General features: G+C 39.8%; 1 protein-coding gene across 4 annotated transcripts; it reads left to right on the top strand.

Annotated features, from left to right (window-relative positions):
• Positions 1-25,755: 25,755 nt before the first annotated feature.
• On the top strand, positions 25,756-130,469 carry LOC126100455 (guided entry of tail-anchored proteins factor 1-like). 4 transcript variants are annotated; one of them, XM_049911063.1, is made up of 4 exons: positions 25,756-25,888; positions 97,038-97,203; positions 126,129-126,196; positions 130,221-130,469. In XM_049911063.1, exons 1-4 carry the CDS (start codon positions 25,790-25,792, stop codon positions 130,224-130,226), a joined length of 339 nt encoding a protein of 112 aa, XP_049767020.1. In that variant the 5' UTR covers positions 25,756-25,789; the 3' UTR covers positions 130,227-130,469. The 4 variants fall into 4 exon arrangements, with proteins under 4 accessions (XP_049767020.1, XP_049767017.1, XP_049767018.1 ...); XM_049911060.1 differs by lacking the exon at positions 130,221-130,469 and adding an exon at positions 127,116-127,408; XM_049911061.1 differs by lacking the exons at positions 25,756-25,888; positions 130,221-130,469 and adding exons at positions 27,909-28,092; positions 127,116-127,408.
• Positions 130,470-131,193: the final 724 nt, after the last annotated feature.

The raw sequence follows: 131,193 nt of genomic DNA, 5'->3' as shown, positions 1-131,193 counted from the left end.
AAGCCTTTCTTGTGCAAGTGCTCAGGAAAATTGTTGGCTTGGGTGATCATGTGTGTTACCTGCTATTTATGCCTGGTCTTCTAGATGCAATTTTACTTTCTGAAAACTGAAAGTAAAGAAGAGGAGTCTGTCAGCAAAGTTTTATTGTTGGAGAATGAATGTCTTGACAGTTAACTGATATTCCAAAATCAGTTTCTGAGATTTCAAAGTTTGTATTTAATATAGCATAATAAGACTTCACATTGTTTTTGAGGACCACTGCTCTGTGATGGAAAGGAGCGTTTCCAGGATGTGGTAAATACAAGGTTTTCCTATGTTCGTTTGCATTTTGTTAGAATTCTACTGGAGAGACAGTTCTCACAATCTTAAGTTGTTATTTTTAAGATCCATATTTATGTCCTGCTACTGGGCCAGTCCTGTTAGACAAAAGCGTAGTCTGACTAGTCATTCATAATTAAAATTCTGTTTTAAGATCCCATGAAGAACATTATAGATGACTCCATTGCACTTCTTCTTAGCCCTTTGATCTAATTCCAGCATTCAAATGATTTGGATTTATAGAAAAGGAGAGTATGAAATCAATCAGCACATGGGTTCAGATTACAGTGAAACTGACGTGCATCACATATAATAATTGTTATTGATAGGTGCTATTTTTTTAATCCAGAGTGATGGATTGCATCATCATGATTTGCACTATATTAGTGTGAAAGGTTTTTACAAGTTGTCTATGTTTGTAGACTGCTTATCAGATAAAACAGTTTGTTCCTTTTCTGTTGGAGTGCTACATATATTATTTTCTTGGACACTGGATTTAGGTCCTGTGTGTAACTCACCCCCCTCCCTTCTTTGCTGTCAATAGTATTACACATCAAGCAGTCCATGAGTTATAACAAGCGTTATAAAGTGTCATTACTGCAACAATAGAAATTCTCCAATGGAATGTAAATAATAAATGAGAACTCAGGCAATATCTCATCTTTAACAAAAAAATATTGTTTGTTGTACAGGTACACAAAAAGTAATGAGTACTGGTAGTTTTCAAACCACTGTTATTGGTTGGAGCAAGAAGATAATATGACGATTTACACACACTTTTTGTGCAGCACTTCTTTGCCAGACATCCTGCTCACTTTTCAAATGATATGTAGTGTAATGTCATTAATATTACAGCAAGGAAATACTGATATAGAAAGAATGCTAACCTTTTTACTGGATAAAGCATACCTTTTTTGTAAAGTACATGTGTTTTAATTTGAAACAGGGGATTGAATATTCGACATATTCATCAAAATTTGTAAATCATGCAGATATACCAGTGTATACTAAATGTATTTTCAGATGATAATAATAATAATTATTATTATTATTCAGTGCAGAGCAGTGGGTAGAAACAGTTCAGTGACCACATAAGTGGCTGTGGAATCAAAACTAGGCTATTAATGCAATTATAGTAGCAGCAGAAAGCAAACAATGGAAAATCCAGGATGGAATGTAACGGTATAATGAAAAGGATAGTTGCTACTCACCATGTAGCGGAGATGCCGAGTCGCAGATCGGCACACAAAAAGACTGTCACAAAATAAGCTTTCGGCCAACAAGGCCTTTGTCAAAAATAGACGACAGACACAAACTCATGCAAATACAACTCATACACGACTTGTGTCATGTAATGTCTTGTATGAGAGTTTTGTTTGCACGAGTGTGTGTGTCTTGTAATCTGTTTTTGACAAAGGTGTTATTGGCCGAAAGCTGATTTTGTGACAGTCTTTTTCTTGTGCCTATCTGCGACTCAGCATCTCTGCTATTATGGTGAGCAGCAACTACCCTTTTTCATAATACAGTAGCAGCACATGAGACTTCAGGGCAATTGTGAGGTGTTACCTTTTTTTATATTTTTGATGGAAGGAAATTTAGTATTTTCTTTCTGTGTGAGTCAGTAGATGTAATCCTATCCTTGATAAGCTGGTGCCATTCAAATTGCCTAGTCGGTAGGATTTCGTGCACATGTAACATTTAACACAAAAATTTGTGTTTCCATGAATAGTCCTGTTATGTCCATGGACGTTTCCAGAATTTTGACTTCAATGAGAGCCATTCATTTTTACGCTGATTTTTCTCACAAAAAATATTTTCAAGTTATGGAAATGTGATCATTCAATGTACCACCATGAGCAGGATAGCACTTTTAATTGCTACTACTTTCCATTGCATATGATGAATCTTCATTCCTCTATGGTGCTGTTTGATTGTGAGCAATTCATCTACTTACTACTTCCGTTACTTCAGTACAACACCACTATTTTTGCTGCAACTGATTAATGGTGTGCAAGAGTGAACAAGACTGTCAAATTTAAAAGTATGAAAAATTATTTCATTCAATAGTAACACTATATCTCTTTTCTTTACTGGGACTGAAATGTGTATTAAAGACAGCGTACTTGATTAAAAAATTGTAAATATCTCAGCCACTCGTTTGATAGAAGGACAATTGTGTATTACATTTTAGGCATCTGATGCGAAATGCTTAAGATAATGTGACATCCTGAAGTAGCTGTAGCATATGGTGAACAAAGGGGATTGGTCTTTCGCAGCTCTGCAGATTTATTGTATCTTACTTTGTATCCATTTTTTTGAGACTGCTGGTTTTTGCTGTTTTGCAAATCAAAATGTATGACATGTTTCTTAGGACCCCTGAAAGTCCATTTATCACATGACTACTCACATGCAAGACTTCCACAGATTCTGGGAGATACACAAAATACATTTAAAAAAAGGAATAATGCAAATTTCTCCAAATGTGGAAAAACTAACAATTAATATTTCCATCCTTTGCTGGGTCTGACAATTACCTTTCCTCCAGCATCCTCAAGTTTATTATAAAATGCTAAAGTCAGAAATGAAGTTTTTCCGGAATACATATTTCTTTCCGTATTTTTTGAAGTATGAGATAAGTGACAAAAATGAACAGTAATGGGTAACAATCTATGACAGTCCTGTGTCAAAGGTGGGGGTGGGGGGCATGGATGGTACAGCAACATTGTGTGAATTTCAGACTTTTCGTTTGGACAAGAGGCATGACTAGGATAGTTTATGATAAGGCGACTACTTGTGCAAAGCAGGAAATTCAGGTTTGTCTCTTAAGATGGAGGAGAATCGTTCTTCTTAGTAAGGAGAGGCGGGGGCAGCACAATATTTTAGGTGTCATGAAGAGTAGATGTTTTTTGTGGTAACCAGCTTATCTAATAAATATTGGGGTAAGGACAGGAGATATTTTATTATTTTTAAAATTATTTAGTAATTTAAAATTTTAAAGGCTGATTAGTATATTAGTATTTTTTCTTTGTCCCTGACATTTTTGCGTGCTGTGTCTCACATTTATTATTAGTGACATGAATGATTATCTCTTATGGCTTCCCATAATCACCAACAAAATTAGGTCCCCAGCAAAGGGATTGACTTTCTGAAACCATCTATATGGTGAAGTAGGTTAAGAATTCGGGTATCACACCCCACAGCTATTCACCCTGGTGGACTTACATTTGCGCATAATTGACGACAAAAATTTGGAATTTTACACGATGCTCAGTAGTATTAAAACAGAAGAATTATGTACACTGGTTGTGTGGTGTGATGGCTAGGATAAGGCCTATACATACTGAAGGGCATGGGTTTGAATCTCGTCAGGTGCTAAAATTTTTTTATTTTAAAATTATTTAGAAATGCCTATGACCTTTATTTTTATTCAAATAATTGGTTTAAATATAATCTTGTATTTCTATTGCTTTTAACAGCATTTTAATCATCATGTGAATTTTTTTCATTTTTTCTTTTTATCATTCTTTTTTCGATCAGAATTTCTGTGAATGTGAATTTAATTATAATATTTAAATATTTGAAAATGCTACTCTATTGGTCTAATAACAAGAGACAAAATCTATTTATATTGACTGTGCAGTGGTGCCAAAAATGTATTTTTCATTACAATCTATGCATTTAGTTTTTTGTTTTGTAATCATCATACTAACATTTAAAACATAGCCTAAATTACTATTACACTATGGACAAAATAATGCAGATGAAGGGTTTTTTTTTTCTTAAAAGGGATTATAAGTAAAACAAAGTTCCAGCAAAATGAGGAGTAGAAATAATGAATGTAATAACATGGGGCAAAAAAAAAAGGTGATAAAACACAAGAAATAAAACCAAAATTAACTAAAATCACGCAATCAGAAATTCCATGCAGAAAAAGAGTGATGGGAAGAACAATGAGAGCAAATGAAGAGCTGATATGACGATTAAAATGTGATGAAGGAATAGAAATAAAAAAATCAATTTAAACCAATTAATTGAATAAAATAATGATCAAGATAATTTCGATTAAAATTTATAAATAAAAGAAAATTAAAATACTTGGCGAGATAAGAATCCACAACCTACTGCAAGTCAAGGCCTTACCTTGTCCATTCCATTACACCATGCAACCAGTAAATATGATAATACTTATTTTATGGTACTGATTGTCATGCAAAGGGCCTACTGGATGAATGGCTACAGAATGTGATAGCTGGGATCTTAACCTATATCACTGTATGTTTAAGAAGCTGATCCACCACTCCTTGTAAGTAAAAATTGAAAACACTTTCAGCAGTAAGATAGCATTCTTCATGTACTGTAAATGTAAAATTGCAGATGTTGGAGGAAACAAATTGGATAGAGCTTATGAACTGCACTCCTTATCTAAACTAAAACTGATTTACGGAGAGGAATGAAAAGGGTGGGTCTAGGCCTGGGAGGGGAGGAGGGGCGACTGTGGAGGATAGGTCAAGGTCAGCTAAGTTTATGCCATGATAGAGCAAGAAACAGATCAACACAAATTATAACATTAGCCATAAGCTGAAAACATTTTATTTTGTCATCTGGCACAGACTGCTCATCCATTTGTACTTTGTTGCTTGGACATCATAATTGTATAATATGCCGAAAACTTGTCACCAGTGGTGCTGAATGTGTTCGTTGCAGTTAGTGCCTGAATTCGTGGGTAGCTGTCTTGCAGTTTATGAAGTATTAATATTAGTATACAAGTGATTAGGCAAAATATCCATAGAATGTTAAAGAAATCGATTGCGTTAAATTAAGTGCCATTTGAGAGGGGGGATCTAATTGCTTAACATTGGAAGAAGTAGCAAACTATGAAGTGAGCTTCTCTCATGTTATTTGAATTAAGAGCTTAATATCAAGTGTCATCATAAATGCCTTCTTTCTGGATTGCTTGGACATGGTAAACTTGAAATGTTGGTGAGCCAGTGGCCATTTGGTTATGAAGAATGTGGCTTATTTTGAGGCAGTCTTGAAAACTGAGATATGAGATGGAGTATTGGAAATGAAAACAGTTGTTAGCTTCAGTTTGTCTCGCACATGTATGTGATTTAAATGGAGCTGCTTCTGACTTTGAACGTTGTTTTTGTTGTCATATCTCATTTTGGTAGTGTTGTGCTGTTGTAGGCGAAACTACACGAGAATAGTTATGTAACGTTGCTTAAAAACCCACATCCAAGATCAAGAAGTTTCACTTTCGAATGTGGTACAAAAAGTTAATGACTGCCTTGTGCCAAGATCATTAAAGAAAAAAAGTAATGATTTTACTGGACTGGTGAAGTACACACAGTAGATTTCAATAACATGGGCCTCTTACGCCCATATATAGTTCCCATTGCTTCAACAAAATGTAATTTTGAATTGTGTTGGACCTTTGTGAAAAACAATTCCCATTATGAAGAGATTAACTGTAAGGGGGGAGGGGGGGGGGGTGCTATTGGCCATGTCATTGAACAAGAAAGTCCCCTTAGATTAAAAGTCTCTTGATTTCCTATTTTCTTTTATGATTATAATGAGCCAGACTAAATAGACTCAAGTTTTGCACAGAACAGGAGTATTGAGGAACAATATTGCCAGTATGCACTTTTATATCATATTGGTTTCTCTGTTAATATGATTGCAATATGTGTTGCACTAAGCAATAACTAATTCTGTGTAAATGCTATCTGGGGCATACAAGACAGTATATAATATTTATCTGTTTGACAGTGCACATGAAATTGCTACCTCCGGTTCTTAAGTTTCAGAAATTAATCATCAGTAGTGAGAAAGATATATTCATCCTTTTTGCTCGTTTGATAGGTTTTCTGATTCCAATCTTGACGCACTCTATGAAGGTTATTCATGACACAGGTATTTAAACTGCAGACTGTACATGTCTGTCTTTTCAAAATGTCACTAATTTTACTATATGGTTTGTGTTGTGGCGCTTTTGACTTCAGTTTGCCAAGTTCACCTTCATGTGTGGTTTATAATAACAACATACTAAACTTATCTCACACATTGCTCTTTTCAATAACATGGGCCTCTTACACCCATATATAGTTCCCATTTTTAAATTTTGCCGTAAATAGGAATAGAGCTGTAGTTTACTCTCACTTGCTGACTATGTATTTTTCTTCTGGATGCTTTACTTCATGAGAGCCCTAACCTTTAATATTTGATTTGGTTGGCGAATTTCAAATGTAAAAATATGTTGTTTTAGTATATTTTTCTTTCACTCTTTCAAATGTTGGAAAGGTTGTAATTTGTAGTGTGTTAAGTATTTCAATGATAGCCCTTGGGAGTCCTTGCAAATAAAGCACTTCACAAATAGTCCTGTAATCTAAGTTCACCATTTTCCTGTGTGCATCTTCCACCTGTATGGATCACCTCACCTGGAGATAACTAACACACATTTAGGTTACAGATAATGAAAAACAAACAAGTCTTGTCATAAAAGGACCACGTACAGTACATTAAAATAAAATTATCTTTGGTTTATGAGGTAAATGGAGAAGTGTTTCGACTTTCAGCTGTAACAAAACAAAACAAAAAGTATGTGGACATTTGCAAAAAAAGGTTCTTAGAAACTGTGTAAGGCTAGTTAAGTACAAATTACTGAACTAAAGAGAGGAAGAATAGTGTGTACACACTATACCATTGCACCTCACTGCTAGTGTTGGCAACAAAATAACGTAAATTTGGACCTGTGTGTCCATTAATATCATCACATTACATCTCTCCTTTCATACTGCCGCACTACACCCTTTCTGGGATGTATGATTTTTACTTTTTGTGCACACTGCTCTTGTAGCAGATTCTAGTTGTTACTCGGTAAGAAACATCAGTTGTTTGATGCATACAGAATATAAATACTGTATGAAAACAAACTGCTTTTTTCCTGCATGAGATTATAATGCATTTAACTGAAACATAATCTATTTGGTGATACTTCAGACTACCACCTGGTACTGTAATGGGTGCAGAAATATGTTAGTTTCTTTCAGACTTTTTGTTTAAGGTCTTTGAAGAGACCAACAACATAATAAAAATTCAGTGGCCTGTAATGTTCTGCGGTTCTTTCATGTGATATCAAGTCCAGTCACCTGCTACGCTTTTCTTTGCAGTTATTTATCTCATCTTTATTGGTAGATATTCTTTGAGAAGTCCCTGACACTGATTGAGGGCAATTGGAACTTGTTCAAGATGGAAGTGCATTACCATTGTGTTCACTGATGTCCAGTTCATGTAACTGTAAAAATCTGTGCATCAGGGTGTCTTCCATAGACATTACCTCTTTACAAGGTGATAATATTGTGAATTCCACAGTCTATTGCAAGTAAAGCTATCATCAACCTGAATGTTTGCTTGAACATCACTGTGCTTTATGAGGCATGGTCTTATTGTAGGTGGTACGCCTTTGATGCCTCTGATCTCGAAATGTGCTACCAGCCATTCATGGAGGGGCCTACAATTTAAGGTGGATTCCGAACAATGGTGCAATATGCCATTTGTGAAATTAATATGTAATTACCAGATGTTAGAATAGTTTTAATTGAGAGAAAAAATCCTAGAACCAACTGAGGACTGGACCTGGGCCTCTGGATTTTGTAACCCTAGACATACCTACTGAGCCATATGATGATGTCAGTGATATAAATTGGTTGTACTTTTGTAGGTCTTGTGTGTTGGTGTTCTTTTAGACAGGTGAGAGATAGGGAGAAGTAGTGTGTGTGTGTGTGTGTGTGGCGGGGGGGAATTTGTGGTGAAAGGGAAGATATAATTATTGGAGATTGTGTTATGACTTCAATAATCATATTCCATATCATAACAGTGTGTGGTGGTGCAGTGCACTGGACTCTCATTAGAGATGAGTAGAGTTCAAATCCATGAATTGCCACTCAGGTTTAGGTTTTTCCTTGATTTTCTTAGATAACTTCAGGTAAATGCCAAACAGGCTCCCTTGAAAAGGCGACAACCAACATCCTTTCCAAATCCCAGGAATCGCCCTGTCATCAACACCATCTTCAAAATGTAATCTTCTTCCTGTCGAGAGATATGGATGGAAATTTGAATGCAGCTGCTTTTACCACTGTGCTCTACTGGACTTGATGCTAGGCATGAGAGGCTATTACATTTCAAAATTAGCATTCAACCATGAAAGATTTCATTTAAGCAATCACACTACAGTGATGGAAATGTGGCTCTCAGGTGACACACTAAGTAGACTGCAATACATACTTATTCTTGAAGCACTCTTTGCAGACAGTTCATCAGTTATTGAGACTACCTACACAGGACCCGACTCCTTTTCACTGGTTTTGCAGTGATTGTCAGACTACTTTAAGCCTTTACTGTTTGTGTTAATTTTGTTCAAGAGTTTGCACATTTGCAGAACCAGTTTCTCTCTTACGTATGCTATGCCAGCAGATACATGTCTTTGCTGCCTATACAGAAAGAAATAAAGTTTTATTTGTTTGATGACACATCATTGCCAAAACTTAATGGTGGTGATTTATTTTGTGCCTTTGTTCTGCATCAGCATAGGTCAACAGGGTTATTAACAGGTTCACCAATGCTTATGTCACAGCCATATGGCCTTCCTGCTGCCACCCCATTACCTCCCCAGGACGGAATATGTGTATCCAAATTTGTCTACATACTGTGTTATTCATGTGAAAGTGAGCAAACATTTTCAAAATGTTTGTGAGTCATTTGGGTACCAGACTAGTATTCATCTAATGGGATGTGGACACTGCCTAAAATCCCCATCTAGGCTGGCTTGCACGTAGAACCTGGGTATATTCAATCCACAGCCACTTACCTCCCCGTCCCGGAAACAATGCTTTAACATGCGTGACTATCTGGGTCAGTCAAAATTCGGTGTTGATACATGCTTATACAATTGGGAGAGCAAAGAAGAAAGGTGTGATTTGTCTTTGCACAAATAAAAAAAAATCAGAGTCTACAACTTGTGCTTTCGAAGGGGCAAAAGTCCTATGCATCAACAGTGGTGTGCAGTCTTACATAGCATGTGTAGACACATCGGTTGCTTCACAATAAATAATCGTTTGACAGGTATGTTGATCTTTGGAGTTTGTTCTAGAAGTAATGACTTCTTTATAAGGTGTATATATATGTATTTGTGGTCCTTTAATAGTTGTGCAATTGTCAATTTGTATTTTCTTGACCTTGTACGTGTATATGGTAGCCAAAGTTGTTAACACCATCCTCTTACTAAACAAAATGTTTGTAGTTAGTGATTGAAGACATGCATACAGCAGGTTCCTCGTTTACAACAAAACAAATCTTTTCATTCTTCATATTGTTGTTGTTGTTATGGTCTTCAGTCCAGAGACTGGTTTGATGCAGCATCCTTCATCATCTCCCAGTACCTACTGCAACCTACATCCTTCTGAATCTGCTTAGTGTATTCATCTCTTGGTCTCCCTCTACAATTTTTACCCTCCACGCTGCCCTCCAATATTAAATTGGTGATCCCTTGATGCCTCAGAACATGTCCTGCCAACTGATCCCTTCTTCTAGTCAAGTTGTGCCTCAAACTCCTCCCCAATTCTATTCAATACCTCCTCATTAATTATGTGATCTACCCATCTAATCTTCAGCATTCTTCTCATTTTTCATACTGTGCACATTTTATTGTTGCCACTGCTCCCTGAAAAAGTAGCTTTTAATCTTGACTTTGTTATCTCAATGCAGCTTTTTTTTTTTTTTTTTTTTTTTTTGGTTATGAAAATTCTACAGAATCCAGAGTCTCTAAGTACTTTGAAATCTCATCTTTTGAAAGTAGAATTATTGTTTTGAGAGTTTAACTCTCTTGTAAAAGGTCTTTTACAGTTGTGAAATGAGGGATACTTAAAATTCCAGGAAATGATAATGTAAAGGGTCATTATTTAAAATTTATTACCACAGGCACCGAAGAGAGAATGACATTAAAGGTATATGTGGGGAGAGGGGTAGTTAAGGAAAGATAGTAGGAAATGTTTGAACTTGGACTACAAGACATTGATTAGACCCAAATGTTCTTCATTTCAGTCCATTCATTCTTTTGTTTGCTACATCACCGGAATATTGGTATATTCTCATACGATTATTTTTATTGCAATAAAAAATAATATCCAATAATTGCTACACGCATTGGAAGATGAAAATGTGTCATAACTGGTACAAAAAAAATTAATATTAAAACTTCACTTTCATGTTCATTTACAAATTTTTCTGTGTGCTGCAGTATAATTTGTTTCTCTACTCACTACTAACTGCTCTACCTTCATGGATCTTAGGCATAGTGATGTTTCATTTAATAAATCTAAGCAGTGATTGAGGAATGCAAATGTAATATGTTATTACTAGGAATTGGAATAAATTGTAGCAGTCACTTTATATTCTTAACTATATCAACTGCATACCCATTCAGTACATTTACAATGGGAAAGGTCTATGTTATTGCTACTTTGTTGAAAACTGACATATTGAGACTGTGGCTGTATAAAAAATACAGGTCGATTCTTGCAAAGAAGAAAACGGCAACCAGCCATTTTTTTATAATGCTATTCACTTATATAAACAGTGCCTTATTTCTACACAGTGGGTTTGTGTGTTTCCAGATGTTTCTGGCTTCACTAAATAATCTTTGGCCAATTTAGACAGTATCATCCACATTGTTTTATTAACTTTGTGGATTTTAAATGGAACAATTATACTCACATGAAAAAAAAAATGTACTTTTAGTTATGTAAAATGAAACAGTGGTAGCTTGTAGTGGCAGTGACTGTGTGTTTATAAAGGCCTAGGCTTTTCCCCATGAAGACTCAACAAGACTTGTGTTATTGATTTATCACAAAAAATAAAAAAAAATCCCTCCTCTTAAACTTAATCATACCTCACAGCACTACTAATTTATCACCAAAAATATGCCTCCTCCTAAACTTTACCATATCCAATGGTAAGATGTAGAAGAGGAGTAAATTGAGTACCTGACATGTATTCACAGTTGTGAATATGGGTAACCATCAGGTGTATAATGGAGTGACAATGAAAATTTGTGTCAGACTAGGTCTTGAACCCATTATTTCCTGCATATCACGAGCAGTTGCCTTATCATTAGGCTATCTGAGCACACTTCCTGTCTAAAACCTGCACTTTTACATCCATTATGTGTACTCCTGTACAGGGGAGACATTATAATTGGAAGTCGCTTGTCCAGTATCGGCAGCTAAATACAATTTTGCCTTGCCTTTGCCGTTGATGCCTGTCCAAAGGAACATTGCATCGTACTTCTGAACAACACAGGCACTGCAAAATCATAGTAAACTGAATGGTGAACTGATACAATGCTGAGACCACTACAGGATAAAGTCATCTGATTCTACATATTGTGAATTTCCTCCATAATCCCCCTCAGATATATCATATGTATGCTACCTGATTATGTAACTCATTTTCTTGGCCATCTTCAGGATATAACAAGTGAGAGTGACTGTGTAATATGAGGTCTATTTATGATTTTTTTCAGTAGTAAAAATATTTCAAACTGAAATCCATGTAAACTCCAAACATAAGACAAAAGGCTTTTAAGCATGATACAAAGGAGTAGGAGAATGTAGTAGCAGAGAGAATATGATCCAGTTCTTTTAATATACTTGTCATCTGAAATGGAAGTAATTGTTCAAAGGACAGGTCACAACAACACTTAAAGACGAAATGCTTAAACAAGGAAAATTAATGATGATCAGGTCGTTCAAATTTCCACATCACTGACATTCGTACTTTGTATTTCAAGGGACATCCTTGAACCTAAATTTTTTTTCCAGCCTCTCGCTCCCATTCATTTTTTGGGTGTAAGCCTTAAAATTTTCTAAAATTAATTTTTTGTGTATCTTTGTTGATTAAGGTCTTTTAACAGACATTACAGCTTATCTCACCTGACGGTGATAGTCTTTTCCTTCTGTTTCAGTGTAGCATTGACATACTCCTTGGTCTATTTTTGTCTGTAGATAGGGATACATGAATGTTACAAAAATGCTACTTCATTAACTGTGAGGCCAGATTCCAGTAAAGGCAGCATATTTTTACTTACAATTTCGTTAGGTGTGTGTTTCTTTCATTTTGTGATTTCTGTTTAAATAGGGGCAGTAATTTAATGTTTTAGTAGTGCTGCAGTGCGACATCAAGGGAGATATTTATTAATTACCATTACAATTAAGATGACGTTGCATGACACTGTATAATTTTTAAATATAAATACTCAACAAAACTGAGTTATGATCAGAGGGTAAAAATCATGAAAATAATAAGCTACCATACATACAATACCAATGTATTTCTGGGACTGCTAATCCTTAGTGATGTATATTTGGTTAATGTAAAGCAATCCTTGCAGTTTCCATTCAGTTTTGTTAAACACACTTGTATTTGCCTAATAATAATTTTTCAACTGGCTATATGGAGCTATTGTAAATGTTAAAATATATAACAAATTTTGAAATGTTATGGAAAACAGAACTTCCTATGCTAGTCCTGTTCACATACATAATCATGTGAACATTGTGAACTTACATAGAATGCACATGATATTAGAATGTCTAGCTTTTAGACTTTTACTGTAACATTAACAACTTGTGATACTGTCATTTTATGAGTACAACCTGTGTTTTAAATCTGTTCATTAAAACTGCATTTATTTCAGGCTGAAACTATAAAGTTAATTAATATGAACAATTATGTGCATTGTGAAGATTTCAGCAATTCTATTGTTGTTCATAACACTCCAGACAATTTTCTTACTACTTCTTAAAACTTATATATTTTTGCAATTTTTTAAGACTTACAGTTTTGAGAACATACAAAAATAAAAAAGATAATAACATTTCCCACAACTTCCAGGGAAATTTTGAGAAAACAAGTAATAATCACTAATATCAAATGAATGGTGCAACACATTGTACATAAGCTTCATGTAATGTTGTTTGAAATAAGATGCAGTATGGTATTACTGAAGACTGTCAATTATTAGCAAAGCTGATCGTTGGTTTTGTTTATGATAATTATGTTATTTGAAGTTTGTTTAGAGACAATTTCACAAAAAAAACCTGCTGTGATATAAAGGCTGTGATACAGTATAGTCTGTTTAAATTATTTTTTTAATAAAATATAATCAGTTTTGTATTTGTATTGAGTGTTATTCTAATACAAATATTTTTTTCCTTTTTACTTTATATATATATCTATTCAGTCCTACTCCCTGTTCCAATCAAGCACACAGAATTACAATAATGTTCACAAAGAATCGATCAAGGTTTAATAGTGGTAAGTAATACACACGGGAAAATCTAGTCACTTACTGTGCTGACATTTCACTTATCCCACAATTTAATCTGCAGAGAAAGCTGTGTTTGAACAGCTGACATGAGGGGTATCCCAACTTGAACAGCTAAATCCGAATAAAAATGATTTTAAAATATGGATGATGTGTGTGAAACTGTGCACTTGTGTACAATCAATATCAGAAGATTAACAAAGGTATATAATGCAACAGGACAAGTTGCTGAAGAAATGAGACTATGTTATAGGCAGTTAAAATTGGCGGATCTACAAGTAATAAGTGAAGTATTTGGCAAAAAACCTTCACATTTGTATGAAACAATGTTACCATGTGAAGTACTTGCAGTCACACACACAAGTTGCTGTGCTGGCATACAGTCTTCCCTATGAAGTGCAAATGTGGAGTTTTAATGAAGTGATGAAAACGTAGCAGAATAGAACAGTCCACACACTTGCTGAACATTTGAGTTGGTTTATCAATTTTTTTTTTTCAAATAGGTGTACATTTGTGAGTTTTTAATTCCTACCCAGTACCTTTTACACATTACAATAATAGAAATGCTTTTACAGAATAGGAGTTGTTGAGAAGAAACTTTTTCAGTTTGTTCTCAAATTTTACTTTGTTGTCTGTCAGACATTTTATATCACTCGGTAAGTGATCAAAAATTTTAGTTGCAACATTGTGCACCCCTTTTGTGTTAAAGATAGCCTTAATGTGAAGTAATGAATTCATTTTTCCTTCTGGTTTTGCAATTACGTACATCATTGTTCCTTTTGAACAGTAATGAATTATTTACAACAAACTTCATGATGGTATAAATATACTGCGAAGCAGTACTCAGAATACCCAACTCCTTAAACAGATGTCTACAAGATGATCGTCAATGGGCACCACATAATATTCTTACAGCACATTTTACAACACCGATGACTTCCTTTCTTAAAGATGAGTTACCCCAGAACATTATTCCATGTGAAATTATCGAATGCCAGCTTACTGATTTGTCTCTCCCCAAGATTTGCAATGATTCTAAGTGCGAATGTGGCTGAATTAATCTGTTTTAGGAATTCCAAAATGTGCTTTTTCTGATTTAAGTTCTCATCAATATGGACACCTAAGAATTTTACCGTTTCCATCCTATTCATTATTTTCTCACCAATTTGTACCACTAAATGTGCAGAACTGAATGTGTTGTGTCTCGTAGTGGGGTGAAGTAATCATGGCTCTGGTTGATTAGTATGTGTAAATTAACTATCAGAGCCATAAACGTCACTCATCATTTATTCATTTACACAGTGTGTCCCATAAATCTCCTGATACAGGAAAACCTTCAGGGATGTAGAATGAGTCAAGTTATAAGTAGGAGGAGCCACTGTAGGCTACTTTTGTGTGAAATATACCAACAACAAATTATGACTAATGCTAGTCTATTTATAATTGTTGAGTATTACTAATGGTATGTTTTTGGGTCATTGAATTACATGTAGTGAAAAAAAAAAACAGCTGAATACCTGAAAACTCCAATAATCAGTTTCTTATGGGTGACCACCGAAGCTTGATAAATTTAAAGAAATACATCATTCCACCACAGTGTGTTAAGAAATTATTGTACTTTATTAAGCTTAATTAAGTACAATTTTAAAACACAGCATGGCAGAACAAAGTCTTTCTTCATACTCATAGGAATTACTTCTACATTAGACTATTTATGAGTATGTATATTAGAAGAAAAACCAAATAAAAAAATGGAAACCCCAGAATGGAATAATGACAGTAATGTAAGGATACATTGCTACTTACCATATGTTGAGTTGCAGGTGGGCACAACAAAAATACTGCTAAACATATGAGCTTTCAGCCAAAAGGCCTTCTTCTAGCATAGTTGTGCTTGCTTGAATGTATGTGTTTTCTTTGTTAGAAGAAGACCTTTTGGCTGAAAGCTCACATGTTTAGGAGTATTTTTGTTGTGCCCACCTGCAACTCAACATCTCCTGTATATTATGAGTAGCAGTCTATCCTTTTCATAATATTAGGAGAAAAACAGCTACTTCAAAATAAGCATTTGGCACTGCTCCTCCTCTTACACTATTCAGCTATTTTATTTAATACTATAAAACTAAGTATTTATGTAACTATACACGGAATAATATTTTCTATTTATGTATTGGTGATGTCAAAACCTGTTTAATATGAACATTAAAATTAAGCTGAATTTACACTACCGAGTCCAAACATTCTGACGTATTCTAGAAGAAGATGTGACAGAGTACTCATTTACTTTGTTTTTAATATCAGGGGCTTTTCAGTTCTCTGTGTGACATCCACCAGCAACTTCATATGAACTTTTGCACCAGAAAGCAAACCTCCAGTCTGAAACCTAGACTTGAATGTGTGGTCTACATGGACATTATTTTACTTATAGTACTGTGGTTGTGAATTTCAAAGTCCAGCCTGTATTCACTATAATAATAATAATAATAATTATTATTATTATTATTAACAACTGCAAATACCACTAGGGAATTAATGTATTGGTACACAAGTGTAAGAATAAAGTCCCTAAAGATATATCTGCTAGATGTATGATTGTCAACTTTTCACGATATTTTACTGTACACTTAAGTAAAATAAATACTTTTTTGGCCTAAGCCGCATTTCCCCACAGATAAGTACTCAATAAAAGTACACTAGCAGGTCTGCAAAGTGATAGTGCAAATGATGTTGACATCTACCCAAGAAAATAACAATATCCAGATGGATAACAATAATGTAAATTCCTGGATAGGGTAATACATAAAATAAGGGAATACCACTCACCTATAGTGTACTGATGAGTTGAGCACAGAAACATATAACAGAAGACAGCATTCACACTAGCTCTTTTAAACGTAGTACACACACACACACACACACACACACACACAAACTGAAAAATTGTTTAGCAAATGCTACAGGTAAACGTTATGCAATTGTTTGAAAGAGTCAAACCAACATACACTAGGGTAGCTTATCAACTTCAAGTTTATGAAACAATCAGCTATTTTTTATGTCCATCAACAGTGCCTCACATTTTTTATGAAGTCCTTATTTCATGTTGCAACTCTTAACAGAATCTACAGGTGTTGCAGTATCATTACTCGTACTTTAGTACTCTTTGTAGTTAGTGTATCTTCCAGAGCCTTGACCCTCCTTTTCATGATATTGACAGATTTTCACATTGATTTGAGCTGTGTGATTTACTACTTTGTGCCTTCAATAGTTTTATTTTCCTTCAGGCAATGTACTTCTGCTGCCGAATATTCTCTCTATGTTGACAATTCATTCACTGTCTGTAAATTTTTCACTCTTTCCTGAAATTCTCATTTTAAGTAATATACTTACTCTGCAGTCTCTTCTGGAGCTTTAGCAAATTTTGTCATCTCTTGAGAAATTGCTGTTTATATCTGTTGTTTATGCCAGTTTTCCAGTTCCTGATGGATATCCTTCACTTCTTTTTTCCATTTGATATGACTCTTCCCAAAGTATTTTTTGTTTCTTCCATGTCTTATTCTGAAATTCATCAAAGAATGCCATCACAACACCCAATTCATCTGAAAATACCTCTTTTGTGTTTTTAGCAATTTTATTGAGCTCACAGCTGGCCAAGCCACTTCCTTACATCTGATAAACATTTCATACGATTACTGGCTTTTTATTTTTAATCACAGACTATTTCTACCTTTTTTGTAAGCTCAACTGTAACCTTCACTATTAAACTTGCATTCCAACAGTCAACATGTATAGTTCCTTCATGCCACAAAACACAACACTGTCAATGGCTTAAGACTTTGGACACAATGCATTGGAAGTATTGCTGCTATTTACTGTTCCCACTGACTTGACATTCCCCTTAGATGCTGGCCATTTTCACCACTTGTCCTTTGGAGATGACAGCAGCTGCCAGTGTAATTGCCCTCTGTTGTAGTCCTCAAGGTAATTTGGAGACACTAAGGCTGGTTGGAGATAGTAAACCTTAGTTAAACATTTAGATTCAAAATTTCTGTTTATTAATAAAATATGGAGTTGTGAGATACCTAAACTGTACCATCGCTAGATGTATGTACTGTTCATGCTCTAACTGCTTATACTTACATCTATATGAATTTTCGTTGCTTCTAGCATTTTCCAAATGAAGCATGACACAACAGGGTTCTTAATTTGTTGTTGGTGGCTGACCTTTTCAACACTGATTTGTAACTTTTGGTAGTTTCTACACCATTTGTTCATCACCCCCCTGCTGTGTCCTCTCAATATGAAACCTGGCCAAAGATAAATCTTATCACTTATTTCAAAGGTACTTTGCTCATTACAATCTGGTGAATTTCAATAGCTGCTTCCCAACCTATGCTAATATCTAATGTGTTCTTGCCTTAGTAGTTTCTCTCTACTAAGACTGCCTGTTCCAGTCATCCCAGTGTTGAATATGCCAATACCATCACTTAACAGCTCAGACCTACCCCTCAACCTCTATCTATATTCACTTCCCTCACACTGTCAGACTCCTTAACCCTGTCTGACAACTGCAATCAGTGTGTGCCTAATGCCCCGTGTGTGTGTGTGTGTGTGTGTGTGTGTGGCTTTGTATGATTTAACATATACTAGTAACTGAAATTTTGGGGATTCCTGATAGTACTCATGTCGATAACCACACATTTCATTATTTTGAGTCAACTGTCTCTTTTTGCACCATATAGGTATCTTGTCTGAATCATTTTTCAACTCCGTTTGATCATCTGATGACTTTACGAGACAGTAAATAACAGCATCATCTGCAAACAATCTAGATGACTGCATAGATTGTTTATATAGACCAGGAACAGCAGAGTGCCTGTAAGATTTCTGTGGGAAATGTCAGACATCACTTCTATTTTACTCTATGACTTTCCATCAGTTACTACAACCTGTGCCCTTTCTGACAGGAAATCACGAATCCTGTTGTACAATTGAGATGATACTCTGCAGGCACAGAATTAATGAATAAGCTTAATTTGATTAGCAGGTGCTTGTCAGGAATGGTGCCAAAAGCCTTCTGGAAATCTAAAGCTATGGAATCAATCGGAGATCCCCCATTGATAGCACTTGTTAATTCATGTGAATTTGTGTTTGACAAGAATAATATTTTCTGGATATAATTGGCTATTTGTCAATAAATTATCTTTGAGGTAATTTGTAATGTTCAAACACAGTATACGTATGTTTCAAAATCCTACTGCAAATTGACATTAGTGATATGGCTTTGTAATTCAGCAGAATTCGTCTATTTTATTTCTTGACCACTGGTGTGACCTGTGCCACTTTCCATTTGGTTTTTTTACGTCGGATATTTTGTCGAGTGAGCAATTGCATATGACTGCTAAATATGAAGCTATTGTATCAACATACTCTGAAAGGAAACTAACTGATATAATATTTGGACCAGAGGCTTTGCCTTTATTACGTTATTTAAGCTGCTTCACTTCACCGAGGATATCTACTTCTAAGTTACTCATGTTGGCAGTTGTTCTTGATTTGAATTTTAGAATATTTCCTTTGCCTTCTTTGGTGAAGGAATTTTGGAAAACTGAATTTAGTAACTATGCTTTAGTGACACTGTCATCAGTGACGTAACCATTGCTATCACACTGTGAAAGTATAGATTGTGTCTTGCCACTGGCATACTTTACATATGACCAGAACCTATTTGGATTTTATCCAGATTTTGGGACAGAGTTTCCCTGCAGAAGGAGTGGAGACTGTTTCTTAGGAAGGTGTCGGGCTAATTTTTATCTGCTTTTATTTTTGTGGGGTTTCGATCTTACAGTATTCAGTTTTGCTACAACAATGTGGTGGTAACTAATCCTTGTATCTGTCATGATGTTCCCTGTTGGCTCATGGTTATTTGTTGCTAACAGTATGTTTACGCAACCATTTACACATCGAGTGGGTTCCTGAACTAATTGTTCAAAACAATTTTCTGAGTGACAAACTGCCTATTGGCTTCTGTCTCGGGTTCTTCGGCCGACGTTCATTTAATGATTTTTCTGAGTATTCCTGAGTATGCATTCAGTATCATTTCAATGTTTTATGCCTACCACCGATGCTAAACATATGTTTTTGCCAACATATTGAGGGTAACTTGCAGTCACCACCAATTATAACTGGATGAGTGGCGTATCTAGTTCAAATGAGAATCAAGTTTTCTTTGAAGTGTTCAGAAACAGTGTCATCTGAGTGGGGGGTTGGCAAAAACAGCCAGTTAATAATTTATTCTGGTTGTCAGGAATAACTTCTACCTATGCTAACTCACGGGAACTTCTTCAGCAGGAAACACTCCACAGAATGGGGAAACATAATACATGGGGGCCCACAAAAATTGTTTTTGGGTCTGACATTGCTCTTAATGTACATAAATGAGCTTCAAATGACTTTAATGGGTGATTAAAAAACTGTAATGTTTGCTAAGGACACAAGTCACCAGACAAAGATTAAATTATTGCTGAACTGGTCTACAGCTGATTCACAGCAAACAGTTTACGTCTTATTTTGCCAAAAACTCACATTGTAAAACTTCAATCAATCAGCAATGAATTACTAGCAACAGTAGTATTCCTTGGAGTCCAGCTGTATAGGAAGTTAAAATGGGATCAGTACGCACTAAACTCTTGTCTTTTCTTGGCTAATCAGAGCTACAGCTGCATTTATGAAGCTTTATGGAAATTATTCATGAATCCTTTATTTTTTCAGCTCTCTACCTTCATATTTGGTTCAAGCTGTGTCACTAAAACCAAAGTTTAAAAGTCTAAATAAAAGCTACATACAATATCTGAACACAATTGAACTGAATTATTAGATGAACACAAGTAAAATCCCATCTGCATGTTACTGTAATGCAGTTTCCTTATTGAAACATGCCTGTTGTTATTTTTTTTTAAGAACTAGTCCACATTGAAAACAGTTTATTATGCATGAAACTCCTTGTTTACTTTTGTTAATGAATATGCATATAGCTTCATATTAGAGAAAGATTCTTACGAAAGTCTGACATTTGTCTACATAAGACAAAAGTTTAAAAACAACCAATGCAAGGGCAGGATAATCAACCCAGCAAAGTAATATTAATCTCTCAGGTTTTCTTGTTGCAATTGATTCATAGTAAGCTTCTGGATGTTCTGCCCAGCTGTTTCCATTTCATGCACAATATTTCGACAACTGTCCCATTCGTTTTCTACAGCTGCTGCAAGTTTTGCTGTTATATGTACTTGCTGCCTGGACTCCAACCACGCTGTGAAGTATTGTTGGTCTCACACTGCTATTTATAACTGAGTTTGATTTCCAGTGCCCACTATGCCCTTTGATGCTTCTATTGATGAGACTCTCCATCAAAAATAACATGCTACATTCTCCCTACCAGAAACCTTCACTCAAGACAATTTTTTTTATGACAGCTCATATGGCCATAGTTTCTTTAATTTTAAATGTTGGTATAGTACTGAGTCAAATGCTTTTTTTGGAGGTCAAGAATCTACATACCTAACTGCCTTGATCCATAACTTTCAGGATGTCATGTGAGAAAAGTGCTACTTAAGTTTCTGATGACTGTTGTTTTTGGAGTCCACAATGGTTGTACACAGGGGATCATTCCATTCAAGACCCCTCATTACATTTGAGCTCAAAATCTTTTCTAGAATTCTACAACATGTGGATGCCAATTATACTGAATGGACGTTTTAAGGATTTCTCTGTTATTCTTCTTGCAGAAAACCATGACACGTGCTTTCTAACAACCAGTACTGGCATTAATATCAGTATCACTCACACTGCAGTGGGGTGTGAATTAAGCTGGGCTGTACGCCCTTACCATCTTCACAAACAAATATTTGATAATAAAACTAAGATTTTCTGTTTTCACTATGCTACACTTAACTTCCGTTCCTGATATCTATGAGGGTCTGGACAATGTCTTCAACAGTTTTTATACTGATAGCTTATACACATTACCAGAACTGCTTTTAGTTTTGTTGGATATGTTTCGATGAGACACTGGTGTAGTAGTTGAAGGGTTTGTGCATTGCCCTTTTGAAAGCCAAACCAGTTTCATTCATTGTCCTTCTATCTATTAATCCTATGCTTCGTTTTATACCTGTTTTGCCTTCACAGAGACTGTATTCTATAGATGATCTTTCTCAATCATGATCTGTTCTTCTAGATACATATCCAGCTTTTGGTCAACTATTCTAAAATTGAGCCATGGTTCCTCTACATGCTCCTGCACTGGGCTAAATGTTTCAAGTTGCTTCTCAGAATTGACACTACCTCTTCTTTAACTAATTTACTGAACATGTACATATTCCTACATGTTTTACTTGTACTTTGTACTTTTGCCATTAATGTAGCGGTCACTAATATTAGTTTTGATATGGACATGCTCAAAGAGATGATGTCTATTTGTTGCCACTAGATCTACTATATTTCCATCATGAGTGGGCTTCTGAACCATCTGTTCTTAACAGTAATTAGAAAACCGTTTAGTATTGCTTGGCAATGTGTCTTCTCACAACTACCACTTATTAAATTGTAATTACCCAAATTGATTGTTGTAATTGGATAGATAAAAAAATCAACTCACAAAGCAATGGCAGGAGAACACACAAATAAACGTATTTCTGACATGTTCTACATCCTAGGAGTCCTACTCACTACGGATCAATTGGAATGTAAGTAAATCTAATCTTAAAATTTGTGAGCTTTTGGGTCCAGGGGCTGCTTCTCCTGGCTGAAGGGGAAGGAAGAGGAGGGGGAGGTGCAAGAAAAGGACTGGCGAGGTTTAGAAAATGGGGAGAGTTTGGTAAAGTCGCCCAGAATGCTGGGTCAGGGGATATTTAACATCTGATAATCCTCTCATCTGCCAGTTGTAGCAGTATGCAGCTGACTCCTGTGGGACAATATTATGCCTATAGAAATTACTGGATAACTTAGTCTACTTTTAAAAGCTTTCAGTATGTCAAGTCTTGCAGCTCACAAACATCTAAGAAGAGACATTTTTTTTAAATTTCACACCAAAGGTGCTGGCTGATTAGTTTCGGGCTTTGTTCATTTTCGCAAGCCACCTATTATTAACCACATTTGACTCATCCACTCATAACAAATTTTGTGTTGCCCTCACGCGTAAAAATTTATGTGGACTCACACGATGAGCTAATGACTTCACATCATTCACTTACCCGCTACGTTTGGTTGGTTCTGTAATGCTGGGAACTGGGGGGCATCGGTTTTTAAATATTTTGTTATAAGGGGAAATGGGTATTCTTTAAATGTTTTCCTTCCTCTCATCTGTGCTTGTTGTTGTTTAGGTCATATTTTTATTTTGTTACTTCGAAATCCTTAGCAAAAAAATTGTTAGGGTGAAGTGGGGTAAGTGTAACCATGGGGTTAGTGTAACCACGGCTTATGGTGCCTTAAAGAAGCTGTATTTTTACCTCTGACCTATCACACATATTAATTTACTCCTTTCTTTGTTATATTTCATCGTAAGTTGTCAAATCTGACAAATTGGTAATTAATTTTTGGACCTGAATTGATGTCTACATTTTCACTCTGCGAGTGAGTGACATGCTCAGAATTTGGTGGTCTGTCATTTTTGCAGTTTTAAAGATAACTGCACAATTTTTTGGTTACAAACTAACTTTTGCATGACAATTTCAAATATGAGATTCATTTTACTCTACTGATAAAGCTCTTGATATGCCAGGCATGGTTACACTTACCCCAACTTTTTCCCATGTGGGGCAAGTGTAACCAACAGGCTGGGGCAAGTGTAACCAGGGGGGGTTACACTTGCCCCCAAACAAACTTGCCAGACCAGATTTATTTATTTAAGCCGTAACCTTGTTTTTGCTATCACACTAGATCAACTAAAGTGGCCTTCCTGTACATATGGATACCAGAATACCTGATGTGCTGGATTTGTAGGCCTACTGAGTTTGTGAGAGATATATTTTATTTTTTTTATTCAAGTCTACTATATTTTTAAACTACACTTCCTTTTATAAAATATGACACAGTCCGACAGTGTAGTCCCACTGGTAAAACAAAGAAGAAGAGGATTGCACCAGGAGCTGAAGTTATCACTTTTCAAGATGCCATCTATAAAGAAAAAAGATTTTAAAGGAAACAAGAACAATAATGAGAAAGCAAAACGAAAAAGCATTATCGACATAAAAAAGGGCTTGGTAATGAAAAGTAAATCTTCCAAACAAAGTGCTGTTACTTTATTCGAAATGGCATCTGAGAATGTTGTGGAAAAAAATCCCCGATTGCTCATGTGGGTAACAAGAAAAAAAGACGAAGTTGAATCAACAAGTGAAGAAAGTGAAACTGAAGGAGGCCTATCTTTAATAAGTAGTGATGAAGAAAATGGGACCATAACAACACTGGACAATCTCAGGAAAGAAATGATAAACTGCGAAGAAGAAAGAGGCAAACTTTTTTGAAGCCAAAGATAAAATTACAGTTGGAAACTATGTTCTGGTAGCTTTTGCAACAAAATGTAAGAAAGTTCATTTTATTGGCCAAGTTACCAAAATTAGTGATTTAGGAGATCCAGAAGTGATTTTCCTCAGATGCAAAAATAAGACAAAGCATGGTACCACATTCTACTGGCCTGATAGAAGAGATGAGACGGAAGTTCCATCCTCTGATGTCATTTCAGTGCTGCCTGAGCCTACTTTGAGTCGCAGGGGAGACCTGACATTTGGTGTTACATTTGATTCATACAACATTCAGTGACTAAATAATAGTTAAGTTAGGGCCTAAGAGTGAATATAATAAGTTGAATTACGGCAGTTTAGCGTTAAACACAAATTGCCAACAACTTTAGTTCAATTACCATGAAAAATAATAGAAAGTGAACTTATAAAGTGAATTTTTCTTTTCTCTTGATACTAGATATTTTATTATTTTTGTTAAATTGCCTACTAAAGAAAAAATATTACTTTTGTAGAATTTAAACTAATCAATTACTAGCCTAAAACAAAAATAAATCATCTATGAAGCATTCGGTTTCAGTGTTTTATGGTTTAGGCTAACACTTATTTTTTAGTTTAGCTAACATTCTCTGTGTATTTCATACTATACAAAGAGACGTCTGCAAAAAAGTTCATATCTTGAACAAAATTTAAGATATTTTAATAATTTAAAAATCCTCAAATTCAGTAAAAATTGGGTAATCAGGTCACTTACCCCAAGTCTCTTTTACAATGCTCTGTATGGGTACAACAATGCGGGGTTACACTTGCCCCGAACCATGGGGCAAGTGTAACCTCACAACACAAAATTTTGAAAACAATTAATTGACCATATAATTTCTTTTTTCAAAAACAAAATGTAGATTGTTTAAAAGTCAATAAGTCAAACTTTAAGCATGAGAAATTTCAAAATCATATCTTACATAACAAGTTGGCAATTTGGTGTCAAAGTTGAACTATGCCAAAATGTGGTTACACTTACCCCACTTCACCCTAACACAAACGCATGAAAGAAAAATTGAGGATACCCTTTATCATCCATACCAAAAGCTAGAGCTACGTGCTTATAAAGATAATTATGAGAACCACGAAGAAGACATTCCCTGAAGTATACACTGTTTTGGCACACAGTGAAGTAATATTTCGAGTGTTCATAAAAACAGTTGGAGTCATCCTGAATAATTTCGTTTCAAAATTAGATTTTATGATTGTAGGCTAATTCACAAATTCTGGTGAAAATCTGCGGGGCTCATTTTTAAATTATTACGTTATTAAACATAACACAACAACGAAAACCGCAACATTATTAATATACAATGTATTGCATAACCGGGCGCGTGGATCAGAGTAGTCCTAATATGAAATTATGAAGTACTACTGAGAAATTGCCATCCTGTTTCTTTCGACTGTTGTTCTCCACAATACACTGCGTCTTTGGCGTATTAGCACTTTAGCAGTATTTTTTTTATCAGGAGGTTAAAAAGCTATCTACCAAAAACTTAACACTCAGTCCAAATTCAAACCTACATCGTGTTAGTAGCTTATGAAATATTTGATGAAGAATATTCCTTCTATTATTGATGATTTCAAGCGCAATCAGGTGAACTTTTATACATCATCGCAAGCTACAGAAAGGAATTCGGTAAATTCTGCTCTCAATATCACTGTAATTACACATTAATTACGTTGTTTAAAGAAGTATCATCTGTCGTGCCATTTATCACACGGTTAAGACAAGGAAACAAATTGATCTCTAGTATCTACGTAGTATGTGCGATGTACATCGTTGAGCGAACAAAAAAATTTCTCCACAATTTTTTTTTATAACAATGTATGTTCATAACAACTACGGGTTGTATCGGTTTGCTGTAGACGGAAAACGTGTTTCGCGACGTAAATAGGCAGCATTACAACATAACGTAAAATTTTCACAACACCCTATCACCGTATTTTTTTTTCGAAGCATTTATCTATGTTCTGAATACACTATACAGACTTGAAATCTCTGATTCAGTCACTGCTTACTTTGAAAGCGAATAAAAATTACAATCGCACCAAAAAGTATTGGCACACGTGCGTATTTATCGTTGCTGGTTACAAACGCCGTACCTTCCGGTACACAGCATGTGTACGTGCCACCTCACATACTAGACATTACAATTCTGTCCACATTGCCTACCATTAACAAAGAAATGCAGTGTTAAGGGTAAATATGCATCTCTTCTGCACACAAAAAGTATTGGCTCAGAGCGTGGCTTCTCGGTATATTGCTGCGTTTTCAGGTACCGGAACGCCATCTGCTGACGCAATAGACACTGCGTGTTGTTGACGGTCCACTCGCTAGTATGTTGATATACTGTGCGATAGTAGTCAGCATGGAGCAGAAGAAGAAGGAACATTCAGTGGCGTTGCGAGAGAGAGTGGTACTGCTCCATTCACAAGGGAGAAGCTATCGACAAATCGGAGCTGAGGTGTCTGTTAGCTACACCACGGTACGAGCCATCATTCATACAATACAAAGAGACTGGAACAACAGTGAATAAGTGTCGTCCTGGACGTCCAAAAGTGCTTACAACCCGAGAACGTCGCCGTATCATCGCACTTGCTGTAAAGGAACCTGCTACATGTGCAGCAACTATTGCTGAGGTTGTTCAGACAACATACGACAAGAAGGTTAGTGTCCAAACTATACGAAATGTGTTGAATGAGGCTGACATGCATGGACGTTCTCCAAGGAAAAAGCCATACATATCGGAAATTAACCAGCAGAAACGCCTGCAGTTTGCCAAGGACTACATCAGCAAGCCGATGGAGTTTTGGAACACGGTGATATTTAGCGACGAATCGAAGTTCAATGTGTTCGGATTTGATGCAAGAAAGAAAGTTCGGCGCAAGCCGAATACGCACCTCGATATCAGATACATGGATCCCACAGTCAAACACTCTGGGGGCGGTATCATGGTCTGGGGCTGTATGGCGGCGTCCGGCGTTGGAAATCTAGCTGTAATCCACGGTACAATGGATCATATGAGATACACCGACGTGTTGCGAGGTTATTTACACGCTAGTGCACAGACATTGGGCCTTACTGGGGTGTTTCATTTCCAGCAAGACAACGACCCAAAACATACTGCCATGAAAACCCGGGAGCGGTTACTGAACAATGCCCCCAGAAGGGTTCCAACACCACCTCAGAGCCCTGATTTGAACCTCATTGAGAACCTGTGGGCTCTTCTTGACACACAAATAAAAAATCGTCCGTCCGGTAAACACGACTTGGAGAAAGTGCTCCTGAGGAATGGTCGAAAATTACCCCTAATATCACCCGGAATTTAATACAAGGCATTCCTAGGCGTTTACGTGCTGTTATAGATACTTAAGAGATGCACACTAGCTATTAGAAGGTGAACATCAGTGAAGAAAACGAACACACTTTCCGATTCATACGCGTGTGCCAAAACTTTTTTGGATGGAGAAGAGCGATGTTTATTTTCGTAATACTGTATGTTACTTTACGGACAGCTCATTTGGACATAGTTGTAACGTATGTAATATAAGGTGGCACGTGTCTGGGTTCTTTTCTTAAATACATGTTTCGTTTAACCTACAACCACTGAAATGTAACTGTGCCAATACTTTTTGGTGCGATTGTATCTCTTTCTTCAAGCGTGGATATGTTTTCTGCCCCATCTAAGAAATCTCACTCCGTCTTGGTTTCTTATGAAAGATCTTTGGTATTGTTTACATACGTAAAGTAAATAAACTATTGAACCGGCGATGTATATTTTATTGTCAACGACATGCATCTGCTTTATAAACGCCTTTCTTCCAGTTATTGTCAGAAGTGTGAGTACTGTTTTGTCAATTAATGAAGAGAAGCACTAGCCATTCGCATAAATTTCAGCGACGTGACTAAGTACGATGCTTTTATAAAGCATTATTGTTTCGGAAATGTCATTTAGACACCTAGCCGTGCAGATTCCTGATAATTTACTCATGGAGAAATGAGAAAACAAAAATCTGAATTAGAAGGAAGCGATATGTGCAACAAAAGAGTGGTAGTATTGTAAATCTCTGTATTTAATCCTGATTGTGAACCTGGTACTTATCTCTCAAAGTTTCTCCCCGTACTCATGGTTGTTTCTGAAGTACTTCCTCAACAATAATAACCCTTTTTATATCATTTAATACACCACTGAAAATAATAAACCCATTTGCAGGTTGTTTTATGTATAGTACAACTGATCACAACCATCTATGTATTTGACTCGTAGTCTAATCACCTGCAGTGCAACCTACCTCTATATTCTTTAGCATCTCTTTTTCCTCAACTTCGTCCTTCCTATCTGTTTAATGAAATTCCACAGTGCATGACACTGGAATCATAATCTGGAAGAACAAGGATCAAATTCAAATCTGATGATTCACGTTTAGGTTTCAACAGCGAGGCAACAACCAATTCCCTTACCTTTCCATGTCCAACCATACTACTGCTTCATTTCTAGTAATCTTGTTGCTATGGATGTTGAACCCCAATTTTCCTTCTTTCCTATTTCTTCTGCTGTTGAACTATTTTTCATTCACTTTAGTTGGGCTACATACTCGTAGAAGACCTGCATTCCATGTGGTTCCTCTATCAATAATATTTCATTTTTGCGTAATGCCTGTGTTGTCCCTGTCCCTTCAGAACTGTAGTCTTCATTTTGAATGTATTGATTGATTTACTTCCCAGTTAACGTTGTCTTCTTGCTTTGTCGTGTTTTGGCCTAGAGCTAATGGCTGTACAGTGACTGTGAGAGGCAGCACAGTAATGAATACTGGATTTATATTTTTAGGATTGCTCTTTTATAGTCTGTGACTGTGTGGGACGATTGTCATAGATAGAGCAGTGATTAAGGTACTGGTTTTATGCTTGTCTATACTGAATTACCATTTGATTATCCGTTTTTACATTTGCATCTTTACACTTTTGAGTCAGTATAAAGTGAATGGCAGAGGACACTTTTTGTTCTGTGAGACATTTAGTTTTGTTCATATTCTTTTCATGGATGGAATGTTGGAAAAATAATTGCTTGTATGCCATTCTGTGTAATGTTGTTAATCAAATTTTACTGATACTCACCTCAAGGGAGTCATAATTATTTAAGGTAAAGGAACTAAGAATACTTGTAATTTCATTCCTCAAAACCAGGTCAATGAATTTTATATGTTGATTTACGAGAGATGTTTAGCATCTACCATTTGAGGATTTGCCAGCTTATGTTTTTCAACAATTTTATTATACTATCAGCTAGTTAGACAAGCCTGGTGACCATTTGTGATGTCCTGCTTAATACACTGCAGTCCAGTTCACTCATTATTTATTGTTGCAATACTGTATATGGAGTAAATGAAATGATTACATTTACAGATAATAGCACAAGGGATTCTGAGGTACCAGGTATCGATCCATGCTGGAATACCGACATTCATGTGTGATGTAGCCTCCGTAGGTGGCAATGCAAGTGCTGACTCGTGTCATCCAGTCAGTTGTACAGATGGTGAATACCGTCCTGGGATATTTTATGCCAAGCCTGCTCGCCCTGTTCACTTACTTCTCTAAGAGTTGTTGGTTGATGAGTTGCATGAGCCACTTCTTGACCCATGATACCCCACGTGTGCTCAGTTGAACGCGAGTCAGGAGATCATGCTGTCCTCGATGGTGAGTGTTCATCAGAGGTGAGGGTATCATCTGGAGTACCCCAGGGAAGTGTGGTAGGTCCGCTGTTGTTTTCTATCTACATAAATGATCTTTTGGATAGGGTGGATAGCAATGTGCAGCTGTTTGCTGATGATGCTGTGGTGTACGGGAAGGTGTCGTCGTTGAGTGACTGTAGGAGGATACAAGATGACTTGAACAGGATTTGTGATTGGTGTAAAGAATGGCAGCTAACTCTAAATATAGATAAATGTAAATTAATGCAGATGAATAGGAAAAAGAATCCTGTAATGTTTGAATACTCCATTAGTAGTGTAGCGCTTGACACAGTCATGTTGATTAAATATTTGGGCGTAACATTGCAGAGCGATATGAAATGGGACAAGTATGTAATGACGCTTGTGGGGGAGGCGGATAGTTGTCTTCGGTTCATTGGTAGAATTTTGGGAAGATGTGGTTCATCTGTAAAGGAGACCACTTATAAAACACTAATACAACCTATTCTTGAGTACTGCTCGAGCGTTTGGGATCCCTACCAGGTCGGATTGGGGGAGGACATGGAAGCAATTCAGAGGCAGGCTGCTAGATTTGTTACTGGTAGGTTTGATCATCATGCGAGTGTTATGGAAATGCTTCAGGAACTCGGGTGGGACTCTCTAGAGGAAAGGAGGCGTTCTTTTCGTGAATCACTACTGAGGAAATTTAGAGAACCAGGATTTGAGGCTGACTGCAGTACAATTTTACTGCCGCCAACTTATATTTCGCGGAAAGACCACAAAGATAAGATAAGAGAGATTAGTCCTCGTACAGAGGCTTATAGGCAGTCATTTTTTCCCTCGTTCTGTTTGGTAGTGGAACAGGGAGAGAAGATGCTTGTTGTGGTACGAGGTACCCTCCGCCACGCACCATATGGTGGATTGTGGAGTATGTATGCAGATGTAGATGTAGTTGCTGCACATCCTGCACAGCATGTTGAAAGGGTTGGCACAGGTGGCACTCTGGTAGCTGTGCCAGTATGCTATCTATTGGCAGATGACATTGAAACTGTTATCAGTACATCTCCTATCCCCTAAATGGCATGTGCCATTACCAGATCAAAATTGACATTGTCTTTCCACGTGTACTATTTTTTTTTTTTTTTTTTTTTTCAGCAGTGTATGTTGGCAACATGGTGGTCCTGTTAACCTGATCTGATATTTGTTCCGCAGACTTAAAAGCAATATTATAGACTGAGCTGCACAACTGTTTTGTAAGCAATTTTGTTCCTAGATCATCTCCGGTTTCCCAATATCATCTCAATTGATAAAAATTTATATTCATTTGACTGACACTTTACATGCCTTCTCCACATCGTTCCATGTGGCTGCCAACTATTTCCTCCAAGAAACCAATGGCCACTTTCATTCTTGTCTCTGTCATATTGAGCTAGTGTGCTCCATTTATAATATTAACAATTTGAAATCAATTTTTATTTTATTGTCAGAAAATAATATTAACTCATTCTTTTGTTTTTTAAAATGCATCTTTTAAGTGGACTGCTGAATAACGTATGCCTCAAGTTGCCTTGAAGTTTTTTTATTCCATGTGGCCACTCCACAATACATTTTGTCCACATGTTAGTAGAAACATGTTGGTTTGAGCTGGGCAGCTTCTAGTGCATTTGCCTCAATGTATTCCTTGTATAGTTCTAACATATTTTGCTCTCGTCACTGAAGATAAAAAGTCTTTTTGTATTATTAAAGATGATCTGTGTTTCCAAAATCTGATTGTATACTACATTCTGTGCAAATGTGACATGTCTTATGTGGGAGAGACTATCACGACAATTGAGGAGAGATGCAAGGACCATCAGTGACACACTTGACGAATACAACCATACGAATCAGGTGTCACCAAGCACTGCCCTTGATATAATCATGAAGTGAAATAAGATGAGACACATATTGTGGTCAGATGCAAAGTTTCTGAAGTCTATTGAAATGGAGATGTCGGCAGACATAATGAACTGGGATGGATATTTCAATTTCAATTAGGATTGGGATCCAACACTCAATTTATTAAGATTTCATCAACCATTCTCATCCAACAGAGTTGGTAAACATTGAGAGAATGTGAATTTCATAAAATGTTAGTGAGACCTCTGAAATATAGAGCATCAAAGAGTGTATTAGATGTCAAGAGTAAAACTCAGCTATAAATAGAGCTTTGAGACCAACAGCAGTTCACATTCTGGTTGGAGTCAGGCAGCAAGTACACATAGCAGCACAACTTTCAGTACTTGAAGTAACTGAAATATTGTGCATAAAATGGGTGGTTGAAACATCATAAAAAAATCTGTTTTTGAACTACACTTCATAGTTAGTAACGAAAAATGAAGCTGTAAACCTGTGTGGAAGATCGGTATCAGAACTGATATATTTAATACAGATGGGAAGACCATAGGAGAAGGAACAAGAATGCCAACTTTCAGAATTTAGATATTGTCAATGAGCTAAAAATGTGCAACGGCATTTAAAGTTACCTTCAGGGAGATAAATGTCAATGCTTACAAATGGAGCAGGACATCTACAGAAATCCACATCCATTCTATTCGAGACAGTTCATTAAATTGTCCAAGAAATTTTTGCCACATCTTGGTTTATTTTTGCGATGTCATATACCAAAAGCAGACCTACTTAACCCATTAATCTACACAAACACTATCAACAGTTACTGGTAGAAATCATGTGCCCACTTTGCTACAACAACTGTGCATTGTGTGTTTTACTCAGTATCTTCTTTCAGTTTATCTGTGTCCTTATGTACCCAATTTATTCATGGTCTTCGTTGAATTTATCAGCTTTTTGTGACAGTTTTCAGCTATCCTCTGAAAATGGCTAATTAACTACTAAAACCAGCCATAGAAAGTCATTGTTAACATCAAGATTGAATAAATTGGAGTACAACTGCAGTAAGTGATCACTGTAGTTCTGTGTTGTAGTTCAGACATAATGTAAACCTTTATAAATTATTTGGCCTTTCATCCCCCCCAAAACTATTGACCTGCCATGCCCTGGGGTGGCTTGCGTGTCTCAGCAATACGGATAGCTGTATGACAGGTGCAACCACATTGGATTTGTATGTATGGGGTGGCACACTTACAAAATGTTCCTAAAGAGTGGCTGCAACCATTTCAGTAGTTGAAGGGGCAACAATCAGCATGGGTGACTGATGTGGTTTTGTAACATTATCCGACACGGCCTTGCTAAGTTGAGGCTGTGACATGACAGAAAACAAGGGCAACAATCAGCATGGGTGACTGATGCGGTTTTGTAACATTATCCGACATGGCCTTGCTAAGTTGAGGCTGTGGCATGACTGAAAGCAAGGGGAAACAACATATTTTATTTTTACAAAGAACAAGTCGCTCTACTATGTGATTAAAGGAAGATAGCATCCTTTCATGTAAAAAATTCTATAGATAAAACAGATCCCCATTTGGATCATGGGACAGGAACTACCCAGGAGAATGTTTCCACCAGGGAAAAATGAATTTGGACTTATAAGGGTGGAGTGTGGGATATTAGATCCCTTAATCATGCAGAAAGAATAAAATAAAGAATTTCAAAAGAGAAATGAGTGAATTGAAGTTAAATATTGTGAAAGAGAAATGGCACCACAATATTGTTGCTTGAGAGGGAACGGGATGTCCATGACATGCTGCTGTTCTGTGGGTTCCCTGTCATTACCAGCCATGACCTGAAGCTATACCTGATGACTCCCCTGAGCCCAATAGTAACATTGCTGTGCCTCTCCAAAATACAATGGAACCTCACTTAACAAGCACCTCCCATAATGTGCAATTTGCATAATGAGCAAAATAAATTGTAAAAAAAGACTCACTTATTGAGCAATCCTTATCGTAATGAGTGATGATGATGTAGTGTGACATCACCAACAGTTCGCGTGGAGGGGTAAAAGTTCAGTGATTTGAACACTTTTCATTCTTGGCAGTGACATATGAACAATGCCTTTAGTACATACTGCAGTCTGGGTTTACTGCTCTTTCTGCTACCATCTTAGTGCAGCTTGCGATCAAACATTTTTCTAAACTTGTGTTCACACAGTATCTTTTTGTGTGCAAATTTAATAGCTCTCGTAGAAATGTCACTTAAGATAAAGCCATAAGAAGATGACCATAAGAGAACATAAACGACCTTGGAAATGAAACATAAAATCATTGAAAAATGTGAAGGTGATGTGAGCATTGCTGATTTAGCATGCGCATACAATTGGTCTGCATCAAATATTTGCACTATCATCAGAACAAGGGTAAGATTAAGGAGATAGAGGCGTCAAAGGGAATGGCAAGAGTATATAAACAACAGTTTCGTATTCTAGGTGATGTGGGAAGGTTGCTGCTTATATGGATAAATGGAAAGCAATTGCGAGGCAACACTACTAATGAGAACATCACTTGTGAGAAGTTGAGAGTGATTTTTGCTGAGCTCATTTAGAAGACACCAGTATCATCAGTGGCCAAAGAAGTGTTTAAGGGAGCCACAGGTGGTTCAAGAAGTTTAAGAGGAAAACCGGCATCCACAGCATTGTAAGGCACATTGAAGCAGCCAGCTCCCACACAAAGGCAGCAAGAACTTCTTCCTCAACTTCAAGATGTTCATAGATTCTGAGAGTTATCTACAACAACAGGTTTTTAATTGTGATCAGACAGGTCTATTCGGGAAAAAGATGCTGAAGTGTACCTTTATAACAGCAGAGGAGAATGCATTGCCCGGTCACAAGCCAGTGAAAGACCGTCTCACACTCTTATTCTGTGCCAATGCAAGTGGCAATTTGAAAATTGAACTGCTGCTTGTTGACCATTCAGAAACTCCACGAGCCTTCAAGAAGTGTAAAATCCTGAAGGGCAGGTTAAATGTGATGTGGAGGTCCAACAATGAGGCTTGGGTGACAAATGATGTTCCTTCTGATTGGATCAATGATGTGTTTCGTCCTTCGGTGAAAAAATTTTTGCTTGAGATGAATCTGCCACTCCATGTCTTGCTTGTTATGGACAACGCTCCTGCTCATTCTCCAGGTCCACAAGACCACCTCCAGGAAGAATTTCAATTCATGAAGATCCAGTTTCTGCCTTCCTACACCACTCCATTACTCCATCCTATGGACCAGCAGATTATTTCTAACTTTAGAGGCTCTACACTAAAGCACTCTTCAAGCATTGCTTTTAGTTGACTGAAGCTACCAACTCACTCTCAGAGAGTTTTGGAAATATCACTTCAACATCGTTGTCTGCGAGAATTCTCACTTCTGCTTGGAAGAAGCTTTGGCAGAAGTGCATCGTCGAATGTGACTCTGAGGCGTATGAATCAATGGAGCCTGTAGTCAATGAGATTGTATCTTTAGCCAAGAGCATGGACCAAGAAGTGGATAGCAATGCCATAAATGAGCTTATGAAAGATCACTGCCAAGAAATGACCATGGAAGAGCTTATGGAGTTGCAGTGTGTTTCACAGCAGGAAGTTGTGGAGAGTTGAACTTCAGAGGAGGAGGAGACAGCAGCAATCCTCTGGCCCAATATGACAAATGCTGGAAGCATGGGAATCGGTTGCATTGTACATTGAAAATCATCCCCCCAATAAAGTGGTGGCTATGTGCGCTACAAATTTATTTCACAATAATACTGTGTCACGTTTTTGCCAAGTGTTGAAGTGTCTGCAGGTAACTATAGATAACTTCCTAGTAAAAAAGAATTAGTTATGTGCCATGAATAATAAAGTACACAATGCTGCACATAAAATTTTCTTTGAATAAATGGCATGAATAAGATAAAACTTTTAGCACCTTTTCTGCATGGAATGGATTATGGTATTTTACAATAATGTATATGGGATAATTTGTTTGGCTTAATGAGTATTTCATACTATGAGATAGATTCTGGAACGAATTATGTTCGCTATGTGAGGTTCCTCTGTATTGTAAGAATGGGAACCATTTGGAGGTCACCACCATATTCGCTGACGATGGTCATGTGGGGATATGCGGAACTACGATTCATCAATGAATGTGTTGCAGTGCTATACATCAGCAGACCATGTATTCAGGTCATGCACCACACCAAAAGCAGCTGTTTGTTTTGTGGTGTTATTGGCAGTCTAAGCATTGGATGGCAATTCCCTAGTCTGGCTGCTGCTTTACTTTTATTAATGGTGTGAGATGACACAGAATATTTCACAGATCCATTCATTGTTCTCATATGGCAGACACAGGCGTGAAGGAGTTATGGTGTGCTTGGTGAACAGTATGGCAATCCTCCCTGGTAGTAGTCAGACATAGTTGACTGGAACCTTGACAATGAGTATGCCTGCACTCATGTTCCTTTGCAGTCCAGCCTTGGACCACTGTTGCACCCAATGACCCCACATGTCTGCATATTGCACGATTCGACCGGCTGGCCAAATGCAGATCCACAATGAGTTCGCTTTCAAACTCCATCAGATGCTGACAATGCTGTCTCATACGAGCATGTCTCATCTGCGTGTCCTTCCCAGAGATAACTCTGATGCTGTTTGTACCCCTTACATAAGCTACCAGGCCTGATAATGACACTAAACATAAAGAACACTGATGCACTCAAGTAGTCTATCTGTCACAGAGAATTGCAGCTCTTAATCATTTATATACCGGCCAGTGATGTGTATGTGTGTGAAGTTACTTTGACATCCGACCCTGTCTCATTAGTGCTTCATTATTTCTTTGGGCCAGTGTAGTTATGAGGTGTGATTTAAATGCTACACCGTACCTTCTTCCAGTTAATCAAACAGTAAACTGGAAACTAAATATAAGTTTTCAGTATTTCATTATAACTGGACAGCTAATGTTCTATGGTGTGTACCATAGTAATCTTAATAAATACAAAGTCTGATAGTACTGGAAGTATTGTTTTATATCTGTTCTCCATCATGAATTTAAAGTAGTTCCAATAAATTTATAGAAATAATTATATTACATAAGTCAGTACCCTAGCAATTAGTTTTGAATTTAGTGGTTGATGTACCACATTTTACTTTGGATATTTTTGGACTTAATTTACAGTGATATAAATGGCAGAATCATGCACTGGCAATGCCAAAGAAAATTACTGTCTAAATTATTTTAAATTTGAATGAATATCACTGTGTGTTACATGCAAAATGTATATGTGTATTCCACTCTGCATAGTCTGTAGTACCCAGTTGTGTGTTATTGTCATACATTATACAAATAGTGGTATCTATACTACAACCCCCTATGTTTCGCTCACATATGGATCATGAGGATAAGACTAGAATAATTACTGCATGATTAGAGGTATTCAATCAATCGTTCTTCCTGTGCTGCTCCGTATGTGAATGGAAAATGAAAAAGTCCTAATAACTGGTACAATGGGACGTATCCTCCACTATGCACCTCATGGTGGTTTTCAGAGTATAGATGTAGATGTAGATATCTAGATTGTGTAATATTTTTTAATCATATAATTTTGTGTACCGTACAAAACAGTGACAATTGGGTTTGGATTTGAAAATGCTAAGAGCCTGAAAGTGTTAACCGGAGTAGGGCATAAATTAATTAAAAAAATGTGTAAGCTATATTTACTACATCATTCATAAAGTTCATTACAAGTGAAGACTCATATCAGGAATTTGTAATTGCTCAGTATGAAACCGGAGTTGAAAAAATCTGGGGCAGAATTGGGTGAGAGGGAAGGGGCAGAGAAGAAGAATACCTTCATGTGAAATAAGTTACTTATCAAAGCAATAAATAGATTAATTATTAATAAGTAAATAATAATACAGTCCAGATGATGGTAATGGGTGAGTGGCTGAAGACTAGGGTCCGAGGAAATTGCCTTCGGAGATGAAACAAACGATAGTGTTCTGTTGGCAAAGCATTGAGAATCTGGGGACGTAACTCTGTGGAGTCACCTGAAACAATATTGCTGCCCTGAGGTAGCTCAACTAACCTCTCTGGACCTACAGTTAGTTTGCTCTGATCAATATTTGTGACAACACGCTTCGTACCTTGTAGGACAATAAAATGTATTTGTATTGAATCGTATAACCTGTTAGTTGTTGTTGTATGAACTACTACCAACAGCTCAGTTCATGGAATCAATACTAGAGATAAGAATAATCTTCACAAGTATTTAAAGTCACTTACTCTTGTACAAAAAGGTGTGCATTATTCAGGAGCACACATTTTCAGCCACAAAAAGCTTAACAACCAAGGAAATTCAGTTTAAGAGAAGCCTAAAGGATTTATTGGTGGCCAACTCTACTCCAAAGATGGATTTCTGAGTAGAACCAACTGATGTGTGTGTGTGTGTGTGTGTGTGTGTGTGTGTGTGTGTGTGTGTGTGTGTGCAGGGTGGTCCATTGATAGTGACCGGGCCAAATATCTCAAGAAATAAGCATCAAACGAAAAAACTGCAAAGAACGAAACTCGTCTAGCTTGAAGGGGGAAACCAGATGGTGCTATGGTTGGCCTGCTAGATGGCACTGCCATAGGTCAAACGGATATCAACTGCATTTTTTAAAATAGGAACCCTCATTTTTTATTACATTTTCGTGTAGTACATAAAGAAATATGAATGTTTTAGTTGGACCACTTTTTTTGCTTTGTGATAGATGGTGCTGTAATAGTCACAAACGTATAAGTATGTGGTATCACGTAACATTCCACCAGTGCAGACGGTATTTGCTTCGTGATACATTATCTGTATTAAAATGGACCATTTACCAGTTGCGGAAAAGGTCAATATCCTGTTGATGTATGGCTGGCTATTGTGATCAGAATGCCCAACGGGCATGTGCTATGTATGCTGCTTGGTATCCTGGACGACATCATCCAAGTGTCCGGACCGTTCGCCGGATAGTTACATTATGTAAGGAAACAGGAAGTGTTCAGCCACATGTGAAACGTCAACCACGACCTACAACAAATGATGATGCCCAAGTAGGTGTTTTAGCTGCTGTCGCGGCTATTCCGCAAATCAGTAGCAGACAAATTGCGCGAGAATCGGGAATCTCAAAAACGTCGGTGTTGAGAATGCTTCATCAACATCGATTGCACCCGTACCATATTTCTATGCACCAGGATTTGCATGGCGATGACTTTGAACTTCATGTACAGTTCTGCCACTGGGCACAGGAGAAATTACGGGACAATGACAGATTTTTTGCACGCGTTCTATTTAGCGACAAAGTGTCATTCACCAACAGCGGTAACGTAAACCGGCCTAATATGCACTATTGGGCAACAGAATATCCATGATGGCTGCGACAAGTGGAACATCAGCGACCTTGGTGGGTTAATGTATGGTGCGGCATTATGGGAGGAAGGATAATTGGCCCCCATTTTATCAATGGCAATCTAAATGCTGCAATTTATGCTTATTTCCTACGTAGTGTTCTACTGATGTTACTACAAGGTGTTTCATTGCATGACAGAATGGCGACATACTTCCAACATGGTGGATGTCCGGCACATAGATCACGTGCGGTTGAAACGGTATTGAATAGCATATTTCATGACAGGTGAATTGGTCGTCGAAGCACGTTCACCGGATCTGACGTCCCCGGATTTCTTTCTGTGGGAAAAGTTGAAGGATATTTGCTATCGTGATCCACCGACAACGCCTGACAACATGCGTCAGCGTACATGCATGTGCGAACATTACGGAAGGCGAACTACTCGCTGTTGAGAGGAATGTCGTTACACGTATTGCCAAATGCACTGAGGTTGATGGACATAATTTTGAGCATTTATTGCATTAATGTGGTATTTACAGGTAATCACGCTGTAACAGCATGCATTCTCAGAAATGATAAGTTCACAAAGGTATATGTATCACATTGGAACAACTGAAATGAAATGTTCAAACGTACCTATGTTCTGTATTTTAATTTAAAAAACCTACCTGTTACCAACTGTTTGTCTAACATTGTGAGCGATATGTTTGTGACTATTACAGCGCCATCTATCACAAAGCGAAAAAATTGGTCCAACTATAATTAAAACATTCATATTTCTTTACGTACTACACGAATATGTAATGAAAAATGCGGGTTCCTATTTAAAAAAACGCAGTTTATATCCGTTTGACCTATGGCAGCGCCATCTAGCGGGCCAACCATAGTGCCATCTGGTTTTCCCCTTCAAGCTGTACAAGTTTAATTCTTTGGAGTTTTTTCATTTGACGCTTGTTGTTTCATGTGATATTTGGCCCGGTCACGATCAATGAACCACCCTGTGTGTGTGATAACTTCTACACCATTTCAGTGCAGTAATGTGTTCATTGTAAATAAGTATTGTAGTAGTTCTATTATATGTTATTACCTTATAAATTAAAAAAAAACTTTTTTTAAGATTTTAAATTCAGTGCATTAATGTGATCTTAGTAAATGAGTATTGTAAAATGATCGTTTCATATAGTGTTAATAAAAAATAAAAGAAACAATCATTCCACTTGGGACCTGTGGAAGGTACATTAGCTTATTTGTTTTAGTTGTAAATATTTGTCATGTATTATTGTTTTTCTGGCATGTTCTACATCCTGGAGGACCACCTCACTACAGATAAATTGGAATGATAGTAAATCTAATCTAATCTATCCTGAGTACCGTACTTCCTACAAGAACAAAATCACGAAGTTTGAAGTATTCATAAAAGGAGTGGAGCTCATGTAATACTAGGTGCAGAAATCCAGCTGAAATACAAAATTGATAGCATTGAGGGTATTTGGGATAAATCTATAAGTTTATTGAAAACATAGTGAAATGGGGAGTAGAAGTGGTGTCCTTGTCAGAGTAGACAAGAAACTTGAATTTAACAAGATCATTTAGTTTAGTAGTAAATGGTAATTACTATAAAGTAATTGGTGGTTGTGCTAAAACACAAAGTAATTGGTAGTTGTGCCAAAACACTGCGTCAAACAATACTAAATAGTTTTCTAGTTACTGTTTAGAACAGATAGTTTGGAAATACAATCATGACAGAAATGTAGTAAATCTATTGGCAACGAAGAGTAATGGTCTCTTTCAGGATGTCATGTTGAAACTGATACCAGTGGCCGTAAAACTTATGCAACAACAGTGATTACTAAAATACAAAGAGCAACTAAAACAAGCAGAAAGATTTATATATTGATTAAAGCAATTAAAAAAGTAGTAGTGTCATATCCCAAGAAGGAACATGAAACATTTAGCTCTCCACATCCCAAGGAGGAACTTGAAATATTTATCTCTCTGCAGGAGGATGCAGAGGAACTTTGGCTTTGCAAGAATAGTTGACTAAGTGCTGAATAGACGTGTACCTAGTAGAAAAAGTTAGTGATTGAGGGGCTGTCCATGAAATACAGTCTCTGTGAAGAAACTTCTAAAGAAACAGCAACTACTGCACAATAGAAGTAAAATGAAAACATAGGGATACGGATAGAGGGACAATGAATGAAATAGGTATGGCTTTCAAAAGAGTATTGTATGAAGACATCATCTATTGTCGTACCAATGTCTTATCAAAGGATCTTCTACAAAATCAAAGAAATTGGGTCATGTGTAAAGGCTCGCAGTATGAAGGCTGTCAGAGATAGTGTCTGGAGCCTCATATCTAACACAGGAACCAAAATTGAGAGTAGCAGTTCAAAAACAGAAATGCTGAGCTACATTTCCAAATATATGTTTGCGAAGGAGATACAGGAGTACTGCACCAGTTTAATTCTCCCTCCACTGCTAAAATGAGCAGTAATGATATTAGTGCCAGTGGTGATGAGAAATAGTTGAAATCACAGCTGACCTCTCATAACCACGACGTAAATGAGGGGGGGACCCAACAGTAACCGGAATCGTAATGCTGCTCATCGCGTACTTGTAGTAGCAGGTTGCGCTGCCAGAGGATTGTAGTAGGAGCTCTGCTGAGTCATTCTGCCATGCAGCATCACCCAACAGTGAGAAGTGTGGTTTCTTTGGCAGTTCTTTGAGTGTGCGTACAGTGCAGATGTGACACGAGGAAATGACCAGTTCTTACGAACAATGTGCAGCAGTGGAGTTTTGTTTCTTGCTCAGCAAGAACACAGCAGAAACTGTTGCAATGATTCAGACAGCCTACAAAGACCATGCTCTTAGTAAAACGCAAGTGTACGAATGGTTTTCTCAGCTTAAAAATGGAGAAATGATGGTTGAAGATCAGCCCCGTTCCAGTCGACCTTCAACTGCTCAAAGCGAAGACAACATCAACAAAATCCATGATCTCATCAGTGAAGATCGACGCAGGACAATTGACCAACTCGAGAATTTGTCCAGGTTTTCCTGGAGCTCAATTCAGCGCATCTTGACTATCGATTTGGGGATGCAAAGAGTGGCAACAAAATTTGTGCTGAAGCTTCTTACTGGAGATCAAAGGGATCATCCATTCAAGCCTGTCTCGAAATGAAGGACACGTTCGAAGATGATCCACATTTTTTCAACAAAATCATTACAGGTGATGAGTCGTGGTGCTATGGGTACGATCCAGAAAGTAAACAACAGTCATCACAATGGAAGTCACTTGGCTCACCTCGACCAAAAAAAGCTCGACAAGTGAAATCGAATGTGAAAACAATGTTGATCTGTTTTTTTGACATCAAAGGGATCGTACACTCTGAATTTGTCCCTGAAAACCAGACACTAAACCAACAATTCTATTTGAAGGTTATGAAATGGCTTCGCAGAAGTTTGTCGCGAAAACGTCCGGCTTTGTGGGATTCCGGTGTGTGGTTCCTGCATCACGACAATGCTCCCGTGCACACGGCTCTCAGCGTTCGCCAGCTTTTGGCCTCAACGAAGACGACTACCTTGACCCACACGCCCTATTCGCCAGATTTAGCACCCTCAGACTTCTTCCTATTCCCGAGGATGAAAAGAGGCTTGAGAGGGAAGCGTTTTGCGGATGTGGAAGACGTAAAATGCAATGTCATGAAAGTGCTAGCAGGTATCAAAGAGGATGAATTTAAAAGGTGCTTCAAACACTGGAATGAACGTTTGGACAAGTGTATTAATGCTAATGGAGAGTACTTCGAAGGAGATTAAGGTTGTATTTGAAAACAATAAAGTATATACTTTCTAGAAAGAAATTCCAGTTATTTTTGGGTCCCCCCTCGTGTAGTTCCCTTGAGTAAATGACTTCAACAAAGTGATGAGCAGCTCATGATTGAGAAATTGAGGTAGACTCTTTAGAGGAGGCTATTTTTTTTATTTTATTTTTTTTTTTACACATTTGGTGTAACAGAATGATTAAAGTCAAGAAGATTGTCTGTCATATGTTATTTTAGAACTTCCAAGCTGATACTCACTTTAAGAGGATGAGTCTACTGGAATTAATCTTTTTGTGAACGATCTGGAGAATGCCCAGTTATTTACAAACAGTTGTGGTGCTGCTGAAGATCAACCTAGCACGATAAGGGAAGAAGGTTCATCCTTTGTGATTCCACTCAGGTCCGTGACATTAGCTTAGTTTGGAATACCCCACTTCTTTGTTCCAATGCATTTTTGAAGATCTATAGAGAGTAATCAAATATTTTATCAGTGTAACTAGTATTGGACTAAAAATTGTGAAGATTTGATTATTTTCAGATGTGAAATAGAAAAAAATAAAAAAATATTGATATTCTCATATAGTATTGTGCACCATCTTATCCTCACACATCATTCTGTCTGTCACTGATGCCATCAGAGCTTATGTTTGATTCTATTGCAAAAAAAATATTTATTTCTTTTCTAAATGCACAAGTGCTTACAGTATTTCATAATAGTAATTGCTCTTTGCTGTGTCTTTCATGATATAAGACTTGATCCAGGCAACACCTGTGACCAATCCTGCATCAGTCCCACCCTGTTAATATCATGACCCTATTAAGCGTTAATGCTTCCCTAGCATGGAATGTACAGCCCTGGTGGCAGCTGCTACACATTGTTGTTTGGTTGATTTGGAGGAGGGGACCAAACAGCGAGGTCACTGGATTAGGGAAGGATGGGGAAGGAAGTCGGCCATGCCTTTTCAAAGGAACCATCCCGGCATTTTCCTGAAGCGATTTATGGAAATCATGGAAAACCTAAATAATGATGGCCAAACACGGGTTTGAACCGTCGTCCTCCCAAGTGTGAGTGCAGTGTGCTCACCACTGTGCCCCCATGCTCGGTTGCTACATATGGTGAATTACGTGACCAGTAGTATTAGCTTCCATTGAACTGCTACATTTCTACATCTACATTCTGCTAGCCACCAAGCGGTGTGTGGCAGAGGGCACTATTCATGCCGAAGTCATACCTCCCCCCTCCTTCCCCACCTCTGTTCCACTCGCGGATCGCGCAAGGGAAAAATGACTGTCTGAACACCTCAGTACAAGCTCTAATTTCCCTTATCATTGAATGATGACCATTGCGTGATATGAAAGTTGGTGGTAATAATGTATGCTCTACATCCTTGGTGAAGATCGGATTTTGGAATTTAGTGAGCAGCCCCTTCTGTTTAGCACATTCTCTATCTGCAAGTGTGTCCCACTTCAAACTTTCTACGAGATTTGTAATGCTCTCGTGATGACTAAATATACCAGTCACGAATCTTGCCGCTCTTCTTTGGACCGGACGAACTAAAGTATTGTAAGCAATTTCCTTTGTTGTAGGACTGCATTGCTTCAGGATTATACCAATAAACCGCAGTCTAGATTTCGCCTTACCCATTACTTGTGTAATCTGATTGTTCCATTTGAGATCATTTCAAATAGTCACACCCAGATACTTGACAGATGTTACCGCTTCCAAAGACTGGACATTTATTTTGTACTCGTACATTAATGGGGATGTTTGCTTTGTTATATTCAGTAGGTTTTACTTACTAATATTGAAAGATAACTGCCAGTCATTACACGGTGCATTTATTTTCTACAAATCCTCATTGATTTGGTCACAACTTTCATGTGATACTACTTTCCTGTAGGCTACAGCATCATCGGCAAACAGCCTAATACCACTGTCAATACCATCAACCAGATCGTTTATCTAAATCATAAAAAGCAGCGGACTTATTACATTTCCCTGGGGCACACCTGATGTTACGCTTGTTTCTGTTGAAGTCTCCCCATTCAGGACGACATACTGCTCTCTGTCTGTTAGAAAACTTTCTTATCACACATTATTATGGGATGTCAGTCAGAAGACTTTGTCAAGGAACTCTTACAGGATGTTCTAGGAGGAATGGTCAATATTCAGGGATATGACAGGAACACACATTTGAAGCAGCTAGTTTGTCAGCCCATATTTAGTGGACATACTGTAGATCTTGTAGCCACGAACAAGCTGGACCGTATGAATGGCATCAGTATATAGATGAGGATTAGTGAGCGTGAGTATGGTTATGAAAATTAATAAATCTGCCAAGAAGTCTAGAAGGGTGTTTTGCTAGAAAGAGAAGATAAGCAGTTGTTAGCATCTCACTTAGACAGTGAACTGCAATCATTTAATTCCAGTGTTATGGATCTGGAGGAATTATAGGCATAGTTTAAATAGATTGTAAATTATGCTCTGGACAAATATGTGCCTAGTAAGTGGATTAAGGACGGAAAATACCCACTGTGGCTGGGGGGGGGGGGGGGGGGGCAGGAAAAAAAAATGCTGAGGAAGCAAAGGCTGTTGCATTCTCGGTTCAAAAGAGAACAAGCAAATGAAATGACAACAGGAAAAAGTTAGTCGAGATTCACATGTGTGTGTGTGTGTGTGTGTGTGTGAAAAGATCTATGCAGGAAGCATACAATAACTACCACAGCACACCTTAGCAAAAGATCTGGCCAAGAACCCGAAAAAATTGTGGTCCTATGTAAAATCCCTAAGCGGATCTATGGCTTTCATCCAGTCACTCATTGACAGGTCTTGTGTGGTAGTTGAAGATTGTAAAACAAAAGCCGAAGTTTTAAATTCTTTATTTAAGAGCAAAACAAAAGCTGAAGTTTTAAATTCTGTGTTTAAGAAATCATTCACACTGGAGAATTGTACAAACATACTGTCATTTGATGATTACACAGAGTCATGTATGGATGACATAGTAATAAGCAGGGCTAGAATTTAGTGGTGCAAATTTCAGATGAAAAAAGGGAGGGAAAATGTGCTCAAATAAAGTAAAAAAGGTACAAAAGGTGTGAATTATCAACTAATTCAACGATTTCTCTTTCCTCTATTCTAGTTTATTGGAATACAAACAAGTACATCAAATTATCACTCCTCAAAAGAAGGAAAGAACATGAAGCTGTTGTACTTCAGTACATTAAGGATCTCTACATTTTTAAAAGTCAGTCTTTTTCTTAACAGATCCTGTCCCTTCTCTTTGTCAGCATTTTCCACATATTCCTTTCTTCTCCATTTCTGCACAGAACCTTGTCATTCCTTACCTTATCAACCCACCTGATTTTCAACATTCATCTGTAGCACCACACCTCAAATGCTTCGATTATCTTCTGTTTCATTTTTCTCCCGCGCAGTCTGAGGAATCTTCTCACGGTTCGCATGGCTCCCTCCGTTGTAGGTTTGAGTCCTCCCTCTGGCATGGGTGTAAGTTAAGTTAAGTTAGATTAATTAATGTTTAAGCCTAGGGACTGATGACCTCAGCAGTTTGGTCCCCTAGTCTTTACTACAAATTTCCATTTTTCCCACAGTCCATGTTTCACTACCATACAATGCTGTGCTCCAAACATACATTCTCAGAAATTTCTTCCTCGAATTAAGGCCTATGTTAGATACTAGTAGACTTCTCTTAGCCAGGAATGCCTTTCTTGACAGTGCTAGTCTGCTTTTGATGTCCTCCTTGCTCCGCCCATCACTGATTATTTTGCTGCCTAGATAGTAGAATTCCTTAACTTTATTTACTTCATGACCATCAATCCTGATGTTAAGTTTCTTGCTGTTCTCATTTCTGCCACTGCTCATTACTTTTGTCTTTCTTCAATTTATTCACAGTTCATATTCTGCATTCATTAGACTGTTCATTCCATTCAGCAATTCTTGTAGTTCATCTTCACTTTCACTAAGGATAGCATTGTCACCAGCAAACTGTGTCATTGATATCCTCTCACCTTGAATTTTAATTTAACTTCTGAACCTTTTTTACATTGCCATCACTGCTTCTTTGATGTAGAGATTGAACAGTAGGGGCAAAAGTTTACATCTGTGTCTTACACCCTTTTTAATTTGAGCACTTCATTCTTGGTCATCCCCTCTTATTATCCCCCCTTGGCTCTGTACATATTGTATATTACCAATCTCTCCCTGTAGCTTACCCCATTTTTCTCAGAATTTCGAACATCTTGCACCATTATACATTGTCGAACACTTTTTCCAGGCTGACAAATCCTATGAACATGTCTTGCTTTTTCTTCAGTCTTGCTTCCATTGTCAACCACACCGCCAGAATTGCCTCTCTAGTGCCTTTACCTTTCCTAAAGCCAAACTGATTGTCATCTAACACATCCTCAATTTTCTTTTCCATTTTTTGTATATAATTCTTGTCAGCAACTTAGATGCATGAGCTGTTAAACTGATTGTGTGATAATTCTCACACATGTCAGTTCTTGCAGTCTTTGGAATTGTGTGGATGATATTTCTCCGAAAGTCAGGTGGTATGTCCCCAGAATCATACATTCTACACACCAAAACGAGTAGTCATTTTGTTGCCAATTCCCCAAATGATTTTAGAAATTCTGGTGGAATGTTATCTATCCCTTCTGCCTTATTTGACCTTATGTCCTCCAAAGCTCTCTTAAATTCTTATTGTAATTCTGGATCCCCTATATCTTCTAAATTGACTCCTGTTTCTTCCTCCGTCACATCAGACAAATCTTGCCCCTCATAGAGGCCTTCACCTATGCTCTCTTCTCTGCATTTATCAGTGGAATTCCCATAGCACTTGTAATGCAAACTGCTTTCAATTTCACCGAAGGTTGTTTTAAGTTTCCCATACACTGAGTCAGTTCTTCCGATGATCATTTCTTTTTCAATTTCTTCACATTTTTCGTGCAGCCATTTCATCTCAGCTTCCCTCAACATCCTTTTTATTCCATTCCTAAGCAACTTGCATTTCTGTATTTCCCTGGGTACTTTTGTACTTCCTTCTTTCATGGAACAGTTGATGTATTTCTTCTGTTACCCATGGTTTCTTCGCTGTTACTTTCTTTGGACCTATGGTTTTCTTTCCAACTTCTGTGATTGCCCTTTTTAGAGATATGCACTCCTCTTCAGCTGTACTGCCTACTGAGCTGCTCCTTATTGCTGTATCTATAGCCTTAGAGAACTCCAAGCGTATCTCGTCATCCCTTAAGTACTTCCGTATCACAGTTCTTAGCACATTGGTTCTTCCTGAATAATCTCTTAAACTTCAGCCTACTCTTCATGACTAATACATTGTGATCCGAGTCTGTATCTGCTCCTGGATACACCTTACAATCCCCTATCTGATTTCGGAATATCTGTCTGACCATGGTGTAATCTAACTGAATTCTTCCCATATCTTACATACCTACCTACTTACTCCTTGGCGCTACATCCCATGTAGGGCCTTGGACTTTCTGATGATCACAGCCCAATTGTGATGATTTTCTGCTCGTTTCCTCCATCTCCTGACTCCAGTCTTTCTCAAATCATTTTCTACATCCCCCAGCCATCGTTTCCGGGGTCTCCCTTTGTTCCTTTTGCCACACGGATTTCCTGTGTAAACCTTTTTGACAGCTTGTTCCTCCGACATTCACTCTATGTGGCCCAGCCATCTCAATCTGTAACACTTAATTTCAGTCACCAAGTCAGGATTTCTATACAGTTCTTCCAATTCATTGGTTCTCCTTATCCTCCATTGCCCCACCTCATACACGGCTCCAAAAATCTTTCTTCATATTTTCCTCCCCATCTTCTTAAGAACTCTTCTTCTGCTACAGTCATTGTCCATGTTTCTGAGCCATACACATCCCCCAGCCATTGTTTCCGGGGTCTCCCTTTGTTCCTTTTGCCACACGGATTTCCTGTGTAAACCTTTTTGACAGCTTGATCCTCCGACATTCACTCTACGTGGCCCAGCCATCTCAATCTGTTACACTTAATTTCAGTCACCAAGTCAGGATTTCTATACAGTTCTTCCAATTAATTGGTTCTCCTTATCCTCCATTGCCCCACCTCATACACGGCTCCAAAAACCTTTCTTCATATTTTCCTCCCCATCTTCTTAAGAGCTCTTCTTCTGCTACAGTCATTGTCCATGTTTCTGAGCTATACATTACCACCGGTCTTATGACTGTTCGTAGACAGTCTCCCTCGATTTTCTGCCCAGGCTTCGTGACTGAAGGATCGTAATCAGGGCCCAGTAAGCTCCATTTCCTGCAGCAGTCCTAGATTTTATTTCTTCTCTTATTCTGCTCTCCTCCGTAACCAGCCCTCCCAGGTATTGGAACTTCTCACATCTCTCATAATTGCCTCTGTTCAATGTAATATATTTCTCTTTAACAACAGCATTTTTCTTGGAAGCAAAGAGATACTGTGTTTTTGTGTTGTTTACTCTAAATCCCAACTGTTCTGCCTCCTTTTCCAGTCTGCCAAATCCTTCTTCCATTTCTTTCAAACTTCTAGACAGCATACACACATCATTGGCATAAGCTAGATTTTGGTGCATACAGTTAAACAGAGTGCCACCTCGGTTATCAATCTCCATCCTTTGCATCAGTTCTCCAACACTATGTTGAAGAGTAGTGTGGATAATACATCACCCTGTCTTAACCCTTGGTTGACCTCAAATTCTTTAGAAAGTTTTCCTTGTACTTTTACCGGGCATTTTGTGGTGGTGAGTCTGATAAGTTTACTTGGAATTCCATCTCCATTAAGGTGTCATATAGCTATTTCCTTTTAACACTATCATGGTCCTGTTTAAAGTCTACAAAAAGCTGATGTACATCCACATTATATTCATAACACTTTTCCATTATTTGCCTTATAATGAAGATCTGGTCAGTTGTTGATCTGCCCCGTCGAAAACTGCACTGCTAGTCTCCGAGTACTTCTTCTATAATTGGTGCAAGTCTCATAGCAATGACTTTGGCTAACACTTTGTTCACCACGCTGACTAAAGCAATACCACGACAATTTTCACAGTTTGCTTTGTCCTTATGAATCGGGCATATAATGCCCATGTTTCACTTGTCTGCCATCTCTTCATTTTCCCATATTTCCTCTATCAGCTGATGTACCAATCTTGTTAGATGTTCACCTCCACCCTTGATCATCACTGCTAAAATGTTGTCGTTACCTGTAGCCTTATTATTCCTTAGGCTTTTAATTGCCTTCCTAACTTTCTCTGTTGTTGGTATAGGTATAGGTTTTTCATTCTGCCACGGTTGGTCGCCCTGTGTTTCATTTCCTTCCAGAACTTCTCTTTCTGTAGTGACATTCAGCAGCTCACTGAAATATTCGGCCCATCGGTCTAGAACGTGTTCTTCTCCTCCTATAAAATTTCCTTCTTTATCTCTGCAGAATACTGTACGTGGTTGGAAGCCTTTCTTCAGTTCCTGAACTCTCTTGTAGAATTTTCTTACTTCTTGATCATTATACTCTTCTTCTAGCTCCGTAATCCATCTCCTCTCTAATTTTCGTTTCTTTCTTCTGCAAATCCTGTCTGCCTCTTTCCTTTTCTTCATGGATTCTTCTGTATTAGATCAGATTAGATTAGATTCTTCCCATACCACCCTGCCTTTTCCGAGTATATCTCCTCCTTGTGTGATTCTTGAACAGAGTATTCGCTATTACTAGCTGAAATTTATTACAGAACTCAATTAGTCTTTCACCTCTCTCATTCCGTGTCTTCAGCCCATATTCTCCTGTAACCCTTTCTTCTACTCCTTCCCCTACAACTACATTCCAGGTCCCCATGATTGTTAGGTTCTCATCTCTCCGTATGCACTGTATTACACTTTCAATATCCTCATGTTTTGTTGTTGTGGTCTTCATTCCAGGGACTGGTTTGATGCTCCATGCTACTCTATCCTGTGCAAGCTTCTTCATCTCCCAGTACCTACTGCAACCTACATCCTTCTGAATCTGTTTAGTGTATTCATCTCTTGGTCTCCCTCCATGATTTTTACCCTCCACCTTGCCCTCCAGTACTAAATTGGTGATCTCTTGATGCCTCAGAATATGTCCTACCAAGCGATCCCTTCTGCTAGTCAGGTTGTGCAACAAATTTCTCTTCTCCCCAATTCTATTCAGTACCTCCTCATTAGTTATGATCTGATCTTCAGCATTCTTCTGTAGCACCACATTTCAGAAGTTTCTATTCTCTTCTTATCTAAACTATTTATCGTCCACTTTTTTTTTTTTTTTTTGGCCCATACATGGTTACACTCCATACAAATACTTTCAAAAACGACTTTCTGACCTTAAATCTATACTCAATATTAACAAATTTCTCTTCTTCAGAAACGCTTTCCTGGCCATTGCCAGTCTACATTTTATGTCCTCTCTACTATGACCATCACCAGTTATTTTGCTCCCCAAATAGCAAAACTCTTTTACTACTTTAAGCGTCTCATTTCCTAATCTAATTCTCTCAGCATCACCCGATTTAATTTGACTACATTCCATTATCCTTGTTTTGCTTTTGTTGATGTTCATCTTATATCCTCCTTTCAATACACTGTCCATTCCGTTCAACTGCTCTTCCAAGTCCTTTGCTGTCTCTGACAGAATTACAATGTGATTGGCGAACCTCAAAGTTTTTATTTCTTCTCCATGGATTTTAATTCCAGCTCCAAATTTTTCTTTTGTTTCCTTTACTGCTTGCTCAATATACAGATTGATTAACATCGGGGAGAGACTACAACCCTGTCTCACTCCCTTCCCAACCACTGCTTCCCTTTCATAACCCTTGACTCTTATAACTGCCATCTGGTTTCTGTACAAATTGTAAATAGCCTTTCACTCCCTGTATTTTACCCCTGCTACCTTCAGAATTTGAAAGAGTGTATTCCAGTCAACATTGTCAAAAGCTTTCTCTAAGTCTACAAATGCTAGAAACATAGGTTTGCCTTTCCTTAATCTATTTTCTAAGATAAGTCGTAGGGTCAGTGTTGCCTCATGTGTACCAACATTTCTATGGAATATTTGTTTTGATGTCCCATACAACCTCCCAGAGTTTGTCGGTTTAAATACTTTTCTCCCTGTAGAACACATTTAACAAACATTTGTGTCTGGGCTAGTGGTGCACACACGAGTGTTTCACACCCAACATCTTTAATGTTTTATTCTAGCCCAGCCTACCTTGTGTTGCTATCAATCTCTTTACTCAGGATGTTTTTCCGCCATTAAACTATCCTGTTTAACGTGCAATTGTTCGTGGTGTATTGTGAATGAAATAATGCAAGGAACTTGAGAGTGTATCAGAGAAAAGCATTGGTTAGGTGTGTTTGTACATGTGCTGGATGAAATGCCACATGTCTGCACTAATGGAGAATATGCTTATATGGTGTATGTTTGGGTTTTGTGCTGGTTGTGCTCCTACTGCTGTTGAAGAATACCATTAGTGCTTTCGAATTCCTGATTGTAGGGTGTTTACCATACCAGAGTTTTCAGCACATTGCATGAAAAGTTTTCTTCCAAGTTCCCATATTTCTTCTGAGTGCATAGTTCAACAACAAAGTGCAAGAGCAGCAACATGTTGTGGAAATGTTGCAGCTGTTTGACAAAATGTGGTTCATGCAAGACAGAACATGACTCCATCAAAGCAGGAGAGATTTGATGTTCTGGGGGAGAACTCTGGGGACCACATTCTGGCTCTGGGCTACCCAGAGGCCACTGGCATGGGCCTTGATTTGCCTCCATATTCTCTGGATCTGAACACTTGCAACTACTTTTTGTGGAGCTATAATAAAGACAAGGTGTACGTAATGAACCCCAAACCTACTGCTGATCTGAAAACAGCCATTCATGAGGTTATCGACAGCATCGATGTTCCGAGACTTCAGCAAGACGTGCAGAATTTCGCTGTTCGACTGTGCCACATCATTGTCAATGATTGCAAGCATTGCCATGAGCTAAGTCCGAATATCTGTAGTGACGTTTACGTGGTGAATAAAGTGTGTGCACACTGCAGTTTTAACTATTTTATGTTTGTTTTCATGCATTTAAATAATTGTCCCTCTTTTTTTAAGTCCATTCATTTTCGAAGAGTGAATGATGTAACAGAGTTACTTGCTGTTTTTGGAAAATTCATTTGTTGAATACTTGAGGATGTTCCTATGGTCCCGTGGACTGAAATGTACTTTCAGCATGATGAGGCCCACTCCACATTTTATGAGACGTTTGATGGAATATCTCAACTGCATTTACCCTATTTGGCGGACTTGTCATTTTAGTACAATTAACTGGCCACCAAGATTGCCAATCTTATGCCATTAGATTAGAGTTGGATGAAATCTGAAGCGTACAAGCGAAAGGTGAATAAGCGGGATGAACTGCTTGGTCACTTCATGGACACTGTGCTGCCCTCATTAGGGAACATGCAGAGCTAAAAAGACAACCGACATGTTTTCTCAAGTGCACGAATGCACTGAAGTTCACAGCGGAATATTCAAACACTTATTGTAATGTGGCATATACAATATTGCCCAGAGCTGATAGTGTTAGAATACGTATTTTTCAATTGGTACTTTGTAAACTGCATGTTTTAATGTTCACTAACTCTTTTACATTTATAAACCTGGGAATGTTTGAATAATACAGAAAGTAAATCACAGTGTACTACAATAAATGTGTTCTACTTGGAAACCATTTGTGACAGGCATATTTCCATATCAAATTTTTTACTTCAAATGATCATTCCTGTTATATCCTTTAACAATTCCTCATAGGACACCCTGTATATCATCCTGCTTAGAAAACTGGGCCCTAACCCATTTGCTTGTGAGGATGTATGAATGATAGTAATGAAAATGATTCACACTTTACATAATATTGAGATATTGCTTGCTAGATGTTATGATGATGTTATAGTATTTAGTCTGAAGACTGATTTGATGCATATGTCCTTGCTAGTCTGTTCCCTACAAGCCCGTTAATCTTTGCAGAACCTCAGCAATCTGCGAACTACTGCTTCCCTTTCATACCCTTTGATTCTTATAACTGCTGTGTGCTTCTGTACAAGTTGTAGATAAACATGCTCTTTGCCATATTGAGAGAATTTTCCATTCAACATTGCCAAAAGCTTTCTATGAACTGACAAGTCCTGTAACTGCAGGTTTAACTTCTAAGGCAATATACACCCCTATAATAAAAGACACATCTCTGTAATAAAATACATCTTTTGGAAAGTGAGACATGTAACATAAATTGAACTGGATTCCAAGAGGTCTACATGCAACTTAGTGACCCAGTTGTTATCATCCAAAATGTTGCCTTGTTGCTGTAGATTATGTTCTACTTTTACTTTGCTTATGAAATTATTATTCAGTTTCACATTATTGTCAGCTAGATAACACCATAAGGCATGCCATAACATGAAAAAAATGTATTTAAAGAAACAGAAATAGGATAACAAAACAAGAACCCTCAGAATAAAAGTATCTCGGAAAATACTAATATTAATGCTGTAGAAAAGTTCTTTTAGAACTCATGAATTAAAGGAGACCACTCATTGAAAAGCAGAAGCATTGAGTTGTTGATAGACACACACAAAAGGAGGAAAATTTTCTGCCTTTCAGAGTTATCCTTTGGCAAATTAGAGTAAACACACACACACACACACACACACACTGCTCTGCCCCACATGGTGCTGGCTGGACTAACAGTGCCAATGCTTTGTTCCTCAGGATATGGATTGGTTGTGGTATCGGTTGTGTCAAGTGGGGTTGGTAGAGGGAGAGGGAGGCAGGATGCTGGGAGAGGGACTGCGGGTGGTTGGATAGCAGCTTGAAAGGAAGCAATGGTTTGCTGGCTAGGAGTGCAGCAGGGAGAGCTGGAGAGTTATAAACTACGCATGTAATCAATGATTGTAGAGGCCAGTGAGGAATGCACACTGAAGACAATGTGAGGGCTTGAATTGAGAGGGGGTGACAGGAAGGAGGAAGGGTAAACTGTTGGACGGAGTGTGCAGGGACAGAGTTTGCTCAGAATGACTACAGGAGTGGAGGATGTGTTGTGAGAATTCTGCTTAATAGATCAAGAGTCCACTACACACAGCAAACAGCTAGATGGGTAGTGGGGGTGCTGTGTGGAGGGGACTGGGCAGGTTATTATGTCAGAAGGTCTTGGAAAAATACAGGAAGGGCATCATTCTAAAAGGGTGCAGCAAAAGCTAGACCTGGGCACAACGGGTATTGTAGTTCTGAATGGTTGTAGCTGGGTTGGAAAATAACTGGAGCTCCAGGTGCCAATAGAAAGCACCGAAATGAAACTTCCTGGCAGATTAAAACTGTGTGCCGGACCGAGACTCGAACTCCGTTCTTTCAGGAGTAAACACACACACACACACACACACACACACACACACACACACACAAACACACACTCTCTCTCTCTCTCTCTCTCTCTCTCTCTGCTCTGCCCCACATGGTGCTGGCTGGACTAACAGTGCCAATGCTTGCAAGGTTTGCAACAGAGCTTCTGTAAAGTTTGGAAGGTAGGAGATGATTTACTGGCGAAAGTAAAGCTGTGAGGGCGGGGCGTGAGTCGTGCTTGGGTAGCTCAGTCGGTAGAGCACTTGCCCACGAAAGGCAAAGGTCCCGAGTTCGAATCTCGGTCTGGCACACGGTTTTAATCTGCCAGGAAGTTTCATATCAGCGCACACTCTGCTGCAGAGTGAAAATCTCATTCTAGAAAGCACTGAAGCTCAACTTGTTGAAAGCTGGCTAAAGCTGGAAATAAGGTCAGCTGAAGTCTACAGATGACCTCACCATAGTGGTGAAGTATTTATTGTTGTCAGAAGTAGTTTACCTTGCCATGAAATTGAAGTAGATAGTTTCTGTGAGTTAGTATGGGTGGAGATTATACTTGACAATCAGAAAAAATTAACAACTAGTTCCTTTTGCTGACTCCCTCGCCCCCTTCCTCCTGCCTCAGGTGATACACCTGCTGAACATTTCCAAAAACACTTGAGTCCCAATTCAGATAGATATGCCACTGATCCAACTATAGTTGGTGGTGACCATAAGCTACCCACAATATGTTGGCAAAAATATAAATTTAATGTTGGTGGTAGGCATAAAACATTGTCCGAAATCATAATGAATGTGTACTCAGAAAATTATTTTGATCTATTAGTTCAGGAGCCCACTCTGAATACAGGGTGTTTCAAAAATGACCGGTATATTTGAAACGGCAATAAAAACTAAACGAGCAGCGATAGAAATACACCGTTTGTTGCAATATGCTTGGGACAACAGTACATTTTCAGGCAGACAAACTTTCGAAATTACAGTAGTTACAATTTTCAACAACAGATGGCGCTGCGGTCTGGGAAACTCTATAGTACGATATTTTCCACATATCCACCATGCGTAGCAATAATATGGCGTAGTCTCTGAATGAAATTACCCGAAACCTTTGACAACGTGTCTGGCGGAATGGCTTCACATGCAGATGAGATGTACTGCTTCAGCTGTTCAATTGTTTCTGGATTCTGGCGGTACACCTGGTCTTTCAAGTGTCCCCACAGAAAGAAGTCACAGGGGTTCATGTCTGGCGAATAGGGAGGCCAATCCACGCCACCTCCTGTATGTTTCGGATAGCCCAAAGCAATCACACAATCATCGAAATATTCATTCAGGAAATTAAAGACATCGGCCGTGCGATGTGGCCGGGCACCATCTTGCATAAACCACGAGGTGTTCGCAGTGTCGTCTAAGGCAGTTTGTACTGCCACAAATTCACGAAGAATGTCCAGATAGCGTGATGCAGTAATCATTTCGGATCTGAAAAATGGGCCAATGATTCCTTTGGAAGAAATGGCGGCCCAGACCAGTACTTTTTGAGGATGCAGGGACGATGGGACTGCAACATGGGGCTTTTCGGTTCCCCATATGCGCCAGTTCTGTTTATTGACGAAGCCGTCCAGGTAAAAATAAGCTTCGTCAGTAAACCAAATGCTGCCCACATGCATATCACTGTCATCAATCCTGTGCACTATATCGTTAGCGAATGTCTCTCGTGCAGCAATGGTAGCGGCGCTGAGGGGTTGCTGCGTTTGAATTTTGTATGGATAGAGGTGTAAACTCTGGCGCATGAGACGATACGTGGACGTTGGCGTCATTTGGACCGCAGCTGCAACACGGCGAACGGAAACCCGAGGCCGCTGTTGGATCACCTGCTGCACTAGCTGCGCGTTGCGCTCTGTGGTTGCCGTACGCGGTCGCCCTACCTTTCCAGCACGTTCATCCGTCACGTTCCCAGTCCGTTGAAATTTTTCAAACAGATCCTTTATTGTATCGCTTTTTGGTCCTTTGGTTACATTAAACCTCCGTTGAAAACTTCGTCTTGTTGCAACAACACTGTGTTCTAGGCGGTGGAATTCCAACACCAGAAAAATCCTCTGTTCTAAGGAATAAACCATGTTGTCTACAGCACACTTGCACGTTGTGAACAGCACACGCTTACAGCAGAAAGACGACGTACAGAATGGCGCACCCACAGACTGTGTTGTCTTCTATATCTTTCACATCACTTGCAGCGCCATCTGTTGTTGAAAATTGTAACTACTGTAATTTCGAAAGTTTGTCCGCCTGAAAATGTACTGTTGTCCCAAGCATATTGCAACAAACGGTGTATTTCTATCGCTGCTTGTTTAGTTTTTATTGCCGTTTCAAATATACCGGTCATTTTTGAAACACCCTGTATAAGTGACTGTGAAAATTTACTTGACATATTAGCAGCAAATAACGCTGAGCGAATAGGGAATATCATGATGGATACAGGAATTAATGACCACAAGGTTGTTGTAGCAGGACTGATTGCCTTAACATCCAAACACATCAAAAATAAATGCAAAATTCACCAGTTTAAAAAAGCAGATAAAAATTTACATGATGCCTTCCTAAGAGACAGTCTCCACTCCTTCTAGTCTGACTATGTAAACATAGACCAGACAGTTTAAATTCAGATAAATAGTATCAACAGTAATTCAGAGATAAATATCAAACAAGTTAAGAAGAGGCGGTACTGATCTCCCATGGTACACAAAACGGATCAGAACACTGTTGCAGAAGCAACAAAAAAGTTTGTAAAACTGAAAAGAACAGAAAACCCTCAAAATCGATGAAGTTTACAGAAGCGAGAAATTTAGCATTAATTTCAGTGCGAGATGCTTTTAACAGTTTCCACAATAAAACTGTATCTCGAAACCTGGCAGAAAATCCACTAATCCAGATTGTATACTAGTCATGTTCCTTTCAAAGTATGCTGATACAATAGCTTCATACTTAGCAACCACATACAGCAGCTCACCTGTTGACAGATCCATACCTAAAGCCTGCAAAATTGCATAAGTCACACCAATACCCAAAGAAGGAAGTAGGAGTAATTTGCTGAATTACATACCCATATTGCTAACGTCAATTTACAGTAGGTTTTGGAACATACAGTGTGCTCGAACATTATGAATTCCCTCGAAGAAAAGGTTTTATTGGCAAGCAGCCAACACAGATTCATGAAATATCGTTCTTATGAAGTAATGAGTGCTATTGCAGGGGTCATCAAATTGATTCCATATTTACAGAAGACTTTTGACACCATTCCTCACAAGTGAAAATTGGGTGCTTATGGAGTATTGTCTCAGTTGTATGACTGGATTCTTCATTTCCTGTCATAAAGTTCACAGTTCTTAGTAAATGATGGAAAGTATAGAGTAAAACAAAAGTTATGTCTGGCATTCTCAAGGAAGTGTTATAGACCCACATTAACAATGTAGAAGACAATCTGAGCAGTCCACTTAGATTGTCTGCAGATGATGCTGTCATTTATCATCTTGTGAAGTCATCAGATGATCAAAACCTACTGCAAACTGATTTAGACAAGATATCTGTATGGTCCAAAAAGTGACATTTGGCTCTAAATAATGAAAAGTGTGACATTATCCACATGAGTACCAGAAGGAATCCACTAAATTTTGGTTACACGATAAATGACACATATCTAAAGGCTGTCAGTTCAATTAAATACTTAGGGGTTATAATTACAGGTAACTTAAACTGGAATGATCACATGGTAATGTTTTGAGAAAAGCAAATCAAAGGCTGCAATTTATTGGCAGACCACTTAGAAACGACAACAGGATTACTAAAGAAACAGCGTACATACACCTGGCCACCCTCTTTGGAGTACTGCAGTGTGGTGTGGGATCTGCATCAATTAGGATTGATGGAGGACATTGAAAAAGTTCAAAAAAGGGCAGCTCATTTTGTATTGTTGTGAAACAGAAGAGGGAGTGCCATATGGAGTATCAAGTGAAATATGTGAGTGGTTTGAGGACTTTTTGATAAGAAGTATGCAGCATGTTATCTCAGCTGGAGCAGCATTGTCATATGTAGAAGTAACTTTGGATGTGCCCCAGGCAAATGTGTTGGGACCCTTGCTGTTCATGTTGCATATCAATGACTGTGTAGACAATGTTAATAGTAACCTCAGACTTTTTGCAGATGAGAGCAGTTTTCTATAATGAAGTACTGTCTGAAAGAAGCTGCATAAATAGTCAGTCAGATCTTCATAAGATTTCATAGTGGTGCAAATATTGGCAACTTGCTTTAAATGTTCAAAAATGTAAAATTGTGCACTTCACAAAGTGGCGATAATATTACTGAGTCACTGCTGGATTTGCCCAACTCTTATTATGAATACCTGAGTATAACACTCTGTGGGGATATAAAATGGAATGATCACATAGACCCAGTTGTGGGTAAAGTGGGTGGTAGACTTTGGTTTATTGGTAGAATACTGGGGAAGTGCAGTCAGTCTACAAAGGAGATTGGTTAATAATTGCTTGTGTGACCACTTCTAGAATACTGCTCAAGTGTGTGGGACCTGTACCAAATAGTACTAACAGGGATATTGAACATATATAGAGGAGGGTAGCACAAATGGTCACAGGTTTGTTTGACTCTATGGGAGAGTATCACTGACATGCTGAAAGAACTGAACTGGCGGGTTTTTGAAGATAGACGTAAAATGTCCCAAGAAGTTTCAAGAACTGGCTTTATATGATGACCCCAGGGGTATACTATAACATCATACATATCGCACACATAGACTAGAATAATTACTGCACACACAGAGACATTCAGACAATCATTCTTCCTACACTCCATACGTAAATGGAATGGTAAGAAATCCTAATAACCAGTACAATGGAGCATTCCCTCTGACATGCACTTCACAATGGTTTGCAGAGTATAAATGTAGATGTAGATATAGATATGATATGCAAATAGGGATGCCAGTCACTAAAACAAAGGTGTTCTTCATTGTGGCAGGATCTTCTCATGAAATTTCAATACTAACTTTCTCCTCAGAGAGTGAAAGTGTTTTGTTGTCACTCACGTACATAAAGGGAAATGATCATTGTAATAAAATAAGAGAAATCAGAATTCACACAGAAAGATTTAAGTGTTTGTTTTTCCCGCACACTTTTCGAGAGTGGAGATGTAGAGAAATAGCTTGAAGGTGATTCAATGAACCCTCTGCCAGGCACTTAATTGTGAATTCCAGAGGAATGTTATAGATTTAGATGTAGATGTAGATTTACGTCTACCTCTAGATGTGAAGAATAACTCTCATCTGCATAGTTCAGAGAAGCTGGAGGTGGAAGGAAACATCAAGTCGGCATGGGTTATGAAGCAGCCATTGGAACTGAGCATGTTATGCCACCATGTGGTCAACTTTGTTCTTGGCAACAGTTTGGCGGTGGCTATTCAATCTGGTGCACAGCTGGTTGGTAGTCATACCAACTTAAAAATCTGTGCGGTGTTTGCAGCAGAGTCTGTATATGTCATGGCTGCTTTCATGTGTGGCCCAGCCTCTGATGGGGTAGGGTAGGCCTTTGACAGAACTGGAGGAAGAGGTGCTGGGTGGGTGGAGTGTGCTGGTCTGGCACCTCAGTCTGCCACAGGGATGTGATCCATGAGGCAATGGGTTGAGAGTAGGAGTGGCACAGGACTGGACTAGAATACAGGGTTATATCGTGTGACGAAGGGGGCACTCTTTTGTAGCTGATTCTTGGGGGTGGTTTGAGGATTGGAGGTATGTGAGGATATTGCATGGGAAATCTGTTTGTGGACTACGTTTGGGGAATATTACAGGTGTGTGAGGGCCTTCATTATGCCTTAAGCACAATGGCCAACGGAGTTCTTGTCACTGCAGATATGTTGTCCACGAGTGTCAAGGCTATATGGGTGGGATTTTTTGGTGTGGAAAGGTTGACAGCTGTCAAAATGCAGGCACTGTTGGTGGGTTTAATGTACACAATGGTGTGGATGGCTCCATCAGAAATGTGGAACTGAGAGTCCAGGAAGGCGATGCATTTGGTAGAGAAGGATGATTAAAGTGGATGGGAGAAAAGGTGTTGAGGTTGTGAATCAATTTGTGTAGTATGTCCGGGTCCTGAGTCCAGATCATGTTGTGGCCCTGAGTCCAGATCATGAAGGTATCATCAGTGAACCCGAACCAGACTAGCAGTTGGGAAGCTAGGAAGGTTTCCTCTAGATGATCCATAGACAGGTTGGCATAAGAAGATGTCATCCAGGGGCCCATGGCTATGCTGCGTATATGTTTGCATACCTTCCCTTTAAAGGAAATATAGTTGTGTTGTGGCTAAGGATATAGTTGGCAATGTCTGTAAGGAATGAGATGGTGGGTTTTTAGTCTGAAGGATGTTGTGAGAGATAGTGTTTGATAGCATCAAGACCATGAGCATGAAAGGTGTTGATGTATTGGAAGGTGGCACCAATAGTGATGAGCAGGGATCCAGGAGGTTAAGGGCTGGGGATGGTGGAAAGATGGTGACGGAAGTGGTTAGTGTCTTTGATGTGGGAGGCTAGGTTTTGGGTAACTGGTTAGTGGTAACGGTTGACAAGAGTGGAAATTCTTTTGGTGATACTGTGATAGGCAGAAACTATGTTGCCCCCAGGATTGTGGGCTTTGGTTAGCAAGTAGAAGGTGGGTATGCAGGGTGTTGTAGGGGTGAGAAGGGATATGGGCTCAGGGGAGTGGTTCTGGGAAGGGCCTGTGGATTTCAGTAGGGATTTGAGGCTATGTTGGACTTCTAAGATGAGATCGTTATGGCATAGGTTGAAAGAGGGGCAGTTGGACAATTGGCAGAGGCCATCTGTCAGGTAGTGACTGCGACTCATCACGACAGTGATGGAACCTTTGTCTGCTGGCAGGATGATTAGGTCAGCATTTTTTTTAAGGTTGTGTGTGGTTGTCCTTTCTTCTGCTGAAAGATTAACAATGTTAGGAAGGGACCTGGGGAAGGGCGGTGAGGTGAAGTTGGAAGTAAGGAAGTCCTGGATGGTGACTAAGGGGTCGTTATGTGGAAGGGGAGGCAGGTCATGGTTAGCTGGTGGTATGAATTGGGAGAGGCAAGGTTCAAAGTTGGAATTAGGTTGATTTTGGTGGCGAAGAAGTGTTTGCACTGTTGGGATTGGGAGGAGAGTAGGTCTTTGCTAAGTCCAACAAGGTTAAAATTGGGCATAGAGTTGAAGTTGAGGCCTTTGGTTTGAACTGAAACTTCTATGGGACTAAGGTTTTTGGTGGAAAGGTTAACATCAGTGTTTTGGGATTTTTGGGGTGTTGGGAAGGATTTTTGGAGGAAGTGCTAAATTGAAGTGGTCAGCTGACAGGGTCAAGGTGATAAGAGGGGTTGACGAACGGGTGCACCTTGAGTAGGATGGGTGGATGTTGGTAGATTGTGGTACCCCGAGGTAGGAGTAGGATGTCAACTGATGGGACAGTTTATGGAGATGGTGTCTGGAATGCTCCTCCAGATGTTGGATTGCAAGGTTTCTGTTTCGGAGATGTTGTGCATGCAGTCAGGATTGCACATTAATAGCAGCTTGTCAAGAGAGTAGAGGTGGGTCTGGGATGCTTGTGTCATGGAGGGGTGTTTCTGCAGTACCAGGCTTGTGAGCTATAGGAACTGGCAGAATCTGGAAAGGTGAAAGTCGGTGTGAAAGAGTGGATGAATAGAACTGTACCCTTCCCAGTGTCCTTCAGACTCCAGATTCACCACCTCATTCCTTATACAGCTTACGAAATGCACTTTACCAACTACATCCTGACCAGCAACTACTTTTGCCTTGAATGGAAGGTATACAAACAAAACCATGGCACAGCCACGGGAATCCTAGCCTCCCAAAGCTCACAACCACTAGTCGATTCAGATTCACTGATGATATCTTCATGACCCGGTCTCAGGGCCAAGACATCCTACCCACTTTCCTTCACAAGTCCATTCGCTTCCCTGGTCCTGCTGCACCTAACATTCCACTTTCCTGGACGTTCACCTCCACCTGTCTGATGGCTCCATGTACACCATTGTCCACATTAAACCCACTAACCCCCAACAATTCCTGCATTTTGACTGCTGCCATACTTTCCATGTCAAAAACCACCTCCCATACAGTCATGTTACTCTTGGATCATGTATCAGCAGTGACAACAACTCCCTTTCCCAGTATGCTGAAGACTTCATGAAGGCCTTCGCAGATCGGCAATACCCCCCGAACTTAGTCCACAAACAGATTTCCCATACCATATCCTCCCACCACCCCAAGAATCAGCTACTAAGGAGCACCTCCCACATCATCCAGTATCACCATGGACTTCACAAGGGCCTTGATTATCTCACATCATGCCTCAAAATAAGACACGTCCTACCCAAGATCCTCCCTACCCCTCTTAAAGTGGCATTCCATCACCCACCCAACCTATGCACCATTCTAGTCCATCTCTGTGTCACTCCCACTCTCAAACCTTTGCCACAGTGATCATATCTCTGTGTCAGACCAAGGTTCAAGACATGCCCAAGCCACCTGCCCAGCACCTCTTAATCCAGTCCTGTCACAAGTTGTTGTACCTCATCAAAGGCCAGTAAACACTCTGCTGTAAACACTGCACAGCTTTTGATGGTATCACTACCAACCATTTGCCCACCAGGATGAATGACCACTGCTAAACTGTTGCCAAGAAACAAAGTTGACCACTCAGTGCCACAACATGTGGCTAAGTACAGTGTGCACAATTTAAATGGCTACTTCACAACTAGGGTCATCTGATTCCTTCCCTTCACCACCAGCTTCTCTGAACTGCACAAATTGGAGTTATCCTTATAAAATATCCTCCACTCCTGTAATAATCCTGGTCTCAATCTTGGGTTAACGTTTGTCCTCTCACCCTCCACTGAACAGTTTCTCCTTCTTTGTCCTGTCAGTTCCACCCAATTCACGTCCCCTTATTACTTTCAGCATGTACCATTCCCCACTGGCTCTTACAGTCATGGATTACATGCCAAGGCCATAAACCTACCACCTCTCTCTCCCTCATTCTTAACAGGCAAACCAACTGCATCCCTCTGAGCTCCTATTCACCCACCCAAAGACCCTTACCCTTCCTTCAGTCTCCCTCTCACTCTACCCACTCAAAGACTCTTACCCTTCCTTCAGTCTCCCTCTCACTCTACCCACCCCACCTGACACTATCCTCACACATATAGTTCACCTGCCAAGAAACAAAGCAGTTGCACTGTAAGTCCAGCTGACACCATGTAGGGGCAGAGGCATATGTATGTGCAAATGTGTTTGCTACATGTATTTTACTCTAGCTCATCAAAGGATAACTCTGAATGGTAGCAAGTTTTCTCTCATTTGTGTGTGCCTATTGACAACTCAACACTTCTGCTTTTTAGTGAGTGATTTCTTGAATCCCATACGAATATTAATTCCGAGACAGATTTACTGGCCAGTACTTCAGGAAAAATGTCAATACTCCCAGAAAACACATGTGAAAGTGTGTACACTGTCATAGCTTTTGAAACTAATAATTCCAGCCTCGTGGAAGAAAGAGGGCTAGAATAGTTCAAGTTAGAAAGAAAGTGCAGGGCATTCAGATCCCAGGATGAGAGGGACCCACCTGTTGACCAGGATGAAGAGATACAAAATATTCGCTACAGAGTTTTTTTCTTGATACAGTACTAATACTGATAATATGAGGTCCATTCAAAAACTCCAGAACATTCATAATTTTGCGCCAGTGGTGTGTTGGAGCAAAATGCAGTTGGTATCCCTGCACATTCCTGCATTTAATGTGTAGCTACCAGAAGTTTCATTGTTGTATTTCTGTTAGTTATTATTCAGTACTGTATTGAGAGGAACATTGTGTCACACAGTTTGCAAATTTAGAGATGGCGGAGCTAGAGGAGCAATTTGTCTGTATTGAATTTTGCGTGAAACTCAAGAAAATCTTTACAGAGACACACCAAATGACACCAGAAGCCTACGGTGATGAGTGCTTAAGCTGTACTCAGTGTTATGAATAGTTCATGCGGTTTCAAAATGGCTAGATAGAAGTTAAAGATGAGCCTTATTCAGGTTGCACTTCGACATCTTATTAATGACACACATGTCAGGAACGTGAATGAAATGATGCATGCCAATCGAAGAGAGACTCTCCAAGAGATTGCAGAAGAATGTAACATTTCAGTCAGACCGTGTCATGAAATCCTTACACAGCATCTTGGAATGCATTGCGTTGCCACTAGTTTCATCCCACAGCTCATGAGTCACGACCAGAAAGACCTACGCCTCACAATCTGTGAGGAGCTTGTGGATCGCGCAAATGAGAATGAGATGTTCCTTAAGAGAATCATAACTGATGATGAGATGTGGATCTACGGTCATGATGTTGAGACCAAAGTTCAGCCTTTGCAATAGGTTGTGAAAGGTTCTCAAAGACCAGAAAAAACTTGTCAGATGAGGTCAAATGTCGAAGCCACACTGATAGTTGTCTCTGACTTTTAAGAAATGCTTCATCATGAGTTCATGCCACAGGGACAAACTGTTAATCCATGGTACTATCGGAATGTGTTGCTATGCCTATGAAAAAGTGTGAGCAGGAACAGTTTGAAATGTGGTGAGACAATTCATGGCTCTTGCAACACGATAACACACCCACACATTCATCCCTGTTGGTGCGTGACTATTGCACAAAAACCGGAATCACTGTGCTGCCTCATCCTCCGTACTCTCCAGACCTGATCCCTATGAACTTTTTTTTGCTTCCAATGTTGAAAACCCCATTGAAACTACTAAAATTTGCAATGATTGATGAGATAAAAGAAAATTCGCAGACAGCACTTTGTACAGTTCAGCAAGAGGCATACCAAGGTAGCTTCCAGAAGGGGAAATGGCATTGAGAGGTGTGTATCAATTGTGGAAGAGAGTATTTTGAAGGAGACTATGCACAATAAATAAAAGGTAACCATAGAAAAATTTTGTAGGTAAACTTCCAGGATTTTTTGATCAGACCTTGTAAATAGCAGACATACAATATAAGAATTTACTTGGTTCTACATATCTTAATAAGGGTCAAGGAAAGGGAATGGCACTGGCCACAATTTATTAGTAAGAACCATCTCATCATTCACCTGGATATTTTCTTTTTTTGGTGGGTGTGGGGTTGGGGTAGATATAAGACACCTAAACTATGGTTGCATCTTTGTTACGTGATCAACTGTCATCCTTCCCGTATGTTGTGCACATAAATTAAAATAACATTGTAATTGCCTTTTCATTGTGTCAGAGTGATAGGAGCAAACCACCAGCTATTAGCAGCATGCCAGCAATTCTGCCATCCACTGGAATCTGTTTGAGCTGTAGTAACACAATTATATCCAGTATGAGACTTAAGTAACTTGTTGTTGTTGTGGTCTTCAGTCGTGAGACTGGTTTGATGCAGCTCTCCATGCTACTCTATCCTGTGCAAGCTTCTTCATCTCCCAGTACCTACTGCAACCTACATCCTTCTGAATCTGCTTAGTGTAGTCATCTCTTGGTCTCCCTCTACGATTTTTACCCTCCACGCTGCCCTCCAATACTAAATTGGTGATCCCTTGGTGCCTCAGAACATGTCCTACCAACCGATCCCTTCATGTCCTACCAACCGATCCCTTCTTCTGGTCAAGTTGTGCCACAAACTTCTCTTCTCCCCAATCCTATTCAATACTTCCACTGAAAAAAGTTTTATCTAAATTAGATGTAACAAAGAATGGAAAGAATATTCTTTGAAGAGACTCTTAGTGAAGACATTTCAGCTTCTTGGAAATTTTGATGCATAAGCAGAAGGTTGAAAACATCTGAGGCAGGATACCCACTGACAGACAGTGAGACTGCAACTCGTAAGCAGTAAAGGCTGTGATTAAAATATTCTGCTTACTAAGAAAATAACTTTTATATTTGTGGCCGCCAAATTGTATTAAAGCACATGGAAAATAAGTATACTGTGCAGTGAGATTGCTGTTAAATACACTCCTGGAAATTGAAATAAGAACACCATGAATTCATTGTCCCAGGAAGGGGAAACTTTATTGACACATTCCTGGAGTCAGATACATCACATGATCACACTGACAGAACCACAGGCACATAGACACAGGCAACAGAGCATGCACAATGTCGGCACTAGTACAGTGTATATCCACCTTTCGCAGCAATGCAGGCTGCTATTCTCCCATGGAGACGATCGTAGAGATGCTGGATGTAGTCCTGTGGAACGGCTTGCCATGCCATTTCCACCTGGCGCCTCAGTTGGACCAGCGTTCGTGCTGGACGTGCAGACCGCGTGAGACGATGCTTCATCCAGTCCCAAACATGCTCAATGGGGGACAGATCCGGAGATCTTGCTGGCCAGGGTAGTTGACTTACACCTTCTAGAGCACGTTGGGTGGCACGGGATACATGCGGACGTGCATTGTCCTGTTGGAACAGCAAGTTCCCTTGCCGGTCTAGGAATGGTAGAACGATGGGTTCGATGACGGTTTGGATGTACCGTGCACTATTCAGTGTCCCCTCGACGATCACCAGTGGTGTACGGCCAGTGTAGGAGATCGCTCCCCACACCATGATGCCGGGTGTTGGCCCTGTGTGCCTCGGTCGTATGCAGTCCTGATTGTGGCGCTCACCTGCACGGCGCCAAACACGCATACGACCATCATTGGCACCAAGGCAGAAGCGACTCTCATCGCTGAAGACGACACGTCTCCATTCGTCCCTCCATTCACGCCTGTCGCGACACCACTGGAGGCGGGCTGCACGATGGTGGGGCGTGAGCGGAAGACGGCCTAACGGTGTGCGGGACCGTAGCCCAGCTTCATGGAGACGGTTGCGAATGGTCCTCGCCGATACCCCAGGAGCAACAGTGTCCCTAATTTGCTGGGAAGTGGCGGTGCGGTCCCCTACGGCACTGCGTAGGATCCTACGGTCTTGGCGTGCATTCGTGCATCGCTGCGGTCCGGTCCCAGGTCGACGGGCACGTGCACCTTCCGCCGACCACTGGCGACAACATCGATGTACTGTGGAGACCTCACGCCCCACGTGTTGAGCAATTCGGCGGTACGTCCACCCGGCCTCCCGCATGCCCACTATACGCCCTCGCTCAAAGTCCGTCAACTGCACATACGGTTCACGTCCACACTGTCGCGGCATGCTACCAGTGTTAAAGACTGCAATGGAGCTCCGTATGCCACGGCAAACTGGCTGACACTGACGGCGGTGGTGCACAAATGCTGCGCAGCTAGCGCCATTTGACGGCCAACACCGCGGTTCCTGGTGTGTCCGCTGTGCCGTGCGTGTGATCATTGCTTGTACAGCCCTCTCGCAGTGTCCGGAGCAAGTATGGTGGGTCTGACACACCGGTGTCAATGTGTTCTTTTTTCCATTTCCAGGAGTGTACATGCTAAGCAGTACTGAATATATCCAGGAAAAGTACTAAAATTTACACACGGCTGAGTGATAACATGAATACGTTAGTGTGTGCATAATGATGTGAGCAGCATGCCATCCCTTCAAAAATCACTACAGCCAGTGGTGACAAGATTTGGCTGATGAACTAGTGTTCTTTGCACTTCTCTTCCATGATCAGTGCTTCCAGAGATGAAGAAAAGGCAAATAGTACTGACATTGCCATGGCCTGAGCAGAGAGAGGAAGGGGTGCCTAAGACACTGCATTGATCAACTGTTTAATCAGCAGGGTTGTGGGAAGGTGCTTTTTTGTTCTCTTACAACAGTACTAGTACCACCCAGTTGTCCTGTCTGAAACCCTAAGGCTGTTATAGCATCAGCGTCCACTAGTGTTAGCAGAATGTTAAGAAAGGTAGAAAATTAGTTTTGCGTAGTAAGAGTGACAGGAAACAAATTGCAGGTATGCCTGTAATGTCACATACAGATATGTAACTACTCAACATCAATTATTCAACCATGACACTGAATATGTGGGTTCAACTGGATAAAATTCTAAAGCATTTAACGTTATGTCAGAGTAATAACAGTAGATATGTTAGAAAGTTGCTGTGAGAGTAAAAAGAACTTCATCACAGGTTTGAATGAAGTAAAAAGCTTGTTGACAAACAGTGCTAAAAAAAGCTAAAATGAGTATACAGAGAGCAGCGTGAGAAATGTTCAGTGAATGGCATTTGTTAGTATAGGGTGACAAATAAACAACCTGCCAACTGATCCAGAACCATAGGCCCAGATGAAGACTGCAAAGGCAGCTGTGCCCCGAAGGCAGCAGACTGTATTAGTATAACAGGGATGAAGGAAGACTGGGGCAGAGGGAGCTGTTCCACCTCCGTAGGCTCCCACACTGTTATCCCTGAACCAACGTTCTTCCAAATGGGAGCACAGGGTGGAGGTCATACTGGGATGCAGAGTGAGGGTGCGAGGCACGGCTGGTGAAGAGCTTGGTGTCCAGCCCATGTGTCAAAGACAGATGCAGGGGATGCCAATTGTGACTGGAGTCACAGCTGGAGCTGGATGTGGTGATAAGTCAGACAAATGTGCCCATCCGACTTCTAAGAACTGAGGCCTACAATGACCCCTCGGGTGCACCCCAAATCTTGGCTGAATGTGCGTGCCCAAACACAGGTTCCCTACATGTAGACAGGCCTGTACACAATCTGGGCATGCTGCATGGAATGCACAACGTCTGAGAGTGTGCGATGTCAATGCCTGGGCAGTATTTAGGCCAGACTGACCCAGTTCGTAGGGGGTGACTGGAATGTTGTGAGGAAGCTGTGCAAAGCTTCTTCAATAGATGATGTTGGCAAGGCCTTCCATATATGTACTTTGACTGTATGAGTCGTCTGCTCAGCCTCTGTGTTTGCTTTGGGGTGAAAGGTGGCAGGTGTTTGATGCCATTACAGTACAGGAGGCATGGAATTGTGTCGGTGTAAAATGGGACCTGTTTATCTGACACCAGGGTGAACGGTGAATATCATCGAGAGGGCACGGATGGTAGTAGGGGTGGTAGTGGATAGCATCCATGCCGCATAAGGGAGGTTTGAGAGGGTGTCCTCGACCAGCAGCCACTTAGCTTCCTGAGACAGCCTTGCAAAATCAACATACACACTCCCCCATGGGTGGTCAGGGCGGTGAGAAACATTATGCAGGGGCCACCTGATTCAAAGAATAGGCACAACAGAAATACACATTCAGAGTTGGCATTGAGCTGGACCAGTAGACATGCTGCCAGGCCAACATCTTCGTGTGCATCATCCCGCAAAGCAAAATGAAGGAGCTGGAGCATGTGGAGGCAGAATGATGACCTGGCATTCAGAGTCCTCTATGGGCAACATTAAAATCCCCTTTGTGGCATTGAGCCTGTAGCACAATGTGAAATAATTCCCTAATCTGGGGTCGTCTTGGCTGGAAACATCCCCTGGCCACACTTTCTGTACTACTGGGACAAAACATTCTCCACGATGGTGTCACAGGATGATGCCACAGTTACGTTGCACCCAATCAGCAGGAGTTCGTGCAGGGTTTATAATAGAAGTTGGTCCAGATTTGCAGACACATCTGCGTTAGTGAGTTGGGCAATGGAATGAAAGTGGATTTCATAGTGATACCTGCTCATAAACAATGCTCAGCACTGCAAATGCTGTGCTGTCTTTTCGAGGGGCTTAGAACAAAGCCCAAATGCCAAAATTGATGGTTTTTGGTCTGTCAACAGGTGGGATTTGCTGCCATATAAATACACATGAAATTTCTTGAGGTCATAAATGATCACTTAAGCCTCCTTCTCAGTTGTGAGTAGTTGAGCTGCACCACAGTCAACAATTTGGTAGCAAAGGTGATTGGTCATTTGGATCCATCCAACAACATATGGGACAAAACCACAGCAATACTGTGCAAGAACTTGTCTTGTCACTATGTCAATGCTAGGCCCAGCGTATATGGCATCAGGCATGGCATGGTACTGCCTTGACACTGTCGTTAAGACGCTGAGAAGTATGTTGACAGGTGGCCAGGCACACAAATTTGATGCCCTTCTTGCACAGGTGGTTTGGGGTGTGTGTGATTTCTGCCACTTTGGGGATAAACTTTTATCCAGGAATGCCTGAATGTGTTTGAAAGTAGTAGGGGTTGGCATATTACTGATGGAATTGATATGGTGACATGTAGACGTGATTTTCTTGCGACTAAGAGTGTGTACCAGCTATCTGACACTATGGTTGAAGAAACTGAATTTTTCCAAATGACAGGGCAAGTTATTTTTCTGGAACCTTTTGAAAAGGAATTCAAGGTTCCTGCAGAGTTCTGCATGTGTAGATCCAATAACAATCGTATCATCTCAATAATTAACAGAGGACAGAGTACCTTGAATCATTTGTTATAAGTACTTTTGAAAACTGGCGAGTGCACTAGCAATCGCAAAAGATAAGTAGTTGTACCTGTATAAGCTGAACGATGTATTTAAAGATTAGCAGCTGATGTGATGCATCATAGACTGGCAGTTGTAGATACGTATCGTTTTAATCTATCTTTGAAAAATAATGGCCCACAGTCAATTTAGCCAACAGATCCTTCAAGCAAGGCATGGGATAGGTATCATTGTTGGAGTGGGCATTCATAGTACAAGGCGTTTCAAAATGAATATGCTAGTTTTAAGACTTTATAGCGTTTATTCCATTCAACTTACAATCATAAGTAATACAGCCAATGAAAGAGCAACTCAAACAATTTTGTTTATATACCTGTGCGAGAAGGGAAGCGTATGGAACGAACAAGAATGACTGGAGAATGTGTTGAACGAGTAAGAGTCTTCCAAGTGTAGTGCCAAGAGGTCATTTTGGAAGGCTGTTTGAGGATTAACAATTCCATTGACCTCTGTGTGGAGCCTTGATAGGAGACATTTACAGACTAGTCCTTATCATTTGCAGCTGTTACAGCATTGAAATCCTACAGACTACATTTTACATGCTGGCTTTGCAAACAAAATGTTGCTGCAAAACGACAATGATTTTCTGGATTGTGTTGTCTTCAGAGATGAATCGAAATTTCAGCTAAGTGGAAACTTGAACACACATACTGGTAATATACGCATCTGGGTTTCAGGAAATCCCCACAAGATGGTACATTTGTTTCGAGATTCCCATAAATTTGAAGTTTTTTGTGCCATATCCTGATGAAAAGCCTTCTAAAATGATCTCTTGGTGCTACGCTTGGAAGACTCTTACTAGTTCAACATGTTCTTCAGTCATTCTTGTTCGTTCCATACTCTTCCCTTCACGCACAGGCATATAAACAAAACTGTTTGAGTTGCTCTTTCGTTTGATGTATTACTTATGATTGTAAGTTGAATGTAATAAATGCTATAATGTCTTAAAACCAGTATATTCATTTTGAAACCCCCTGTACTTAAAATCACCATAACTGCATAAAGACCAGTTAGATTCTTTAAGGGCAACTATATGCATTGCTCATGGACTGGTTGAAACTAGGGAAATGACGCAGTTGTCCTGAAGCTATGCGACTTCCTCTTCAACAGCTTGTGTAACTGCAAATGGTAACAGGCGAGCTCTACAAAATTTTGGTACCAACAAAGGCTACATAGGGATATGAACAGTAACATTAAGTGCACTCCTGAGTGTTGGTTCAAAAATCTTCTTCAAATTGCACAGTCCATCAAGAACAGAAGAAGGAATCATTTCAGACATTAAATTGACTTTTTTCATGCTTTAAAACCAAAAGTAGTAAAGATGTCTAAGCCGAAAATGTTAGCGACTCCATGGAAGTGCACAACAGAGAAGGTTAGCACATGTTAAACGTTGTTGTACTTAGCTGCCAGCTAAAGTTGTCTGAGGATAGGAATGGTTTTGCAGCAGTAATTTATGGCTCTGTGCCGCACCCTTACCAGTGCAGGAGAGCCGAACCGCCAATATGTGTTGTCATTGATTATTGACAAGGCAGTGCTAGTATCCAGCTAGAGTTTCATGGACTGGCTGGAAAGGGCAAGGTCCTACATAAGCTTCTGCTGTAGACACAAGGGAGCCACCTGCTTTGCAGCTGTGATGGTGTAGGCTGATGTGCTGTACCCATGCCATAACTGAGTGTGCGGCTAGTGGGCCACTTGCTGAGGCACTGCTGTGAGGGCGTCTTGACAACCACATACCGAGCAGTCCTCTGCATGTTGCGGCCAGCTGGTTCTGGAATGCTGGCTTCTGTGGGCAGGGAAGGACTGAAGTTTCTTTGGCTTCTGGGACGTTACAAAAAAGGTTTCTCACTGCTGAAGTGGGAGCAGAATGATCGATATAGTGAAGTCTCTCATGAGATGCCAGTGATCCAGATGCCCAGAACTCAAGTGAGACTTAGAGGTACAAAAAGATGATGATAAGGTGAAATCATCAGTCAGCTGGTGGTCATGACAGTGATGAACTACTGTTGATACTTGATTTTTGTTTGTGAAAACATGCTGAGCTTCTGAGGTAACCTTGAAAGATTTAACAGTTTTATGCACATCACCAATACTATGATGTCAGACATGGGCAAAGCTTACACTGAGACTTCCTTGTTGAGGGTGAGGTGCACAATACATCCTGAATCAATGATTTTGCATACAATACTTTAGTCCTGACATATGAAATTGAACTTTGTGTAAGACCCTACAAGTTGGCAGTCCCATGTTCACAAGATTGTCCATCATGTTGTTTATGACTCTGACTGAACTGTAGCCTAGCCATAGCTAAGTAGATCGATGGCCATAGTACCCAGTGAACAGAGCACAGAGATCAGTGAAAGACAGAACACTGGGGTCCAAGAGTGGTTGCGTTTTCTGTTTTACCATGTATAAATGACTACAAGAAGACAAGAGCAACACAGTTTGCTGCCTGCCAGAAATGATATTGGTCAGGGCTGGTCGCAGCATGCTAAACTTCTTGCTTGCAGGGTGTGTGGGCTGCATACAGGCCAAGGCTTGGCTTGTCTTGGGTTCGCTCAGTCTTTCTTGGAAGTACTCGGAACAGTCCAACATTTCATTGAGCACTTTTTGGTTGGCACAACTCTCTTCAGTTTGGCAGACTCGTGGTGTCCCTTATGTTACCCTTCATCATTTGCTCATGATATGAAGGATGTTTACATCTCCAGTAATTGTTTGTGCAAAAGAGTGATCTATGTTCACAAGCCTTTAAAAAATGAATGGGAATGACAGAAGAGAAGAATGAGAATTTCTCATTACATATTATGCAGTCACATAAGCAATGGGTACTGAAACTTTGTTATGAAACATCACAATGTCACGCAGAAATAATTTAAAGCTTTGGTTGACAATGAAAGGGGAAAAAATACAATGTTTGACAGACAGGATTCATTATTTTGTACATCAAGAAGCACTTTCTGCAAAATTTGCAGGCATGGAGCACATGAGGAAATTGGTGATACAAATAGTAAAATATCTGAAGTTGCATGCATTATTCCACTGTCAGTCACAATAGTTTTTGATAGAACAGAACAAAGAGTATGGAGACTTTATATATTGCTGCAAAGTACATTGGTTAAGCCAAGCGGCATGCTTGGAACAATTTTTTTATTTAAAACCTGCTATTGTTGCATTTATGAATGGAAAAGGAGTGCAGGAATGAAAATTAAGACATCTGGAATGGCTTGCAGCCCTCACATTTTAAGTGGGCTCGACTGCACCCTGCCGTCAGTAAGACATAGCAAGTTGAGAAACAACTTCTTTAAGATCTGATAGGGATGCATTTAAAAAGAAAATTGCATTGTAGAAGGGACACGTTCTGACAAACACAGTCCAGTTCCCTAAGCTCACTGGAATTAAAGAAAAAGTGAGGTTTAAAGAATTCATTGTGGCCTTGAAAGAATTACAGACAGAGTTATAAGTCACAATTATGCGGCAACCTGATTGTAAAAATCTGTGAAATTGTCTGCATCTGTCAGTATGCTGACAGTTTGTACCAGATAAAAATTATATTATGTCTTCAGTGTGCAAAAAATAATTAACTAATGATGATGAAAATGTTTTGTTTCTTATCTGTTGTTGAGAAATGTGAAATATAAAACAGTGTCATATGTGGTGCAACTGTATTGCCATTTAAATGCAGTGCATTCACGCTTTCACCCTCTTCCCTGGTCCCGGACTCAGACAGTGTGGTTGGCAGTTGGGAAGTGTGCCAGCCAGGCTGAGCACTGTGGCAATCATGTCAGGACACAGTTCACGAGTTGAATTCTTGGCCACCCCTGTGTTAGAACATTCTAAATCCAGTCACAAATCTGAACCGATACTCATTATTTTTTCACTAATTGACTGCATAACTGTATCAAATGCCTTCCCGACACTGTTGTTTACGGCACAATGGCTCTTTTGGATGAACAAAGTGCGCTGAGTTTTGCAAGATCTCAGTTTGCAGAATCTGTGTAGATTTTTATAGAGGAGATTTTTGATCTCCAAAAAGTCATAATTCTACAACACATAGATGTAAATAATATAGGCCCATAATTATGTCAATCAGTCTGACAAGAGCCAGTTTGACAACAAGAACAAGTTGTGCCTTTTTCCAGTCACATGGTACCCTTTATTGCTCTAGAGACCTTTATAAATTTCTGCTTGAAAGAATGCACATTCTTTCACATAATCTTTGCAGAAGCTCACAGGTGTCTCATATGCTCCAGATGCCTTTCGATCGTTGAGTGATGTTGACTTTCTTCTCCACTAGAATTTGTCTCAGTATCTGCCATTTCATTGTTTATGTTATGATAGAAAGAACCGGTGATACAGGATGTCCATAAAAGAATGTCCCAGTGTAATTTGGACTATTTAAACAAATCATACATCAAATTGAAGTAAAACTAATCTAATTTTTATTAAAAATGTTCAGTGTGTACACCTTTAGTTATAAGACAAATGTCCAACTTAAAATAAAATTCTTCCCAAACTTTGGATAGCAAGTCCAGAATAGTGGAAGCAGTAGCCTCTTCAGTTCTGTATTTTGGCTCTGGCAAATCATAGGCAGAATGTAGACACAATCTTTTATAAAGCCCCAAAGGAAAGAATTGCATGACCTGAGGTGAGGTGCACATGGAAGTCAGCAGAAAACAGCACTGTCGTATTGACCATTATGACTAATTCAGCGGTCAGGGACTTCGACATTAATCCACTTTCATACAAAGAGATGGCGATGGGAAGAGGCTCCGACTTGTTGCCAAATAAAGTTTTTAGGTTCATCTTGTAATTGGGGAAGAGCTGTTCGTGCAACATATCCAGATAAGCAACGCTTGTTACGGTAGCTTCAGTGGAAAAAAAAGAAAAATTGTCCATAAACTTGCTGTTCTGAAACAGTGCAGAAAATGTTTAATTTCAGGGGATCTCTCTGAAATTGTTCAGGTTCATGGAGATGTCCTGACCTCCAGATACAAACATTATGGGTATTTACATTCCCACTTAGATGAAAAGTTGCCTCATCACAGAACACCTTACAGTTAAGGAAGTCATCTATCACTGCAGCACTTCACTTGCAAAGTTATAATGTACACTATAATCATCTGGCTTTAAAGCATGTACCAACTGCAACCAGTATGTGTAAATATTTTCTTAAAACTGTTCACACCGTTGTCTTTGGCAACTGAAGTTTAAGACTTGGTTTTTAAACATACTTTTTAGCATAATGAAGGTGAAGGTGAGAAGCTCTGACATGGTCAATATCCTATTCAGACACTTTTGGTCATCTTGTGCTTTTCCCTTTACACACAAGTCTGGTTGTTTCAAATTGACTATACCATTGGTAAATGTTTTTGCCACATGGGGGATTGCAGTTAACTTTAAATGAAACACATGTTGAACTGAAATGGCAGAATCACTCTCAGCAAACCACAGAACACAAAATGTTTTACACTCAGGAGTTGCAGTTTTGTGTATATGGCACTGGAAGTAGGGAAATAACAAAACAGTACTTGCACATGCAGTTATCTAAAACTGTTGGAATTACACTTTAATTAAGTTACTGCAACATTCTTTTATGGGTAACCTGTATTATGATCTTCAGCAATGAAACAGTTCTGGAAGACCAAATTCTATATTTTGACCTTCTCTCTGTCATCTGCTGTTTCACTGTCAGTATGATAACTGAGTGACTGAATAATTGATTTCAGTCCACTTACTGACCCTACATAAGACCACAACTTCTTACATTTGACCCATTTTTACTGTAGACACTCCCATGGCTATATCAGTTTTGGCCATCATGTAAATACTGAGCATAGCTGCCTTGTTTTGCATTCAGTGCTGGCAGAAGGGAATTAAAATGCTTGGTTTCATAAGATAAATTATGTCTGTGTATGTAATATTGTGTAATGTTTCTTTTTTTTTCTGGCCACTCTGCACTGATTGCTACGAAAGAGGGTGAGGATTTGGGTTATTAAAGATTGCAGAATGATGGCCAGGGTTGCCAAAAATTCTGGAAATCAGGGAATATCAAACGTGTCATGGAAATCGGGGAAATATCAGGGAAATTTGAAAAAAAAAAAAAAAAAAAACTGGAAAAATCTCATTGGTCTCATTTCATCAACATGTTGTCTGTGACACATGAATAGCTGGTCACACAAGTGGACTTCCACAATGGGCCAAAACCACAGGCAATTTCTGTGGGTATCTGTAACGAGTGGGCCTCCTGATCTGAAGCCCATCATTCCCCATTAATATGTAAGCCCTGCTCATCAGATCTAGTCTCACCTGCAGTCAGGGTCTGTTTGTGTGTGGTATAATGCGGCAGTTTTTCGTGGTTTATTCAAGGACCCAGGACTGCAGTACTCCTCGGCAGACCAGAGACCGTGGGCAATGGATTTCAGGAATTGCGACTGTCTCACCACATGTACATTGTGTAGTGTGGCTTTTATAGATATTTTATTTATTCTAGTACATTTCGAAAATAATTTATATATTAGAAAGTATGGATGATAAGAACAAGAAAAGTGTGGCAGTTGCTGGTGGTTTGTATGCTATGTACTCGTACATTTCTTGAAAGAAAAATCACACAATACCTGTAAAATAACACTGTGACTAATAACTGACAATAATGAAAATAGTAGAACCAACATTTTATTGGTGGTCACAGATAGTTTTGGTTTACTTTTATTTATTTATTTATTTATTGTTCCTTGGGACCAATTTAAGGAGAAGTCTCCATGGTCATGGAACGAGTCAATACATGGAATTATAACACGATAGTAGAAACAGATAAAATGAAATATAAAAAACGTATTCAGGTGATAAGTCTTAAGTTTAAATAAAGAAAATCAACAATGTAACACTGGAATTTGCTTAATTTTTTAGCTCTTCCAGGAGCTCCTCGCCAGAATAGAAGGAGTGAGCCATGAGGAAACTCTTCAGTTTAGACTTAAAAGAGTTTGGGCTACTGCTAAGATATTTGAGGTAGCTTATTGAAAATGGATGCAGCAGAATACTGCACTCCTTTCTGCACAAGAGTCAAAGAAGTGCATTCCACATGGAGATTTGGTTTCTGCCTATATTAATTGAGTGAAAGCTGCTAACTCTTGGGAATAGGCTAATATTGCTAACAACAAACAACATTAAAGAAAATATATACTGTGAGGGCAGTGTCAGAATTTCCAGACTATTGAATAGGGGTCGACAAGAGGTTCTCGAACTTACACCACATATAGCTCGAACAGCCCGTTTTTGAGCCAAAAATACCCTTTTTGAATCAGAAGAATTACCCCAAAAAATAATACCATACGACATAAGTGTATGAAAATATGCGAAGTACACTACTTTTCGTGTTGAACTGTCACTTATTTCAGATACTGTTCTAATGGTAAATAAAGCAGCATTTAGTTTCTGAACAAGATCCTGGATGTGGGCTTTCCACAACAGCTTACTATGTATCCAAACGCCTAGGAACTTGAACTGTTCCGTCTCGCTTATAATATGCCCATTCTGTCTGATCAAAATATCGGTTCTTGTTGGATAGTGAGTTAGAAACTGTAAAAACTGAGTCTTACTGTAATTTAGCATCAAATTATTTTCCACAAGCCACGAACTTATTTCATGAACTACATTATTTGATACTGTTTCAATATTACACACAAGATCCTTCACTACCAAGCTGGTGTCATCAGCAAACAGAAATATTTTTGAATCACCTGTAATACTAGAAGGCATATCATTTATATAAATAAGAAACAGCAGTGGCCCCAGCACCGACCCTTGGGGAACGCCCCACTTAACAGTGCCCCATTGGGATTGAACATCACTACCACGTTCAATATTGCGGAGAATTACCTTCTGCTTTCTGTTCTTAAAGTAAGAGGCGAACCAATTGTAAGCTACTCCCCTTACTCCATAATGGTCCAACTTCTGCAGTAATATTTTGTGATCAACACAGTCAAAAGCCTTCGTTAAATCAAAGAAAACACCTAGTGTTCGCATTCTTTTATTCAGTCCGTCCAAAACCTCACAGAGAAAAGAGAATATAGCATTTTCAGTTGTTAAACCATTTCTAAAACCAAGCTGTACATTTGACAGCAAATTATGTGAATTTAAATGCTCCAGTAACCTTGTATATACAGGGTTATTACAAATGATTGAAGCGATTTCACAGCTCTACAATAACTTTATTATTTGAGATATTTTCACAATGCTTTGCACACACATACAAAAACTCAAAAAGTTTTTTTAGGCATTCACAAATGTTCGATATGTGCCCCTTTAGTGATTAGGCAGACATCAAGCCGATAATCAAGTTCCTCCCACACTCGGCGCAGCATGTCCCAATCAATGAGTTCGAAAGCATCGTTGATGCAAGCTTGCAGTTCTGGCACGTCTCTTGGTAGAGGAGGTTTAAACACCGAATCTTTCACATATCCACAGAAAGAAATCGCATGGGGTTAAGTTGGGAGAGCGTGGAAGCCATGACATGAATTGCTGATCATGATCTCCACCATGACCGATCCATCGGTTTTCCAATCTCCTGTTTAAGAAATGCCAAACATCATGATGGAAGTGCGATGGAGCACCATCCTGTTGAAAGATGAAGTCGGCTTTGTCGGTCTCCAGTTGTGGCATGAGCCAATTTTCCAGCATGTCCAGAAACACGTGTCCTGTAACGTTTTTTTCGCAGAAGAAAAAGGGGCCGTAAACTTTAAACCGTGAGATTGCACAAAACACGTTAACTTTTGGTGAATTGTGAATTTGCTGCACGAATGCGTGAGGATTCTCTACTGCCCAGATTCGCACGTTGTGTCTGTTCACCATTAAGAAAAAATGTTGCTTCATCACTGAGAACAAGATTCGCACTGAACGCACCCTCTTCCATGAGCTGTTGCAACCGCGCCGAAAATTCAAAGCGTTTGACTTTGTCATCGGGTGTCAGGGCTTGTAGCAATTGTAAACGGTAAGGCTTCTGCTTTAGCCTTTTCCGTAAGATTTTCCAAACCGTCGGCTGTGGTACGTTTAGCTACCTGCTTGCTTTATTCGTCGACTTCCGCGGGCTACGCGTGAAACTTGCCCGCACGCGTTCAACCGTTTCTTCGCTCACTGCAGACCGACCCATTGATTTCCCCTTACAGAGGCATCCAGAAGCTTTAAACTGCGCATACCATCGCTAAATGGAGTTAGCAGTTGGTGGATCTTTGTTGAACTTCGTCCTGAAGTGTCGTTGCACTGTTATGACTGACTGATGTGAATGCATTTCAAGCACGACATACGCTTTCTCGGCTCCTATTGCCATTTTGTCTCACTGCGCTCTCGAGCGCTCTGGAGCCAGAAACGTGAAGTGCGGCTTCAGCCGAACAAAACTTTATGAGTTTTTTTACATATCTGTAGTGTGTCGTGACCATATGTCAATGAATGGAGCTACAGTGAATTTATGAAATCGCTTCAATCATTTGTAATAGCCCTGTACAGCCTTCTCAATAACTTTAGCAAACACCGATGGCATGGAAATAAGTCTAAAATTGTCAACATTATCCCTGTCTCCCTTTTTATAAAATGGCTTCACTACCGAGTACTTTAATCGGTCAGGAAACCGACCACTCCTAAAGGAAAAGTTACAGATATGGCTAAGTACTGGGCTGACATATATAGAACAATACTTAAGCACTCTGCTAGATACCCCGTCATATCCATGAGAGTTCTTGGTCTTTGGTGATTTAATTATTAACTCAATCTCCCTCTTGTCAGTATCATGGAGGAGCATTTCAGGTAGCAGTCTCGGAACACTTTTTTCTAAGAATGCTACATGATTCCCTGTTGGGACTAGGTTTCTGTTTAGTTCACCTGCTATATTCAGAAAGTGATTATTAAATACTGTACATATATGCAACTTATCAGTAACACGGACGATCCCACTACGCACTGATTCTATATCCTCGACCTGTCTCTGCAGACCAGCCACTTCCTTTACGACTGACCATATGGTTTTAATTTTATCCTGAGACTTAGCTATTCTATCTGCATACCACATACTTTTTGCCTTCCTAATAACATTTTTAAGCACCTTACAATACTGTTTGTAATGGGCTGCTGCATTTAGATTTTGCCTGTTTCTTGTGTTTTGATATAATTGCCTCTTTGTTCTACAAGATATTCTTATCCCTCTAGTCAGCCACCCAGGCTGCCTGTTTGTGCTAGTACCCTGTTTTGAATGTTCTAACAGAAAGAAACTTTCAAAGAGCATGAGAAAAGTCTTGAGAAAAGCATTATATTTATCATCTACTGTATCAGCGCTATGAACATCTTGCCACTCTTGTTCCTTGATAAGGTTTACAAAGGTCTCTACAGCAACTGGATCAGCTTTCCTAAACAGTTGATTACTATATTTAACATGTGTTGCAGCACAAAAATCTTTTAGAGTTAAAATTTGTGCATCATGATCTGAAAGGCCATTTACCTTTTTGTTAACAGAATGCCCTTCTGGTAATGAGGAATGAACAAAAATATTGTCTATGGTTATTGTACTGTTCCCTTGCACTCTCGTTGGAAAGAATACGGTTTGCATAAGATTATATGAATTAAGGAGGTCTACCAGCATCCTTTTCCTTGCACAATCACTTATACAATTAATGTTGAAGTCACCACATATAACTAACTTTTTGTATTTCCTATGAAGTGAACCAAGGACCTCCTCTAGCTTTAGCAAAAATGTTGTGAAGTCGGAGTCTGGGGATCTATAAATAACAACAGTTAGAAGTTTAGCTCCATTAAATTTAACCACACCTGCACAACATTCAAACACCTTTTCAGTGCAGTACTTTGAAACATCAATTGACTCAAATGGGATGCTGTTTTTCACATACATGGTTACTCACCCACATCGCAAAGAGCTCCTAGAAAAGCTGCCTGCCAGCCTGTATCCTGGTAAAGGAAGCCTCTGAATTATCTCCTTATTTAAGAAGTGTTCAGATATACCAATAATTTCAGAGTCAACATCTATAAGCAGTTCAATAACTTTGTCTCTAATACTTTGTATATTTTGGTGAAATATACTAATTCCTTCATTACTCGGATAACTAAGCTTTGTCAAAAGAGGTTCCTTTGTTAGAGAGACTTCCCTTAAGCAGGAATACCTGTCAGCTGACTTCAATCTAAAAAAGGTGCAGCTCTAACACCCACTACTGCAGGAATTTTCCCATGAGTGATCCCACCACCCCCACCTATGCTGTCACCTATAAGCTTTGCCAACCTCCCCTTCCCATACCTGTTGAGGTGCAGGCCATGTCTAGTGAAACCCATCCTGCTGATAGACTCCACCAACACCACTGAAATGTGACTCATGCTTTCTGTCATCAGCGCACCCCCAAGTCTCATGTTATTACGCCTGACAGCTGTATTAAGATGAGGCCGATCGTGACACTGAAACAGTTCCACGAAATGCACATTCGTATTGCCAGTCTGAGTGGCTATCTTTTCCAGGTCACCATCTATGTCATACTCCCCATCCCTATCAATACTATTACCAGCCCCACACACAATCACTACCTGATCCTCTTTAGTAAAATCCCTACATAACCCCCCTATGTTAACAGTCACCTGAGCCAATCCTGCATTAGGCTTCACAATGCTGGTGACCTGGTACTCACTCCCCAACACTTCCTGCAACTGCTGGCCTACACCTCTGCCATGAGAACTACCTAACAGCAGAACTTCTTCTTCCTCTTCGACTTTGCAACTGTCCTAGCCACCGTAACTGCTGAGGTCTGCTGCATAATTCCTACATCTACAGCTACTAGAGATTCCTCTCCACTAGACTCTGACAGTTGGTCATATCTATTGCAAACACCAATAGTAAAACTATCTGAAAATCTTCTTCTCCTAGCAGATCTCTTGCCAACAGCCAGCTCCCATTGCCCAACCCCCTTCTCCCTCCTCATCCTATCTAGCTCCTCCTGTGTGTTTTTCAACTGCACCTGAAGGGCACAGATCTTACGCTTCTGCTCCTCTATCAACTTACTCTTGCTACATAACCTGCAGTTCCAGGAGAGGATCTCACCAGAATGCCCACTGGCTTCCCCACTGCATTCCCCCCAGTGAAAATACTTCGAACAAGTCTCACTCCACAATCCACTACTCATGAACCTACGGCAAAGCCCACACTTCTCACTCATGGTAAAATTTTATACTTATTGAAACAAGAAAACTACTTATCTAAGTTCTGCTACTACTATAGGAAGAATGTTAAAAACCTGACTACAATAATCACAAACTTACTCTACAAGGGAAGTAACTACTATTATTAACAGTATTAATCAACAACAAATGAGAATATAACAAAAGACTAATACAGAAAGAGAATCAAACGTCTAATGACACAATAACGAAACTGAAAACAGTTCCCAAAAGTTTCTTCTGAAATTATTTCACCAGAAAACACCAAGAACAACGGTTGAAGACTACTAAAGTTCCTAAATAAAACCACTATACACACACAATTAATTAGTACTTAGCTTTCGATGCGCCACTACAGCTGCAACTGGTCAACGCGGAATGTAAACACAGATAAGAGGTTAAGTTGCTCGATACAAAACACTCGCAAATATCAGGTCACAACACAAGAAAGGCTGAGGTGAATGAAGAAACCACTAATAAATCACTTATATAGTAAATAATATCACAAAAACTGTTAAAATATGTATCTGAAACCTAAAAATATATAAAAACTTAGAGAGCGATGTCACACGCAGTCACTCGCTTATGTCACACCAAAGACTCCAACACAACTCTTCCCTGCCTTATACACTTCTTTCAAGAGATTATCTTTTTTCTGAGTTATTCCTGAAATCAGTGAAAGTATTTTAAATCTATGTTGAAATTCCAAGGAAATGCGTATTTTTGTGACAGATGTGTTTTGTTTTATTGAAATAAAAAAACAACAGTGGTCTTAATAGAACACGTATGCCATTTGCCTTGCATTCTCCATCTAAAAACAGTTCATTACAAAAGATGTTGATGTTAGTACTTAAAATTTTTGCTCACGCGGGAGAGAAATCTTGCACAGGCCCCCAGTCTTTGCAGCATCTTTTCCCTTCCATGCTGCATGTCTATCCTCTTGCTGCTGTTCTTTTTTCCCCTCCCTTGGGGAACATGTCTGGAGTGTTTTTTGAATCTTCTGCACTGACATAAGAACAGTCTCACCACTGTTTTTCATTCCTTTTTCCTTTTTTTGTTCACCTTCTCCTATCCTTCCTCCGCTTCAGCATTTGAGGCTCCTCTTTCTTCTTCTTCGTCCCTGTGCGCTCCTGAAGGCAGCCCCATGTGTCTGACACATAACAGGTGACTGGGTAACACGTAATTCCGAGCCCTGGGTCGACAGGTAGGTTTTGCACATACCGCGTGGTACAGGCCAGGCCCAGAGAGGGGTGATTGCTTGAGCTGCTACCTTCCCAAATTGCCAATTGGTCCCTCTGTCAGGCGTTCAGGATGTGTAACCTAAGGTGTGAACAACCACTTAAGGCAGGTGCACCCACTTGTGAAGGTGGACCCCAGTTGGAAGGAGCATGCCTTTGGAGACTGGCAATTTTCTTGCGATGAGCCAATCATCTTCACAATCTACATCTACGAAACATAAACGGAATGAGGCTAATGATTCAAAGACTCTCCCAGCTGCACCACAGTTCCTCCTGGTTTCACATACTGAAAACGGTCAATCCTTCACAATGGTAAATCCATTTATTATTCAGAAAGGTATTGATGCAGTTGCCAGACCTGTGAAATCCTGCTCTTTTTTACGGAATGGCACTTTGCTTTTGGAGACTACTCCTGGTTCTCAAGCACAACAACTGCTTTCCGCTCCACTTCTCCATGGCTATACTGTTCATATTGAGGCCCATCAAATACTGAATTCTTCCTGTGGTGTTATTTACACAAGGCTGCTTGATGGTCTGACCGAGGCCAAAATCCGAACATACCTCTCTGATCAGGATGCCACTGCCGTCCATCAGGTGATAAAAAAGGTAGATGCTTCCTTAGTGCCCACACGCACTCTTTTTCTCACCTTTGATAGAGTGGTGTTTCCATCCAAGATCAAACAGGCTGTGAGGCTCTCATGGTCTAACCATACATTCTGAACCTGATGCTCTACTACCAGTGTCATTATTTCAACCATACTCGAATGTCTTGCCGACACCCGGCCAAATGTGTAACCTGTGGTAGGAATGCGCATGAGGGGGACTGTCCACCTCCCTCTCCCTGCTGTATCAGCTGCAATGGCAACTATGCCACTTCCTCTTGAGATTGTCCTGTGTAGCTCGATGAGCGGGCTGTCCAGGAGATCCCGGTAAAGGAAAAAATTTCCTTACCCAGTTGCTCGCGAGTTATTGGCTAGTTGCAAACCCTGCGTTTTACAGTCTGGCACTTATAGTACTGTTCGTGCTACATCTCGCATCTGGGCAGAGGGCAAGTTTCCCAGACACTGTACAGTGAGGATTTAGAGCACGCCATTCTGTAGTTGACCATCTTTTCACTTTGTCCACCCTTGTCATGAATGGTTTTCTGCAGAAATCCCAGACTGTGCACATGTTTTTAAATTTGAAGAAAGCCTACGACACCTGCTGGAAGACTAGTATCCTTCGTACTCTCTACACATGGTGCTTCTGTGGCTGCGATACAGTTCCCCACAGTCGTTTAACGAACAAAGTAAGAGCATATGGACTCTCAGACCAATTGTGTGATTGGATTGAAGAGTTCCTAGATAACAGAACGTAGCATGTAATTCTCAATGGAGAGAAGTCATCCGAAGTAAGAGTGATTTCAGGTGCGCCGCAGGGGAGTGTCATAGGACCGTTGCTATTCACAATATACATAAATGACCTTGTGGATGACATTGGAAGTTCACTGAGGCTTTTTGCAGATGATGCTGTGGTGTATCGAGAGGTTGTAACAATGGAAAATTGTACTGAAATGCAGGAGGATCTGCAGCGAATTGACGCATGGTGCAGGGATTGGCAATTCAATCTCAATGTAGACAAGTGTAATATGCTGCGAATACATAGAAAGATAGATCCCTTATCATTTAGCTACAAAATAGCAGGACTGCAACTGGAAGCAGTTAATTCCATAAATTATCTGGGAGTACGCATTAGGAGTGATTTAAAATGGAATGATCATATAAAGTTGATCGTCGGTAAAGCAGATGCCATACTGAGATTCATTGGAAGAATCCTAAGGAAATGCAATCCGAAAACAAAGGAAGTAGGTTACAGTACGCTTATTCGCCCACTGCTTGAATACTGCTCAGCAGTGTGGGATCCGTACCAGATAGGGTTGATAGAAGAGATAGAGAAGATCCATAGAGAAGATCCAATGGAGAGCAGCGCGCTTCGTTACAGGATCATTTAGTAATCGCGAAAGCGTTACGGAGATGATAGATAAACTCCAGTGGAAGACTCTGCAGGAGAGACGCTCAGTAGCTCGGTACGGGCTTTTGATAAAGTTTCGAGAACATACCTTCACCGAAGAGTCAAGCAGTATATTGCTCCCTCCTACGTATATCTCGCGAAGAGACCATGAGGATAAAATCAGAGAGATTAGAGCCCACACAGAAGCATACCGACAATCCTTCTTTCCACGAACAATACGAGACTGGAATAGAAGGGAGAACTGATAGAGGTACTCAGGGTACCCTCCGCCACACACCGTGAGGTGGCTTGCGGAGTATGGATGTAGATGTAGATGTAGATGTAGATGTAGATGTAGATGTAGAAGCCTACCCCGTTTCCTTGAGGAATTTTTAAAAGACCAAGTTTCAAAGTATGTGTGGGTTCTGCCTTGTCGGACACCTTTATCCAGGAAAACGAAGTGCCTCAGGGTTCCATCCTGAGCAAATGTTGTCTTTGCTATCGTCATTAACCCTATAATGCCCTGTCTCCTGCTGGGCATCTCCGGCACCCTTTTTGTTGGCAATTTTGCACACTATTGCAGTTGTTCATAGACCTGTCTCATTAAGTGGCATCTTCAGCAATGTCTTGATTGTCTTTACTCATGGAGCTTTGACAATGGCTTTCATTTTTCCTATGCCAAAGCCGTTTGTATGAACTCCTGGCAGCACAGTTGGTTTCTCCCACCACCTTTACATCTTGGGCCTGTTACTCTTCCAGTGGTTGGAACTATGAAATTCCTGGGTCTCATGCTCGATAGGAAACTCTCTTGGTCTTCCCACATGTCCTACTTGGCAGCCCGCTATACACAGTCCCTCAATCCCCTGTGTGTCTTCAATGGTACTTCCTGGGGTACAGATCGAACCATCCTCCACCTTTTGTACTTGTCCCTTCTCCATTCAAAGCTATAGACTATGGGTGCTTTGTTTATGCATCTGCACGTCTGTCCCTCTTACGCTCTCTCAGTACTGTCCACAGTTGTGGCATCCATTTGCCCACTGGCACCTTTTGCACTAGTCTGGTTGAGAGTCTGTATGCAGTAGCTGCTGAACTACTGCCGTGACTTCCTCCTCATCAGATATTCATGCCATTTGTCTGCCATGCATGGCCACCCATCCTATGCCTCCTTCTTTGATGACTCCTTTGATCGCCAGTATGGGGCACATCCCTCTTCTCTGTTACCTCCTGTAGTTCGCTTTTGGCTCTTTCTCCAGTAGATTAACTTCACGCTCCCTGCAACTTTGCTGGTGGGTGTGGATCCTTCTCCACCTTGGCTTCATGTGGCGGCCCATGTACACCTTGGCCTTCATTCGCTTCCTAAGGACAATACACCAGCCTTGCTCTGTCGCCTTCAGTTTCAGAACTTTCATTTGGAATTTCACAGTATTACCTTTATGTACACCGATCATGGTGTCAGGTGTGCCTTCGTTGTTGGTGCTGACGTTTTTTTGGTATTGGCTTCTGGCACACTGCTCAGTATTTACAGCAGAGCTCTTTGCCCTTTATCAGGTCACGGAGTACGTCCGATGACCCAGGCTTTTCAATTGTGTCATCTGCTCACACTCTCTCAGCACCCTTCAAAGCCTCTGTGGACAGTACACTGTCCACCTATTAGTGCAGCGGGTCCAGCAAAGCTTGCACTTGCTCACTCTTGATGGAGCCCCTGTGATGTTTATGTGGGTTCCTGGTCATGTCGGTCTGACAGGAAACGAGGATGCTGATGCTGCTGCCAAGGCTGCAGTCCTCATACCTCAGCCCACTAGTTCTTACATTCCCTTTGATTATCTCTGTGTTGCCATCTGTCAAGAGATGGTGTGAATTTGGCATTGCCACTGTTCCTCCCTTCATGGGAATAAGCTCTGGGTTATTAAGCCTCTCCCAGCGGCTTGGATGACCTCCTCTTGACACTCCTGCCTTGAGGAGGTCATTTTAACTACATTGCGTTTTGGGCACTGTCTTTTTAGCCATCACCATTTGTTAAGTCGTGCTCCCCCACCACTTTGTGCACATTGTGCCCAACTTTTAACTGTCCACATTTCCTGATGGAATGCCTTTTTTTTTTACCAGTTATGTTCCTGTTTGAATTTGCCATCTGAGATATCGGCTGTTTTAGTGAACGACGAGTGGGCTGTCGACCGCATTTCACTTTTCATCCATTGTAGCAATACGGCGAAGGCCATTTAATTTTTAGTTCTGGATCTCTATTTCTCTATTAAGTATTTTATAAACCTTTCTCCAAGTCCCTGGCACATATGACCTTAGTTGTTTTTGTGCCCTAAAACAAAACAAAACTGAACTGGAGAGAAATATGGAAGTCCTTACATTTTTTTTTGTCTATTTATGTCTATATTTTCCCTTGAGATCTCAGAGTTTGTCTGGGAAAAATCTTCTCTGGAAATCAGGGAATTTCACTTGGGGAAACCTGTGGCAACCCTGATGAGTCTCTGTGTCAGTGCCATTGCTTTTGCCAGTAGGTCTTCTTTGGTTGCTCAAACTATCAGTCTTGATAGGATTGGAAATCTCTCTACCATTCTCTCACTCACTTTGTTCAGTGTAAAACATTTATTTATATGTTCATTCATTCATGCGATCAGGCCCAGTGGTCCGTGTGCCACCACGGTTAGAGCTCTCCATCTGTCTCTGTCTTCTGCTATCTGTCTCCTGTTTTCCATGACTTCCAGCCGCAACAAGTCTTCTTTCACTCCATCAGTCCACCTCGTTCTAGGTCTTCCCACTGGTCTGCTGTTTGACGGGATCCAGTCCCTTGTTGCCTTCATTCTAACTTCATTGCAGTCTTTTGCTTTTCATCACTCCCAAGATGTTAGACTACTTGTACAGCTCTTCTAATTCTGTGTTATGGCGTCTTCTCCATTCTCCAGTAGTCTGATCTCGGACTGTTCCAAATATTTTCCTGAGGACCTTCCTTTCAAATGTAAGCCCTCGGTTAAGGTTTTGTTTTTGAATGTTCCGGGTTTGAGAACCATGAAGACTACTGGCATTATTAATGTCTTATACAACCATAGCTTTAGTTGTTGAGAGACACTTCTACATGTCTAGAGAGCGATAGCATCTGTTTCCTGCCTGCAGTCATGCTTTTATCTCTGTTTCAGTTGATGTTACTTCTGTAAAAATTGATCCGAGATATTTGAACCTTTCACATGCTTATACCTGGTGTGGTTCACAATTAAATCTTGAGAGAGTTTTGAATCTTTCTTCCTATGGTTATATACTCAGTCTTTTCAGAGCTAATTTGTAGACCAATGCTAGCTGCCACCAACTCCAAGGTCTGGATACTTTTTTTCAGATCTTCTTTGTGTGCATGCTAATGGTGCAATGTCGTCTGCATAGGCCAGATGTGTAATGTGTTCATTGCCAATTTGAATGCCCTGGAAGTTTTCTTTGTTGAAATCCCACATTACTTTCTCAAGGGCCAGGTTGAAGAGGACAGGTGATAATAGCCCATCACCTTGGTGTAGTCCTGTTACAACTTGGAAGCACCTTAACTTTAAATTTTGTGTCATTTAGGCATACCTCTACCAGTTTGACCAATTTCTTTGGCATACCAAGCTCTGTCATAGTACTAATCAGGCTAGGTGTATGTATACTTCCTGCCTTCTTCAAGTCTACAAACAGGAGCTGTATCTCTCGGCTGTATTCGTACATTTTTTCACAGACTTGTTTTAGGACAAAAATCTGGTTCGTGGTTGATTGCATGCTTGAAAACCTCCAATTATGTCTGTTGCTAGAGGTTTTATTTGATCTAATAGGCAGTTGGAGAAGATCTTATAACAGATGTTGAGTAGCGCTATGCCTCTATAGTTGTCACATAATGATTTGTCTTTCTTTTTGTATATGGGACATATCACAGCTACCTTCCAGTCCTTTGGTATTTCATGTTTTGCCTAAATTTGCTTGATTAGCTTGTGGATTTTGAAACAGAGGATTTCGTCTCCAGCCTTGAGAAGCTCAACGGAAATTCCGTCCTCTCCTGGACATTTACCATTCTTAAGGTTTTTTATTTGGTTCCTTATCTCTTCAGTGATGGGTGGAGGATATTCTGGGCCTACTGTTACTGGGTCATCAAACTCGAGTAGTTCGGTCAGCTCATCAGAGTTTAGTAATTCTCTGAAGTATTCCACCCATCTTCCCTCAATTTTTTGATCTTCTGTTAACATTCTTCCATTGGCATCTTTTATGAATTTGTGTTGATGGTATGTCCTTCCTTTAAAACTTTTCACTTTTCTATAAAGCTCTTTATACCTACTTCCATGAAAGTCTTGTTGAGCTTCCTCCATGATGCTTTTTACATATTTTCTCCTTACTTTCCTCATGGTGGCCTGTGTCTGCTGTTGTATTTCTTTGATTTTTATTCTTCCTGCATATTACTTTGTATCCACAGTAGTTTGGCCCATTGTCTCTCCCTGATGGCTTCCTCACACTCCTCATCAAACCACACTCTTTTTTCCCTTAGTTCGCTTAGGGATTACTTCTTGGGCTGTTTCTTTAATGGTCTCTGCAATCACCTTCCAGTTCTGATCTTGCACAGTATATCCTTCCTCATCATTCATAGCCTCAAAACGGTTTGTCAGTGCTATCTTGAAAGTTCTTCTTATATTATCTTTAATCATACTCTCCTGGTAATATCAAATGACTCTTTGCGTTCTTTTGTACTTCCTGGCTCTCCATATTGTTTTCATCTTTCCCCTGACAAGGAAGTGGTCTGATCCACATTCTGCACCTCGTGCCCTTTTGACATTTTGTATCCACTTCTTTATTCTTGTCTCTACAATTCGGTGGTCTATTTGTTTCACTGTCTTCCCATCCGGAGAAACCCAGGTTTCTTCATTTATTCTCTTCCTGTTGAAATCAGTACTACTTATAAACAAGCCTTTTGCAGTCCCAAAGCTAACCAGCCTAGTGCCATTATTACTGCTCACATCATAAACTGTGCTTTCTGATGGTCCTCTTGAAGGCTACTTCTTTCCCTATTTTTGCATTAATTTTGTAATGTTCACTTGGTACATTGTCTAAAACTGTTTCTAATTCCTCATAGAAAATATCTTTTTTGTTGTCATTGCTTTCTTCGTTTGGGGCATGACAATTTATATATGAGAGTAGGACAGGTTGGTAGCTCATCGCCAACCCCCAACCTGGAGGACCAGGGTTTTTCATTTGGGGTTTCCTCCTGTAGAAAGATTGGCTTCTCCATGCCTGTAGAGATCTTTTTGCCATTTTGTACATATATCAGGGAATGACAGGAAAGTGATATGCTGAGGTTTTGGATAGAGAACGGCACTGATAGGTCGTTGTGAGACACACTTTGTCTGGCTCCTCCCCTTTGGCCTGTCTGGCTTGGGTGACCCTGCTGGTAGCTATGCTACCGCTGGTGTAGCCCTCCAGATATGGAACACGCGAACCTCCTCGCCCACACAAACAGTGCTATATTAAGGTGGTATCCCCTGAGGAAGTGTATTTATTTATTTATCCATTCAGGGATCATCTTACATACAACCTATATTTGGACAAAAAAATATTCTGGATTAATTTGTAGATGTGAGAATGTTCCTGAATTAGCATGCCATATTGTTGATTGCAATATATGTCACAGTGATACGAACTGAGGAAAAAATCTCTCAATACTGTGGGCTTTGCACCAATAACTTTTTAGGTTGTTTTGGAGTCTAAAAATGCTCACTAAGGCTTATAAGTCACCAAAAGGCACTTGGTCCCACTGAGATCCACATGGAGTGTCTTGATTACAAAATATTATGTATCTGATTTGTAGAGCCTTGTCTTTAATTTCGAATACTTTGTTTTGGGCCTAATTTGTCACATCATCGGGGCATCTTTGCCATAGCCTGCCTGAAAGTCAATAGCTGGAAGGACCAGAGTTTTACCTACTATATGAGTTATCCAGTATTGGGGTTGTGGCTACATTTACATTTTGCTGGAGAGAAGTAAATGTTTTGTCACACACGGGTGGTCTTTGGAATGGTATCCCAGCTGTAGCTCATTTAGCGGAGTCATCATGTTGGCTGTAACCAAACATAATTCTGTCAGTGACATGTCTTTTACACTGAGAATGTGACTTACATATTTAGTTTGGCCGTGGAAAAACATACACATAATACAATTGCATTTTAATCTAGCTTGTAATGAGCAGACATAGTCCTTAGATTCAATGATGGATTCTGCTAATGAGTGCCTGTGGCAACTTATATTGGCCAGGTAATTAGAGTAATGTGTTAAATGCGGTAAGGACTTCTGGTAGATAATGGGTGCACTCCCTACCTCAAGTAGTGGTTTTTGTATTATTGTAAACATAATGATGTGTTGACTAGTACCATTAATTTACATTTGTCATCCAATTAGAATTACAAATGTGCATCTTTCGACCAAATTTTTGAAAAAATTTTCTGCTAGCTTGCTTGGAAAGTAGTTGTTTTGTATGGGAAATGAGGTAGGTGTCAGTAATGTTTTGTAAAGAAAGAAGGGCCACCAAACAGCTACATTTTTTGAAGACCAGTTTTGGAAAATCATGTTTCTGCTATCAATATTGTGCAAGGAAGGAAATATTATCATGTCAGTAATAAAAGGTACAAAAATATATACATTTTTAATATACACACACAGCAATGATTTAGTGATTACTGTCCATTACAAAATTGATTACACAACTTGGATTATACAATTGTGAACCCACTTTGAGCATCTTCCATGCAGTGCTTCAAAATAAATGTCAGTAATGTAATGAGCTTGTGCCGTAAACTTTAATCATGTAACCTTAAGGACCCATTTTGTTTTGTCTCAAAGACAATAGGAGTTGCCATCAGTATAAAATTTGGGCCTTAAACTGAAAAGCTGCAAAAAGTATTTGTGGCTTGTGGCCATGTTATGAGAACAATAGTTGATTAACAAGATACTTTTTTGTTTTTTAGCTACCATAGAAAATTTCCGTTTGATCTACATCTACCTCTACATCTACATGACTACTCTGCAATTCACATTTAAGTGCTTGGCAGAGGGTTCATCGAACCACAATCATACTATCTCTCTACCATTCCACTCCCGAACAGCGCGCGGGAAAAACGAACACCTAAACCTTTCTGTTTGAGCTCTGATTTCTCTTATTTTATTTTGATGATCATTCCTACCTATGTAGGTTGGGCTCAACAAAATATTTTTGCATTCGGAAGAGAAAGTTGGTGACTGAAATTTCGTAAATAGATCTCGCCGCGACGTAAAATGTCTTTGCTTTAATGACTTCCATCCCAACTCGTGTATCATATCTGCCACACTCTCTCCCCTATTACGTGATAATAAAAAACGAGCTGCCCTTTTTTGCACCCTTTCGATGTCCTCCGTCAATCCCACCTGGTAAGGATCTCACACCGCGCAGCAATATTCTAACAGAGGACGAACGAGTGTAATGTAAGCTGTCTCTTTAGTGGACTTGTTGCATCTTCTAAGTGTCCTGCCAATGAAACGCAACCTTTGGCTCGCCTTCCCCACAATATTATCTATGTGGTCTTTCCAACTAAAGTTGTTCGTAATTTTAACACCCAGGTACTTAGTTGAATTGACAGCCTTGAGAATTGTACTATTTATCGAGTAATCGAATTCCAACGGATTTCTTTTGGAACTCATGTGGATCACCTCACACTTTTCGTTATTTAGCGTCAACTGCCACCTGCCACACCATACAGCAATCTTTTCTAAATCGCTTTGCAACTGATACTGGTCTTCGGATGACCTTACTGGACGGTAAATTACAGCATCATCTGCTAACAACCTAAGAGAACTGCTCAAATTGTCACCCAGGTCATTTATATAGATCAGGGACAGCAGAGGTCCCAGGACGCTTCCCTGGGGAACACCTGATATCACTTCAGTTTTACTTGATGATTTGACGTCTATTACTACGAACTGCGACCTTCCTGGCAGGAAATCACGAATCCAGTTGCACAACTGAGACGATACCCCATAGGGCCGCAACTTGATTAGAAGTCGCTTGTGAGGAACGGTGTCAAAAGCTTTCTGGAAATCTTGAAATACGGAATCAACTTGAGATCCCCTGTCGATAACGGCCATTACTTCGTGCGAATAAAGAGCTAGCTGCGTTGCACAAGAACAATGTTTTCTGAAACCATGCTGATTATGTATCAATAGATCGTTCCCTTCAAGGTGATTCATAATGTTTGAATACAGTATATGCTCCAAAACTCTACTGCAAACCGACGTCAATGATATAGGTCTGTAGTTCGATGGATTACTCCTAATACCCTTCTTAAACACTAGTGCGACCTGCGCAATTTTCCAGTCTGTAGGTACAGATCTATCGGTGAGTGAGCGGTTGTATATTATTGCTAAGTAGGGAGCTGTTGTATCAGCGTAATCTGAAAGGAACCTAATCGGTATACAATCTGGACCTGAAGACTTGCCTGTATAAAATGATTTGAGTTGTTTCACAACCCCTAAGGTATCTACTTCTAAGAAACTCTTGCTAGCAGCTGTTTGTGTTTCAAATTCTGGAATATTCCATTCGTCTTCCCTGGTGAAGGAATTTCGGAAAACTGCGTTCAATAACTCCGCTTTAGCGGCACAGTCGTCGGTAACAGTACCGTCGGCACTGTGCAGCGAAGGTATTGACTGCATCTTGCCGCTTGTGTACTTTACATATGACCAGAATTTCTTCGGACTTTCTACCAAATTTCGAGACAATGTTTTTTTGTGGAACCTATTAAAGGTATCTCGCATTGAAGTCTTTGCATGATTGGCGTGCTCTGGTAATCAAACAGTTCAGATTTGTTGTTTGTTTGAGATAACTGTATGGGTTCTAAGCTTCTTCATTTAGCAATATAGCCCCTGCATTTGTACTGTTGTGGAACTTAATCATGTTGTTGTGAGTTAGAAACACTATTTACAGTTGATTGGGCTTATCACTGCCTGGATAATATAGAATTGTCAAAAAAGATCATATCCATTTCTTCTAGGTTCTGTGTTTGAATCTGCATTCTATAGTTGCTGTGACATTACATTAGCTCTACACCAAAATTTTGATAACTGCTGCACATTGTGTGGCAGCTCAAAAGAATCGGGGCATGACAGATAAAAAACAAATCTGTGGAACTTTCGCCTTTGAAAATGTTGATGCTGAATTTGCTTGTGTGTGTTTCTAGTTAATTTGCATTATAAGATGGCAAGACACAGCAGAATATCAGCTGACTAGCTGGTTTGTTCTGCTGGTGTCAAAGACTGCTTTATTCTTGATCTGATGTTCAGATGAGGAAGTGGGTAAGTATCAATGACTACATGAATAGAATTCAAAAACTCTTATTTTTTGTGAAACCTATCTGTCTGTATTCAACACTTGTTCAAATACTTGTGCAATTAAAAAAGCACATGATTTATGATAAAGAACCCTACTAATTTGGTGATTCATGCCTGTTTTGTCTAGGGTGTACTTTAATTGAGGCATACTTTAACATGTATTCAGATACCACAATAGATAAATATTTAATCTTTTTTATTCAGTACTTACATTTTACAACTATAACAATAACAATGAGCTTTACAGGACATTACTATATTCCTCATATCATCAGCCTCATTAATAATCATTTCATTTAACAGCTGCTGTCCTGTATTTGTGTTGCATCAGCACATGAACGGCAACTCAAGACTGAAGAAGCACATGTAAAAGCAGAGTTAGCAACAATCTCAATGATCGATGAATTTGCAAAATATGCTCGAATGCAACGTAAACTTAACAAAATTCAGAATGAGTTGAAAACTGTAGGTAAGTGTTCAATATATAAAGAATACTTGTCTCTATTTTCTATGTATTAAGAAGAAGGATATTATTTGAGATGTACTACTCAGTATAGCATTCTTTTTCCCTACTGCCAAAGGGAATGTACTTCTTATTAACATATTTCTTTCTGTGCTTGAGAAAATTGTCAATTAGCAAAATAAGTCATATAATAATTATAGCTTTAAGGCGAAATACTGCAATATTTCAATACAGTTCACAATATTGATAGAGGTATGTATTGTTTCTGTCTCCACTTGAGACAGCTCCCATAAAAAGTTGAAAAGAAACTTTAGAATAATACTGTTGTTTTTAATTAAAACCTTGTGTTTGGTAAATCACATCATGTGAGGAATCCTTATATATGTGGAATGAGTCAAGATATAGTTTGTCACTAAGACACAGCTATTAGAAACTGCCTCCATAGACTGCAGCAGTGATGATTCATTGATGACAAGTGGCTTATATTATATATTAAGGACAGTGGTTATACTCTTATTTAAACCTAAAAAGATCACAAACTTTTGCCTTTCATATTTAGAACGACAGCCTTTACTTTGGAGATGGAAAAAAGAGCAGCTGATTTTCCAGTTACAATATATAGTTGTTGCTCATTTATTGCTATAAACATATCAATTATATGAATATGCTGATACCTTCAGTCCAAAGATTAGTTTGACACAGATGTTCAGACTAGTTTATCTTATGCAAGCCTCTTATCTTTGCATAGCTATTGCAATCTACAATAATTTGAAGGTGATTGGTGTATCCAAGTCTTGGTCTCCCTGTAAAATTTAATTCCTCGCCATCACCTCATTCAATTTGACAACATTCTATTTATCTTATAACCTCTTTTCAAGACTCTACCCCTTTGCTGTCTTTGGAAGAATTACAATGTTTTTGGCAAACCCCAAAGATTTTACTTTTTCTCACTGAACTTCAATTTTCTATTTTATGTTTTTTCTTGGTTTTCTTTACTACTTGCTCAGTATACAGGTTTAATAATGTACCGGATAGGCTACAAACCTGCTTCCCTTTCATGCTCTTAGGCTCTTATAGCTGCAGTCTAATTTCTGTACAAAATGTAAATAACGTTTTGCTGCCTATATTTTATGCCTGCTATCTTCAGAATTTCAAAGAGTGTACACTGGTACCTATTTCTTTCTGTTTGTATGGAGACAAAGTTATAATGAACATAATTTATTCCAGTGATAAGTCCTTATGCAATTATAGCTCATTTTTGTTTAATGAATACCTTGTTGACCTTAGGTTCATTGCTCCATGCGATTCTCATATAAAGTTAATTAGATAGTGATAGTACTCAAAGGAAGCTAGTATTTTTTCCCACAGTAGTGAGAGATGATTCTATAGTCAAAACACATTGAACTGGGCTTTAATGATAAGGAATTCAGTTTGGTTGTTCCATTTTGATTTGTTGTCTATCTTTACACTAAGAAATTTTACACATGGAAATTCTCTGTCTGGTGAAGTATCATCTAGTGACTAAGAAAATCTTTATTTCTGGGATCTTTGACCTCTGTGTTTACTGTGCGTTTATATGAGGTGGATTTTAGTAAGAATAAGTCTTAAGCTGTTCGTTGTTAGCCGGTAGGCAATATATGCAGGAGAGGAAAAGTTCTGAATCTCATTGAACATTAAAAATATTATTTCTTTTCTCAGTTGGACATTATTTGTACTTCTCTATTACTCTCTTTTAGTGTCACATGCTCAATATTTATTTCACTATAATATTGTGAATATAATAGAAGGAAACATTCCACGTGGGAAAAAATATATCTAAAAACAAAGATGATGTGACTTACCAAACGAAAGCACTGGCACGTCAATAGACACACAAACATACACACAAAATTCTAGCTTTCGCAACCAACGGTTGCCTCGTCAGGAAAGAGGGAAGGAGAGGGAAAGACGAAAGGATTTGGGTTTTAAGGGAGAGGGTAAGGAGTCATTCCAATCCTGGGAGCAGAAATACTTACCTTAGGGGGAAAAAAGGACGGGTATACACTCGCGCACACACACACATATCCATCCACTCATATACAGACACAATTTTGTGTGTATGTTTGTGTTTGTTTGTGTGTCTATCGATGTGCCAGCGCTTTCGTTTGGTAAGTCACATCATCTTTGTTTTTAGATATATCACTATAATATTGTATTGACATACTGTGCAAAAGTGCAAGACCAAATGCAAAAGTGCAAGGCCAAGAATGGCGCAATACTTATGCCTGGGAAGAGTCAGTTAGAATTCTTCCTTTGTAGCAAACATATCAGTGCTTGATGATGTATGATTCACATGTATTATCATTGTTGTCACTACATGCTGCAAAAAGAAAAGCAGGAGGGAGCAGCTATAGGCAAAAAAGTGGCATGGAAAGTGTTCTACATATGGCCATACTACAACGCTAAAAGAAATTGCAACACAGCCAGATGACTGTTGGAATTTTTTAAGGATGAAAGAGAAATCTTCCATCAAATTGGTGAACTTTGTTACACCATCTATGCGCAGAAAAGATACTGTTCATGCACTCATTGGATTTCACTTTCCACAATGCTGGAAGTGACCTATAAATCTGAAATTTTTGTAGGGGACTGGTTGTTAAAGCTGTAATGTATTTCTGCAATAAATAACTAAGGCTTTAAAACAAACAAATAAGCAGTTGCAGTGTTATTTCCTTGAGCTTAAACACTTTTGTCAAATGTTTCTACACTTAATTCTGAGTAAGTATTAAATATATAATGAAGCTTCTCACAGCTGCTGTCAGTGGCAACAGACTGTCTGTCTTTGGCTCAAGCAGTCCTTCTGCAGTGTGTTTGCAGTTACAGGCCCCATTGTTTATGCATGACGAACCACAAATCTGGTTTGTAATCATGAAAAACACAGTAACCGACCTACAGGCATGCTCTGCTTATAGCAGGGTACAGAGATAGACACAACGAACACATATGTCAACCCACAACAACCATCAGTTAAGAGCAGCAACAAAGAAAAAATTATCACTTAATCCGAGCTGTTACAAATACATAGAAGCTAAACGTGCTTGAGGTGAAACCTGAATCTCCAGGATGTAATCTAGAAGATCTTCCATAGTTAAAGAATAATTTCCATGGTAGTAAATCTACTCTAAATGCCATGAAAAGAAGTATGAAGTTGGAAAAAAGAAAAGGAGCCAGTACCAGGTAGAAACCAAGATTTAACAATGTCTTCCACGGAAAGGCAATTGGAACTGTTAAAATGGAAATAGAAAAATTGCAAAGGGGAAGGGCTTATCTCTGAAAATCATGTGAGATCAGGGTTGCCACAAGTTCTGGAAATCAGCGAATATCAGGGAATTTAAGGGAAATCATTGAAATATCAGGAAAATTTGAAAAAAAAAACATTGGAAAAATCTAGTTTTTATCTCAGTAGATGAAATGGTTTGTTTAGTGAGATGTCATGCATAGTCACTGGCTGGGCGCAGCTGGGTATGTGAGCCACTTCCCGAATCCCTCATTCTTATTGCTTCTTCCCTTTCTGCCACTCCCCTCAGCTTTCAGTCAGTGCTGCCACCACTTCTTGCTGCTAGCCTAGCAACTGCGGATGAGAGGCAGGGTGGTGTCAGGAGAGGTTTGTTTGGATCTGATTCTCAGAGACTGTTGATGCAGCGGCCAGAGACAGTGGTCGTGTGTGCGTGAGTTGTGTCTGAATGATTGTGTGAATGTGTGTGTGCTCTCATTTTCTGACAAAGGCTATGGCCAAAAATTTAGTTGTGAGAGTGTGACTGTTTTTTCTATGTGCCTGTCTGCAGCTCAGTAATCATCTTTACGGTGAGTTGCAACCTATCCTCATTAGTATCGATTTTCAGAGTATTCACACAAGTTATCTATTGCATGGATTGATCACTTCAGTATCATTTTGTCAACATGGTGTCTGTGACATGTAAATAGCTGGCCACATCAGTGGACTTCCATGACAGGCCAAAACAGCAGGCCATTTCTGCGGGTATCTCTATCAGATCGGGCCTGCCAATCTGAAGCCCCAAATTTCCCAATAATGTGCAGGCCCTGCCCATCGGATCTAGTCTCAATGATCTGACTGCAGCCCAGGTCTATTTGTGTGTGGTGTAATGTGCCAGATTTTCGTGGTTTATCCGTGGACTCAGGACTGCGGTGCTCCCCGGCAGGCCTGAGGCCACGTGTAATGCATTTCAGGAATTGCAGCTGTCTCACCGCAAGAACATTGTACAGTGTGGCATTTTATAGACATTTTATTTATTCTAGTACATTTTGGCACTTTGCAAATATACACACATCAAAAAACAGTATTGCATCAGCCCGGTTCCCAGAACTCCTGAAGATAAGAGTTGGATATTGTATCACAGATGCAGTCCCTTTGACTGTTTAGAGATGTCACTAAACCTTCCCCAAGGTGTAAACAACCATCCATGAACAATGCCTATTAAATGGAGGAGGTGTAACAGCCGATAAGTTCCAATCATTCCAGCAGGAAGGGGTACACAGCTCGTGTTGTCTGTAGTTCAACCATGCCTAGACAGTCAATACCAAGGTTCGATCACATCTGCATTATTACTTTCTGCCAGGAAGGGCTCTCAGCAAGGGAAGTGTCCAGGCATCTTGGAGTGAAACAAAGCGATGTTGTTCGGACATCGAGGAGATACAGAGAGACAGGAACTGTCGATGATATGCCTCGCTCAGGCCACCCAAGGACGACTACTGCAGTGGATGACCGCCACCTATGGATTATGGCTCGGAGGAACCCTGACAGCAGTGCCACCATGTTGAATAATGCTTTTTATGCAGCCACAGGACATCGTGTTATGACTCAAACTGTGTGCAATAGGCTGCATGATGCGCAACTACACTCCCGACGTCCATGGCAAGGTCCATCTTTGCAACCACGACACCATGCAGCGTGGTACAGATGGGCCCAATAACATGCTGAATGGACCACTCAGGATTGGCATCACGTTCTCTTTACCGATGAGTTCCACATATGCCTTCAACCAGATAATCATCGGAGACGTGTTTGGAGGCAATCCACCTAGGATGAACGCCTTAGACACACTGTCCAGCGAGTGCAGCAAGGTGTAGATTCCCTGCTGTTTTGGAGTGCCGTTATGTGGGGCTCACGTATGCCGTTGGTGGTCACGGACAGCACCATAATGGCTGTACAATATGTGAAAGCCATCCTCCGACCATTAGTGCAACTGTATTGGCGAGGCATTCATGTTCATGGACAACAATTCGCGCCCCCATCATGCACATCTCGTGAATGACTTCCTTCAGGATAATGACTTCACTTGACTAGAGTGGCCAGCTTGTTCTCTAGACATGAACCCTATTGAACATGCCACGATAGATTGAAAAGGGCTGTTTATGGACGACGAATCTCACCAAACACTCTGAAGGATCTATGCCGAATCACCATTGACGAGTGGGACAATCTGGACCAACACTGCCAAAATGTATACTAGAAAGTATGGTTGATAAGAGAAACAAAATAGTGGCAGTCACTGGCAGTTTGTACACTATGTACTCATATGTTTTGTGAAAGAAAAACCACACAATACCTGTAAAATAATAGACATATAACAGTGGGCAATAACCAACAATAACAAACATAGTAGAACCAACATTTTATTGGCAGTCACCTATAGTATTGGTTTACACAACTCTTCCCTGCCTTATACATTACTTTCAAGAGGCCTACTTTCTTCTCAGGTTATTTCTCAAATCAGTGAAGATATTTTAAATCTGTCTTGCGATTCAAATGACATACGTATTTTTCTCACCAAATGTGTTTTGTTTTATTGAAATAAAATAACATCTCCGGTGTTAATGAAACATACATTAATTACATTTGACTTGCTTTCTCAATCTAAAAACAGTTCATAGTAAAAGGTGTTGATTTTAGTACTTAAGACTTTTGCTCACATATTTCACATTCTTTTGTCAACTTATGCCTTGAGATCTCAAAATTTGTCCCCCCAGGGGGCCAACAACTCTTTGGTGGGTATATGGGTGGTGCTCATGGGTCCCTTAGCTACTGCAGCCTTTATTCTTTTCTGGGCTGCTTTCCCTTCCCCTTCCTTCTCCTTAGCTGACCATCTTCCTTTCTCTTTGCCCCTGCCATTCCTTCTCTTGGTGTCCTTCTTTATGTCGGCCTGACTATTCTCATGACTTTGCTTCATCTTGTGATGTTGGTTGCTTTCCCTCCTCCTTTTTGGCTTTTATTTTTTGGTCCCCCTCAGGTGTTTGACCTCCATCTCTAAATCTGAAATCTGTAGGGTGAGCCAGATGGGAAAGAACTCCTCCCTAGTGCCTTTGGCTTGGATTCCTCTCCTCCTCCTCCTCCTCTCCCTCTCCCTTTTCCCTCTTCCCCTCCAAAACCCTTTTGCCCCCATGCTAGGTCAGAAGCTAGGTAGCCATTCCATGTGGTGAACCTGTTATGTACCCATCTGGCTAAGCCTCTGATACCACAGGAGTCACACTGCCAGTACCTGCACAGTGAACACCTTTCGGGGCATTGTAACTCGTGGCAACAACCGTCCCACTAGGCGGCCATTGCTGTGGCTGGGTGGCGCCCACAAGGCGAGCACCTGTTCGGAGTGGGTATTGCCAGGGCGGATGTTAGGCACACGAAATGTGTTAAACACTCAGGCTGCTCTACTGCGGCCGTGTCTCTTCCTTAACGTAGTTCTGTCTCAGTTCCTGTTTCTGCCTTTCCAGCCTGGTAGGAGGACCACACATGCCGACTTGGAGTGAGGCCTTTTCCATGGTTCCTGGTCTGTAACAGGACTGACAGGGAGACTTTTGCCACCACCAAACCCCTTTTCTTTGTGGAACATAGTGAGGACAAGTTCGGCGAAGTTCGAGTCATTAAGCAAGATGAGCTCTGGCTCTCTCCTTATAAAGACAACTTCTGCCAGTCAGCCAATGTTCCTCTGTGCCTGCAACCGTTTAGGAGACAACCTCATGGCTATTGCTCCTCACAAGTCTCTCAGTATGACACAGGATGTAATTTTCCATAGGGACCTTCTCCTTGAGTTTGATGATGAACTTATGGCAAATCTGGAACAACATGGCGTTCATTTTGTCTTGCGTGTCCGGAAAGGCCCTAAGGACCATCGCGTAGACACTGGTGCTCTCATCATGGCATTTGAGGGGCATACCCTGCCTGAGAAGGTCAGGGTAATGATGTACAGATGTGATGTCAAACCCTACATTCCACCTCCCATGCATTACTTCCATTGTCTCAAGTTTGGCCCCATGTCCTCGCGATGCGATGACACACCCATCTGAGGTGACTGTGGCTACCCTCTTCACGTGGGGAGCCCTTGCACCCTATCGCCTAACTGTGTAAACCGATCTGGTCTCCATTCTTCCCACTCACAGGAGTGTCCAGTGTACATGAAGGAAAAAAGAATTCAGAAAATAAAGACCCTTGACCTTCACAGCTTCTTCAAAGTCTGGAAGAAATTTGACAGATTTCACCCTGTAAATCTCTCATCTATGTATGCCTCAGTTACGCCTTCCCCTCCTCACCCCTCACCCTTACCCCCATCCTGCCCCCCTTCCATTTCCTCACCCTCGGCAGCTCCCATCCCTTTCCCTCCAGGAACTGCTCCTCCTCCTCCTCCTCCTCCTCCTACTCCTCCTCCTCAGACATGGAAGAGATCCTCTTCTCTGGCTCCTGCTAGGGATGGGGCTCCATCTCAGAATACCCCTCCCTGGTGTTCTCGGGACAGGAAGCTTGCGTTCAGGCTAGAGGAGAGACACGCGCTCTGAGGGCCCCAAGGCCACTCGCTCTCTGTCAGATCCCGATATCACCGCCATCTATTCTCTCTGAGGAAGAAGAAGAAGAAGCAGAACAAGTCAAAAGTTGAAGCTTCCGCAGCTTTCTGGGGGGCTTGACTCTCTTCACCTCATACTGAATCAAGGCCCAGTTTTTATGGATGTTACACCATCCTCATTGGTGAAGACCACCGACCAAGTGACTTGACCTTCCCTCAACTTCTTTATGACTCTGCTGGACTCTCACCACACGATAATCCAGTGGAATTGCAACAGATATTATCGCCACCTCCCAGAAATACAATGCCTTGTTTCCTCCTACTATTCATTCTGTCTTGCTCTTCATCACTTTTGTGGTGATCACTTGCTAAAGTTTTGTGTTATTGAGCATTCTCTTGGAACTGTGCCTGCCCTGGGATAGCGTCTGGAGGGGTCTGCATGTGGGTTTGCACCAATGTCATTAGTGACTGGATCCCCCTTCATACCAACCTGGAAGCAATAGCAGTTAGAGTGCAGACAACTGTGGCAATCACCATTTGCAACGTCTACCTCCCTCCAGGTAGGTCGCTTCCTTATGTTGAGCTGTTTACCTTAATACAGCAACTCCCACCCCCGTATTTCCTCCTTGGGGATTTCAATACACATCATCCCTCTGTGGGGGAGTGCCACTTCATTCAGCAGGGGTCTTCTACTTGACCAACTTACTACAGACTTTGATTAGTGTCTCCTCAATGATGGTTCCTCTACCAACTTCAGTGGCATTCATGGAACCTTTACTGCTGTCGATTTCACAGTCTCCTCCTCTGCTCTCATGGCTTGCCTACATTGGTCACCCCGTGATGATCTTTGTGACAGTGACCACTTTCCAGTGATTCTGTCATTCCCATGCCACTGCCAGGCAGATAGGCCCCCCATGCTGGGCAATCCACAGGGCCAATTGGCCTTTATATACGTCTGCTGTGCACTTCGACACCTCTTTCACGAACTGCATTGATGTGGTTGTGCAAGGTATTTCTGCCACTATTCTTCATGCTGCTGGTACTGCTGTCCCCCTATCTACAGGTCCCCCTAATCATCGACCAGTACCATGGTGGACCAAGGACGTAACAGTCGCTGTCCAGGACTGCCAACAGGTGCCACAACGATTTAAATGACATCCTTCACAGACCAACCTCCTCGCTTTTAATCGTCTCTGCGCTAAGGCTTGTTACCTTATTAAGCAGACTAAAAAGGAATGCTCGCTATGTTTCCTCCCTGGGGTGTATGGCTCTTCATCGCAGGTTTGGTTCAACCTCTGTAGCCTTCTGGGCCACCAGCGACAGGCAGCTGTCCAGTGGCTTATCCTCCGAGGTGCTCTGTCTATTGATCCGTTGGTCCTTGCAGAACACCTCGCGACACACTTTTCGACAGCGTCAGTATTCTCTTCCTATACTGCCACCTTTCTCCAGCAGAAACTCAGGGCTGTTTCAACCCTCACCAAGCTGAACCCTATAATGAACCCTTCACTAATGGGAATTCTTGCAGACTCTTGCCGCTTCACATGACACGGCCCCAAGCTCAGATTCCATCCACAACCAGATGATCCAACACTTGGACATTACACAAACACAGTATCTACTCAGGATCTTTAACCACATTTGGGTCACACGTGCCTTCGCCTCACAACAGTGTGGCAGTATAGTCCATACTCGAATTTTGGGGCCTTTTGTCTCCATATCAGTGTAGCTTCTGGGAAGGATGATCTCCAACACTGACAATTTACTCAGATTTGAAACTGCAGTCTGACTGGAATTTACTAACTGTAGGCGCCTTGTCACCATCTTCTTTGACACACACAAGGCATATGACATGGCTTGGCACCATCATATTTTAGTTACCCCTCTCCCATGACAGGGGCTTTCGCAGCCCCCTTCCAATTTTTATTCATGATTTTTTTATCCCACCGGCTCTTCTGGGTTCCAGTTGGCACTTCACTCAGCACCCTTCGTATTCAGGAGAATGGTATCCCATAGGGTTCTGTATTAAGTGTCACACAGTTCCTCATAGCCATCAATGGGATTGTAACCTCTGTTGGCCCTCAGGCTACCCCGCGTTGTATGTTGACAATTTTTTCATCTAGTGCAGATCCCGCTTGGTAGTGTCTGCTGAGTACCGGCTTCAAGGGGCTGTCCGACAGACCTCTGCGTGGGCTGTCTCCCATGGCTTCCAATTTTCTCACTCCAAAACATGGATTATGCATTTTTGTCATCAATTCATAGTACACCCTGATCCAGAACTTTATGTAGGCGACCATACCGTAGATGTTACAGCACAATCCTGGTTCTTGGGCCCTTTTTTTTTTTATGGGGTGTCCCATATTTGCCGCCTGAAGATGAAATGCACGCGGAAGCTTAATGCTCTCTGCCTCCTGGCTCACACATCTTGGGGCGCAGACCATGCTACTCTTCTCTATACTTACAGTGCTCTGGTCTTGTTCAGACTAGATTATGGAAGTCAGGTTTATGGCTCAGTGGCTCCTCCCGCTCTGAAAATACTTGATCCTGTTCACCATTGTGGGGTGTGTCTGGCTATTGATGCCTTTCGCACTAGTTCTGTTGACAGTCTCCTCCCGGAAGCGGGATTCCCCCTCTACAAATATGATGAAGCCAACTCCTAGTTTCTTACACAATCACCATTCGCAGATTCCCTGACCATCCCATGTATCCTGGCCTATTTGGAAGTGAAGGATGTCTTACTCCTGATCACTGCCCATGGGTGGGATTGCCGGTTGGAATGTGTCTCACTTCCCTCTGTTGGGATCTCCATCTCGATTCACTGAAATGTGCCCTGTGTATTTCCCCCTCACACCCCCTCTTGGATGGTGCCTAGACCACAGATTAGGACCAGCCTATTCGAGGGTCCTAAGGTCTCTGTCGCCCCTATGGTCTTCCGGCATCTTGTACATTGCATCCTGAAAGAGTTCCAGGGTGCTACCATTTTCTACACTGATGGTTCTAAGATAACAGACAAGGCAGGTTACACTTTCACGTCTCCTCCTGGATTAGAACACCATTTATTGCCGGAATCGTGTAGTTGTTCACAGCAGAGCTGCTAGCTGTTACCAGGACCCTCCATTTTGTTACTTGGGCCTCCCTCCACAGTGTTTTAATATGTACTGACTCATTGAGCAGCCTGCTACTATTGTTATCCTTTGGTCTCTGCAGTCCATGACCACTTCTCCTTCCTTGGCTGTGACATCTGCTCATTTGTCTTTCTCTGAGTCCCAAGTCATGTGGGTATCCCAGGGAATGAACGGGCTGACTGTTTGGCTAGATAAGCTTATACTCAAGCTCCCTTCCCTTTCATGACTCCAACTGCGGATATGCAGATCTATGCCAGATCTCTCTTTGCCCAAAAGTGGAATGACATTTGGTGTGCTACTGCTCTCAGTAATAAACTCCGCACAATCAAGGAGACTGCTGCACTTTGATGCTCTTCCTTTTGCTCCTCTTGGAAGGAGTCCACTGCTGGAGTTCAGTGCTCTACCTTCCACTCCTCTCAGAAGGAATCTATACATTGGTCATAGCAGGCTCACCCATTGTGTCCTCCTGTGTAATGAACCACTGCCACAGTGTAGTTGTGAAACCAGACTGACAATATCTCACATACTGAAAGAATGTCTCCTTCATGCTAAGTATAGTCTTCCTTAATTTTATTATTAGTAGACAATTCACAGATGGTTGAACTGGTCCTCACTTTCCTCTGTGAAAGTGGTTCTTTCCAGATATAAGGTTTTTCTCTACTCCTGGAGCAGAGGCAGGGTGGTTGGGTGGGGGCCTCTCTTCACGTTTTCTCAGTGCGGGTCCCCATGACCCCTCGCCTTGTAAAGTTTTTTTCCAGTTTTTAGATTTGTTCTAACCTTTTATGCCTTTTACTGTGTATGTTTTAACTTCCTTGTCTTACAGTTTGACTCCCCTGACTGGATCCATCCACTTTTAGCTGACCCTCTTTCCTCTGTGAGTAACTTTGGAACTGTGGGACTGATGACCTCACCATTTGGTCCCAGAAATTAATCAATCAATCAGTCTCAAAATTTGACAGGGAAAAATGTTAAAATGTGTTTGGAAAGCAGAGAAATGTCAGGAAATTTCACTTGGGGAAACTTGTGAGAACCCTGGAGGTTCAGGAAGTGAAGTCTCTGATTGATTTATATATACTAGCTCAGCATTGCAGCGTCAAACACAACAATGTACACCATGTCCGTACATGTGACCAACCCATTTTGCAACTTGTCCACAGAATTGTCGCAAAACATTTGCTTTCGTGCCAAGGGATTCCAGCATTGTCAGCAACCAGTGCAACCATCACTCAGCACGAGTTATGGCTTGTCTTCCATCAGCAGAACATTTGACAGCAAAGTCCTGCAGAAGATTGCATCCACCCACAAGTTGGTGGTTGTGGCACCAATTCCAGGCTAGCAGGTGGCACTAGTGGTGCTCAGATATGTCGCTGGTCGCACAGAACTATTTTCTCCCACCAGACACGTGCTGCAAATAGTTTGCCACACATCCTGCCACCCAGTAAGTGTTTAGGCTGACACACTACCTACAGTTAGCCACTTCCGTCAGAGTGAGTGGACTGAGCCAGGTGCTGAGTACGTTAGTACTTCTTCAGTGAGGGGCCACACTCTACGTGCCATCAGCCGTAAAGAATATTGTCACGCCACTCGCTCCTAGTACTTGACTTTGCTAGGCGATGTGATACTTAGGACAATGTTATTCTTTTACTCACTGTTTCCTTGTTTGGTTGTCAGGTGATTGTGATTTGACGACTTTAGTCAAGTGCAGTGTGGCACTGTTCTAATTTTCCAAGATTGTTTTTTTCTGAACAAGTGCAGTGTTCCAGATTTGAGACCACACAAGTAAAGTATTGTGGTAGTGTTTCTGTTATTAAGTTTGGGAGTCCTGTTTAGGTAGTACTGCATACAAAAGTGCAATAAATGCAAACTTTTGTTAACATAGTCATTTTTCTGGAACTTTGCAAGCTGCAAGTAAACTTTCAAGTTTTGTTAAACTCTATCTGGGCTTCTTTTGTGGAAGTATCCTCAATCAAAGGATACTTCAGCATATAACATAAAAAAGCACATGTGAATGTATGCTTTCCCGGCGTATACAGCTTTCGAAGAGTTAAACTGCAGTTTGAAGACACCGCCACCCAGCTGGAAGCCCGAGAACTCTTCGAAAAAAGCACATATTTGAAGAAATGCTCCAAGCGGAAAACCCATCATTCCAACAGCCCTTGATTTTCACCTTTGCTTCTCGTTCGCAATACAGATGGCTTGTGGTGTCTCTGTGGGGATTACTGCACTTTAAACACCTAGATAGTTCCAAACAGGTACCTTATGCAAAACATTCAAGGTTTTACATGTACTTTAGCTGGTGGAAAATTTTACTGCATTATAGATTGTCACAAAGCGTACAGCCAAATACTTGTGCCACTTTGTGAACTCCTGAAGATGGTGGTAGTTGTGCTCTTCGACAAATTTTAATTTAAATTTATGCCATTTGGTCTCAAAAATGCCACACAGACATCACAAAGTTTTATGAATAAAGTGTTAAAGGTACTTCCATTTTCCTTTCCATACCTTGATGACATTCTAGTGTTCTCACCAAATGTATGGCTACACGAACAACATGCGTAGGAAACACAATGGCAGTTGTGTGACTGTGGCATAGTACTGAATGGAGAGAAGTGCGTCATTGGCAAAGCAACCTCACCTTCCTAGGACATATGATTTCAACTGATGGCAGTTATTCATTACTGTTACCTGTGATCTTCAGGTGAGCCTAACTAGTGCAGTGATCTTTGCTCACTCAGTCTCGTTTGTGCTCCTAGCAAATTTCATTGATGTTAACCAAACAGCAATATGTGCAGTGGATCGACCAACATTGGCAACCGTTAAATTTTCTTTCAAAAGTAGCAACCAGCACAGCACACCAGTGATGAGTGCTCCTCTTGGCAGTTCAGATGTATAGAGTTTGTCAGCCAGTTTACAATGGATGTGCTTCACCTAAAAGGAGCAGATAATGTTGGTGCTGATTACTTTTTGGATGCCAGTAGTTTGGCAAATGCCGTGGACTACAAGAACTCGCCAGCACTCAGACTGCAGATTCACAACTACGGCATTTATTGTCTGACCCTTCCACAGGACTGTGACTCACCCAAATCTCAGTGCTAGGCACCAGATTGTCACTATTGTGTTACATCTCCTAGCAGAATCAAAGGCTCTGCATTTTGCCAAAATTTCACAAAGCTGCTTTTGGCATTGCTCACTATCCGTTACATCCAGGAGCAAACATGATCATCTAGTTACTGACACATAGTTTTGTTTGTCCATCAATTAAAAGAGATGCTTGGTGCTTGGGCTCATTCGTATATTCAATGTCAACTATGCAAAATGAAATGGCACATATGAGCTGACATTGGGCAGTTTCAAGGTTCTAAGCCATGTCCCCATTCATCTTGTAGACTCCCTTCCAGCATTGGACAGCTACTGATACATTCCACAGCAGTTGACGGGTGTACTCAGTGGGCAGAAGCTACACCCTCACAGAAGTTTCTGTTGAGACAACAGCAAAGACTATAATTGCCACTTCGTTAGTATGATTTGATTGCCCCCCTCCACATATCTACCTAATAGAGTTGGGAATTCCAAACTGTTTCGTTCTAATAATTGTCAAAGTTGTGTGGCTCCCAACATCATCATATGACAAACTACTATCCTGCCATCAGTAGGATGGTAGAAAAGTGGCATCAGACACAGCCATCGTGTGCTACCTTGAGAAATGGAAAACCCCCTTTCATTGGTCCTTTTAGGCCTTCGCACAGTGTAAAAGCTGGAGATGGAGGCATCACTAGCAGAAATAGTGTACGGGGAGCTGTTATGCATTCTGGAAGATGATCTGACATGTGCACTGCTGCCATCCACAGCAGAACTACCACATCTGGTGCAGTATAGCCGAAACCACAAAGCTAAGATCCAACACCTACCTGCTTCACACCATGCCAAACTCCTATTTTCATCCACAAAGCTTTGGATTACTGTACTCATATTCCACTCAACACAGATCTAATCAGATTGCTGCTCCTACTACACAGACTGATCACTTTCTGATGTGACAAGGATTCCAATACCATGGAGATCGTTAAAATGTCAAAATCACAAAGGTCTAATGAGTCAAGCCAGCATAAGTCCTACCTACGTCCTTACCTTGTTGACGGCGTTAGTCTCACCACACTGGAGACACCCATGCAGACATCACCGGTTATCAGCCCCTTCCACCATCCAGCAGCTGCACCATTGTTGTGTCAACAGTCCAGACAAAACCCATCTGGCAAATAAAGTTCAAATTTCCTTACATTTCAGGTGACTCACTGTAGTGTTTGTTACCACTGATATAAAGTTCATCTCTAAAGTTACTTTGTGTCAAGTTATCCTTTGTTGTTTGGAAATGTGTGTTTGTGTAATTAAAAATAGAAAGTAACTCATACATTTTATTGCCATGTACATTATTTTAAATGATGTATAAGCCTTACGCACTTATCTGTTGGTGTCATCATCATGTTGTTGATCAGACAACCAAACTTGAGGCACAGAATCTCAGTTTTGTTGTAGTGTTTCTTTATTTTCCGTTTAATAATGTTACAGTTCAGTTTCAGTTTATCTTTTGATTTGTTTTTATTTTTTGTGTGCATCATAATGAAGGTCTTAACAGTATGCATTCATTTACTGGTTGCTGCTAGTCTTTGGAATTAAATGTGAAGTTCTTGCTTCCTGACACACAGTATTTGTATGCTATACGTTAAATACACTTTCCTGCCTTGTCTGAATATACCGTACCTTCCTTATTCTGGACAGGTACTTACTAGATCTCAGTGTGAGCAATGAAATTACTGTCTGTAATACTATGCTCCAATATCATGGAAGACAATTGTACATTTGGATATCACCTAGTGGTAGGTTTAGAAACCAGATTGACTTCATCTGAGGGTGAGGAAGTTGGAAGACTTGGTCTTGAACTGTAAGACATTTCATGGGGCTGACTGTGGAAATTGGAAATTTTGGTTTTGTTTTGCTTTGGGGGGGTGGGGTGGGGGGGGGTGGGGGGTGGAACTGGGGTTATACACGCTTAAGTCAAGACTGTGGAAATGATCACAATTTGCTGTCCATCAAAATGAGGATTAACCTCGAATTCACCAAGAAGAGTGGATAAGGGAAGCACGTTGGGAATTTGGTGAGCTTGTAAGACCAAACTCCAAAAGATCAGTCTTGATAAGGAAGCACCAGTATTAAAAATATGGGACTAAATGGAGAAGTTTGTTTCCTTGTCACTTCTGACATCAGAATGACCACAAAGTGCAAAACATTCTTGGGATATCAATGTTTTCACTATAGGCAACTGAGGAGAGAAGCAGTCTGAAGAAAACTGGTATCCACAATACCCAGGATCAAGGCAGGTTAAGAACCTGTTCTGAGAAATACAATGGAATTGTAGAAAAGACAGAGCCACTTCAGTAGCAGTATCTGTGATGAAATAGAATAACATCGCAAACAAATCAAGTATGTGATCTCTTCAAAAAACTTAATAGCATCACAGCCAGTGAATTTAATTTTTGTATGTGGGAGGCAGCCGATGAGAATGCCTACCCTATCAGAGACAAGGACATTGCTGTTTTGAGGTGGAAGCAGTACTGTGAAAAATTGTATTCTGGAATTAACAGAGTGTGGATGGTCAAGCAGTTGAGCAACTTACATTGGAACGTACAATCTTACACAGCAAAATAGAGAATGCAATTCAACATTTGAATAACTATAAATCCCCTGGTCTGGAAATTATATCTGGGGAGATGAGTAAAGAAATGGGGCAAGAAGGGATTAATAAGCTGCATTCATTGTGTACAACATTATGGAAAGCTGTGGAGTGGCCAGAAGACTGGTCGCACTCTCTCTTCCACCCCGTATACAAGAAAGTGTCAATCAGGAACAGCTCCAACAAATGAACTATTGCTCTCATATCCCATGCAAACAACATTTTGCTCTACATCTTGAACCAGCATTTCAAGCCGTATATTCAGCCTCACATATCCACACATTTTAATGAAGGAAAAAGAGAAACTTTTGACTGTGTTTTCTAGGAAAACACAGACAAGTTCTGGCATGTCTGATTTCTTCAGGGAAGCATAAGTTGTCAAACAGGGTTGTGTTCTATTCCTCCAACTGTATGACATCAGCGCGGAACCTGTGTCACTAGGAATGTCCACAATGGTTGGACTAAAGGCATATCAATTGGTGGTAGAACTATTAACAATCTCTGATTTGGTGATGACACTGAGCTTTAGTCAGCAGTGATGATTAACTTTCTGAGAAACTAAGAAAAATAAAGTACATTAGTTTACCATATGAATTAGACACCAACCTCAGTGAGTCAAAACTTGTGCTAACTGATTGAAGAGCACAGGTTCAACTTGCAAGTCAATTAAAAGAACTGAAAGTCATGCATTCTTTCATCTATCCAAATTTACGGCTCGATTCAAGACTTCCTTGCAGTTAGCATTCAATACATCAGTCTTAGTGGAACAAAATGGACAGGTGTAAAGGTAATTTCCGGAGTACCTCAGGGAAGTGTGACAGGACTGTTACTGTTTACAATATATATAAATGATCTAGTAGAAAGTGTTGGATGCTCTTTAAGACTTTTGCAGATGATGCTATTGTCTGTAACAAAATAGCAACGCCAGAAGATAGTAATGATTTTCAGAATGATCTCCAGAGAATTGATGAATGGCACAGGCTCTGGTAGTTGATACTGAACATAAATAAATTTAACATATACATAGGAAAAGAGGTCCACTACTGCACAGCTACACTATTGATGACAGACTGCTGGTAACAGTATCTACCATAAAATATCTATTAGTAACTTGTCCAGAGTGACCTTAAGTGGAATAGAACAAATAGTGGAAATAGTAGATGCCAAACTCAGATTCATAGCAAGAATGTTAAGGAAATGTAACTCATCCATGAAGGAAGTGGCTTATAAGGCACTTGTTCAACTGATTCTTGAGTGTTGTTTATCTATCTGGGATCCCTACCAGATAGGTGTGATAGAAGAGATAGAGAAGGTCCAATTTCATCAAGGGATTGTGTAGCCAGTGTGAGAGTGTTACAGAGATGCTCAACAAACTCCATTGGCAGATGTTACAAAGAGACGTTGTGCATCATGGAGAGATTTCCTATTGAAATGTCCAGAGAACACTTTCTTGGAAGAGTCGGACAATATATTACTTCCCCACACATACATCTTGTGTAGTGATGACAAGGAGGAAAATTGAGAAATTGTGACCAATACAGAGGTGTACCAATAATCATTCCTTCCATGCACTATTTGCAAGTGGAAAGTGGTTGGAGGTGGTACAATAAGTACCCTCTGCCTCACACTATTAGGTTGCTTGCAGAGTATGATATAGGTAGATAGGTATTCTCATGTCAACCAAAAATTCTCCAGTTCTTTGGCTATAGTGTGAGAAGACATGGAGAAAATCTAGAGAAAATAGTCATGGAAGGAAAGATTGAGGACAAGAGACTAAGGGGAAGAGCACCAAGCAGATAGACAGATCAAATCAAGATCATCTCCAGTCTAAATCTTCAGCAGGCTTTGAGGGAAGATGGTAAACATCTGGGATCGAGTCACTTGGTTTATGGGGTCAGTGTGCACAGCAATGAACATGACAATTGGCAGTAATGGTGGTGGTGACGAGGCTTTATTGGAAAAGTAAATTAAAAATGGTGAAATAATATGCAAAACAAAGTATTAAATTTATTGCCTATAATGCTGGGTTGTACACCATTCGCACAGTGCATCCTGTAATTCTTATCTACACAGTCGATGTAATTATATATGGTAATGACAGAAAATTCTTGGTACTTCTACCAAATTGAGCAGGGCAGTTTGCTGCTATTGTTTCACAGTTGTGATGTAAAGAGCCATTTATTATTGGCGTAAATGTAATTCATGAAAAATAGATAGATTTATAAACATATTTCCAGTGATAGTTGCATTATATTCTATTCCGTGATATGGTTATAAATGGAAATTGTATCAATATTCTTCTTATGTGTTTCTGATGAAGATTGACATTGTGAATTGTGAATTGTGGTTTATTAGTCTCATAACGAACATAATCCAAATCATTTGATTCAGGTACAGGAGACACGTCAAAATTTTGGTAAAGTTTTACCATATACATACAACACCCAATTTTAACAAATGGTACCATAACAATAATACAATATAAAATACATGTACAATAAAAAACTAACAATTAATTACAACAGCTGATTTTAACAAATGATATCACAATAATAATACAATTTTGTTACACATACAATAAAAGACTAACAATTAATTACCCCTTGCTCAAATTATCATGTCATCGTCTATGAATTCTTCTACTGAATAGTAGCATTTCTCCCACAGAATCTGCTGTAGCCTTATTTTTAGACTCTCTGGCTTCATATTAAATATATTTTTGCCCATTAGCTTGTTATATATTGTCATCCCCATATACTGTGGAGTTCGTGCATATAATTTCAAATAGTGTGTGGGTAACATAAAATTATTTTTATTTCTTGTGTTGTATGTGTGGTAAAAATGATTTTCCTCAAATAACTTTTGTCTGCTGTATACAAAGATTATAATTTCATAAATGTATATGGAAGGAACTGTTAGGATTTGCAGGTTCCGAAATAATGGGCAACAAGATTAATGTAGACAAGTGTAATGTGCTGCGAATATACAGAAAGATAGATCCTTTATCATTTAGCTACAAAATAGGAGGTCAGCAACTGGAAGCAGTTAATACCATAAATTATCTGGGAGTACGCATTAGGAGTGATTTAAAATGGAATGATCATATAATGTTGATCGTCGGTAAAGCAGATGCCAGACTGAGATTCATTGGAAGAATCCTAAGGAAATGCAATCCGAAAACAAAGGAAGTAGGTTACAGTACGCTTGTTCGCCCACTGCTTGAATACTGCTCAGCAGTGTGGGATCCGTACCAGATAGGGTTGATAGAAGAGATAGAGAAGATCCAACGGAGAGCAGTGCGCTTCGTTACAGGATCATTTAGTAATCGCGAAAGCGTTACGGAGATGATAGATAAACTCCAGTGGAAGACTCTGCAGGAGAGACGCTCAGTAGCTCGGTACGGGCTTTTATTGAAGTTTCGAGAACATACCTTCACCGAAGAGTCAAGCAGTATATTGCTCCCTCCTATGTATATCTCGCGAAGAGACCATGAGGATAAAATCAGAGAGATTAGAGCCCACACAGAGGCATACCGACAATCCTTCTTTCCACGAACAATACGAGACTGGAATAGAAGGGAAAACCGATAGAGGTACTCAAGGTGCCCTCCGCCACACACCGTGAGGTGGCTTGCGGAGTATGGAAGTAGATGTAGATGTAGATGTTTGTTGTGCACTACACATGTATCTTATTATTTTCTTTTGCAGTTTCAGTATTCGAGATACACTACTTGAATTTCCCCAGAAAATGATACCATACCTAATGACAGATTCAAAATAACTATGATATGCTATTTTTCGTGTACGCATGTCAGTAGAGTTTGCTAGTATTTGCATTGCAAATCTGCTTAGTTTATTTGACAGGAACTCAATATGTGTACTCCAGTTTAAGTTGTTGTCCACATTTAGTCCAAGGAATTTGACTGTGTTAACTTCTTCCGTAGGATGAGTGTGATGATGTATTTTAAGATCCACACATTTCAAATGTTTGGTTTTGAAATGTACCATATTGGTTTTTGCAATATTCAGCTTCAATCCATTTAACTGGAACCAGTTTTCTAGAGTACCCATTGTGCTCACAATGGAGCTCTGAATTTTTTCTGCATCATCTTCAATTACAACAGAAGTGTCATCCGCAAACAGAACTGACGGGGAATTTATATTTATGGGCAAGTCATTTACATACAATAGGAACAGGATTGGCCCCAAAATGGAGCCTTGAGGCACACCTTGTGATACTGTACTCCATTTAGAATAATAATTCACTGCATTTGATGTGACACTTACCCTTTGCTTTCTGTTGTGCAAGTATGATGTGAGCCATTTCAGAGGTTTGTCCTTAATCCCATATTTGTTTAATTTGTAGATAAGCAAGTCATTGTTCACCAAGTCAAATGCTTTTGAAAGATCGCAGACGATACCTGCGACTTTATTCCTCTGATCCAATGATTTGCATATCTTCTCAATAAAGTTATTTACTGCACCCAGTGCGTTTTTTCCTTGTTGGAATCCAAATTGGTTACTGACAATAATATCATTTTTTTACGATAAAATTTTTGATCTGATTTGCAGCTACTTTTTCTAACACTTTTGACAGGATTGGGAGAATAGAAATAGGGTGATCGTTTCCCATATCTTCCCTCGACCCTTTCTTGAACAGAAGTCTCACTTTGCATATTTTAACACATCAGGAAAGCACCCCTGTTCAAAAGATTGGTTGATTATTTTAGCTAGCGGGGGTGTATTATGTCATATACTACTTTAATCACTTTACTTGGTGTCCCATCCCACCCAGCAGAATTTTTATTTTTTAATGACAATATAACATTTTTAACATCCTTTATTGTGACTTTTTTTTAAATCTGTGAGATACTCAGCTTCTTGGTCGAGTCCAAAGGTATTTACTTTACTCTGATATCCTGCTACATCAACTTCTGACTTTGCTAAATTTATGAAGAATTCATTTAAACACTCTGATATTTGAGCTGGGTTTACAACAACATCACCATCTACTTTAATCTTAGTTATTTCATTACTACTGACTTTAACACCTAACTCAGATTTGATAACAGACCACACTGCCTTTGTCTTACTGTTATGTTGTAAAATAAACTTATTGTTTGCCATTTGTTTTGCTGCCTTTACAACTTTTTTGAATATCTAACACTCGTAAATGCTTATAGTTTAAACAACATTAAAACATGATCAAGATGGAAAATTACAATCAACAGTGCGAATAGTGGCTGACTTGTGTAATGATTTTCTGTCATTTACTGACCACATTGAAATTCTAGGATGATGGTATGCAAATCTGGGACTGTTTTCCCTTGTTAGGCTCTGTTAATTAATTCTGATCAATATGCAAAACATCCAGTTGTTTGCAAAAAAAAACGTAGATGATAACTTTTTTTTTATTTCTGAGGCAACAAGTCTTTTCTCTACCACCGTGATGATGTTTCACTTCACAGAGGCTGAATTATTATATCATAATTTGAAGAAATTTAGGTGAGTTTGCTGAACATTAATTCTTCATTAAATGTACTAGAGCCAGCTACAAAGAATTTCCTGAAGATGTAATAATAAAATGAGGTTCTACATAACATCAGTTACATGACTAGTTTATTTGGAGTTAACAATGGCAAAAGTCCAGAGGCTTTCAGTAATATGACATCCATAAGTATTTCCAATTATTCATACTAGATATTAGTGCTCTCTCCAGTCTTGGGATGCACTTAAAACCATTCAAAAAATCCCAGAAGGGAAAAAAATGTGTATCGTACCAATGTTTGGAACCAAACCTTGCCTGTTGCTGGCAGTGCATGAATGTGCAAATCAGAAGGTTTGGTTTCACTTTTCAGTCTGCCAACAACTACCTTTTGTGTTCAAAATACTGTGATGTGTCACAGGATGCAAAGAGCTTTTGAACACACCACTCATGAAGATAAGAAATTCTGGTTTTGTGCTTGTTGCTAACTCCACTTTCCTTTTGCTCATTCTCAAGCAGTATGTCCATAATTTGCAACCCTCATGGTCTATCTGCTTAGTCTTTGTAATATTCTGAAAAGCATAACACATTTGCAGATATACCAGTTGATCTTTCAGTTTCTTGGTAGTATTCTGTGCATTGTGCCTGCTTTCCACTTAATGCCAATGTTTTATATTTCTATTTAATGTGTTGCTATTAAGTTTTAGGACAAGACAGGATCAGCTTAATGCTTGAATAGCTGATGGCATTTAATTTTTTTGTCACTGTAAATCTATTTTCCTCAGCACTGACGCTATTTTATTAAAATTGTAGATATATTCCCCCTCATGTCCCATCCACCTGTTCTTAGCTCTACTGGGGCATTCATGCCAAAGAAATACTAGCAGGAAGTTGGGAACTGCTTAAAACAACGTGACTGAATGCAGTGACCTGTCAGCAACGTAACATAAACCTAATTATGAAAAGAAAAGATTGCTACTCACCATGTAGCGGAATTATTGAGTTGCAGAGAGGCACAACAAAAGGACTACTGAACACACAAGCTTCAGGCCTATTTCAAAATACACACACACACACACACACACACACACACACACACACACACACACACACACAGTCCTGTAAAACCATATCAACCAAGCCCACATCTGCAGTAACGAGCGATTCCTCCCAAAACGTACTGAGGGTCTCACTGAAGCCTTCACAGACTGTAATTATCCTCCCAACCTTGTACAAAAACATATCTCCCTTGCCTTATCTTTCCAGTCTCCCACCACCTCCCAGAGTCCCACCATCCTACCAGAGAGGAGCATTCCCTTCGCGTCTCACTGCCACCCATGACTGGAGCAACTGAATTACATTCTCCACCAGGGTTTTGACTAGCTCTTGTTGTGCCTTGAAATGAGAAATGTCCTGCCCACTATCCTTCCCACCCCTACCACAGTGGCATTCTGTCCACCACCGAAACTTCACAATATATTCGTCCATCCCTACACAACCTCTGCTCCCACTCCCTTACCTCAGGGGTCATAACCCTGTAATAGACCTAGATGTAAGACATGTCCTATACATCCTCCACCACCCCCACCACCTACACCAGTCCAGTCACAAACATCACTTATCCCATCAAAGGCAGGGCTACCTGTGAAACAAGTAATGTAATCTACAAACTAAGCTGCAACCACTGTGCTGCATTCTATGTGGGCATGACAACCAACTAGCTGTGTGTCTGCATGAATGCCCACGGTCAAACTGTGACCAAGAAATAAGTCGACCACTCTGTTGCTGAACACACTGCAAAACATGACATCCTCCATTTGGATGACTGCAACCCTTCTGGCCTCAACCTTCGTTAGTCATGGTCCTCACCCATCCAGCCCCTTCCTTGTTCCCATTCCGGCACTACACTAACCTCATTCCAACATTCCAGTTAGTCTTTTTACTTCTCTCCTTTTCCTCTACCTTCTCCCTCCCCCACCTCTTGCCTGCCCTCCGTCTAACCTCCAGAACTTCACTGTCCGTTACCCCTACCCTACTACCCCCCATCTCCCCACCCCAGCCTCCTCCTTACCCCACCCAGTCGCCATTCCCATCACGCACTTGTGCTGCTGCTTGCAATGTGGCTTCAGTTGCCTGAGGGTGCAGGTGTGTGTGTGTGTGTGTGTGGTCTAATTTTGACGAAGGCCTTACTGGCCGAAAGCTTTATTTATGACAGTCTTTTTGTTGTGCCTATCTGCAACTCAGAATCTCCGCTTTATTGTGAATAGCAACCTTCCTTTTCATAATATTGTTGCAAAGAATATATCTTTAACTTTCAACTACCTACTGCTGACGATGAAAGCTAAATTGCACAGTAGTGGCTGATGAAGCCCAGATTGACTGCAACTGTTGTAGATCTTTCTTCATACACTGTAAATGCATACTACCTTGTTTACTCCATGCTAAGGGCATAATTTTAGCAGGGAAAAAAATAAAACTTTTTCTGACCAGGGAACGAAAGTTACCCGCAAAGAGCCAAAGTAACCCGAGATTACGGTATATCTCTTAGAGTAGATTAATGGGAACCGTTAAAACCACATCTATCATAAATGTTCCTTCATCATGTTGGATAGGCACATAAACAGTCTTTGACATAATAGCAGTTACACCATCTCCACAGAGTTGCAACATTTGTGTCCATCCAGGATTTTCTGGTATTATACAATTATAGTAACAGTAGTAATGATAGTAATAGTATTAATAATAATAACAATAATAATAATAATAATAATAATAATAATAATAATAACCCCGTGGAGGCCCGGGAAAAGAATAGGCCTCCGGTATGTTCTGCCAGTCGTAAAAGGCGACGAAAAGAACAAACCACTAATAGGGCTAACCCCTCTTTTAGTGTGATTAGTTGGTCCAGGACAGAACTAAAGAAGCCTCGGACAAGCGCCGTCATGGTCGGGGACGACGCTTGAACCCTATGCCCGCCCACAATGGTAACGACACTGCTAGCCAACTGGAAAATGATTTAAATCCGAATAGAGGTGTTTTGCAGGATATGCTTCCTGCAACCACCCTAGAAGGAAAACAAAGACAGAGGATGAGATGGTCAGATGAAGTTAATCGACACCTCATGTTCTGTTATTACCAAGCAACAAACCTAGGAACCAACACAACTGGATACAGATCACAAGTATACACAACATTTATTACCAGATACCCGGAATTAAAATTTTTAACAGAACAACGACTAGCTGATCAGATCCGTGTAGTAATCAAAAATAACAGGATACCCCAGTCAGAATTAGAAAACATCAAACAATAAGTACAACAAATACTGGAACAAAATAATGTGCAATCAGAAGAAGAAGAAAACACAGTAATGGACTCAAACATCCCAGAGCAAACAAACAAAGACCAACATGCATCAATTAAACAATCAGAGGAAAACGAAATCTTAAGACAGCCACCAGAACAAACACAAATAGGACACGAAGAGAGACACATGTTAGATATAGAAGAGAAATTTCAGCTGACATATATAGAATACAAAGACACAAATACAGACATTAGACCATTCTTGCATAGACCGCCAAATAACCCACAAGTCGAAACAACAATAAAAACTATCAACACAATCATACACAACAAAATAAATGAAAACACAACTATGGAAGAGTTACAACTACTGGTTTATATAGGAGCACTCACTACACTAAATATACACACTAGGCAGAGATCAGAACAAACCAACACACAGAAGAAACCCACAAAACCAGCATGGCAACACAGGTTACAGATCAGAATAGAAAAACTGAGAAAAGACATCGGACAGCTAACACAATTTATAAGAAATGAAATATCAGACAAAAAACGAAAAAGGTTAGGTAAAATCTCACAACAAGAAGCAATAGAGCAATTAGATGAAAAAAAGCAGAAATTGCAAGCATTGGCCAAACGACTTAGAAGATACAAAAAAAGTGAAAATAGAAGGAAACAAAACCAAACATTCAACACAAACCAAAAGAGATTTTACCAAACAATGGATAACACACACATTAAAATAGACAATCCACCAAACATAACAGACATGGAACACTTCTGGAGCAGCATATGGTCAAACCCGGTACAACATAACAGGCATGCACGGTGGATACAAGCAGAAACAGACACATACAAGATGATACCACAAATGCCTGTAGTGATAATTTTGCAACATGAAGTCACCCGAGCAATTAATTCTACACACAATTGGAAAGCCCCTGGAAATGATAAAATAGCAAATTACTGGCTAAAGAAGTTCACCTCAACACATTCACATCTAACTAAGTTATTTAACAGTTACATTGCAGACCCATACACATTCCCTGATACACTTGCACATGGAATAACCTATCTGAAACCTAAAGATCAAGCAGACACAGCAAACCCAGCTAAATATCGCCCCATAACATGCCTACCAACAATATACAAAATATTAACTTCAGTCATCACACAGAAATTAATGACACATACAACACAGAACAAAATTATAAATGAAGAACAAAAAGGCTGCTGCAAAGGAGCACGAGGATGTAAAGAGCAACTGATAATAGATACAGAGGTGACATATCAAGCTAAAACTAAACAAAGGTCCCTACACTACGCATACATTGATTACCAAAAAGCCTTTGATAGTGTACCCCACTCATGGTTACTGCAGATTTTGGAAATATACAAAGTAGATCCTAAATTGATACAGTTTCTAAACACAGTAATGAAAAACTGGAAAACCACACTTAATATCCAAACAAATTCAGATAACATCACATCACAGCCAATACAGATTAATCGTGGAATATACCAAGGAGACTCATTAAGTCCTTTCTGGTTCTGTCTTGCTCTGAACCCACTATCCAACATGCTAAATAATACAAATTATGGATACAATATTACTGGAACATACCCACACAAAATCACACATTTGCTATACATGGATGATCTAAAACTACTGGCAGCAACAAATCAACAACTCAACCAATTACTAAAGATAACAGAAGTATTCAGCAATGATATAAATATGGCTTTTGGAACAGACAAATGTAAGAAAAATAGCATAGTTAAGGGCAAACACACTAAACAAGAAGATTACATATTGGATAACCACAGCGACTACATAGAAGCGATGGAAAAAACAGATGCCTATAAATACCTAGGATACAGACAAAAAATAGGAATAGATAATACAAATATTAAAGAAGAACTAAAAGAAAAATATAGACAAAGACTAACAAAAATACTGGAAACAGAATTGACAGCAAGAAACAAGACAAAAGCTATAAATACTTATGCTATACCAGTATTGACCTACTCATTTGGAGTAGTGAAATGGAGTGACACAGACCTAGAAGCACTCAATACACTTACACGATCACAATGCCACAAATATAGAATACATCACATACATTCAGCAACAGAAAGATTCACATTAAGCAGAAAGGAAGGTGGAAGGGGATTTATAGATATAAAAAACCTACATTATGGACAGGTAGACAATTTAAGAAAATTCTTTCTAGAACGAGCAGAAACTAGCAAAATACACAAAGCAGTCACTCATATAAATACATCAGCTACGCCATTGCAATTTCATAACCACTTCTACAACCCTTTAGATCACATAACATCAACAGATACAAAGAAAGTAAATTGGAAAAAGAAAACAATACACGGCAAGCACCCGTATCATCTAACACAGCCACACATCGATCAAGACGCATCCAACACATGGCTAAGAAAAGGCAATATATACAGTGAGACGGAAGGATTCATGATCGCAATACAGGATCAAACAATAAACACCAGATATTACAGCAAGCATATTATTAAAGATCCCAATACCACAACAGATAAATGCAGACTTTGCAAACAACAAATAGAAACAGTAGATCACATCACAAGCGGATGTACAATACTAGCAAATACAGAATACCCCAGAAGACATGACAATGTAGCAAAAATAATACATCAACAACTTGCCATAAAACATAAACTAATAAAACAACACGTTCCCACATACAAGTATGCACCACAAAATGTACTGGAGAATGATGAATACAAATTATACTGGAACAGAACGATTATAACAGATAAAACAACACCACATAACAAACCTGACATCATACTCACCAATAAAAAGAAGAAATTAACACAACTAATTGAAATATCCATACCCAACACAACAAATATACAGAAGAAAACAGGAGAAAAAATTGAAAAATACATCCAACTGGCTGAGGAAGTCAAGGACATGTGGCATCAGGATAAAGCCGACATTATCCCAATTATACTATCAACTACAGGAGTCATACCTCACAATATTCACCAGTACATCAATGCAATACAGCTACATCCAAACATATATATATACAACTACAAAAGTCTGTAATTATTGATACATGTTCAATTACCCGAAAGTTCCTAAGTGCAATATAACATATACCATACAGTTACAAGGAAGTCACGCTTGACCGAGGTCCGCATCACATTCCATTTTTAACCAGACTTAAGTCTGAGAAAAAAAGTCAATAATAATAATAATAAATGTTTGTGACTGCATATGAACATTTAAATATGATTCTCATTTTCATATTTGGTTGGATATTTCTGCTAAAAGTGTGTGTGTGTGTGTGTGTGTGTGTGTGTGTGTGTGTAAAAACCTAATACTATGAACTATAACCCTGGTATCAGTGAGCACTGTGTGTGTGCACTATAATTCTTATGATTTTTTCCCCTCTGTTACAGCTGCTTCACGACTGAAATCACAAGCAAAAACCAAAATTGCTGTTTTATATGCTGCACAATTGGTGGTGGTGAGTTTGAATAAGAAACTTTGAAACATAAAACATATAGAATAATTATGTATGTAATTTGTGTGTTGGTATTCAGTCAGTAAGAAAATTTGCTGTGAAAGGCAAGGGTCCAGGTTTCAGAGATAGCCCAGCATGTGCTTTGAAACCATCAAGGAGTTTCACTATAGTTCACTTTGGGATTGCGCTTTTTTGTGTCAGCGTGGCAATGCTACTCTGTAGACAGGGCAACAGAGAGAGAGAGAGAGAGAGAGAGAGAGAGAGAGAGAGAGAGAGAGAGAGGGGGGGGGGGGGGGGGGGGGGGGAGTGTGTTAAATTCTGTGGACTGGTATGATCAAAATACATATTGTCAACACTGTGTGAAAGTTACAGAAACTTTAGTTCTGAGTGTGTGTCTCATATTATTTTGAGTTTCTATTGCTATCACTTATAAAACTAGGTATGAACAACACTTATCATAATGATGTACTCCTTAGCAGGCATGACAATATGTTCTAGAAGATTAGACTACTTAAATATTTGACAATAATGTGTAATCTAGGAATTTGTAACGAAAGTACATTGTGTATTTATGAACTGATTACTTCCAGTACCCGCGTCCTCAACGTAGGTGGGTTCTTCTCATCCTATAGTCTGAGTCACCTGCCCATACCTTGTAATCTTCTCCAACCTATCCCGCTCTCTTCCCTGAGGAAGGAACTGTTAGTTCCACAGATAGGTAGTGTATCACTTTTACATGTGTTGGATAGGCAGTATTCCGTATTTTGCCTCCTAAAAGTAATTGCTGGCGAGCAATTCTGTCTCGTAATTCAGCAGTTTTCTCAATGGAATTTTCCTTTGATACAATGAAACAAGATCTTTGTCATATATTCCCACTTATTTATCCATATGTTTCCTTTAGTAATGCCTTGTTAACTTACAGGGCATCATTACCTGCTGCTTTGTCTGGATGTATAAGCATGTACCTGTTGCAACTTTTCCACCAAATTGGATGAAACCTTTCGGTGCATTTCTCTCATGGCCATCTGGCATTGATGGTGGTATAAGTATTGTTATTTGGTTGTTTTGTGTTGGACATGTTGCAAGAAAAGCAGCTAAGCAGTTTTGTATTTGAGTGTGCTAAATATTGTGTATGTCAAGATGCCTAATTTTGTTATGAGAACAGTACTTGTATTTCCATCCCAAAGAAATATTTTAAAAATAAAAGTTTTGTTGCTGAGAAATTCTTCCTGTTTTGTTCCTTCTTCATTTGATATTCGTGAAGCCACTGGAGCAGAAAATGTAAACGTATGTCATTTGTTTTAATTTATACAGTGCAGTCTAGGATGTCTAATAAAGTAGATGGACCATCTACTAACTATACTGGTAAAAGATAATTACTTTTCAGTATTTTGAGAAAAAAGGCTATCACCTAGCCCTTAGTCCAAATTTAGGTGTTTACAATACTGCTGTATATACTGTATTTTACAGACTACAAGATGCCCTCTTTTCTCCAAAAAATTGCCTCCAAAATTCAAGTGTGTCTTATACCCAAAATTAATTAAAAAATGTCCAGTGTTTGATTTAAAATTCCCACCAGTCCTAAAAAATGACCATATATTTGATGCCACAGGAAGCCTATCTCTATCTGGCCACACTGGATTCAACTGGCAGCAGCAGTGCACTGATGCGATGAACATGAGTTGTGGTGATTCACAAGTTTGCTAACACTGTCTCCCTCCCACCCCACCATCACAAACCCAAAACACTGTCTTAGCATATGATGCATCACTGCAGTCTATGGTGACACTGAACTTGAATTGAAAGTGATTTGTGATATCAGTAACAGTACAATATTTTTGTTAGTAGCTAATTTTGTAATGGAAAGAAATAAAAGGTATTCATATAATGTGGCCTACAAATTTGAAGTACTGTATACAGGGTGTTACAAAAAGGTACAGCCAAACTTTCAGGAAACATTCCTCACACACAAATAAAGGAAAGATGTTATGTGGATATGTGTCTGGAAACTCTTAATTTCCATGTTAGAGCTAATTTTAGTTTCGTCAATATGTACTGTACTTCCTCGATTCACCGCCAGTTGGCCCAATTGAAGGAAGGCAATGTTGACTTCGGTGCTTGTGTTGACATGCGACTCATTGCTCTACAGTACTAGCATCAAGCACATCAGTACGTAGCATCAACAGGTTAGTGTTCATCACGAACGTGGTTTTGCAGTCAGTGCAGTGTTTACAAATGCGGAGTTGGCAGAAGCCCATTTGATGTATGGATTAGCACGGGGCAATAGCCGTGGTGCGGTACGTTTGTATCGAGACAGATTTCCAGAATGAAGGTGTCCCGACAGAAAGACGTTCGAAGCAATTGATCGGCGTCTTAGGGAGCACGGAACATTCCAGCCTATGACTCGCGACTGGGGGAGACCTAAAACGACGAGGATACCTGCAATGGACGAGGCAATTCTTCGTGCAGTTGACGATAACCCTAATGTCAGCATCAGAGAAGTTGCTGCTGTACAAGGTAACGTTGACCACGTCACTGTATGGAGAGTGCTACGGGAGAACCAGTTGTTTCCGTACCATGTACAGCATGTGCAGGCACTATCACCAGCTGATTGGCCTCCACGGGTACTCTTCTGCGAATGGTTCATCCAACAATGTGTCAATCTTCATTTCAGTGCAAATGTTCTCTTTACGGATGAGGCTTCATTCCAACGTGATCAAATTGTTAATTTTCACGATCAACATGTGTGGGCTGACGATAATCCGCACTCAATTGTGCAATCACGTGATCAACACAGATTTTCTGTGAACGGGGCAGGCATTGTTGGTGATGTCTTGATTGGGCCCCATGTTCTTCCTACGCTCAATGGAGCACGTTATCATGATTTCATACGGGATACTCTACCTGTGCTGCTAGAACATGTGCCTTTACAAGTACGATACAATATGTGGTTCATGCACGATGGAGCTCCTGCACATTTCAGTCGAAGTGTTCGTACGCTTCTCAACAACAGATTCAGTGACCGATGGATTGGTAGAGGCAGACCAATTCCATGGCCTCCACGCTCTCCTGACCTCAACGATCATGACTTTCATCTATGGGGGCATTTGAAAGCTCTTGTCTACGCAACCCTGGTACCAAATGTAGAGACTCTTTGTGCTCGTATTGTGGATGGCTGTGATACAATATGCCATTCTCCAGGGCTGCATCAGTGCATCAGGCATTCCATGCAGCAGAGGGTGGATGCATGCATCCTCACTAGTGGAGGACATTTTGAACATTTCCTGTAACAAAGTGTCTGAAGTCACGCTGGTATGTTCTGTTGCTGTGTGTTTCCATTTCGTGATTAATGTGATTTGAAGAGAAGTAATAAAATGAGCTCTAACATGGAAAGTAAGCGTTTCCAGACACATGTCCACATAACATATTTTCTTTCTTTGTGTGTGAGGAATATTTCCTGAAAGTTTGGCCGTACCTTTTTGTAACACCCTGTATATGAAGAAGGAGGTTCAGATGATGATTTTCAGGGATTTTGAAGGTCAGTTGTTTTATGAACTAAGATTTTTTTTAAAGCCTGGCTTTGCACTCTAATAATACAAATGGTAAAATTGTTATTTAAAAAAAATAAGGTGTACCTTATAGTCTGTAAAATAAGGTGGTATTGCTCAAGTGCTGAATGAAAAACAGGTAGCATTATTAACCCTTAACCCGAAACATCATTCTCTCAGACACATTATTTATTTTAAACACTGAGTGTGGTAGCACTGCAAAAAACAACAGCCTCTCTTTTTCAGTACCTTCATTTTAATATTTGCTGCAAGTAAAGCAACATTCAACAATTAGCTTGACTTTGTTGGTCTAACAATAAAGTATGTTACTTAGAAAAGAATGCGAAATTTGGTGCTTGTCTGACTGCATGTTTCACATTATGTGTAATAATTACTACATATTTTTCTTTCCGTTGCTTTTTTATATTTTCTTATTTTATAACATTTTATTATGTACAAGAATTTATGTTATTTTTCAGCTGTAGCATGGAGCAACTTTCTAAGAGGAATAAGATGTCTGCAGTTGATCCAAATTGTGAAACTTGGTTGCAACAGCAATTATGTGATGTAGGTGAAGAGGAAAATTGGAATTACAACTGAATCCTACAATTATGGATAATGGGATGTAAGGCGAAAGGCTAGGGCCCATGTAGCATCATGTGTCATTTCCTGTTACTAACTTATTGACATAAATACCTCTGAAACGGATAGGCTGTTGGCAATCTCAATTTCAGTTAATTACAAAACAGATTGAGTAAAATATCAAATCTCAATAATAGGGCAATAAAAACAGGTAGGCCTTGATAAATAAGAGTTTCAGCTAATCCAAATGTTGAAAGAGCTCTTAATTTAATTAAAAGGGAACAGGCAGGCTTTCAATAATGACAGCTTCAATTAAGTGATATTACCAAATAGAAAATGAGCAGGCCGTCTTTAATAACAGCTTCAGTTAAGTAAGATTATGAAATAGAAAAAAGATAGGCCTTTATGAATAACTGCTTCAGTTAAGTAACCAGGAGTTTGAATTGCCTCCTCACAAAGGGTGCTCTAGAAGGCTTATACACAAAGACTTAAGACTACACCAAACAGTAAGGCCAAGAAAGGTTACAAAGAGAGGACCGGCCTTCCAAGGGCCTTTTTGTTGGGTACAGACCAGTCAAAGAAATATTAACACAGCAAGGTTAATCACATGAAGGCAACAATAACTAGCCAAATGGTGTACCTGTGTCACTGCAAGATACAGCCTCTACAACGGCGCGAAACACCTGAGAGAAAACTAGGCAAAAACCCAATTACATAGCCTCAGCAACTGCAAATTTTGAGACCCAGGCACCTCCTAAGCCAATATAATTAACAGAGCAATGACATCTGCAATTCCTGAAGGAACCTTGAAATCGGCTGATGTTCACAAATCAAAGCTGAAGCTTGCTGGTTCCAAAGGAGGCCCAGAAT

The sequence above is a fragment of the Schistocerca cancellata genome, chromosome 9, assembly GCF_023864275.1.
Source record: "Schistocerca cancellata isolate TAMUIC-IGC-003103 chromosome 9, iqSchCanc2.1, whole genome shotgun sequence".
NCBI classification, from domain to species: Eukaryota; Metazoa; Arthropoda; class Insecta; order Orthoptera; family Acrididae; genus Schistocerca; species Schistocerca cancellata.
Note: the sequence above shows the minus strand (reverse complement) of the source record. Positions and strands in the feature narration are given on the sequence as shown.

Coding starts and splice junctions, on each gene's coding strand:
- LOC126100455 (XM_049911060.1), top strand. CDS start 25,790: ATGAAATATTTGATGAAGAATATTCCTTCTATTATTGATGATTTCAAG. Junction 25,889..97,037: donor AAGCTACAGAAAGGAATTCG/GTAAATTCTGCT, acceptor TTCATTTAACAG/CTGCTGTCCTGTATTTGTGT. Junction 97,204..126,128: donor GAATGAGTTGAAAACTGTAG/GTAAGTGTTCAA, acceptor CCTCTGTTACAG/CTGCTTCACGACTGAAATCA.